Raw genomic sequence first — 144,179 nt, 5'->3', positions numbered from 1 at the left:
AAAATGTAACCGAGGCTTTCACTGGGCCTCTAAATGTATATTGACCCAGAGGAAGGAGAGGCAAGGCCCAGCTCCAAAGTATCAATCAAAGGACAGGTGGGGCATGATAGCAGCTGAGGTTACACCCAGAGAGACTTTAGAAATTCAGTGTTCTGATGTCATCAACCAACAGAAAAGCAATCAGGATTACAGTTGGGGAGAATACAGGCCTTTTAAGACAACAAGACAATATCCAATGCAAACAACTCCAATGTAATTACCAGATGATGAGAAGAAATCCCAAATTTGGTAAATAGAAGGGAATTAGGTTAATTGCTTGGGGAAGAGGATCTGCTTATATTTCCACAGGTGGAAAAGGAATCAGATGGCTAACAATGAGACTGTCAAAAGAACTTTAAAATCTTCAGCTTTCAGTTCCTGAAAAACCAGCAAGAATCACTGGATTCCCTGAGATGAAAAATTGTTGATGAGACTTTTTGCAGTACTTCAGAGCTTACAGGAATTATTAGATTCCTGGCGCATGAACTAATGAACAATGGATTCCTTATGGACTATTTCTAGGACTTATGGACATTTGTAAATTTTCAGGTCGATTTATGTTGTTACATTACTACTAGCCTGTGTTATATTACTATGTGCTTATGTATTTTAAGCAATTGCAAGAATCATTAGATTTCTTGAGATGAAAGATTGTTGATGAGACTTTTGCAGTAGTTAAATTTTCATGTTGATTCATGTTATTTGTTACATTACCACTAGCCTGTGTTATATTGCTGTGTGCTTTTGTAAATTATGTATAATGCCTCCCATATTGATGGATTTATGTATACCATGTATATCTGTTACAAAGTTCTGGCCCATATTGATGGATTTATGTGTACCCCCTCAGAAACCCCCTATGTTTTAAAACAAAAGAAAGGGGGAGATGTTGGAATCCTTACTAACTGCTAACTAATTAGAGTTGATCTAATCTTACAAGAAGATGTTTTGGGCAGAACCTGAAACAAGATACTAAGTAGAACTACCCATAATCCCTCTCTCTGGAAGGAGCATAAATAGGCCAATGGGCCAGTCGGAGAGTTCGAGAGAGGAAGACGCTACAAGTCGAGATTTCACCGGAATGACATGAAGACTGGAGCTGGGGAGGCTGAAGAAAGCAGAGGCAGAGGCTGAAGGACCAGACCTTTGGATTTAAAGACATTCGGAGAGAGCTCTTGGAACCAAGCAGAGAGATAGGCCTCTAAGCTAACCGGGCTATATTGGGATAATAAAAGATCTGAACTTTTATCACCTGGCTGCGTTTTAAGAAGAAAAAGCTCACAACACTATCCAGAGAAAAAAACATGGAGTCTGAATGAGGATCAAAGCATACTATTTTCACTTTTTTTGTTGTTGTTTTTTTGGCTTTTCCCTTTTGTTATACTTCTTCTTTCACAACAATACTAATGTGGAAATATGTTTACATGATTGCAAATGTAGAACCTACATCAAATTGTTTGCCATCATGAGAAGAGATGAGAGGAAGGAGAAAAAAAATGAAACTCAAAATCTTATTAAAAATGAATGTTGAAAACCATCTTTACATGGACTTAGAAAACATATAATACTATTTACCAAAAAATAAATAAATAAAAGGGGAAATTCTCTTAAGTTTCTAATGTAGTAAGCTAAGGTGGGATCATGATAGAGACTGCCAGCTCCTTTCATGTCAGCTTTGACTTCTCCCCAGATGCCACTCTCCCTCCAGCAACCAGAATTGAAGTTAACATTGTTCACATTCTCTATTACAGCTGGAAGCCAAAAGCACCAGAAATGAATGGTGAATCCAAAGAAATTAATGAGACTCAAAGAGACTTAAGATACTATTCTCTTCTCTCTCTTGCTGTTACCAATTCCATCTGTCCCTCAAACAGACATAGGACATTGCTTTTCACCAGTAAGGAGAAAGTTTCATACCAGTAAACTTTGGGACTTGGTTTAACTATCCTTGATTCTACCCCATCCATCTCCATCAGATTATCTTTACTATCTTTACTATTCTGTCTAGATATCTACTCTAAGTACTTCACCTCTGAGTGAAGTTTCTGCTCTTGACCATTCAACTAAAAATACTCTCTCCTAAGTTACCAATGATCTTTTAATTGTCAAATTTTGTGGATGGCATTTTCCCAAATTTTAATCCTTTGACATAGCTCTAATATTTGACATTACTGGCTACCTTTTGTTCCTACTTATTCTTTCCTTTCTGGATGTTTGTGCCAGTGTTCTGTATTGGTTCTTCTACCTATGTGACCCTATTCTCATTCTCCTTTGCTGGTTCTTCATTTATTCATATCCCTAACTCTAAAAGTTCTCTGTTCTGAACTTTCTCTTTTCATTCAATAGCATATGCATTGATGATCTAATCAGATTTAATGGGTTCAATTATCAATTCTCAGTTTTATATAGCTATCCTTAATCTTTTTTCTGAATTACAGTACTGTAAAACTTTTGGACCTATTAAATTGATGTCCTGTCCCATAGGCATCTTAATTCAATATGCCTAAAAGAGAACTCATTATCTTTTCCCTGAAATTTTCCTCTCTTCTCAACTTCTCTATTATTTTCAAGGTGATTATCATCTTCCTAAGCTTGAAACATTGATGCCATCTCAACTCCAAACACTTGATCATTGCATATATAATCAATTGTCAAATCTTTTCATTTTTACCTTTATCACTTCAGTGTACCATTTCTATTCACACACCTTGGTTCATGTCTCATTAACTCTTGCCTGGATTACTGCAATAGCCTTGTGAGGGATCTCCCTTCCTGATCTCTCTTCTCCAATCTCCAACTTTACTCAGTGGCAAACTGATTTTGTTAAAGGGTAAGACTGCCCAAGTCAACTATCTACTCATTAAACTTCAGGCTCCTTATTACTTCCAGGATCAAATACAAAGTCCTTCTTTCAGCATTTAGAACTCTTCTCATGTTGACCCCTTCCTACTTTCTAGTCTTCTCACATTTTATTCCCTTTCACCCAGATTAATATTGTCATAGAGGCCTATTTACTATTCCTGATCCATGGCGCTCCTCCTCCTTTATCCCTAGCTTGATGTCAGCTGTCCCTCATGCCTGAAATGCACTTCCTTCACACCTTTATCTTTTAGTTTATCTGGCTTCCTTCAAGACTAAGCTTAAAAACTAGCTTTTGCAGAAGACATTCCCCTCATCACCCATAGTCTGAGATTATCTTCCTCCTCCCACTCCTACCCCAATACCTTTAGATAGTTTTAAGAGGAGGGAGGGAGAGAGGGAAGTACAGAGGGAAGGAGGGAGGAAGAAAGGAAGGAAGGAAGGAAGGAAGGAAGGAAGGAAGGAAGGAAGGAAGGAAGGAAGGAAGGAAGGAAGGAAGGAAGGGAGGGAGGGAGGGAGGGAGGAAGGAAAAGAGGGAGGGAGGGAAGGAGGAAGAAAGGAAGGAAGGAAGGAAGGAAGGAAGGAAGGAAGGGAGGGAGGGAGGAAGGAAGGGAGGAAGGAAGGAAGGAAGGAAGGAAGGAAGGAAGGAAGGAAGGAGGGAGGGAGGGAAGGAAGGAAGAGAGGGAGGGAGGGAGGGAGGAAGGAAGGAAGGAAGGAAGGAAGGGAGGGAGGGAGGAGGGAAGGAAGGAAGGAAGGGAGGGAGGGAGGAAGGAAGGAAGGAAGGAAGGAAGGAAGGGAGGGAGGGAGGGAGGGAAGGAAGGAAGGAAGGAAGGGAGGGAGGGAGGGAGGGAAGGAAGGAAGGAAGGAAGGAAGGAAGGAAGGGAGGGAGGGAAGGAAGGAAGGAAGGAAGGAAGGAAGGAAGGAAGGGAGGGAGGGAGGGAGGGAAGGAAGGGAGGAAGGAAGGAAGGAAGGAAGGGAGGGAGGGAAGGAAGGAAGGAAGAAGGAAGGAAGGGAGGAGGGAGGGAGGGAAGGAAGGAAGGAAGAAGGAAGGAAGGAGAGAGGGAGGGAGGGAAGGAAGGAAGGAAGGGAGAGAGGGAGGAAGGGAGGAAGGAAGGAAGGAAGGAAGGAAGGAAGGAAGGAAGGAAGGAAGGAAGGAAGGAAGGAGGGAGGAAGGAAGGAAGGAAGAAGGAAGGAAGGAAGGGAGGAAGGAAGGAAGGAAGGAAGGAAGGAAGGAGGAAGGAAGGAAGGAGGAAGGAAGAGAGGGAGGGAGGGAGGAAGGAAGGAAGGAAGGAAGAGAGGGAGGGAGGGAGGAAGGAAGGAAGGGAGGAGGGAGGAAGGAAGGAAGGAAGGAAGGAAGGAAGGAAGGAGGAAGGAAGGAAGGAAGGAAGGAGGGAGGGAGGAGGGAAGGAAGGAAGGAAGGAAGGAAGGAAGGAAGGAAGGAAGGAGGAAGGAAGGAAGGAAGGAAGGAAGGAAGGAAGGAAGGAAGGAAAGTTGTACAGAAGTTATGCATCTATGTTATTGGAGTCTCATTACTGACATTACAAGTAAAGGGAAGCATGGAGGTAACTTTAAAAATGACAGTAAAAAATCTCAAGCACATGGCCCTAGGCCTCTTAAAATCAAAAAGAAAACACATAGGGGTTTCCTTCTTCTCTCCATATATGCTTAATTTTTTTTGTCTATATTCCTTTTATTGGTTTACATTCTCTTATAAGGCTTCTCCTTGAGCTTCATTTTCATCTCATTTTAATATATAAAAATATGATGGTCATGGAAGTATGAGAACACAAAGCATAATTGGTTCCAAAATTTTAGCCTCCTAACCATGATCCTGTCAGTAGCTCTCAAACATCAGGAACACCCATTACAATTGCACATATTGTAGCTGTTACAGGGTTAGTCACACAACAACTAGATAGGATGTGCTGTTCTAAACATTTTCAGCCAGTTGGGCATAAACACTGGTATTTATAGACAATGCACAGATTTTGCCTAAAATGCAAAAATTCCCTAATGAGAATATTCACTTTGAGTCTTATTTTTTCTTTCTGCTAAATTCTTTTAAAATTTTTTTGGGGGGAATTGTCAACTCAAGGTGGCCTTCATTTATTTTCAAGCTTCAATATATAGAATGATCAGACAACTGAAAAAAAAAAGAGATCTTAGGTATGAAATTTGGGGAAAGTTAAATGTAAGTTATATTCTGCAGCAGTTAGCCATCCAGCCTTATTTTTATAGCCTTGAGAATCCTGTTGCATAGAGAGCAAAATGTCAAGTTCATCTGAGATGCATTTTATAAGAACATTTCCCCTGGTGAGAAGAAAAAAAAAAGATTCCCCTTAAAATCTACTGTGTGCTACATAAAAGGAACATTATTATTTCTAACCATGTCCCTCACAGCTATGAAATGCTTTAAGATGTGTCATTCTTCTCTTCAATACTCAAAATGAAGAGATGTAGAAAAAAATTATATCAAGACTATCCCCTATCCTACTACATTTTTGGTGTATATACACAAACCTTTGTGCAACAAAATAACATGTATGTATAACTGTCATAGCTAGAGATTAAACTTTAGCTAAGGCTCATTAACAAAGAAGAACCCTTGATAAATTCATTAATTCAGTTCTTGCGGTTCAGTAATAAGAATAATAATACTTTGTGGCCTTTTGCAAGAGCCTCTGCTTTTATGACAGCTGTCATTGCCAAAAAAAATTCCTGAGGACTAAGGAATAAGAATTTGTGCTTTTCACATACTTATGAAATCTGAACTTATTCTCTTTTCCTAGCATGCAGTAAGACCTGTAATACATCAGGGAAACCTCAGTCCTGAATATCAGGATTAGATATGGCGAAGAGCATTCAGACAGCACTCTAATTAATAGGCAGGATTAGGCTCATTATGTTCAAATGCAGCCTTGTGAAAAGAAGGGGAAACAAGAGGACCAAGAAAAATGTGTCCTCAGGTACCTTTCTACTTCTGAGAGTTCTGAGAGTCTCTTTCACTATGTGATTACAGGCTGAGGAGAGAGAAAATAATGGCACAGTAGAGAAAACAGTGATTATTTCCAGATTCCTACACATTCATGCAGGGCAGGAAGGTGGCAAAGTGAATAGAGTGCCAGGTCTGGGATGAGGAAGATTCTTCTTCCTAGATCTGGGATCAGGAAGATTCTTCTTCCTAGATTCAAATCTGGATTCAGACACTTACTAGCTGGGAGACCCAGGACAAGTCCCTTAACCTTGCTTGTCTTACTTCCTTCTATAAAATGAGCTGGAGAAAGAAATGGCAAATCACTCCAGCATCTCTGCCAAGAAATCCCCAAGCACAGTCATGAATAATCAGACAGAACTGAAATTACTGAACAACAACACATTCATCCACATAAAATGAGCCTCACTAATTTTCATATTCTTATAATTGGTGGTTTCTGGAAGGGTGAGGTCAGTCAATCAGCAAACATTTATTAATCACTGTGGGACAGGCATTGTGCTTAATTTTTAATTCTGAGTCACTTATCCAGGGCAGATCAAGAGGGAGGCCTCTTCTTAAAGGTCCAAGGGATCTTGGGAAATGTACTGAGAGAGAAACAAGTCCATACTTGAAAACAGAATTGTGTCACTTGGAAGGCAGTGTAGTAGAGTGTCAAAAGGATCCACGTATGCTTGGCCCTATACTGATTGCTTAACATTATTATCTATGACTAATAGAGCACATGTGGGCAAGAGAAGAAAGTTCTGTACTTTCCAGGACATTTGAATCTAGGGTCTGAGTATTCATGGGAAGAAAAACTCCAATTTTTGTGAGATATATATGTTCATTTTTAAATTGTTTTATCTAGGGGGATTGTGGTAGAGTGAAACAAAATGGGAAAAAAAATAGAGGTTGCTTCTTAATTCATGGCATTTAGGCATTGGAAGCTTTGAAGAAAGAGGAGTAGAAGTAGCATTTTTTTAATTGTTGGGTTTGTCTTGGAGCAATGCTTGGATAAAGGCCTAAATGGAATGTTTCTAAAATTTTCAGATAACTCAATATTAGTAATTTTATATATTAGAATTGAGTTAATATATTAGATTGGAAAGTCAGACACTTCAAATCTATCCAATCACATAAGATGTAGAAAAATGGAAAAAAATCTTTTCTGGAAAAGACAAATATGCTAATTAACCACTAGTGAAGATATGAAATGGTTCACCTATTCTGGAAAATGATTTGGAATTAAGTGAGTAAAATTACTAAAATAGAATCTCTGGGTCATTATTATTTCTAATTATGTCACTGATAGCTAAGAAATTGTTTAAGATATGCCATTCTTCCATTCATTATTCAAAATGAACAGCTTTAAAAAAATCCAAACTCTCTCTTATAACATATTTTTGTGTGCATGCATAATAACACATATATGCTAAAATAACAGGCATGTTAACTTTAGCTAATAACATTTAACAGGGAGCAACTATCAAAAAATTAATTCATTTGATTCCTATGATCCAGAGTTCCAAACTGGGGACTATACTGCAAGGAAATTATCAACAGAAAAAGATCTAGATAAGCAAAAATATTCATGGCAGAATTATTTCTGATCATATTTGGAAAAAATGAGTATGAAGCAACAAAGGAAAGTCAAGATGGTGAAGAAGCAAGAAGAATGTTCAATAAGTACCCCCATTCCCACCTAAAAAAAATCTCCAAACAGATCTAGAAAATGTATCATACATAATTCTGATGGGAAATTCACAGAGGGTCATTTATCTAGGCCAGGTTGGTACAGGATGACAGTCCCAGTCCATCTGTTGACACTGAGGATAGTGTTTGACCAGGAAAGTGGTCACAGAGCATTACATCAGACCCAGAATAGATATTACATGCAGTACACAGAACAAGTACCAATTGGCAGCTTTGTCTCCCACTACTCAATTCTGAGTGACTTGTCTAGGGTAGATTAAGAAAGAGGCCTGTACTTAAAGGTGATATTCCAGGGGAGGGAGATCTTAGGAAGTGAGAGAGGAACAAGTTCAGAAGTGAGGAGCAGAAGCAAGAAAAGAGTAAGGGCTAAGGGGGGAAATTACCAAATAAACAAATATTGGGGAGAGCCAAGATTTTTTTTCTCTTCCTTATTTGGAGATTAGGACAAAGCTTAGATCCTTGGAAGGCAAGGTAGATGATGAGATGAAATCTTGGAATTATTACCCCACCCAACTATAGAATTTTATAAAGAACTTAATCTAAGGTGAATTCTGGACTATTGTGTTCTGCTCAGATAGTCTAGATTCCCTAAAGCTGAGGATGGTCTGGCTTGAGATAGTTTCATGAGTAATTAGGTTAAAATAGGTTCACTTCTCCTTATAATACTCATTTTTCTCATTGATTGTTAATCAATCACTGTTAATTGCCCCCCTCCAGAACATCCACTCTCCCAAGGGCATAGAAGCATTGAACCCCAAGGGGTCTTTGGCATTTGAAATTGTCACTGGTCCTTTTATTAATTATTGCTAACATGATAAATAAAATGATTATGCAGAAAAATGTCTCTTGAACTTTTTATATGTCACAGGGAAGAGTTTTAATTCCAGTCTCTCTCTAATCCAATCTGAAGTCTATAGGAGAATAACCGGGGTAGGAATTCCAGACAAAAGGGGAGTTCATATTTTTATCCCTTTGACCTAACAGAGTCTCCCAATTAGCTGAATCCAGTAGCATTCCACTCAAATCCAAAGGTCAGAAATTTGCAAAACACGTATTAGGTGAAGATAGCAATCAGAGTTTGCTCTGGATCAGATAATTGTGGGAGCACTGAAAAGCTTGCAGGTCCCCAGACTGTGAGATTCTGGAATAACACAACATTCAAATTCAAGTAGTAGCTTGAACCAAGAAAGTAGTAGCAAGACCAGCCCAAACCTTCCCTTCAGAAGTGTACAGAATCCAAATCTAAGGTCAGGAAATAGACTGGGAAGAAGGGGCAAAAAAATTGATCCAATCATAATGAGCTATTATGGTTACTGGGATACTCAGGACAAAATGAATAAAAAGAGACTAACTCCAAAACATCGACAAGCAAAGCCTCAGAGAAAAACACAACTTGGATACAAACTCCTCTAGAATTCCTGGAAGAAATGAAGACTTAAAAAAAAAAGATGAAGTCTTAAAAAGATGAAGACTTAAAAATGTTTTAATAAATTATATGAAGCTGCTTTAAGAGAAAAAAATATAAAAGAAATGAGAGTAAAAGAAAAAAGAATTGGAAAGGAAATGAACAGTTTAGCCCAAGAGTTATAAATTCTTGCACCAGCAGCAAAAACCACAGAGAATTAGAATGGGCCAAATAGATATGTCAACAGAATCAGAATTGATCTCTAACCTGTGGATAGCCCCAGAGACAAATAAAGCCCAGGTAACAGCCAGGAGAACTAAGAATCAAACAGAAGTTTAATTTCTAAGTGAGGAAAGTACTTGCAAGCTGAAGTATCCCTAAGAAAGAAAATGTGGTTTATGACAGGGATAGGGTTTTTAAACATGAAAAAAAAAATGAGACCTAACACAATCTTTCTTGAGCCTTGAGTAAACAATTTCCACAATTGGCATTTTTGGGAAAATACAATTCTTGGGTCCTAAGTTATTAGACTTATTGAGTCTTGTGATTGTCTTAAGTTTTAAGGATTGTTGAGCCTTGCAATCATTTAGTGGGGTACAGAACTAGAGTTAGAATGACAGGAACAAAAGTGCAGCACCTAGTTCAGTTACCAGTGCAGAAATTGTTCAAAGTATCAGGAGATGTGATTCATCACTTTCTGCAGAAACATGTCAGCTGTAGCCCTAGCTGTAGTAGGATCTCTTGGGGAATAGGGAAGCTCCAACAACAAAACAGGGTGTCTCCTAATATCCTGACAGATATGAGATAAGAAATATTGAGGGAATTCAAAAGATGGGGTGGGGGAGAGAGAAGAAAATATGAAATATGTCATAGCAAAAACAACTGACCTGAAAAAAAATGAGAATTACCTGAATGCTATGACCTAAAAGAGTCTAGCTGATCTTTTAGAACCAGAGTAGAAAAAAATCAACCAGTTACTCCTGAAAGAAATTTCAAAATGAAAATTCCCAAGAATATCATAGCAAAAAATCTAGAGCTCATAGGTCAAAGGAAAAAATACTACAAGCAACAAGGAAGAAAGAATTGAAGACCTGAGGAGTCACAGTCATAATCACACATGATTTAGCAGTTACCACTATAAGGAAACAGAAAAGCTAGAATTAAATATGCCAGAAGGCAAAAAATATAAATGTTTATAGACAAAATAACTTACCCAGCAAAACATAATATAATGCTACCAAGGGAAAAAATAGATCTTTAATGAAATAAATGACTTCTAGGAATTCCTAATGAAAAGATGAATTGAGTAGAATTTTGACATGTAAACATAAGAGTTAAGAGAAACATAAAAAGTTAAACACAAATGAACAATGATGAAGGACTAAACAAGGATAAAATGCCTATATTCAAGTAAGGGAAGATGATATATATGTTCTATAAGACCTATTTTCATCAATGTCATCAAAATAGTCTAATTAGACTAGATATAGATGCAATAAACATCTATATAAACAAGCTAAGATGGAGGGAACTAACATAGCAAAATCACTCTCATCTGAATTGGCCAAAGAGGGAGGAATACACAACACACATACATAATAATAAAAACAAATATGATGATAATAATATGGTAAAGACAAACAATTTCAAAAAAATTAGGAACTCTAATCAGCATAATGATCAAACATGATTCCAGAGGAATTATGATGAAACATACTCCTTATCTCCTGATAGAGAGGGGAAAGATTTAGTGGGAAATTGAGATTTTTATTTACATAGTTAATTCAGAAATTTGTTTTGCTTGACTATACATGTTTGTAACAAATAGATTTATTTTTTGTTCTTTGCAGCTTTGAGGTTAGAGGGAAGGAGGGTGAGAAGAGAGATTCTTGTTGATTGAAAAAGATTAAATACAATTTTCAAAAAAAAATCAAGTGTGTGCCCAATGATTTAAAATTACTGAACAAACTATGACCTATAAAAACTGGAAAAACATTGTGTCATGAGGTATGACAAATATTAAGAATTCAGAGAAATATAGAACAGCCTATTTGAAGGAATATAAAGTGAAGAAAGCAGAATCAAAAGAACAATGCATACAATAAACTTTTTTTAAAAGACCATACTAAGAAGTAAAAAAAGTTTGGTGAAATACAAGAAAAACAACTACATAATGAGAACCCAATTGTATAATGAGAAACTTGTGACAATTAAAGATATCAAAAAATGGAATGGGCTATACTTTAAGAAATAGTGGATTCTCAATCAGGGCTAAATAATCACTTGCGGATGAAGTAGTAAGAGGGAATTCTTCACATATGAGTTCTAATGTGTGGCCTTTGAGGTCTCTTCCAATGTTTTCATTCTATAATTCTATGATTCTTTTTATGGGGAAACTCTACCCTACTTAGAAGGACCTCAGTCTTCTATTATTGAGCAGTAATTTAGGCAGGCATCTGAGAACTTCTGTCAACTATTACTAAAAGACCTTAATCTCATAAACACACAGCCAACCTGACCTCTTATAACCCCTTTATTCTTTGAATGTTTGTTTTAATCTATTCGAAAAGGAGAGAATGGTTATGTACATGGAAAGAAGGAAGGAAGGAAGGAAGAAAGGAAGGAAGGAAGAAGGAAGGAAGGAAGGAAGGAAGGAAGGAAGGAAGGAAGGAAGGAAGGAAGGAAGGAAGGAAGGAAGGAAGGAAAGAAGGAAGGGAGGGAGGGAGGGAAAGAGGGAAGGAGGGAGAGAGGGAAAAAAAAGAAAAGGGAAAAATAAATTTGTCACATAATCCTAATGAACTATTACATTTCTAGAGATGGGCCTGATACTTTGCTTTCAAATTTTTGTTTCATTTCCACATTAACAAGCCAAGAGAACCAAGTACAAAAAAACTCAACAGAATAGCTTATGATCTTTGGCCAAGGTTTAAACATTAAACTGCCAATTCTGTCTAAAGACAAGACTACAAAGAACTCTTATAAAGGACAACAGTTGGCAAAAATGACTTCTTGCCAAGTATTGTTTTGCTTGTTTCTTTTTACACTGTGGAATAAGAAAATATACTAAAGTCGACCCTTCAATGTGATATGCTCTAATAGCTATTCCTTTGATGAATTTAAACCAAATTTAAACCATCGTTTCTCAGAAGAAAAGGGGGGGGAGCAGGAATTATGAAGGTCATTGGTTTTAGAATTGAAGGCTCTAAAAAATTAAATCCAAACTCCTCACTTAACAGATAAAGAAACTTAGGTCTAAAGAGATTAAGTGATTTTTACCAAAGTCACAAATACAGTTAACAATAATTAGCAGAGCTGGGAACATGAACCCAAGTCTTCTAACTCTAAATGCTGTGCTCTTTTCTCTATGATGCAGAGCCCAAACTAGCTGTGGTCCAGCAGGGCTTTGACTCTGGATGGTGAATGTAAAAGGTATAAAGCCATGTGTTCCTGCAGTAGAGGAGAAAGAGATGAAGAGAATGGCATCTTAAAGTGTGGAAGTGTAAACACAGATTCATCCTCCTCTTTCTATTTGCCCATAAAGCAATCCCTAGACTGCTTATTCATTTTCTTGTAAACAAATCTGACTTCTCCCCCGTTTCTGCTTCAACCAGAAATACTTTATGTCAGTGAGGGCAAGTAAGAACCCTGATGCAATTTTTGCTCCTTGAACAGTAGGTAGGAGGAAACCCTACTGAGCTGAAGCAGAAAGAACATAGATTGCTATAGATACATTCTGATCCCTCACTTGTAATTCTAACATCCACCCCATCTAAGCCACTATTATAATTAATTCTCACCTCACTCAACTGAATATGTCTTAATTATTGGATGTTTTTCTAATAATGAAACATAAAGCTTATTTGGGGTTATATTTATTACTTTTTTATAAAGGAAAAGGAGACATTATACTGTTTGCCAGGTACTGAGCCTTCAGTCAACTAATTAATTAGTTGACTTAGCTAATTATATCTCTACTGAGGTGTGCCCCATTTTAAGCAAACTCAGTACTTGAAAATACTCTGCTATGTTATTAATACACTAGTGGTCATGGAAATTAAAAGCCTTGATGAATTAGTTGATATTTGCATGGTAGAAAGTGCTGATAATCATCATACTCAGAGAATCAAGAAAAGGGGAAAAACAGAGATAGACTCCTAAAGTAGAATAGTGGACAGAGCAATGAATGCAGTTAGCAGACTTGGATTCAAGTTTTAAGGCTACTGGTTACTTCCTGTGTGAGTCTAACGAAGCAAGTCATTAAAATCCATGAAAATCAGCTTCTCCACATATCAGAGAAATAATGATACTTCCATTATGTGCCACAATGAGCACAGAACGTCATTATAAATGTGTTATTATGTGTTATGAAGATGCTTAGACTTCTTCAAGTCAAAGCTTTGTAAAAATACTGTACCAAAAAAAAAAAACAGACCTCTAAAAGTTCCTTTTTTCTTTCCTTGAATTCATTCTGTCTATTTGTTGTTCTCATTTTTATGAGGTTTTTGGAATGCAATGCTGAGATGTAGCCCAATACTGATGGAGAAAGCTGGTGTTATGGTTCATTTGAAAAACTGCCCACTTGAATAGGAGAAGAGAAAACACATTTTGTATTTTTCCAAAAGCAATGATGCCTCAAACAATAAATTGAGATTATAATATTCTTGAGGGAGGAAGAATTCTCAATTCCAATATAAACGATACAATTGGTTCTCTCTATACCATTAAGAAAGTGTCCCAGCTGAATGAACTAAATATACTCCAGATAGCCAGGATCCTTTACAGAACAGCAACTAGCACAAAGACAAAAAAACAGATTAAAAATACACCATTTTCCCTCAACATAGTTTTCCCCATGTAAAAAGATGTCATCCTATTACATGTATGGAATTACTTATGTCTTGCAGATTTTTATTAATCAAGTAATAGAAAAAAGCACTCAGGCTTTGCTACTGACAGATATTTACAATGATAAAAGACAAAGAAATTTCAATTCGATGGGTAGAGAAAACTGATCTCGTTTCCTTATCCTATCTTTTGTTTTGGCTTAAATTCATCTATGATGAATTTTTAAAAATTGGAGAATGATGAAACCACTACATCTGAACCAAGTATGGATACCTCTGGAGAGAACTCTCAAGTCTTTGAAATCAGATCCATTTAAGACTTGAGATAAACCCATTAATCCTAATTTAAAGATGAAAAATTGTGATAAAGAGCAAGTGACTTGCCCAGGATCATTCAGCTAGTAATTGTCAGAGGCTGGATTTGAATTTAGACTTCCTAAATGGCAGTCCATTACTCTATCTACTGTATCACATAGCTGCCATTGGACCAAATACAAAAGCACTATATATATAAATCGTGATCTCAGGCAAGACATTCATGATTGCTTATCTTTATAGATTGATATGAATTAGAAGTAGGAGTGAACTAGCAATATTTAACAACCAGCTCTCAAAAAATTCATATTTTAAGTTTAGTCTCCATTAATATTTTCTTCATTTTCTTCAGACAATTAACAAAGCAATAAATCAAATCTAATAAATCAAATCCTGATTTGTAACATTTGGACCTAGAGTTAGAAAAATCTGAATTCAAATCCAGCTTCTGATATTTACTAGCCAGGTGACCCTGGCAAGTCACTTGCCTCTATTTGCCTCAATTACCTTATCTTTAAAATGGAAATAATAATAGCATTGATCTCCCTGAATTGTGAGGAGCAAATGAGATAATGTACATAAAGCATCTAACATAGTGCCTGGCACATAGTAGGTGCTATGTAAATGTTAGTGGTGATGATGCAATGATATTGTGATGGCCACACTGGACAAAAAACAAATGTTACTTCTAATTTGCTTAAAAGTATACATAGCTCATTCTACATTAGCCACCAAGAATTCAAGCAGAGCATAATATATTATTTAAATAACCCTTATAGAAACAATCAGCAGGATGATTTTAGAAAGGCCTGAAAAGATCACTGTATACAGCAATAACAAGATCGTGTGATGATCAATTGTGATTGACATAGCTCTTTTCAACAATGAGGTGATTTAAGGCAATTCTAATAGACTTGTTATGGAGAAAACCTTATGCAAACAGAAAGACTGTAGGGATTTCGGGTGGATCAAAGTATAATGTTTTCATTTTTTGTTGTTGTTTATTTGCTTTTTCTTTAAAACTCATATTTTTTTCCCTTTTTGATCTGATTTTTCAGTTTGTTTGTTAGGGAGGATGGGTTTTCGCCATGCAACTGGGGTTACACAACTAGGGTCACACAGCTAGGAATTGTTATGTGCCTGAAGTTGAATTTGATCTCAGGTCCTCCTAACCCCAAAGCCAATGCTCTATCCACTGCTGCTCCTGATCTGATTTTTCTTGCACAACATGACAAATATGGAAATATGTTTAGAAGAATTGCACATTTAACCTATATCAAATTGCTTACTGTCTAGGGTGGGCAGGGGAGGGAGAGATAAAATTTTGGATCACATGGTTTTGAGAAGGTGAATGTTGAAAACTATCTTGGTATGTATTTGGAAAAATAAAAGGCCATTTAAAATGTATGATTAAAAAAATAACCTTTATAATCAAGAGAATATGTACAGTAAGAATAGTACTGGACTTCAAGTCAGAAGATATGGGCTTAAATCCCAATTCTTCCATTTGCTGGCCCTCTGGTTGTGCCCAAGTGATATAAACTCTTTGAACTTCAATTTCTTTATTAACCTAATCAAATTAGTTAATATAGTATTATATTACTAATAGTATACTATTATACTAATATAGCATAAAGTATTACTAGAGTAGGAGGGAGAGAGGAACAACTAGAGGTCCAGATCAGATTTCTTCAAGACAGAGAACTTCTGGTATGGAAATTCCCCATATAAATCTATTATTTACATTGCTAATAAATATGTTCTTTGAAGGACTCTGTTTTGCAGAGTAAGTGTACTTTAGAAACTGGAAACAGACCAGGAGGAAATAAATACCCCAAGCTGTGAAAGTAATGGGCCTCCCAGAAACACTGTTACTAGATCTATGCCCCAAGGAAATATGTACAAAAATATTCATAGCAACTTTTTATGGTGGCAAAGAATTGAAAATTAAAGGAAGTTCATCAATTGGGGAATGGTTGAACAAGTTATAGTAAAAGAATGTAATGGAATACTATTGTGTTGTAAGAAAAGATGAAGAATTTGGTTTCAAAAAACTAGGAAGACATAAAAAGTGAAGTGAGCAGAATCAGTACAACAGTTTGCACAGTTACAGCAATATTATAATCAACTATGAAAAAATTAGAAACTCTGATCAATACAATGATTCATCACAATTCTAATGACTCATGAAGTAAAATGCCATTCAACTACTGATGAACTCAAAGTACAATTAAAGCATTTTTTTCTTAAAAAATAAAATTTAGAGCATATTAAGAATCCAATTATTATGCTCAGTGAAGGACAGGGTAGTGAATAGTTCTTTGAGAAAAATAAAATAAAATTTAACTTAGAAGAGAAAAAAAAAATGGACCCATCACAAAACTGTCACAACACCCTGAGCAGGAGTGTTAAATAAACTGTTCTGCTTGGTAGCAGAATGTCATTCCAAATATAAGATAGTCATACCAGAGAGGCACACTGCAGATATCCCACATACACAACACAGAGAGCTGGGTGGGGTTCAGCCATCCTGGCAGATTCCCTTATCTGCCTTTTCCTCTCTCTTTTCCTCTCTCCCACTTTCCCAGGCATCTTTTCATCAGGACAGTAGCCTAAGAATACTTGCCAAGAGTAGTACTGTGGCTTTCTAGAGAGAACATAGCAGGAACTGGGAACTGGAAGCTTTAAGAATCTGGAGTATTTCTGTTCCCTTTCTCCTTGAAACTTTGATTATAGAGCACAAGAAATACTTTCCTAACAAAACTCATTCAAGCTCACATGATTACAGATGATGAAGGCTAGAAATGAGAAAGGAGAGAAGTTCAGAGTGTAATGGGCAAAAATGTTGTCCTCTACCACTTCCTCCACCCCACTTGACTGTCCCATGCTCCTGAAATGGGCAGTTCCTATAGCAAAAATGAAATGGATTCCCTACTGAATTCAGACCTCATTAAAAATATAAGTGAACTACCTAATTGAGATTTTCAATGCTATATATTAATATCTTTTTATTTTATGCAGGAAACATCTTCTATAATTGAAGCTATAATGTGAATTCTTTCCTATGGGTCATGAGAAGTTGGAAAGAAAACAGGAAACTTAATGGAGAATGGGATGAACTATATTTAGAGATTTTCCTGGAGGTTCAGATTGGGGCATGATGAGTCAATTTGTAATTATATTTATGAAATGTGGTATGCAAATGATTTTATATTTTAAACTGTAGACAAAGCCTAGAAGAAGCATAAAAATATTAAACCCTTTAAGGCTGGACTTAAGTATAGTTTGATTTATGAATCAATGGAAACTACCAGCTCATTCCCTAAACATTTCCTATATCTGCTAGCTGATACCTGAAATTCATGTAATGGAAGACAAAGTCTTTCCATTCATAATTAGAGATAAACAATATAAAATTCAAATAAAACTGAAAAAGTTGAAAAATTCTTGTGATAAGTATAAAGCAGTTTTCTCCTCATTGAAACCTTCATAGAATATAAATAAAAATTCTGTGAATATTCTAATTTTAGTACTATTTTTCCCTATAAAATATGAAATGTGAAATTATTATGTACAAATAAAAATATTTTTATATCTTGTAGAGTTTAGAGTCCATGAGTATAAAACATTCCACTTTACCTAGATGAAAAAAAACCTAGATTTTTTTCAATGTGTTGGTAGTTTTGATTTTCTTTCCTTCTTTCTCTTTAAAAAAAAGTTCTTTATTACCAAGGATGACTTGAATAAAGAGGAAATAAAATACAAGTGATTATTTAGGAAAATAAAAGCAAATGATATCAATATGTTCTTAAAAGATTGCTTTATTTGAAATGAGGTTTCTACAATTAAAAAAAGTCTTCATTTTGCAATTCCCTAACATGCCTTTGTCTTGGAAATATTCTATATTTCAAGGTCAGCATTTATGGATATGCTCAATATATTCCAAGACCCAAAGCATTTTAAAATAGTTTTAGAAATACTAATATAGAGTCCCTTGAGAGACTAGGGGGAAATCAAAGTACCTCAGACCTATTAAAATTTCAAGTAAGGGAGGTGTCTGATAAGAAATTTGTCATTGGCTCCCTATAGTTACATTTCTTCAAACAGTTTTTAATGTCACAATCATATCATAGATACCTGGGAGAATGAGGCTAAAAAAGAAAGAAAAATGACTATCTTATCTAGGTCCTTGGATACATATACTTCATATATCTTATGCAGTTTTATAATAAAGCCTTTTTTATATTTTATTTTAAAAGACTTCAGAAAGGAAGACCAAGATAGTAGCTTAAAGAAGACACTCAATCAAACTGTCCTAAAATTCCCTTCTAAACAACTTTAAAATAATACTTAAAATTGTAATCTGCAGTGACAGGACCAAAAAAATGGCAGGGAGAACCATTCTTCTGATCTAAAACAACTCTAAGAGATCAATAATATCAGGGAAGAAGCTGGTCCAGAGCCCAGATGAATAAAACACTGGTGGTGGGACCCAGAAGCATCAGCAGCTTCAGGCTTCATGAGTTCTCAAGCCAGAGATGATAAGGGGACATGGAAACATGTCAGGAAGAGATTACAGGGAGTCCTTGTGCTAACACTGAACACAGAACTAGATGCTATTTGGAAAATCCATTGCCTATACCCCCTTCTGAGTCATAATTCAAGAGCAGAAAGGAGTTTGCGAGGAATCTTAGTGAATAAGGATTCTTAAATGAGTCTCAACCTTGTCTTTTCTGTAACTTTTTGCTAAGAATATGAGAATATGCTTGCAGTTATCTGGTGGAATACCAGGAAAGCACAAAAAAGTTGGAAGTCCAGCCTTTTTTGTTTATTAATCAATGAGTATCTTTTATTGCAGACCTGTGTTTACTCCAGAAAGTTGGCCAGTTCCTTGAATAAACACAATACCCCTAAAAGAATGAACAAATATTCTCCTTGGTGAGCCTCTTGTGATAGAGCATTCTGTACCTGGGAGAATGCTATGTCTCAAGAGTCATGTATCAAATAAGAATACTTAGCATAGTGTCTTCTTTGTTCTCATCCTCTAAAAAACCTCTTAGTGGAAAGGGACTTTGAGAACTCAGCTAGAAAATACTTATACAGCTTGCCTAGCAAAGGCTCCCATTCAAGCCTCTGAAGAGCTGTGACCATAGATTCTTCCAGTCAAGGAATTCAGGTGTTGGTGCTTCCTCAGAATGTTGATGATATATGTTGTGTGTTGTTTGTTTGTTATAGCGACCATTATGTTTGTTAATTGTGTATTGCTTTTGTGTTATGAGTTTCCTCTTCCCTTATGTCTTATTTAAATCAAGGTTCTGAGCAGTAATAAACTTGCACCTATTTTCTTTAAGATTAGGCTTGTTTAAATGCAAATTCCAAACCTAGATTAATTTTATAGAACTAGTCACAAGATGTAATGTGTCACAAAAGATGTAATAGACAGAGTAACAGAGTAACAGAATACCTTCTAGTCCCAAATAAGCAAGGCTCCTAAGGTGTCATTTCCAGTCCCCTGAGATCAAAAACCCTGAAGAATACTATTGTTTCCAATTTCCAAGGAACCAGGAGCTCTAAGGAGCAGTATCACTTGCAATATCAAGGGATTAGAATACAGACAAGAAGAGTAGTAACCATACCTCTCCCAGGTCACACCAACTTAAAAGCATGGAAAACTTCCAAATTCACAGAGTTAGCTTAAAAAAGAGCAATAGGAAAAAAAAAAGAACTTCAACTTTGACAGAAAATGCCCTCCCTCTCTCCCTCCCCCTCCTCTCTCTCTCTCTCTCTCTCTCTCTCTCTCTCTCTCTCTCTCTCTCTCACACACACACACACACACACACACACACACACACACACACACACACATATACACAGAATCAAACTCAATTTTAACATAAAGTTCAAAATCAAGACATAGCATGAGAAAATAAAGAAACAACAAAAAAAGAACATGATCATAAAAAATAATCATGGCAGCATGGAAGATCAAGAAACAAAGTCAGATGACAATGTAGTAAAAATAGCTACAAGCAAATCCTCAAAGAAAAGATTTGAATTGGAAATAAACCCTACAAGAACTCTTGGAAGAGCTAAAAAGTTATTTTCAAAATCAAATGACTAATAGAGAAAAATGCAAAATGAAGTAAGCAAAACTAGGAGAATTCTATCCATAATAGTAGAAATATTGTGATGATGATCAACTAGGAAAGACTCAGTTACTCCAAACAAGAAATGGTGTAAGATAATTCCAAAAGACCCATAATGAAAAATACTATTCTTCTCCAAAGTGAGAACTAATGAACTCTGAATGCAAATTGAAGTGTACTTTTTAAACTTTCTACTTATTCTTGTTGTTGGGTTTTTTCTCTATGTTTTCTTTAACAACATGGCTAATTTTGAAATATGTTTTGCATGATTTCATATGCATAACTAATATCAAGTTGTTTACCTTCTCCAAGAGGGGAGAGGGGTAGATGGGGGGGAGGGAGGAAAAGAATTTGGAATTCAAAATTTTTTGAAATCAATGTTTAAAAAAAATGTCCATATAATTAGGAAATATTTAATTAAATAAAATATTTTTTAAAGGCAATGGATATACTACTTAATGTATCATCTCTAGGACTAATATCAGACTACTCCTGATCTGAATTTTTTTTTTAAGCATCAAAGTCAAAGACTGGATTTTGCAAGAATGAAAAGGCCAATGATCTTGAATATCTCAATCTATATAAGCTGTCAAGATCTTAGAAACATAGGATTTAGAGGTAATAAAGACCTTAAAGATCATCTAGGTCATACTTGTTTTACAGATAACCAAACTGAGGTCCAAAAAAGGTAAATAACTTGCTCAGGGATATAAAAGCATTAAGTAGGACTGCCAAGATTCCAGGATGGATCTTTTAAACTAAATTCAAAGTTCTTTTCATTGCATCATGTTGTCTCTCCTTAGGACTAAAAGCAGTACTAGAAAAATTAACAGTGGAATAGAGTAAATAAACCAAAAATAAACCATATGCTTTTTCAAAGTCCTCCTTAATCTAACCCTACTTTACACATTCATTCTGAATTCAAATTCTTTACTCAGGAGACCATTTTCTTCATTATATCCAGCCCTCTGTATCAATTTCTATTTTCATGCTTTGGCTCACATTATCTCCTGATACTTAAAATGTCCTACTTTCAAAGAGAGTTGTTTCTTTCTCCTCCCTCCCTCCCTCCCCCCTCTCTCTCCATATTCATATTACTCAGCTTAATCAGTCATAGTTACTCTTTGAACAATGTTGCTGTTGCTATATACAACATTCTTTTGGTTCTGCTCATTTCACTCTTCATTATTTCATGCAAGTCTTTTCCATGTTTTCTAAAATCAACCCACTCATCATTTCTTATAACATAATAGTATTATCCCAGAACAATTATATAGCACATCTTCAGTCATTCCCCAACTGATGGGCATCCCCTCAATTTCTAGTTCTTTGCCACCATAAAGTGCTCTGTTTTAAATAATTTAGAACATATATAGGCTTTTTTATCTTTTTCCCTCACCACCTTGAGAAACAGGCCTATTTCTGAGTCAAAGGGTATCTATAACTCTTTGGGCATAATTCCAGATTGTTCTCCAAAAATAGTTGGATCTGTTCATAGTTCTCCCAACAGGATATTAGTGTCTCAATTTTTTTTTTCACATTCCCTCCAAAATTTATCATTTTTGCATTCTGTAATTTCAGACAGTTTGAAAGGTGCAAGATTTTTGTTGCTCAAAGTTGTTTTAATTGGTATTTCTTTAAACAATAATGATTTAGAATATTTTTCCATATGACTCTATATGACTTTGATTTCTTCTTCCAAAAATTGCCTGTTCATATCCTTTGACCATTTAACAACTGAATAATAAATTATATTTTTATAAATGTGAAAAGTTCTATATATATTTTAGGTTGAAATTTATCTAAGAAATTGTCTATAAGAAATATTTTTCCTGATTTTCTTCTTTTCTTGGCTACATTGGTTTTATTTGTACAAAAAAAAATTTGTTTTAAAATTACCCAAGCATGGGCTCTGTCAATAAAAAGTCATAATAAAAAAAAAAGAGAGAGAGAGAGAGAGAAGTTAAAAAAGAACAAGCACTAGAGATTTAAAAAATAAAAAAAAGAGCTCAGATACTGATTGTCCTCCCTGTCAGCAAGGTAACAAATACTATTGGTTCCAAGGGAAAGATTCCTTAAATCCTTCCTACTAGTAGTAGTATTAATGATATAATTGCTAGAGCACAGATTCTTTTTTCTTTTACTGGCATAGACCCTATTGGCAATATGGTAAAATCTTTGTTCTCCTCAGAATAATGTACTTTTTTTTTAATTCATAATTGAAAGTAATGCTAAACTTCAGCTTAAAGTTCATGAAAACATATCCCCAGAATTATATATCCCTAAAATCTATTCACAGATCTCTTCTATGAGACCCAATTTAAGAATTCCTGCTTTAGAGTATACATTACCACTAGAAGAATAAAAACAAGAACCATATTTTTTGTGTGTTCCAAGTTCAATAAAATAAATGAAGTACTTTTTTTCAAAAAAAATTATTTTAATTTAATTTAATGTAATCAAAAGCATCCATTTTAACATTTCTCAATGCTTATTAACTCATTTATTTATAAATTTGACTCCTATCCATAAATCTGACATATAATATGTTGCATGTTGTTCTAATTTATTTAGAATATTTTCTATTATGTCTAAGTCATGTATCTATTTTGACATCATCTTGAAAAATGGCATAAGATATTAGTCCTGATCTCGTTTCTGCCAGTCTCCTTTCCAGTTTTCCCAACATTAATTATAATTTTGAACACTTGTTCAAATTGGGATTTTGTTAAGAATTAAGTTCATAATAAAAGTATATTTCAAAAGAAATGTATACTCTGCCTTTTTACCTGTTGACATTCTATCCATTCATCAAAGTCCATAAAACTTTCCTGGTAACTGTCCTCTGTAAAAGTAGTCTTTACTTTTATACAATTTATTGATTATAACTCATATACTGGCACTTAAATTTGCCATATAATTTCCCATAGTGATCAATAATGTCAGAGAAAAGACTTAAACTTTACTCTCTCCTAATTCCAATTCCAGAATTCTTTCCACTATGCAACATTATCTCTCTGGGTAATATTGCCTAATTAATAATCATAAGTTCATTGGGGTTTTTTTTTGGTTTTTAATAATTAATTAATTTATTTATTATACATAAGTTCATTGTTAAAGAAATTCATTATCCCTGATATCTATAAGTGGAGAATATTAAATTGCTACTAGCCAGGGATCTTTCCAACAGGATCAGTGTTTTGGGTAAGGATTTGACTGGACAACTCTTCTTTTGGCAGTTCTTTGTATTGTCCACATCTCCATGTTTCCAAAGGGCTATGATTTCATCAGCATGGGACACTCTATCCACCTACGCAAGAAGAAGAAAAGAATAATAAGAACTCTAAGTACAACTGTGTGAAAATATAGGCACTCTGAGAGCAGGAACCATTTCATTTTTGTCTTTTAATCCTGGTACCTAATCCTATGTACCTTGTGCATAAAAATGAAAGGACAAAGAATCTCTATGGGAATTTGGATAGGGTGAGTAAAAAAAGTGTTATGATATTCTATGCAATGAAATTAATTAAGAGATAAATAGTTAATACACAAATTTAGTTGTTAATACTGATACTTAAGATAAGTTTTCTGATAAAACATTTAGTTTCTTAAACTGTCTCCATAGAACAGTAACATTATTTTGAGTAACTGAATTTTCTTATTACTTAGAAAAAAAAATAATCCTGACAAATAAAATCATTGGCAAAACCTGCAACCATGCTCCCTTCTGACAAACCCTCTCCAGGGTAGAGAATAAGATAGAAGAAATATACTAGGCTATTTCAGACAAAGCTTTAGCTTTAGGTAAGGATAAACATGGGACCTCTTCAATGTATAATTTATTACTCACTACCACCAAAAGTTCTTTCGAAAATAAAAATAAAAAATGTATTGAATGTTGGACTGAACTTTTGATTGATAACAGAACATTGAACAAAGTTAACAGAAACATCACATCATCTCTCCAAATCTTAAGGCTACAAGATCATCAAAACAAAACTTGTTTCTCTTAGGATAGCCATAAAGGAAAAAAAAAAAAAAATATATATATATATATATATATGTGTGTGTGTAAATACATACATATATATATATATACACATACATACATATATATATACACATACATACATATATACACATATATATGTAATTGTAATATGTATATATGTAATATATATATATATACACGTGTGTGTGTGTGTGTTTGTGTGTATGTATAAAATGAAAAACAGTGATGGCAGCTGAAACTGAAACTATGTATTGGACAATCATCTTTCCTGATCTTTCTGACCACCCCGTTCTCCTAGATCTTCTCACCTCCTTTGGCTTCTGTGAGACTGTTCTCTCTCCTGCTTCTCTTACTTCCTTGTCTGATAACTCCTCAGTTTCCTTTCATGGATCATCATTTCTTTCTTGCCACCTAAGTCTCCAAAGCTCAAAACTAGCCACCCCCACCTCTTTCTCTCTCTCTGTCTGTCTCTGTGTATCTGTCTCTTTCTGTCTCTGTCTCTTTCTCTCTCTCTGTTTCTTTTCCCCTCCATTTCTTCCCCCAGTGAATGAATCTGGAGTCATGGATTCTACTACTCACAGATTACCCTCAAATCCATATACCCAGACTTAATTTCTTCCCTAAATTCACTCTTATATAATCAAGTCTCTAATAAATCCCATTAGCATCTTCATTTAAATATGTCCAAAACTAAACTCTCCTTTCCTCAAAACACTTATTTTCTTTCTCATTATTCTAATCAACCATATTCATAATATCAGTGTCATCCATCATTTCCATCTCCTTTTCCCCCTAATTCAATGAGTTGACAAGACTTACTAATATTACATCCTCATCTCTCTCATCTTTATTTCTACTATATAGCTAACACCCCACACTCTATTTCAGGTTATTATGAAAATAGGTATTATAGTTATCATTACCCCCTCTCTCACCATTGTATAGTTGAGAAAATTAAAGCTTAGAAATATTAAGTGACCCTGGTTACATAGCTAGTGAATTAAGAATACGTATTTATGCCAAAAAGATAGTGATGGAATTCAAATGTGCGTCTCTTTGCCAAATTCCAGCATTCTGTCCTCATAAATGTCTATTTAAAAAAACTCATTCCACTGTGGAACCCCATGCTATACTGGTTTCAATGTGCCATTTTTTGTATAATCATAATATACAAATAGAGCTTGAATATTCATTTCAGTGCACCTAATTCAGACTACTTTAAGTTTCCTAACTGATTTTCCTGCTTTTTGTATCTTTTTTACCACAATAATGTTTCTAAAGTAGAGATCTTATAATATCACTCCCCTGTTAACAAAACTTTAGTGGTTCTCTATTGTTTCTAGGATAAAATATGAACCCCTTAACTTGACTTTAAAGATTTTACTCAATTTAGCTATAACTTCTCAGCTTTATTTCATTCTAATTTCCTTCTTACCATCTATATTCCACACAAACTGAACTATTAGCTATTTTCCATATTTTGCATTCCATCGCCTGGTTGTGGTGAGTAAAAATGATGGTGAGGTACAATTTTTTCCAGAGCAAGATCATTTTAATTTTAATTCATATCAAATGATCAAATCATTTTATTATCAGTAATATCTGTACAGTTAGTAAAAATAGGTTGTATATTATATATATATATATATATATATATAAACACACAGAGACAAATTCAATGGGCTATCCAGTTTAGATAATTTAGATCCAGTAATGTGATCACTCCCAGTGCCCAAGGCTTAAAAAAATCTAATTGATTTATGAAACCTAATTTGAGACCTACCAATCTTGGCTAGAAAAACAAAAACCATTTCGATCAGGCCCCCCATGAAGACTGAGGCACTCCTTACTTGGATGAAGAAAAGCAAGAACAGGAGATTTGTCACATTACTAGATTATGCCCTTCACAAACTACAAGGTAAGTTAGACTGAAAAAAAATGGGGTCTGACTAAATAGGGGAAAGGATAGATTTCAGGTTTCTGTGATACATGATAATATTAATTTTTCTCATGCCTCCATATATTTGTACAAACTCTTTCTTATGCCTAAAATGTATTTCCTTTTCATTTCTGCCTCTCAGGATATTTATCTTCCTTCAAGAACCAGTTCAGGTACATTCTTCTCAATGAAATCATTCTTTTTCCCCATAGCAATTGGTATTCTTTCTGTCAACTATCTTCCACTTGTTTTATTAGTCTACATGTGGCATTATCCAATATATTGTCAATTCCTCTAGAGCAGGAACTGCTTTTTCTTTGTCTTAGTTTCCCCAGATCCAAAATATCTTTCATATAGTAGATGGTTAATAAATGTTTGAATTGAATTGATTAACTAGATAATAGAAAAGAGGAAAAAATATCATATAAGATTAATTTTTTTGCTTTCTCATAAATTGAGTTGACTTATACAATGTATACATTAATGCCTAAGTCCTCCTCACTTCAGCTATAGATAACAATCAGCTAATATTTCATTAATTCTTTGCTAAAGCAATTGATCATAGGATCATACATTTAAAGGTAGAAGGCCATCAAGTTAGGGAAATAAGTTTAATATGATTATACATGTATAACCTGTAGCAGAATGCTTGCCATCTTGGGCAGGGAGAGGAAGAGAGAAGGCAGGGAAGGGATGGAGAGAAGAAGAAGAAAAAATTTGAAATTAAAACCTTACAAAAGTAAATGTTGAAAATTATCTTTACATGTAATTGGAAAAAATAAAATACACTTAAGTGGGGGAAAAGAGAGCCAATGAGTTCCATTTTTTTTCTTTTGATAGATGAGCAAAGTGATGCAAAGAAAAATTAAGAGATTGCCTAGAATGTCACAGGTAGTAAGTATAAGAGATAGAATTTGAACTCAAGATTCTCCTGATCCCAAATCCAGCATTGTGCTAACATGCTGCCTCATAATAACAATTATACCAATCTCACTTCAGTTTTCTTTGGAGATAACACCCCACTGAATTGAGGACCTCATACCAACTGTATTAGTTCACACCATCCACTGAATTAACTGCAGATTGTTGAGCATCACTTCTTCAATAGGCTCTCTCTAATAGAGGAAAATAGGCAAGTGACAGGAAATAATGTAAAAGGGATGCCTTGTCAGTTGCCTCCTTTGCACCTCTTTATTTTGTAAGTAGCGTCAAGGAGCTTTTACACTCGTGAGGAAGAGGTAAGTTGCTATAGAGATGCTGTTTTCTGCTTGGGAACCCTTAATTTCTGGCCATATTACTTCCTGTGGATAATAAATAAGTGATATTTGGATCAAGTTACTAAATAATTTTTTAAAAGTGGAGAATGTACTGAAAGAAGTACTGAAGCCCTACTTGTATAATTATGATTACATAAAAGGTCACATATAATTATGATTACATAAAAGATCCCTCTATCACGGGGTTTCAGAGTTAAATAGATTTCTTATTAGACATTTATGAGGATAAAGACATAGATTTGAACTCCACCTCCAACCCCTCAACATAGGTCAGTATTTCTCATTTACTACTTATGTAATCGTGGTAAGTTATTTAATATTTCTAAGCCTCAATTTTCTTATCTTAAAAAATGGGGAGGGCAGGAGTAATGATATTATAATATATGGTTTTATAAAGTTGTGAGGGTCAAATGAGATAATGTATATGAAGTTATACATGCTACTCACCATGTGTTTGCTGTTCTTATTATGATGCATTTTACAGGGCACCAGCTCTTATCAGGGATAGAAATGAAGAAATTTCAAGACGATTTTAGCTGCTTAAGCACTGGGCTATTTTAGCTAGCTCTGCACTCAGTCAGCGGTAGCTGCTAGGAGCAGTAGGGGCATGAAGGTTGATCTATACATCAAATATAGGTCAAAACTTGAATTTTTATGAGAAGTTCAAATTGACCTATATGCTAGTTTGATACCAGAATTCACTTTAATTTTTAAGGAATACTAAAATCCTACACATTCAAGTGATTAATATCTGATTTTCTTTACATGGATTATTATTCTTAATTATTATTATTAATAAAGTTGTATTTATTGCACTGCTCTGTGAGGTAAATAACAATTGGAGAAAAAGAAAGGGAGTGTAGATCTAGATCTATAATTTTGGGCAGCTAGATGGCACAGTAAATAGTGCTGGCTCTGAAGTCAAGAGAATCTGAGTTCAAATCTGAACTCAAATACTAACACTTACTTGCTATGTGACTTGGGCAAGTCACTTAAACCCAATTGTCTCATTAAAAAACAAAAAATAGAACAGAAGAGCATGTAATTTTATCAGTATGTAGAACTCCCAATGTGGAAACTCTCTATATAGCAACTTTTCTGTAATTTATAGACTATTCTGTATCAATATTGTCTATGGTCACTGAATAGTTAAGTATATTATCCATGGTCACATAGGATATATCAGAGGCAGTACTTAAAGCTCTTTCCTGATTCCAATCTAGAATTCTATACCCTATATAACACTATCTTTCCAGATAACATTGGCCAGTTAATATTCATAAGCTCATTGGGGAAGCTCATTACCATTGGGATCTATAAACAGAGAATACTGAATTGCTTCTTGGCAGAGATATTTCAACAGAATCAGCGCTCTGGGTAAGGTTTTGACTAGATGAATCCTTGGCACTTTCTACTGGTCACATCTCCATACTTCCAAATGGCTGTGATCTCATCAGTATGGGGTGCTCCATCCACCAGCACAAATCACAGCTCCCTGCCTTAGTAGATGGTCTTCATGAATTGCTGTGGCCTAAAAATATTCAGCACCCAATAGCCAAGTTTCAAATTATGAGCATTTCTAGTTAGCTAGGCTGAATCTCAGAAGCTAAACTGTCTCCAATTCTTTCCAATTTAGAACTACCAGAGCTTGTACTTCATTGGCATAACTTTAAAGAGCCAAGTTTCCTTCAGCACCATGATTAGAAATCAAAGTTTGACTTTAGTAAAGATTTATTATTCATAGAAGTCTACATTTGGATGAACATTAAAACTTATTTGTGACAACTTGACCATTTGCAGGTCATCTGTATTTATAAAATGAACCTTGATTTAGTCATTTACACTCAGTTGAAGTATCAGCACATTTTGAGAGGGCCTTAATAAAATAATCCAAATGTGAAGTTCCCTCTGACTTCTGGTTATGGTAATGAATAAAATAATTAAAGCCTCCATCAGAAACCCTTTCTCAGATGTATCAACAGTGGTTTGCAATAACAACTAACTACAGTAGTTGGTTATAATGGCTAGCATCATAAACTGAAGATTAAGGATTTCATTTCTATAAAATATAGATGGCAAGGAAAATTTTGTTATGACTTACACAAGCTATATAATCTTGTCTTCATGCCATGACCAAGTAACAATTAGATATATTCAAAATTGGTTGGGTCATCCATTGAAAGAGAAGATAAAGAGGGTAAAAAAACGACTTTCCCATCATTATATTATTAAGGAAAATGTGTTTCTATAAAAAATGCAAAAAGAATTTAAAGGTTAAAAAAAGGAAAAGGACAGAAAGAGGTAGAAGTCTTTTTGAAAACAATGATATTTTTCACTTTATTTCATTTTTTCCTTTTATTCACATCTTCTTGTATAAAATTATTAATATGGAAATGTTTACATAATTGCACATATATCTAGTTGCTTATCAGCTTAGGGAATAGAGAGGAGAGGGAGGAAGAGATAGAATTTGGAATTCAAAACCTTTTTTAATGTTAAAAAACATGTCCAGATGTTGGAGAGTAGAAGAATATGACAGACTGGAAAAAGGAAAGAAAAGCCATGGAAGTCCTTCCCAAAAAAGAGGGAGAAGAACCTCCTAAGAATGAAACAGCTATTTATCCTTCAAAAGGATAATATGGGGGTAAAGGGAGATCTATGTGTACACAAATATTTTTTAGCAACTCTTTTTTATGTTGATTAAGGATTGGAAATTGAAGGGACACATCAATTGGGGATTTACTAAACAAGCTATGATATATGATTGAAATGGAAAAAATGTTGTGCTATTAAAAATGAAAAGCAGGATGATTTCAGAAAAGCCTGGGAAAACTTGCATGAACTGAAGCAAAGTGGAGGAAGTAGAACCAGATATACAGTGACAGCAATATTGTTTAATGAAGAACTGTGAATGCCTTAACTTCTCAGCAATACAATCATCTATTATAACCCCAAAAAGCTAATTATGAAGCATGCTATCCACTTCCAAGAAAGAACTCATATTGTTTGAATATAGATTGAAGTATGCTACTTTCCACTTTCATTCATTTTTTTTAATTTTATTTACATCTTGCACAAAATGACTAATATGGAAATATTTTATATGATCGCACATGTATCATCTATATCTGATTGCTTACCCACACAGAGAGGGGAAGGAAAGGGAGAAAGGAATAGAATTTGGAATTCAAAACTTTTTATGTTAAAAAATTATTTTTATATGTAATTGGGAAAATTTTTGTAATATATATGAGAATATTACATATATGTGTATATATATATACATATATATGATAATATGGTTCTCCAAAAGTACAGTCATCTAATAGGAAATGGAAAGAGACAGATAAGTAATTGTGGTTGGTGACAGCCTATGGCGAGGTTATCAAGGAAGCCATTTATAGACATTAATGATAGAGAAGCCATCTATCCCTGAATTATGTATCCATGATAGAAGAGGACCTTTCAGGACTGGTTAAGCCTATGATTCTTACCCACTTTAAATGATTCATTTTGTTTTTATCATTTCAGTTTTATTGATATTTTGGTTTTGTATTACATATACTTACAGATTACTCCCACTCCATTGAGAGGTCTCATAACAAAATAAGACAGTTAAGTTAATGTAATAATACAATGAACCTATGTGAAAGTACATAAGAGAATTCACATCTAGAACTCCCACTTTTTTAATTAATAGAAATTAATTTTCTCTCCCTCTCATCTTCTACCCCATTAATTTTTCAATTCTTAAAATAAATATGCATAGCCAAGCAAAATTTACTAAGGATTACAAAGAACCATGTTTAAAAAAAAATTAAAGCATTTAGAGTCACAGAGATATTTACATTGCTGATACTCACAGAATTTAAGAACTTCTCAAGACAGAGGAAGAGTCCTTTGATTTTTTTAATATCTCAAGAGCATTTGTATATATTTAGGCTATTCATTTATTGGCTTCCATTTTCTCTACATGGTAATTCTACCTTCTTTTCTGATTCTACATGAACTTTGAAATGTTTGTGCCATTTCTTTGTACACAAATATCTCTGATAATGTACAGCTATAGACTACTCAGCCTACTTACCCACATTTCGTATCTTCTATATTTTTCCACTGTTCCCCTATAATTTTTACAATTCCGAATTTATGTTTTTAAATGATAGGCACTTAATAAATGCTTGTTAATTGGTCAGCTGGTAAATCGATAGTGAGTTGATATTTAATGATAATTTTTAAAAATAGGTCATTGCATCAATAAGCAGCTTACATCACTGAAAACTCTCAGTAATCTCTAAATAGTATCCAATCCTAACTCTTCCTTCTATTCAAAGGCCATTGTCTGATGTGCTTGCCCAAGACATATAGCTATATGTATATGTGCATATATCTAAATATGTATATATTTACACACACACATACATACATATATACCTATATATACACATATACCTATATACATTCATATAGTTATATGTATATGTATGTACATATAGAGATACAAACTCAATAGATTATCCATTTTAAATCATTTAATCAATTTCATTCAAAAACTATGGATTTTAGTACAGAAACCTTAAGATATTCTAGGAATCAATGTAATTATTAATACAATATCACATATAAATCAGACTATTTGAAAAATGCCAACAACAATAGCAAGGTCTTTCTCTATTTATAGTGATATGGTCCATGTCACTAGACTTTAGGTGAGTAAATATCTTTCTTTTTTATACAACCTGATGTTAATCTAAGTAAATAATTGAATACATTTATCTCCATAGATTTACTTGTTGCAGAATCTTTGCATAATTTTTACATATTTTGGCAAAAGTTTTTGAGCAATCTTTAACCTGAATTTTGCACAGTAGAATTAGTTTTAAAAAAAATCAATAAACAGGCATATCAAGGTCTTAAATTCTATACACTGCTTATTTATCAGTCCTAATTTTCTTCCTAACCTCCTGGACTTACATTTCCAACTAGAAAGTTAACATGGCTGTCCTGTAGACATCTGGTCTAAACATATCCAAAACTGAACTAAATACATCTTCTCCTAAATCCACCCCTCTGCCTACTTTTCCTATTACTATTGAAGGCACCACTATTTTTTCAGTCTCCTCAGTTCATAACTTAGGTATCATCCTTAGCTCCTCACTCTTTGATCCCCCAAATCCAATCTGTTGCCATGTTCTATCAATTTTACCTTCATTACATCCTAATAAACACCTTCTCTCCTTTGACACTGCTACTACCCTGATGCAAGACCTCATTGCCTCACACTTGAATAACTTACAATAGCTTTGTGTGTGAGTCTCCTTATTTCAAGTCCATGCTCCACCAAGTTGTCAAATTAATCTTCCTAAAGTGAAGATCTGACCACCAATCCCCTATTCAACAAACTGCAGTGGTTCTCTATTATCTCGAGAATGAAATAAAAAAATTCTGTTTGACATTCAAAAGTCCTTTGTGCCCTTCTTATACCTCCTCTCCTGCCCACCACATTGACTAAGTGACCCCGGTCCCTTTGCTGTTGCTCAAACATGACAAATACTTTCATGACAAGACCTGTCCCTCATACTTAGGATGTTCTCTCTCCTTATCACTGGCTTCCTTCAAATCTCAAATGAAGTCCCATAGTGTCTTTTATTCTCTTCTGTCCCTACAAGGGAAAGGAAGCTGCAAAGAACTAAATCATTTGGTGTTTTTTGGACTCCTGGATTGCTACAATCAAAAAATTTTATTTGGGTGGCCAAATGCCTTTTGATGAATTTCTCTATACTTAAATTTGGCTGGTCTTTAGCAGCTAGAATCTAAAGCCAGACCTGTATTTGAATCATTGCTCCACTATTTTCTCCTTCAGAATTTCAGTGGTACTTCCACATCAAAAGGAAACATTAAAGTAGGCTTTTACGGAACATATGTTACATAGATAGCATATACATTTCTGTATATTGGGAAAGAATTATAAAAAGACATATTTGAGAAAACCAAGTATGATTCCTCCTTAATGTCGGCAAATAATAAGTATTTTAAGTATTTATAAGTATTTTTGCTGGATTCTCATGGCTGCTCTTTTAGTTTCAATGGTGCCGTGTTCCAAAGTTACTAAATCTGAAATATTGTGATTGTTTGTGCCATTTAAATCATATGGAAGAGAACAGCATTCGTCCAAATATTTAGTTAGGGTTTTTAAATACAAATACAGTTGCAGGACAGCTGACATTTTAACATTTCTGACACAGTCATTAAGGCCACCTGACATCTAATAGTCTTTGCTGCCAAAGATGTTGAATAAATTATGTTGAGATGTCACACTAGTAATAAAGTTATTAGAGTGGTAAGTGTGTCACCTGTGCCCACTGTTTTTGCTTATAATTACGGGAAGACTATGTCTATATGAGGACAAGAATCCATTATCTTGTTGGCTGAAATTTTTATTTTTTATCATTTTAACAACCAAAATCTACACGATCAACTGGATTATCTGTGCTGTCAATCTGATTTCACTGTTTAGATGACAGAAAATATTATACTGACCATTCAAATTTGTTGTTTTGGCCATCCTGGACAAAAAGTATTCCAAGAAGGGACACACAGTTTAGTGAAACTATGCCATCATTCCTAGGTCACAGCACTGTTATTTGCTGTGTAGCTTAATCTCTCTAAGACTTTGTTTCCTCTTCTGCAAAATAGGAATAACGGATGTACTGCCGACCTCCCCAGATTCCTGTGAGAATCAAATGGAATGAGAAGCACTTTATAAATGAAGTTGTTTTTATTATCATGACCATCAGGTGGCGCGGTTGAGAAAGGCATATGTAAATATCACTCACTCCCTAAACCTAATGGACCTGTCCAAAGGGTTGCAAGACCAATGAGAAAGGGCAAAATCCCTCCTTTCTGGGAGATATGGCTTTCTCTGTCAGGAATTGGCTATTTATCCTTTCCTTTTTGCAGGAAACAAACAAAATATCATACATTTCACTCAGGTTTCACATGGCTTCCAGTTCTCTAGAACAGGATTCTTTCTTGAGGATCATTCTCTTTCCCTAATAAATAATATTCTTGGCTCCCAAACTATCATCAGGCTTTCACTGGAAACAGCTCTATAGGAGCCTGCACAACCCTCTACTCTTTTCCTCAGTCTGGGAAAAAGAGGAATTGTATCCTGTCCCCTTTATGGGACATGTAGCTTACTGCCGCTCTCAACACCACTTTCAGGGATTGTGACATATGGTGGTGAAGAATCATGGTTTAATAGCACAAGAAGGAAAACATAAAAGCTATAGAAGTGCAGTCTCTAAATTGTGAAGGCTTAAGCCACTCACCAGGAAAAGATAAAATGACTTCCTTTCCTTTCTTCCAAAGGCTGATAGAAAATCAGTCAATAAGCACTGATTGATCACCCACTATGTCCCTAATATATCACTGCACTAAGTGCTTGAGATACAAAGCTTAAAAACAATCCCTGTTCTTAAGGAGTTCACAGTATAAGGGAGGAAATAAAATGGGGTAAATTGGAAATAAACAATAGAGAAAAGGAACTAACATTAAGAAGGGAGATGAGGAAAGGTTTTTCATAGAAAGTAAGATTTTAGATATAATAAAGCAATGGAAGATAGGAAGAGGTGAACATTCCAGGCATGGGGGAATGCCAGTAAAAATATTCAGAGGAATATTGAATTTGAGTATACTGTGCAAGAAACAGAAAGAAGGCTGTTGTTACTAGATTACAGAGTACTTTCAAGGTGCAAAAATTTTGGAAAAGTAGGAAGGGGCCAAGGGAAGATAACAGAAAGAAATTTCTCTACTCTGAGTTAAAAAGAGAAGAAGGTAGAGAAGGCTCAATTATGGTGCCTGAGTGGCTCCAGTAATCTTTGGTTAAAATGTACAACTCCATGCTCTGATTGCTGTGACACTTCAAAGACCTTAGTTCACTATGTCATCTGCTACAAAGTGAGGAGTCTCATATTCGCCCCCATCATTCTTACTGTCGCTTTGAAAATGATTGGTCTTCCTATCCCCAGACAGTCCTTCTCTAAGGTTGTTACTAGAAGAGAATGGGGAAAAATTAATCAGATTCTCCCAAGAGAAGCCTCTTTCAGAGAAAACATCTAAGTTCTATCTAGTTTTCACACTAACAATACTCATTGACATTGAGGAGGTACTATAACAATAAAGAAAAATCAGGAAAATAATTACTAAGCATTTAGGAATACAGAGAGATTACTAGGGCTGCATCCCAAAGAGATCATAAAAGAGGGAAAAGGACCCACATTGCAAAAACGTGTGTAGCAGCCCTTTTTGTATTGGCAAGCAACTAAGTGGATGCCCATTAGTTGGGGAATGGCTGAAAAAGTTATGGTATATGAATGTTATGGAATTCTATTGTTCTGTAAGAAACGACCAGCAGGATGATTTCAGAAAGGCCTTGGAGAGACTTATATGAACTTATGCTGAATTAATTGAGCAGAACCAAGAGATCATTGTACACAGTAACAAAATTATGTGATGAACAAGTGTAATAGACTTGGCTTTTTTCAACAATGCAATGATTCAAGGCAAGTCCAATAGACTTGAAATGGAAAATGCCATTCGCATATAGAGAGAGAACTATGAAGACTGAATGTGGATCAAAACATAGTATTTTCACCTTTTGTTGTTATTGTTGTTTGTTTGCTTGGGTTTTTTTTCCTCGTGGTTTTTCTCCCCTTGATCTGATTTTTCTTCTATAAAATCACAAATATGGAAATATGTTTAATAGAATTGTACATATTTAACCTATGTCAGATTGCTTGCTGTCTGGGGGTGGGAGAAGAGAAGGGAGGAAGGGAGAAAAAATTTGGAACACAAAATTTTACAAAAATAAATGTTGAAAACTATACATGTATTTGGAAAAATAAAATACTACTTAAAAAAAAAAAAGGAAGACAGAAAGAAATAGAGCTAGTCATAGAAGGGCTTCTCTACCTATGCCGTCCTGGGCAAATCAAAAAGGGAAAGAGATTTGACAGTCATTTCTTTCATATTCACTCATCTACTTAACCAAAGTATTACATTATTCACAGAAATTGGAATTTTCTTCACTTCTCTGTTTTGATCTTACTTGGATCATTATACTTTGCATTGCATTTCAGGAATCCCAAACTCTCCCATCTCAATATCTTATAGGCATTCAATTTGTAAGGGGATCTAGTATATTACAGCGAACTCAAAGTTTGTATGATCTGAATTGAAATTCTACCTCTGTCACTGATAGCATAATTGTTAGTAGTTCATTAGACCTCTCAATATTTCAGATAATTGTATAAAACTATACATTGCAGAATGGTTACTAGAGGAAAGTCTTCTCAACAAACTAATGAAATCACAGGTCCAGAATTATTCCCCACCAAAAAAAAAAATAGCATATTGTAAACTTCATTTTTTTTTCATTCATGGATCATAATTATGGCAAGCAAAAATACATCTACCTCCAAAGACTGTTGCAAGAACCAAATAAGATAATATTCAGAAAGTACTTTTCAGATCTTATTGCTACTTTAAATGTTGATAAATTCACAATTTATAATCCTACTACTTTATTTATATTGCTATATAAACCCACATATATTCTTATCTTGGACCCTCTCTGTAACTTTGTTTTAGGAGATAGTGAGTAAAGTCCTGCACTTGGAGTCAGGAAAACTTGAGTTTTAATCTTGATAACTGTGTGATCTTGCTACTGATCATAATGCTATTAAAAAAAAAAAAAAATACTAGTGTCTTGAGCACTATCCTGGAAAGGAAGCACCACAATGATTCCGTCAAACTTACATGTAGTTTTCAGAAATCTCTAAGAAAAAGAAATTTATAGAGAATAAGGAGAATGTGAGTAAGTCTGTGTAATTACAGCTCATTGATACTTAGTCAACATGTTGTTCTCTAACAATAAAAAATTTTTAAAGATTCAACTGCAAAAGTGATATTAGTCTTAAACTATAGATCAGTGAGCTAAATGTTAGCATTTGTAAAAGAGTTACACAATTAATTATTCTTTTGGCAGTAAACACAATTCTTAATCATTAGTGTCATCACACATAGCTTCTTGGATAATATTTCAACCAATTCATCACAACATACTGCATTCACTTTCTGCCACTGATAAGTAATCATTTGGGAAAATAAAAGTGCCAGGAGAACAGACAGTAGACTGGAAAACCGTGGTAAAGATCGGATCTCTTAGTAGCCTCACATTCCCTGTATTCTCTACCACACAATTCACCCTGACACGTTTGCCCTCTGCAGGATAACAGACTCACATTATCAGAATGTCATCGGCTTATCCTGGTCTGAACACAAACCAAAAGGGTTTCAAAGGTAGGATCATTCCTCAGCCAATCATCCTGATGGCTTTTCTTTGCACATTTACAGTGAACACAGAAAGCATACTGCTCTCAAACTTTATTTACCATTCAGCCAGAAATAGTATAGGTGGGTTGAGAAACAGCTCAGTACACTTACAGTTTTAATCCTCCAAAATTCAGAAATTATATTTCTTGATGATATTTTACCAAACCCTGGGCACTGGTGGCCTGGGTCCATTGTCCTCAGGCACAGCTGAGAGTTCCTAGGGGTAGAGAGGAAATGATAATCTGAGCACTACCTAAAAACCTGTTTCATGAGACCAGGTGGCTGGGCCATCCTGGCCTTCACCCAGGAACCTCCTGCAGCTACAGAACCACTTGCACAACTAAATCAGGCAATAATTCTCACCTGATAGTTAAGGAGCTTTGTAATGTACCAACAGAACAGAACCATAGCTGGTTTCCTTTAAGTCCCAACTAAAATTGCACCTTCTACAGGAAGTTTTCATTGTATTGCCTTTCCTCTGTTTCCTATTTATCCTGTAGACAGCTTGTTTTGTATACATCTCCCTTTGTAGGATTATAAAGATAGGAAGTGTCTTTTGCTTCTTTCTGTATCCCCTGAGCTTACCACAGTATCTGGCATATAATAGTTGCTTAATAAATGTTTATTGATGGATTGACATGGATTTAAACCTGAAAGAGGCCCTTAAGAAACCAATGAATCCAATCCTTCATTTTACAGAGGAGAAAATGTAGGTCTGGAGGGGACTAATTGCCCAAATTCACTCAGGGAATAAGTGATGAAGGCAGTATTTGAACCAGGTCCTTTGCCTCTTCAGAAAGGAGAAATAGAGGGAGACAATAGAGAGATACAACTATGTTTTATATAGAATGAAAATGATCATAGGATCATAGATATAGAACTGGAAGATACCAAATCCAAATCCCTCATTTTGCTAATGAGCAACTATAAGCTCAGGGAAGATAAATGATTAGAGCAAGATCACACAGTTATCAAGATTAAAACTCAAGTTTCCTGACTCCAAGTGCAGGACTTTACCCACTATCTCCTAAAACGAAGTTACAGAGAGGGTCCAAGATAAGAATATATGTGGGTTTATATAGCAATAACGAATTGAACCAGCTACACCAGCGAAAGAACTCTGGGAGATGATTATGAACCACTACACAGAATTTCTAATCCCTCTATTTTTATCCACCTGCATTTTTTATTTCCTTCACAGGTTAATTGTACACTATTTCAAAGTCCGATTCTTTTTGTACAGCAAAATAACTGTTTGGACATGTATACTGATATTGTATTTAATTTATACTTTAACATATTTAACATGTATTGGCCAACCTGCCATCTGGGGGAGAGAGTGGGGGGAAGGAGGGGAAAAATTGGAACAAAAGGTTTTGCAATTGTCAATGCTATAAAATTACCCATACATATAACTTGTAAATAAAAAGCTATAATTAAAAAAAGAATATATGTAGGTTTGAATCTCTGAATAAGTCACAATCAAATTTTAGTCAGTAAGTCCATGCAGGGAGAAAAAGGTAGGATGTTTCAGTTCAGTGGCACCTGTTGGAATAGCAGCTTAAAGCCAATTAAAGTTTCCCTGTCAAACAAGTTGGAAAGAATTATAGGAGAACCCTAGGACAGTTGATAAGAGGCTGGATTGGAAAATTGAGGAAGTAAGAGGTACAAATGGAACTTGGAGTAAGTAACAATCAAAAGCTAGCATATCATGCAGGGTAGTTTGGCATGATGCCCTTTGGCACATGTTAGGAGATGATCATTCAGCTTAACATTTATTAAATAATTCCTATTTATAAAGGACTGTGTTAGGTATTTTTCATTCAATGCCAAAATTAGTGTCTTTTCTCAAGAAGATTACAGTCTAAAAGATCAATGAGACATAGATACTGAGGATAACAATAATAATAAATAGCTAACATTTATATAACACTTATAATTCTCTTAGCAATCATTACATCATTTAATCCTCACAATACTGGGCAGTACTAGCTAATATTATCCTCATTTTACAGATGAGGAAACTGAGGCAAATTAAGGTTAATCCAGCTTCATACAGCTAGGAAATATCTGAGGTCGGGTATCTGATAACCATTAAACATTAGAAAATTACAATGTACTTAGAAAATCATGTTGATTCTCTGACAGACGAGTCTGGGAGTTTAAAGGAAGGGAATATACTTCTATCTGGGAAGATTAGGGAAGGCATCATTCAGATGGCCCTTGGAGGAAAGAAAAAGATTTTTTAAAAAATTAATTAAGTACAGAAAAAAGTCCTCAGTTTCAGGCATGGAGACAGAAATATATTCAGTTGGAACTTGGGATTATTATGAGTCCTACCTTCCTATGACCCAGAACTTAGTTGTAGAAACTAACACTGATCTTTTTGTAGTGGCAGATAATTGGAAATTAAGTGGAAGTCCATCAAATGGGGAAATGGCTGAAAAAGTTATGATGTAGGAAGTGAAATATTACTGTTCTATAAAAAATGAGTGGGCTAATTTCAGAAAAGCCTGGAAACATATGAACTGAATGAGGTAAGTGAAAACAGGAGAACATTGAACCCAGTAGCCACAAAATGATGTGATGATCAACTATGATAGACTTAGCTCTTCTTGGCAATGTAGTGATTCAGGACAATTCCAATATACCTGGCATGGAAAATGTGAATGTGGATCAAAACATAACATCTTCACCTTCTATTTGTTTACTTGGATTGTACATGTTAAATCTATCTAAAGTTGTTTGCTTCTTTGGGGAAGGGAGTGGGGGAAGGAAGGGGAAAAAACTTGGAACACAAAATCTTACAGAAATGAATGTTGAAAACTACCCTTACATGTATTGGGGGAAAAACTATTGAGAAGAAAAAGAAAAAAAAAGAAGCTAAAGCTGAGAGTGGGTAGAATGCTTTGGTTTTGTTTATTTTATATGGCTGGGGATTTGAAATAAAAGTTCCAGGACAGGAAATGTATCTTTAAGTATTTACAAAGCATTGTATGAAATAAGAATTAGTCTTGTTCTGTATTGGCTCAGAGGCAAAATTATGAGTAATTGATATAAAAATAACAGAGGCAGATTCAATCTTGGTTATAAGCAAATTTTATTAAATAATCAATGGGTTCTCTTTCCCACCTACTTCACTCTTCCCCTTCTCCCCTAAAGAACTGAATATAAAAGTTGGAAAATTGTTTGTTGGGATTTTTGTAGAAAGGACTCCTTTAGAGGATCAGGTTGAACTAGATGAATCTGAGTATCCTTCTAATTCTAAGATTCTGTGGTTCCTGGTTCTGTTTTTCCCAATTAGCACCCCACCAGATCCATTTCTTATGGCAACCTTAAGGCCAAATTTCTTTGCAAACATGCTACTTCTAGCCAATAAATGCATTCTGTTCATTTATTTAATACACTGTTATTCTTCCTTAGGCATCTTTACTATTTGGCTTCCCTGAAAACTTTGCCCTTCAACTAGGAATTCTGAAACTTGGGGTACAAGAAATTTTTTAAAATATATTTTTGATTACTGTTTCAATATAGTTGTTTCCTTTGTAATTTTATACATTTTATTTTAGACATTTAAAAACATTATTCTAAGAAGGGATCTATAGGCTTCACTAAACTGCCAAAGGACCCATGATATAAAAAAGTTTAAAAATACCTACCTTAAAATATATTTAGCAACAAGATTATGTGATGGTTAACTGTGATGGATTTGGCTCTTTTCAACAAAGAGGTGGTTCAGGCCAATTTCAATAGACTTGTAATGGAGAGAACCATCTGCATCAAAAGAGAGGACTGTGGGGATTAAATGTGGATGACAAATATAGTATTTTCACCTTTTTATTGTTGTTTGCTTGCATTTTTTCCCTTTTTGGTCTGATTTCTTGTATGTGTGCAGCATGATAAATGTGGAAATATGTTTAGAAGAATTGCATTTAACCTATTTTTTTAACCTATATTGGATTATTTGCTATTTAGGGGAGGAGGAAGGGAAGAGAAAGAGAAAAATTTGTAACACAAAGTTCTGCAAAGGTGTTTGTTGAACTCTATTTTTGCATGTATTTGGAAAAATAAAATACTATTTTAAAAAAAAAGGATACCTACCTTAAACAATTAGCTTATTTTCTATATTGACTTTAATATACTTACTGACCCAGATCTTACAGGTCTCAGTCCCTGTCTCATCCTAACATTCTGTAACATTTCCTTTTCTTGTTGAATCCTTCTCTTAACAGTGATAAAGCTATTCATGTTATTACCATATGCATAAAGCATTAAAATATTGCAAGATCTTAAGATGGAATTCTAGGAAAAAACTACTTCCCTAGGATCAGAGGGATACATTAAGCCAGCAGCTGGGCTGAGAAAATGTTATTTGGATCCAATGGTTCTATTAGTCTTTTCAGCTCTACTAATAGTTTGGGAGTACAAACTATCCCAGAATAGGGTTAGGAAGCCAGAACTGGTAAGATGTGCAATAAGGTATTTGAATTTTGAAGCCTAAAAATAAAGAACTTAAAACTTGTTGGAGAACCAGGTGCAAAAGATTAGCACCAAGTGTTATTAAGTATTATTTCCATTTTTAGGAGTTCTTAATCTGAGAGTCATAAAAATGTTTTTAATATTTTAAATGCTTTATTTCAACATAATTGGTTTCTTTTGTAATCCTATAAATTTAATTTTATGCAAATTACCATTTGTAATGGTAGATACTAGGCCTAAAGTGAACTGAGAAATTATTTGGTGGTGAAAAAGCAGTTTCTTATTTATTTGAGAGTATGTTAGACTGCTAAGTAAGATAAAGAAATGAGTTAAGAGCCACTACAACTCTTTAGACTGAGCCAAAGACAAAGTCTGATAGGTTACACTGAAGATTCCTATGTCTTTTGACACTTCTGGTTTTGTGTGCCATTTTGTTTTGTGTTATATTTACCTCTCTTCCTTAATTCCTTTTTTAGATTGACCATGTCTCAATTGTATTAAAAAAAAGAAGAAAACCACACTCCTGTAAAGACCATATGTTGTTGGCACTTGGAATAAGCGAAGGCAGAAATCTTTTATTAAGGGATTTTTCTAGTCTTAGTGTAGAAATTCTTTTATTCCCAGGCATATCCCTTAGATGAAAAATACTAAAGGAATAGGCTCAGTCAATGGATCTCAAGATCCTGGTCTGGGCTGTAAAGACTAATGTGGGCAGATTAATATTTGTTTCCCAATGAAAATTTATGGAAATGTTTTGCATAACTTTATATATATTTTCTCAAGGGTGAAGGGTGGGGAGAAGGGAAGAAAGAAGAGAATCTGGAAGTCAAAGTTTTAAAAATAAATCTTAAAAAATTGTTTTACATGTAACTGGGGAAAATAAAATATTAAATAAATAGTCAAAAAATTTAAATAAATATCGATTGAAAAAAAAAAAAAAACAACCTGTTTTGGTCAAAAGAAGCTCAAGACAATCCCAGACTGCACAAAACCTGTCATGCTGTCTCAGCTGGTTTTTTCTGTCAGAGTAGTCTTTAGTCACAATGGTTTATTCATTAGTTTAAATGGGAAGCTCAAGAATTAAAAAATGTTAAAATAAGATTGTTCCACTAAGTATTATTTACATCTTGAGGAGTTCTTAATCTGAGATTCATAAAAATGTTTTAATATTTTAATAACTTTACTTCAATATAATTGGTTTCTTTTGTAATCCTATAAATTTTATTTTATGCAAGAAAGAATTTAGGCTTCACCAGATTATGAAAGGGGATCACAACATTAAAATAGTGACAAGCCCCTACTCTGGATGAATACCAATGTTAGTTTCCTTGACTCTATCATATTTATATCTATTCTATATAGACTTTTATATGTGCTAGTTTTATCCTCCACTAGAATGTAAGTTCCTTGAGAGAAGGAATTGTTTCGTTCTTTATCTTTTTTGTCCTTATGGTACTAGGATAGTGCCTGGAACATAGAGCTACTAAATAAATACTTATTAATTGGATCATTAATGTATAGATACAATAAAAATATTTTTTAAAATAAGCTTTCAACTATTAGTATGAATGATCCCATCTAACCAGTAGCAAATCAAACTTACTACTAGATAGTCAATATTTGCTCCTTTAGACCTCAAAATTGTAAATATTCTAACCTAGACAAAGTAATTCATCAGTGTTATGAAATTATTCAACTGAAAAGAAAGGGGGTTAGGGAAAAAATCTTACAATTTCAAAACTTAAGTATTCAATATTTTTAGAGAATTTATTTTCTAATTCAAGAATGGAGTGGAGGAAAGATAGCACCAGGCCATGAGGGAGAACACTCAGACTTTTCTGCCTATATATTCCCTAAGTAAATTGGTTAATTATCCATTAGGAAATCTTTCAAGATCAAATATAGAGGGAAAAAATATATTAATAATAATCCAGTTTGTTTTCACTGCAAATTTCCAATAAAGCTAAAAACATCACTAAAAATGCTCAATCTTATATAATAAAACATGCAATCTATATAAGGCCTCAAGTGCAATCATATTCTATTGCAGACCACAGTTAACTATAATCTTTATAATTCATTAAGAAAGATCTAAAGTGAATATAAGATCCCATTTTCATTCTTGTTTGTTTACTATTTTTTAAAAATTGATTACTCAAAACACCTCACTAAGGCTCTTCTCCAATAAAGTATCTCTTATGTGTGTGTCAAGATTATACAATGATTCTTGAAAGATATAACAATAAAGATAACTTTGTTCAATGATTCTCTGATTATCATTAAGATCAATTTCAAAACTTTGTAATAAGCAAGATGGTTCCTCTGCAGCCATCTTCTCTAAATCTTCAATGAATAATAATTGATATAAACTCCTTACTCCCACGGATCTATTCTAAAGTGATATGCTTCTGCTACAAATTATGTCCTAAAAAATCCTTATTAAGATTAAAAATATATTTTAAAGCCATTATCTATGCTACTTTAATTACTATAGTGTCTGTGGGAATGGTAGTTATATCAACATGTAGCACAAGTCTCACAGTACTATGGAACTCCTATAAAATGAGAGAATTAAACTAAATGGCCTCTAAGGGCCCATCCATTGCTAAATCTGTGGTCCTATGATCCCTCACTAATCCCAGTTTCTATGTAGAGTGTTATGCATAATCATAATTAATAATAGCTCACATTTATATGGTGCTTTAAGGATTTTTAGGCACTTTATATTCATTATCTCACCTGGTCCTTATACCAATCCTATGAAGGAGGGGTTATTTTTTTGTTTCCTTTACAAATGAGCAAAGTAAAACATGGAGAGGGGTAAATTGCCTAGGATCATAGAGCTAGCATATGAAATAGGTTTTCCTGATTTCAGATTCAGTCCTATATTCACTATGCCACATTGACTCTATGATTACATAAATATGGCTATAACATCAAGAATGTTCTCTACCAATAAATTAGGACATATAGAATCAACTAGTAAACCATTTAACTAGTTCAAAATAATAAAATAAGTAAAAGATCAAGAAATAAAATCTTTTTCAGCCTCAAACAAAAAATGATTGAGTATCTCACAAATTTCCCTGCCAATGGGGAAAAAGCACTTCCTGAATAATTCATTCTTTGAAGCAATTGCATCATAACTGGAAACCTTTTTCTCATTTCTGCCTCCTGACAATTTACTGTGCCTAAGTGTTTCTTATCTCTACTTCTTGTAGGTCACTTGATATGATCCTGAGGATCAGCTTGCAACTAAAGATGCAATCTATCATCTCCATCATGTGCTGAAGCCCTTCTTTTTTCTTGATAACTTCTGACTCCTGAGCTACAATTTCAGGAGCATCTCCTAGAGTTATCATCTGATTCTAAGACATCTTCCTCTGAGATGGAATAATTAGTGTTATGATTCTTGTGAGACCGGAAAGGGAAGTATGCATTCCCTTGAGAGTTGGGGGAGAGTGACTAATCAAAAGAGTTTTTTTAGCTTTTTTGTAAGCAGAAACACAAGAGGGTCAGTCAGACACTATCAAGATCTTTTATTTTTCCTCCTCCCAAAGATTATTTATCCAGTCTCTTGCTTCTAGCTGATTTAGGATTAGTGGATTCCTTTCAGCTTCCTTTATGGCCTTGGCAGCTAGCTCTAGGGCCATATAAATTACCTTGAAACTTCCATGGGCATGTAGGAGACACTAGAAAACAGTAGAGGGAAAGAAAAAGCACTAGCCACAGCTGGAAACAAGAAAACAGTAGTTCATTAATGGGGGACTAGGTAGAAGCAAGAGATATTAATAGTAGATTGCATTGTTTAGCAATATTGGGCATCAGTTTACTCACCTTAAAAATGAAGGGAATGAACTAGCTGGCCACTAAGTGTCTAGCTCTAGAGCTGATTCAATGATCCTATATCTGATGAATTTATATACCTTGTGATCAAAATGCTCTCTTGATCACAAGTTCTCAAAAACTTAATATGAACCAAGTGACCACCAGAACTCTATACTATAGGTATATTTGTGTCATGTTCAAAGACCAGTGTTATAAATGTTCTCGCCAACAAAATAAATCTTCTGTGCCTTTAGTAGACTAAGCTGTGCTCCTGGAGAAAAGTCATCTTCCTGTGGCCAGCCTTTGGGTATTAAGCTTCTCCAACAAACCTAGCCAGACTGTTTCCTAAATGACAAATATACTAATTGTCCCTAGGCTGGTACTCAAGAGTGTTTCTAGCTTACCAGAACCTGCCATAAATCTATGAAAATTATCCTTTTGCTAAAATAAATACAACTGAGTGGGGTGGGAAGAGGGAAAGGGAAAGGGAATTATACAACATGAGGTATTTACATGATTTACAATTATCTTTATCCAGGGGTGGAAGGAGCCCAGACACAAATTTGTGAGTAACAAGATAATGTCTGCATCCTGCTGAATATTCATCCCTCTGTTCAAGAAATTTGCTTGAGTGGCCAGCTCAACCACTGCAACCAGATGATGCTTAGAAGAAAAGGGAATTACTTAAGAATCTAACCACTGACCTGCTGCTAGAAATGATTCCATACACTTCTCCTCACTGATTGCAATCACATTCTATTGTAGAATTCTTATCCCTCCTAGAGTAACTTTTTATTTATCCCTCTTAACCATTTACAATGATTTTCCCCCATTTTTCCATTTTTAAAAAAATGTTTTAGCTCCCTGGTTCCCAATCTCCAGTCAAGCTCCAAATTCAAATTGCTGAACATCTTCAAAAATGACCTTGAGAAAGCTCAAAAAAAAGTATTCCTCAACTATTGAGTAAAACATAGAGAAGGATTGTACCAAGGGAGACTTTTTTTGGTGGTGATAACTGCAGAAAGTTGAGGTCAGCTTCTCCCTATACATGGTTATCTCCTATCTGCCAGGCACAAGCTATCACCATTTTCTCTTTCTGTCTGGTTCAGGAAAGGGAAAAGAATTGGTATCAAGCTACCCAAAAGAGGCAAAGATGACACAATCCAAGTTTAAAAGGCTATTTTTGTATTGTATGAATTATTTACTATCATATAGCTATTTGATTGTGGCATTTTTTAAAATAATTTTTAACTTTTTTGGTTGGAATCCAGACCCAAATCCAAATCCCCACTTTTATATTAGCTGAACCACCTTGAGCAGATCACTAATCTCTCTGACTCATTTTCCTCATATGTAAAATGAAGGAATTGCTGTAAATCTGTAATATCATAATCTACCAAACTGGCAAATTTTCTTTCTTTAAAGTTACTGATTTACAATCGACAGTTGTATAAGCTTTTGAACATAAATTATAAAACTAATGATTTTCTATTTTTTTTAATATTTTGATCCATCTTTAAGTTTATGTAAAATTATGTATACCTGAATTAAATAAGCATATATTAAAATCTTATCTTTTTTAAAATATAGACAATTACTTTTGGTCCTAAGTGAACAACATTTTAGAATTGTTTTAACAGTGTTGAGGGCATTTGATGAACTGCAAAGATGTGTAACAAATTATAAATCTGATGTGAATTATGTTGTGCTTCCTTATTAATATAGGAAAATTAAAATTACCATTTGTATCATGCTTTCAATATGCACTGTAAATTCCATTAAATTAACTTTTACAAAAAATAATTAAAATTTTAAAATAAATTTACTTATTTAATTTTACAGGTAACCATTATGCTTTAGGCTAGCCTAAATTTTCTAACTATGATTCAAGGAAGATATTCTTATGTAAATCCTTTAGTTAAGAAATTTCTTGATAACCCTAAACAATACTATCCTACTCCTTCAATCGGGGCTTTCAGATAGTGTCATCAATCTCAAATAGATACAGGGGCTACTAATTCCTACCTAAGGATCCCTGTTGGGTGAATATTGGGTTAGTCTTTAAATGTATTATTATGGGGTTTTTGAATTTTTATTCACTTCGTTAACTATTTCTCAATTACATTTTAATCTGATTCTAGCAGCATTTAGTAGTGTTGTAGGCCACAAATGGGCCATGTGTTTGACACCTCTGCCCTAAATCAGGGCTTGTTAAAGTTTGTTCCACTCACATGACCTTTTTGCCAGAGAAACTTTTATTTAACCCTTAATATATAGATATGTAAAATAGGTAAAAAATCAAACATTTGCTGATAATAAATCAAAATTCCATGACCTCAACATTCAGTTACCAGTTTAATAAGCTTTTTGTCCATTACAAAGTAATAGGGTTCTTCTTTTATTACTTCCTTTATTATTGTAGCAATCACAAATCCTAATCCATTCATTCTGCCTTTGACATTAGAATATTTACTCTGACTCTGGTTGTACATTGGACTAATTTCACTCTAGGTAAGGCTAGGCTATCAGAAAAACTGCCTAGATGAAGAAAAGAAAGAAAAGAGTTATTAAACATTTTTTCATTCACAAAGGAAACTAGAAGGAGACAAGCCAAACAGCTTTTGAAAGTAGAATGTTTGATTTATTATTCTGAACTTATTAAAAATGGCTTTTTCTGAAATTAACACAAAGAATTTCCATACATAAAATAGAAAAAAAGTCTTCATATGAAACTGAATATTCTGTACCATTTATTTAAAAATATATACATATAAAATAAATTCAATTTATTACTTTCAAAAATGTCCTTATCTATACTTTCTTTCAAACTTCAATTTACTCATTTCAATGATTATCATTTTTTCTTTTCTTATTCTTTTTTTCTCAACAAAATCTTGCCTTTTCTCCCCACTTTCTACCACCATCTACTGCATTAGATGTATTAAAGGTTATCTCAGAGGTGGCTAGGGCGATTGAGAAATGCCTCTTAGAAAATGTTAAGATTTAAGCTGAATATTGAAAGAAGCCAGAAAATTTAGGAGGTGGAGTTGAAGAGACAGAGGCATAATAAGGTGAGGAATAGTAAGGAAGCCAGTGTAGCTGGATTGCAAAGCTTTTGGAGGGGAGTAGAATTTAAGAATCCTGGATAGGTAGAAAGGACTTAGATTGTAAACAGAGCATTTTATATTTATATTTATATTTAATCCTACAGGTTATGGGAGCTACCAGCATTTACTAAGTAGTGGAGATTGACACCGTCAGACCTCTGCTTTACAAAAATCACTTTGGCAGCTGAGTAGAAGATTGATTAAAATAGAAATAGACTGAAGACAGCATGACAAATTACTAAGATATTTCAATAGTTCATGAAGGAAATGATAAGGATTTGTAAGAGGGTGGTAGCTGTTGAGTGGAGAGAAAGCTAAATATAAGAAGGGTGTTGTGAAGGTAAAAGCAAGATTTAGCAGTAGGTTATATATGGGGGGATGGAACCAAGGATGGAGGCCTGAACAATGGTGGAACCCAAAACAGTAATAGGAAAGAAAGGTTTAGCTGGGGTGGGAGATTTAATTGATGAGTTCTAATTTTGACATTTTGAGTTTGATATGCATATAAAAATACTAATTGTGATGTTCAAAAAGTAGTTGGGGAGGGAGAATTCTGGGAAGATGGTAGAATAGGTCAGTAAATTTCAAGCTCTGCAGATTTCCCCACAAACAGAACACATTTGCTCCCCAAGACAAAAACTGGTGAACGTGGGACAGAACAGGGGTCCTCCAGGTATAATCCAAGAAGATCTGAAGAAAGTCCCTGAGCCTGAGATTAACCCATATGAAGTACCCACCACAGAAATACCAAGTGGGAGCCCCTGGCTGGGTGTGGCTGGAGCCTCAGCAGAACCATAGAAATTTTCACCTCCCTGACTGTTTGAGGAATGGGAGTCTGAGTCCAGGAAGACCAAGTGAACCTCGGCTGATTAGGAACTCCAGGCCAAGTTATGCTACAGCGCTGCCCTGAGTGAGAAGAAGCCAGCCCCTGGTGGGTGCAGAGGCAGTGGGGCAGGGACGCTCTGGCTCACATGTGGGAGGGGGAAGCTCCTGGTTTGGGGTTCCAGATCAGACCTGAAGGGAAGCTCAAGGCACCATCTCTCCACCCCACATTAGAGGCACTTACACTAATACCTCTTATTATGAACCGGCAAAGAAAGAACCCCACCATAGAAACAAACTATGGGAACAGGGAAGACCTGGGTTCATCTTCAGAAAAGGCCACTGAAGTTTAAAAAAAAAAAAAAAAAAAAAAGCTTCTACACCAAAGAGTGAAATGGTTCCCTGCCCAGACAGAATTTCGAGAACTCAAAAAAGAATTTAAAAATCAAATGAGAGACATTGAGGAAAAACTAAAAAAACCAAAAACAAAATCCAAGAAAAACAAGGTTATGAAAAAAAGTCAACCAAATTAAAAAATAGATAGTCTCAAAGAAAAAAAATAATTCTTTGAAAATTAGAATTGGGCAAGGGGAAGCCAGTGAAGCTATGAGAGACCAAGAAATAACAAAACATATTATAAAGAATAAAAAAAATAGAAAAGAATGTGAAACATCTTACAAGAAAAATGACAGATCTGGAGAGCAGATCAGGAAGAGAAATATAAGAATAATTGGACTGTCCGAAAGTTGTGACTAAAAAAAAAAAAAAAAAAAAAAAAAAACCCTTGACACGATAACGCAAGAAACAATACAAGAAAATTGTCCTGAAGTGATAGAACATGAGGGAAAATAGTAATAGAAAAAATCCACCAATTACCACTTCAACAAGACCCTTTGTGGAAAGCACATAGGAATATTATTATCAAATTTCAAAACCCCCAGATTAAAGAAAATTTTGCAAGAAACAAGAAAAAAACCAATTCAATATGTTGGAGCTACAATTAGAATTGTACAGGACTTAACAGCAGCCACAATAAAAGACCACAGGTCCTGGAATCATATCTACCAACAATCAAAAGAACTAGGGCTACAGCCAAAAATATCATATCCAGCAAAATTATCTATAATATTGAATTTTAAAAATAGACATTCAACGAATTTGCAGATTTTCAGGACTTTGTGTCAACCAAACTCAAACTTAATAGGAAATTTAACATTAATTTCAAGAAACCCAACATGGACAAATTGTTTTTTACATGGAAATGTATATTATATATTTAAGATTGAAATCAGTAATTGACTAAAAGAAAGATTGGAACAGAGCTGAGAATGGTCTGATTCTAAAAAACATAACTGTCTAGGAAAAGTAAAAATACTAATTTTATGTTATACAAATGAGGTACAGAGGAAGAATCCACACAAAGGCATTAGAGAAGGGAGGAGATTCATAATTCTGAAAATCTACTCACATTGGGAATAGTTTAAACAGGGAATACTATATATATATTCCAAGAAGGGCATAACATCCTCCAAAATCTATAAAGAAATAAGAGGGGGAAGGAATAGGATAAGGTGGAGTATAGAAGATGTATAGAATTATGGTAGTGGGACAAGGTGTATAGATTGATGGGAAAGAGATAAAAATGGTGTGAAAGGGTAGCATAGGATAAAGTGGGGTGCAGAAAGGTGTTTAGATTAGCAGGAGTGGGATATGGTGTGTAGATTAATGAGGATAGGATAAAGAGAAAAGGAAAAGGTGAGGGAAGAAGAGAAGAGAGGGATCCATGGATGGGGAAAGTTTAAGTAATACAAGGCAAATTAAGGAACAGAATTAAAGTAAAAGAGTTAGAAAGATAGGAAATATTCTTATTGTTCGTCCTTCATTCTGGAAGAGGACCACGACATCAGGTTGGAGATGCCATGACATGCAAGTTAATTAGATTTAAGTGAGGGAGGGCTGGGCAAGGTCAACTGCCTCATTTTCCCTCCAGAGCCATCTGGGTCTAGTGACTTTTTTTTGGACTAAGAAGGAGATTCTTTGCCTCAATTGCTACCTAGCCTTAATCACTGAATGAGTGTGGCTTCAGTCAAATCAAGACTTTTTTTAGTTTAAAGATTTTAGTTTAAAAAAGGCCAAGATCTCCCACCACATCCAGGCCCATCTGTGATCATCCTTATCTCTATTTGGCCACTGGACCCAGATGGCTCTGGAAGGGAAGATGAGGCGGGTGACCTTGCACCACCTTCCCTCACGTAGATCCAATTCACTTGCATGTCATGGCATCACTTCCCTGATGTCATGGTCCTCTTCTAGAAAGGACATAGAATAACCTCTGTGAGTAGAGCTGGCCCACAAACTAGAACGGGTCTGTTAGAAAACTCCTTCCCCCTACTTCTTTCCTTCCTTCCTTTTGTCCACATGTGGTATCACAACCTTGTTTATAGAAAATAAGAAAACTGCACAAAACACTACAACAAGGATCAGGAGTAGAATTTATTAGAAAAAAAAGGTAGAACTAGTAATCATTGATCTTAGACAAACTCAAACTTAAAATTTCAATCTAGAGAAATCTATATTATATGTCAGCCATATTAATATTGTTTTAGATGCATGTTTGCATATAGATAAATGCATATTATATGTATACATAGGTATATGTATATATGTATATAAATATATGTATATATGTGGATATGTGAGTGGTATGAATATGCATGCATGTGTATATATGTTTACATATGGATAAATGCTTATACACATATAGGCATATGTATATGTGTATATTATAGACATATGTATATATGTGAATTGTGAGTGATATGAATATGTATGTGTGTGTGTGTGTGCAAAGATAGATAGATCTATAGCCTGTTTGGGGAAGATGGAGGGAATGAAAGGGGGAAAAGAGAACAAAGTAAAAAGTTCTTCTATTATTATATATGCTTTTTCAAAATGGAAATTTATTGTTATATATTTTGTATCCTCCCTGATATTGTACTGGGAATGGGACAATGTTTTGTTTCAGTTTTTATATTTTCCTTTCCTGTCTTACTTTTTCTATCCCATTTTTCTTATTTTGTATTTAGTTCAATTAAAAAAAGAATTTTTTTAATTAAAACATTTTACAAGGTAGTTGGTAACATGGGACCATTGCTTAAAAGAATAACTAGGCCTGAATATGTAGATCTGGGAATCATCTTAATAGAGATGACAATTGAATACAAAAGAACTGATGAGATCACCAAGGGAAGACTGTCTTGAGGAATAACTAAGGTTAATGATCATGACCTAGATAGACATTTAGCCAAAAAGACTCAGAAGTGATTCTTTTCAGCTTTGGGGAGTTTATTTTAGATGAAAAGTTTGAATTAATTCATAATACTCTCCTTAAGAAAATTTCTGACATTTAAGCAGAGGTTATGCTCTCTGCTTAATTTCACATTTACATGCAATCTCTAGTAAACCCTTGGCTTCTCTGTGGTAGAAGCAAAATTCTATTTACTGGAAACATTTGGGTAATGAAGTAATAGATTATATTAGGATCTATGGATAGTCACGAAAGCTGGAGATATAAGTGAACCAAAGGAGATACAAACCACTACAAGTTTAGATCCAGATGTTGTTGGAAGGAGTTTTGGAAAAAGAGCTGCCCTCTTCATGGGACTTTCCTCCACACCTATTCTTCTGCTTTAAGATGCCAATACATCTGATAATATGCTTGATATTTCCCTTTTCTGTCACCATCAATCCTATCTTTGCTCCCTAAGGGTATGATGGAAAATCATGCTTAGTCCAACCTCTAGAATGGATGGGTCCTAACTAGAGAATTTATAACAACCACTGAGAGCACCCCAAGCTTCCTCAGCTTATCCCAAAATAATTCTCAAGTAGTGTCACTATAGTTCAAAGGATTTTTCCACACTGAATCTAAGGCTTATGTGATTAGCTGATTTGATTCATTATCATATTTATTATTTAAAATAGGGTAAGCATGAGTAAATCAGTCACCAATCTTCACCATATCTTTTGCTTCTTTTCTTTTAGAAATTTGTGTAGTTTTTGTAGTTAATTCTTTTTTCCCTTTGATTTTCTTCTTAAAGTTGTCACAGTCCTTCTAGTTTTTTAAAGAACCTCTAGATCAATTATAACTGTAGCAGTTTGCATCTTCTTTGGTTCATTCATTTCTCCAGTCTCAGTTTTTGAGCTTTGGGGGGGGGGGGAATCAGTATTTCCCCTAAAACATCTAGGTTCACATGCTGTTCTCTGCCTCCTGGGGTTTGCCTCCATCCCTCCCCTCCATCCTTGAGGTTCAGAGAACTTCATCTTCAGAAGAGTGAGAGGGATTTGTAGCCCTGTATCTGCAGTGATCACTGCTACTTCCAAGGCCCAACCTGTGGGTTTCATAATATTTTAAATGCTTTTGGGTTGAGTAGGAAACTCAGCTTTTGCTGTCTCAGGAAACAAAGTCTGGCAGGCAAATATATCTCTGCTGGTCTGATCATATAAGGAGGTTTTGGGCTTGTTTATCTGCCCTACAATAGGGGCAGATCTATACTATCTACAATAGGATTTTCTAGTAGCCTCCATTTCCTATTTCCTGAAGGCTTGTGGATGACTTTTTGTGTGGTTCTGGTATGGAATAAGTAACTTATTATAATTCTTCGTGGATTTATTGATTATTATTCTGTCTGGCGTTATTCTTAGGTTTTGCTAGAGATACTATATGGGATTTGGGCTGTCTGCCTCTATTCAAGCAGCATTCATGATTAGAAGTTATTATAATATACATATTTTTAAAGCAAGCAATATACAGTAGAGATTTGTAGTTTCATGTCCCCTTTTTCTGTTCTCTTTTGTATATGAGAAAAATGGGGGAGGGGCAATTCAAATTCAGAATAGGAAAAAACCTGTGGTTAAGTTCTAATCATTTTAACTTTATTGTTTATTGTTCATGCTGATGTTACAAGAGAAAGCAGTCACATGGCAAAATATCCAAATCCTAAAACATGTTTGTAAGATTGGGATGAAGAAATATAATCTTTGGATCTATAACTGAACCAATCTGAACTGAGAGTTAAAGGAAATAAAAGAATGGTCAATAAGTCAGTAAATATTTAAGTATCTACGATGTACAAATCACATGCTATATACCAGTCACATACCTGCATTTGGTCAAACTGCTCTCAGTCTGAAGGGAGAATACAGAATTAAACTATTCCCAAATCCTTAAAATAAAATATATAGAATATATACATATGCATCTATAATTACTTCTGAAATTTCATTCCAAATTTTATGCAAAGTACAATTTTGAAGTTTAAATACCTTTTGTCAGTTTCCCTCTCTTCTGATGATACAATAAAGAATTGTTTACATATATTAGTTTACATAAGGAAATGATAATATCAGAATAAATATTATTATATATGTATATATATATGATATATGTAAATTATAGAACAAAAATTAAATTATATAAATTATAAATAAATTAAATTAAAGGACAAAATGTAGCATGATATATTATTAAATGGGGCACAGAACTTGTAATTGAAATAAACTGAGTTCTAGTTCTAATCTTGCCTCTAATCATCTGTAAATCCTTGATCAAATTAGCTCAACACTTTGGGCCTCAATTTTTTTCATTCAAATAACAAAAGGATTGGGCTAGTTAATCCCATAAGTCTTTCTATTTTTAAAAGTTCTGTGATTACAATCATGATAAAGTCAATCTCCAAATAAAATCAGAACTTGTCATTATATTCTAAGCCAGCACCTAGTTCTAAACTCTCCATTGTCTCATGCAAATCTTCAAATCTTGGAAGCTTTTGTAAAAGTTGATCAATATTAGATAATGTAATCTTTGAACTTAAAAACTTCACCATCCTGAATGGCAAGCTACAGATAAGAAATAACAGGTGTTAATGCTCAATAAGTCAATGAAAAATTATTTATTTACCAACCATATACTAAATGGATAGACAAATCCTGTCTCCGACCTATTATAAATAATATTTTTTATAAATACAAGTTGTGTGTGGGTTTCCTTTTAACCTGATTAGAATGGACACAGAGTTACCACATAATTACTGATTTGGAGGGACATTTGCCATTAAACAAAAGAATTTCAATAAGTGGTAGAACCTGATGAAATCTCTTCATTTCCAAATTTCTTTAATTCAGGGCACTCTCATTAAGATTGCTACCAAGGGACCCTAATTAAAATGGTATCTAATTCACCATGACATTTATATTAACTTATTGATATATAAATAAAAAATACATTAAACATATAGGCAAAGTTCTATGCTAATAATAATAATAGCTAACATTTATATAGCACCTATTAACTGTCAGGTGCTATGCTAAGCAATTTATAAATTTTATCTTATTTGATCCTCACAACTAACCTGGGCCAAAGATGCTATTGTTATCTTCATTTCATACAATTGAGAAACTGAAGCTAACAGAAGTTCATTGATGCCTAAAGTCACACAGCTAATAAGTGTCTGACTGCCTTACTCTAGGCCAGCTACCTAACTATTAAATGCTAGTAATATCCATTTTAAAGGAAAGCATTCTAATAAGAAAGACAACATATACAGAGGATTTTCACTGCAAGACAAATAGAAAGCCTTAGGTCTTTGGGGCCCAGTGGTAGAATAAATGATAATACATTTTTGATGTCATTTCCACTGGAAAAAATTCTTGAACTGTAAGACTGACAGAGCCAAGGACTTAGACTACAAGAACTTTCTTTTACAGGTAGGGGAGGGCAGCACCCAAAGAAGCAGTTGCTAAGCCACATCTCCAAAAGGATTCCTTTCATTCCAAATGGCTAGCAGGGCTGGAGTAGATTAGTTCAGGGAAGAGGGTTCTGCATTCCCAGGGCTCTTGAGTTTACCTGTCTATTAGTGACAGTTAATCAGCAAATGGTATTGGCTCCAGTAAGATCTTCAGTGATCTCCTTCTACCATAGACATCGCCTCCTTTGAGGTTCATTTGATCAGTATTGATTACTCAATCAAGTTCCTAGTGGCTGTTAATATACTAATTTCCAGGACACTCTTCTTCCTTCTTCAATATGTATGGCACATCGCTTCAATATGCATGGCACATTTTTCTCCTATGCAACTCTTGCCTTTATTCTAGGAGATTTGCAGCAAATTGATACTCTTTCAAAAACCGTAAATTTACCCATTTCCCATAAATTATTTTTCAACCCACCTAAGGCTACACACAAAGATGGTCACATTATTAATTTTGTCATCATCTCCAAGTATTTCACATCTACAATTAGAATTCTGGAATACCTTTATCTCATCATAATGTTGTCATTCCTCAATCCCTCAGTTCTTCCCTAAACTAATACCCTTTCACTGGCTATATACTTTTTTCCCTTCCCCATCTTGATCCCTTAGTGAACTAGTTAACTTTACACTGTCCCTTATAAATCCCTGACCCCTTATTTTAATCAAAGATCTTGCCTTTCCAATACTAAATCTCAGGTTATTTCCACTATCTAGTTCCTCAAAATTCTATGGATGGTCCTTTTTTTCTTCCTTCTTCTATACTATTTTACTTAGTCATCTCATCAGTTTCTATGGATTCAATTATTATCTCTATGCAGATGATTCCTAGATCTATTTGTATAACCCTAATCTCTCCCGTGACCTATACTTCCACATCTCTAACTCCCTATTGGACATCTCAAACTCAATGTCTTGTAGACATTTTAAACTTTATATGTTCAAAACTGAACTCATTCTCTTTTCTCCAAACTTTCGCCTCTTTGTAACTTTCCAATTATTGTATCACCATCCTGATACCTTGTCAACTTCAATTCATTATTCTTTCTCACCTCCTCCATCCCCAAACAATATGTTGCTAAAAAGAGGCAATTTTACAACCTCACAATACCTTTTCAATATACCTCATTCTTTCTGACACTGCTACCACCTTGGTTGTCTCTCTGATTAGACTTTAACCACTCTAGTCCAGCCTCCACTTAATTGTCAACTTGGTATTCCTAAAGTGCAGATCTGATCACGTCACTCCCTACCCTCTCACTGCCCATTTAATAAGCTCCTATTACCTTCAGGATGAAACATAAAATCCTGTTTGATTTTTAAAGCTTTTCATAATCAGATGTCTTCTTAGCTAACCAATCTTCTTAAACCTTATTTCCCTCCAAATATTCTGGGGTTCTGTGATTTTTTTCCTTAGAAAAGACATTCCATCTCTGAACTCTGCATATTTTCATGACTTTACTCCATTCCTAGAATTCTCTTCCTCCTCATCTTCCCATCCTGGTTTCCCTGACTTTCCTTTTAAGTCAAATAAAGTCCTATCTTCTGCAAGAAGTCTTTCTCCATTCTTTTTTAGTTCCTTCCCGCTGAGATTATCTTCACTTGTACCCCAAGTATGTAGCAGTCTTTGGCACATAGTAGGTAGTTAATAAATGCTTGTTAACATAATTGCTACCCTCAGTGATATCTGTGAGCAGCTGAAAAGGGTTTGTGCCCAGCTCATAACCAGGCTTCCCTGTAGGAAAGTGTTAAAAAGGTACCAGGGGATTTTCTGACTGTTGAACCAGCTACAGATTGGTTAGCTGCATTGCTTGCACTGGGTGACAAGTTTGAAAAATTGGACCTGTGAGGAAAAGTGAGAAGTAACAAGGCAACTTAACCTAGAAAAGGCTTAGAGGTGGTTCTAAAATGATCCTCAAGGATATTAAGTGCTCTTATGGGCTTGAACATTTTATTCTCCCGGCACCAAAAGACCAAAAGTCTAAGCTTCTATGTAACATATCTAAATTAGATATGATAAAGAACGTCTGAACTAGAAGCATTCTCAATAAGACCAAGGGTGGAACAAGAATACTCGTTATCACCACTTTATACACAATTGCACTAGAAATATTAGCTTTAGCAATAAAAGAAAAAGAAATTGAAGAAATTAGAGTGGGAAATAAGGAAACAAAACTATCACTTTGCAGATCATATGACAGTGTATTTAGAGAAACAACCAAAAAACTATGTGAAATAATTAATAACTTTAGCAAAGTTGCAGGATATAAAATAAATCCACATAAATCATCAGCTTTTTTCTATATATTACCAACAAATCCCAACAGCAAAAGATAGAAACAGAAATTCCATTTAAATAAACGTAAACAAAATAAAATATTGCCAAGACAAACCCAGGAACTATATGACACAATTACAAAATAATTTTCATACAAAGAAAATCAGATCTAAACACCTGGAAAATATCAATTGCTCATAGATAGGCCAAGATAATATAATAAAAATGACATTTCTATCTGAATTAATCTACTTATTCAGTGCCATACTAATCAATCTGCCAAAAAATTATTTTATAGACAGAACAAATAATAACAAAATTCAGCTGGAAGAACAAAAAATCAAGAATGTAAAGGGAATTATGCTTTTTAAATTGCAAAGGAAGATGGCCTAGCAGTACCAGACTTAAAATTATATTATAAAACTGTAGTCACTAAAAATACTTCATACTGGCTAAGAAACAGAGTGATTAGATCAGTAAAATAGATTAGATACACAAATCACAGTATTCAATAACTATAGTCATCTATCGTTTGATAAACCCAAAGACTCCAGTTTCTGGGATAAGAACTTACTATTTGACAAAAATTGCTGAGAAAACTGGAAAACAGTATGGCAGAAACTTGGCATAGACCAATATCTTACATCCTATACCAAGATTAAGGTCAAAATGGTTTCATGACTTAGACATATAAGGTGATACTATATTTGTCAGATCTTTGGAGAAGATAAGGATTTAGGACCAAATAAAAATTAGAGAACATTATAAAATGTAAAATGCATAACTTGGTTACATTAAATTAAAAAGGTTTTGCACAAACAAAACCAATGAAGCCAAGATTAGAAGGGAAACAGAAAGCTGGGGAAGATTCTGAAGATCATCTAGCAGGATAAGATACCTGACACTGCAGAAAGCACAATTCCAATGGGCTGGCTACATTGTTTGAATGCCAAATGTACATTTGCCTAAGAGAATTTTATGGGGAACTCATACACACAAGCCTACGTTTCAGATAAAGGCCTTATTTCTAAAATATAGAGAACTGAGTCAAATTTACAAGAATACAAGTCATTCTCCAATTGATAAATGGTCAAAGAATACAATTTTCACATGAAGATATTATGAACATACTCTAAATTATGAAAAAATACTCTAAATCACTATTGATTAAAGAAATGCAAATTAAAACAACTCTGAAGTACTACCTCACACCTATCAGATTGTCTAAAATTACAGTAAAAGATAATGATAAATGTTTGCGGGGATATGGGGAAAGTGGGACATTAATGAATTATTGAAATTATGAACTGATTTAACCTTTCTGAAGAACAATTTGAAATTATGCCCAAAGTGCTATAAAACTGTACATACCTACCCTTTGATCCAGCAGTATTACTATTTGGGTCTGTATCTCAAAGGGATCATAAAAGAGGGAAAAGGATTCACATGTGCAAAAATGTTTGTAGCAGCTCTTTTTGTGGTGGCAAGGGATTAAAAAGTAAGTGGATGCTCAACAATTGAAAAATGGCTGAATAAGTTATGGCATATGAATTTAATGAATATTATTGTTCTATAAGAAATAATTAGTAGGCTGATCTCAAAAAAGCCTGAAAAGACTTACATGAATTGATACTGAGTGAAGTGAGCAGAATCAGGAGAATACTATACATAGTAACTGCAAAATTATGTTATGATCAACTATTATAGACTTAACTGTTCTCAGCAATGTGGTAATCCAAGACATTTCCAATAGACTTGACACAGAAAATGTCATCCATATCCAAAGGGAGAACTATGAAGACTGAATGTAGATTGAAGCATGCAATTTTTTACCTTTTTGTTTGTTAGTTTGCTTTTTCTTTCTCATGATTTTTTTCTTTTGTTCAGATTTTTCTTTAATGACACGACAAATATGAAAATATGTTTTAAAGTATTGCACGTGTCTAACTTAGATTGTTTGCTGTCTTGGGGAGAGGGGAAAAGAAGAAGAAGGGAAAAAATTTGGAACTCAAAATCTCACAAAAATGAATGTTGAAAAATATCTTTAATATAATTGGAAAAATAAAATATTATTTAAAAAAAGAATTTCTACATGGACAGACTAGATAAATATGATAACCTACTACAGGAAAAAAACACAGACTCTCCTTCCTTGATCTATTGGAGGTAGGTGAAAAAAAAAAAAAACCAAACCTATGTTGTCACATGATATAATAATTGTCCTTAGTTTTCAAAAAGAATCAGAATGACATCACTATGTTGGAGTCAAGTTACAATGCATCTTGACTGTAGCTGATCAGACCAATGAGATTTCAGAATGCTTTGTCACAAGTCAGGTACAAATAGTCCATGTAAATATTTGGAGTGGATAGTCAATCTACATATCTTGATTTTCATTCTTCCTTGATCACAGAGCACAGCACCTTCTCTGATTGAGGACATGCCGGCTGAGCAGTCTTGTGACAATGTCTCCCATGGACCACAATCAATTCCAAAGTTCTTAACAGAGACTTTGAGAGTGTCCTTCTCTCACTTTTTCTGAATACCATTTCTGAACAACATTTTACTAAATAATTCATGTTCATTTTCTAAACACCATGTGAGGGCTTGCCCTGTATGAATTCTCCAGAAAATAGTCTTTGAGGCAAATGTACATTTGGCATTCAAACAGTATGGCCAACCCATTGGAGTTCTGCTTTCTGTAGTGAAATTTGAATACTTGACAGTTTAGTTGGAGAAAGGACCTCAGTGTCTGGTTTTTTGTCCTGCTAGGTGATTTTCAGAATCTTCCTAAGACAATTTAAATGGAAGCAATTATATAGTGCTGGTATATTGTCCAGGTTTTACAGGCATAAACAATAAGATCAGCCCAATAGTTCTGTAGATCTTTGGTTTGAGAGTCAATCTAATACCTCTTCTCTCCCACACTTTGCTTTGGAGCCTCCCAAACAGCTCTGGCAATTCATGTATCAAGCTCATCAATGTATCCATTCTTAGAAAGTATATTACCAAGGTCAGGAAACCTACCCATAGCATTCAAAACTCCATTTGCTGTAAGGGATGATTCCACATATGGATGGTATGATGCTGGCTGATGGAGACCTATATTTTCTTGGTGTTAATTGTTAGATCAAAATTAGCACAAGCAGCAGAGCACTGATCCATACTTTGTTGCATCTCAGTTTTTGGAGGCTGCAATGAGCACACAATCATTAGAGACAAAACAATCGTGCATTATACACCCTCCATTTTAAGTCTTGGTTTGTAGACTTTTCAAGTTGAGGAATTTACCAATCACTCAACATCAATCCATGTAGGTCTTGCCAGGCTTTTCTGAAATCAGCCTCCCCATCATTTCTCAAAGAATAACAATATTCCATTATATTGATATACCATAACTTATTCAGCCATTCCTCAGCTGATGGGCATCCACTCAATATTCCCAGTACAAAAAGAATTGCTATAAACATTTTTGTATCTATGGGTCCTTTTCCCTTTTTTATGGTCTCTTTGGGAATACAGATCTAGTAGATATATTGCTGGATCAAAGACCCTTTGAATTTAATTACAAATTGCTCTCCAGAGCAATCTGGAATTATGCCCAAAAAGTTATCAAAATGTGCATACCCTTTGATCCAGCAGTGCTACTACTGGGCTTATACCCCAAAGAGATACTAAAGAAAGGAAAGGGACCTGTATGTGCCAAAATGTTTGTGGCAGCCTTGTTTGTAGTGGCTAGAAACTGGAAAATGAATGGATGCCCATCAATTGGAGAATGGCTGGGTAAATTGTAGTATATGAATGTTATGGAATATTATTGCTCTGTAAGGAATGACCAGCAGGATGAATACAGAGAGGCTTGGAGAGACCTACATGAACTGATGCTAAGTGAAATGAGCAGAACCAGGAGATCATTATACACTTCGACAACGATATTGTATGAGGATGTATTCTGATGGAAGTGGATTTCTTTGACAAAGAGACCTAACTGAGTCTCAATGGATAAATGATGGACAGAAGCAGCTACACCCAAAGAAAGAACACTGGGAAACGAATATGAACTATTTGCATTTTTGATTTTCTTCCCGAGTTATTTTTACCTTCTGAATCCAATTCTCCTTGTGCAACAAGAGAACTGTTCAGTTCTGCAAACACATATTGTATCTAGGATATACTGCAACATATCTAACATATATAGGACTGCTTGCCATCTAGGGAAGGGGATAGAGGGAGGGAGGGGAAAAATCGAAACAGAAGCGAGTGCAAGGGATAATGTTGTAAAAAAATTACCCTGGCATGGATTCTGTCAATATAAAATTATTATTAAATAAAATAAAATTTAAAAAAACAAAAACAAAAACAAAAAAACAAATTGCTCTCCAGAATAGTTGGCTTACTTCACAACTCCACCAACAATGTATTAATGTCCCAGTTTTCCCACATCCCTTTTAATATTTATCCTTCTTTTATTATCATCTTAGCCAATCGAAGAGGTGTGAGGTAGTACCTCAGAATTGTCTTAATTTGTATTTCTCTAATAGTGATTTAGAACATTTTTTTTTCGTAAGTCAATTGCTTCTTTACAACATCTCTCATAAACCTCTCCTTTCAACTCGCATAGTCACCATCTGGGTTCAATCCCTCATCATAAATAACTTTCTAATTTTATTTCCTGATTCATCTCTCTCTGCTTCAATCAATCTTCAATTTAGCTGCCAATGATTTTCTTGAAATAGGTTTACTACCCAAGTCAACCCATTACTCTATAAATTTCAGTGGTTCTCTATTATCTCTAAGGTCAGAAAGTATTCTATAAGGCTTTAAAGCTCTTCACCAGCTGGTCCCTTTCTAACTTTTCATTCTCATATCATACTGTCCTCCATGAACTCCACCACCTGGCTATATTAGTATATGTTCTCTTCCTCACACTCTATTTCTCATCTTTGTGTCCTTTTCACGGCTATCCCCTAGACTTGGAATGTTCTGAATCCACCACTGAATTCTTGGCTTCCTTTGTCTTAGCTGACAGGCCATTTTCTGCCAAGAGACCTGCCTCTCTACTGCTAGTGCCTTTCCCTCTGTTACTTTGTATTTACCATGTCTATACCTATTTATTTATATTATTTTCTCTTGCATTAAAACGCAAAGAAATTCCTTGAGGGCAAATGCAGTTTTCTCTTTTTCTATAATATACCTAGTACTTTAGAACAATATATGGCATATAGTCAGCACTTAGTGCTTGAGATCTGACAATTCCACCTATGCAATGAGTCTTAAGCTGTCCTCTCTTATTTATCATCTATGCTACTACTGAACATGGGTCCTTATTAACACCTGAATAGACACATGAAAAAGCCTTCTAAAAAGGGGTAGGGGAAGAGATTGAAAGGCAGCAAACAAAATGTCATGTAAGGCGGAAAAAAAAAGAATCTAGTTTGGCTGGGATGTAAAATACATAAAAAGTAAATGTGTAGTCAGCATAGAGAGACGAGTTGGAGTCAAATAAAGAAATTTGTAGTTTACTTTAGAGGCAAGAGAAAGCTACTAAAGTTTCTTGAGTGGGGAAGTGATGTGATTAGAACTTTGTTTTAGGAATATCCTGCTTCTGATGCTTATAAGCCACAATGTTCCTTTGAGAGCCTCACTTTTCTTGGCTCTCAGATCTCTTCTATCTGTAAGTCCATTTTCCTTTGAAGATGACAAGAGGAGAGTCTGGAGTCAGAAAAAAGCCATTAGGAAACTATTGTAGAAGTTAAATTAGAAGTAATGAAAGGCTAGCCAAATTAGTGTGGCTGTGATGTAAGTGGATAGAAAGGGATGGGTGAAAGAGATGTTAAAGAGGTAAAATCAACAAGATTTGGAAACTGGATAAAAACATTAAATGAAAGCTTATAGTTCAGCATGATTTCTAGGTTTTAGACCTGGGTCACTAAAAGAAGCATCTTTTATAGAAACAGAGAAATCAACAGAAAGGGTAGGTTTGGGGAAAATGATAATAAATTTTATATAAAACATATTGTTTAAGATATCTATACAATATCCAAACAGATGACCAGCATATAGAGTTGAGGGCTTGCCCAAGTAGACTTCAGAGAAAAATAATCATTTGAAAATGTGAAAGCTGAAAAGGTCACAAAGAATACAGAGATTGAAGAGAACCCAGGACATATGTCTATATATATATATATATATATATATATATATGGGGTAGAACATGAATAATGAAAAGAGGCTGAGAGGAATGGTCAGACAGATAGAAAAAGGGAACAGCTATTTCATTTCTCAGGGAAAAGAGAATATCAGGAAAGTGATTAAGAGTGTCAAGGCCTGCAGAGATGTTGAGAGTAATGAGAAGTAAGAAGAATCAATCTGATTCAGAAATTGAGATATCTTTGGTGACTGATGAAAGTAAAGGCAGTCAAATGGTGGTAGGAGACTAGAAAGGTTTAAGAAGTCAATGGGAGGTGGGAAGTGGAGGTATAGGATAAACAGCTTTATGTAGAAGTTAGGTTATGAAAGGATAACGGGATCACAAAGAAAGAGGATTTGGTTAAAGCTCTGGGTATTTTTATAAGCAGCAGAGAAATCAGGGAAAAAGAGATTGACAATTAGGAAGAAAGGATGATGAGAGGGACAACTTCCCAGAGGAGACAGAAAGGAACAGATGGGATCAAGGGCACAAGTCAAAAGCATCATCATTGCCAAAGAAAAGGGTCACTCTTCTTCCCAAACTGCAACAAAGGAGAGGATGAAAAATGATGTTGAGAGAACTGGAGATGTAAAGTTAGGAAGAAGAGGAAGCGGGACGCTTAATTTGGTAACATTCTAATAAACTTATATGATACTGTGTATTATACTCAACTGTCTGTAGTTTACCCTTCTATTGAGAGATATTGTATAAAATTTAAGAGAAAAACATTTCATTTAAAATATAGATCTGTTCCCCTACCTCCACCTTCCTCCACACATGCCCATTACAAGTCTCTGCATATTATAATAGCTAATCAGCTTGTCAAGTGAATGTTTTTTCAAAATCCTTCTTAATATGTGTGGAGCAGAGGAAGGGGGAGGTTGTATATGTATGACATCATAATATCAAGAGAATCTTGCAAAAAGTTTTTTAATAATCATTATTTATGAAGAGCTTAATCTTAACCCTGGAAAATCTAGGAGAAAAATAATAAAAAACAAGTTTGTCCCTCTACTTCAAGACTGAGGATCCCCTGAGCTGATTTTATATTACTGAAAGTCTCTTTATACTTGATGTCTTTGTCATGTTTATTCTTTATTCCCACTTTAATAGATATTCAATTCAATTCAACTCAACAAATATTCATATATCATTGTAGGGCTTTATATGCAAGTTTCTCAAAAGTTATGAAATAATGTTATCAACTGCTGAAATTCCACATGGGATAGGTATTATTATCTCCACAGAATGTTTAAGTTGTACAAGGTCATGTAATGACTTGGTAAAAAAGAGCTAGAAATAGAATGATTCCTAACCTCAGTCCTACGCATTCTCCACTAAAACACATTTTTCATAAATAACTTATATGGCATTTGCAATTCTGTAGGAAATCAGTATTCACAGTTATATTACTCTCATCTTTTTTTTTTTTTTCTGGTTTCTATTTTCTAGCTTCCAAATGAAGAAGAAAGAAATTTTCCTAAGATTCAGACTGGTAAAAAAAAATTTTTTCATATACCAATTAGCAAAAGGATAAATGACAGTGTCACTAAAATCTAATTCCAACCCTTAACATTGAATCTTTTTTGAAAAAAAAGTCTATTAAACTCCATTAAAACTCTATTGTGATTAGCTGAAAAATTGAATCTCTATCTGAAAACTTGATGATTTTTAATCATTTTGAAGTAGCAGAATCCTCTCATTTTTCATTGGATTTTTGTGATTCCTACCTCATCCCCCAAATTATCATGTTGCACTTAAATGTTTATTTCTTGGAGTAGAACTTGAATTAACATTGTTTAGAGAACTTCTCTAACCTTCCTCAGCATGACTGGAAATATTTAGGGTGTGACAAGGATAGAATTTAGCATTACTTTAGATTCCTATGTGTAGAGAAGGGTAAAGGGGAACCTAGTGGGAGATGGGCAGGGTGAGTAGAGTTAGCTTGAGACAATCGAAAAAAAAGCAAGTGAGAATGAGGTAAAGGAATGTTTGGGCAGTCATAGAGATGTTGAGCTTATCCACAGGGAATTCAACATCATAATAAGTGTTACTTGAACTTCATTCATTATCTAGATGCTTACTAATCTATACTTGGCTTTATTCATATCCTTGGAAAAATCTTAACAAAAAACTAAAATTTTGAATAAAACCTATTTTTAAAATACTTCAAGCAGATCAGTGATAAAGTTACAGTGTTTATAGCATTTTAAGTAGGCTCACCATGATTCTCAAATTTAGCCATAGCTTCAAGAATGTTATACTAATAAGTTCCAGGAAGTTACCATCCACATACAAAGACCTAGGGAGAAGAATTGTTTTCTCACTATCTTTCACCAGTGTCAAATGAGGGGTAGTTGAGCTTTCAATCGGGTTCAATAGTTAATGTTTTAATTAGTTATTATATCATTCTGACTAGATTGATACTAACTCACTGACCAAAAATCCTAAAACAGAGATCTTCCTCAAACCTCTCCACTTCTCTGATCTAACACAAGATCTCAGGTAACAATTTAAGAGAATGTAAAGTAGGTACTGGTGCTACAGAAATACTGACAAGAATAGTCACTACTAAATTCTTTAGTGTTTTTCTTGCTACCTTAATTAACAATGAAAGGGGAACTTTAAGCTGGGGCCAAAAATCCCCAAATCAAACAGTGCCATTTCAAATGTCCCAATGTGGTTATAATTTTAGGCTTCCCATCTTCTAAAAGTGATTATAACAGAAAAGTATGTTTATAACAACTATTTTTTGTAGTAAGAAAGAACTAGAAACTAAGGAGGGGGGATTCCCATCAATTGGAGAATAGCTGAAAAAATGTTAAATGAATGGAACTGAATGTTATTTTACTGCAAGAAATGACAAAAGGTGTAATTTTAGAGCTTTACCAACAGTGCATTAAGGTAGCTATCTTCCCACAGAAACTACTCCCATCCCCCAACAATTAATGATTTTGTTTTACTTTGTTGTCTTTGTCATCTCTAGGCTATGGACTATGTTGTTTTAATTTGTATTTCTCTTATTAGTAACTTAAAATCTTTTTATGGTTGCTTGCATTTCCTCTTTCGAAAACTGCTATTTCATATCCCTTATAACCACCTAACCACTGGTTCCAACTGTTATGTTTACATATGTATGAACTTATGTAGAATGAAATGAAGAGAACCTGGAAAACAAATTATATAATAATCACAATATTGTAAAGATAAACAGCTTTGAAAGACAGCTCTAATTAATGCAGTCTCCAACCATGATTTTGTTGAAGTTCAAAGGACACCCCAAAAGATTGGGGCTTCACACCAGCATCCTGAGGTGTCTCAAAAGAATTTGCAGGCTTGGACCCATCTCCAAGTCAAGAGGCAAAGTTTATTATAATTGTAACTCCAATTACAGTGGGCTCAAAGAACCAGGAATAAAAAGATAAATTTATATGAAAAAGTTAGAGACCAGGTGTTTCATGTCACTGATAGGCTAATTTTATAGCTTACAGGTAGATTTGAGGAGTGGTCTGGTATGCACTTCATTATTGTCTCAGAAATTTTGTCCTCATTGACCAACGCATTGTTATCGGACAGCCAGCAATGTTTGTACAACTGTAGCACTCCCAAGGCCTAATTTTAGGATTATCACATTTCCCCTAGAAGCTGCACCCCTATTAATTTCAAAACATGAATCATGAGCTATGCTCCCAACAGATAGATAAGAGATACAAGTTGCATGATGTGACATACATTTTTGGATAAAACCAATGTGGTCATTTGTTTTGCTTGACTGTATATTTTTATAAGAGTAAAAATAAAATAAAAGTTACATATACAAAAGAGAAGAGATATCTTTAGTTGGCTGGATGAGAAGAGCTTGTGTTCCAAGAGTGTATAAAGCCTTGGAGAACCCACCTTCATTCCCTTGGTACTAACATGAGGCACCCAAGGAGAAATATGGTAGAGGTGCAACATCTGTAGGCTTCACAAATACTTTCCCCTTGGGTAGGTGGTTATAAAGGATATGGAATAGCAGTTTTCAAAAGAGGAAATAAAGCCTTGGTGATGTTCATATGGTATTTATAAAGAAAATCAATGAACCAAAAGTGCTACAACTAACAATTGTATATTATGCCAGCTGGCCATATTCTCTGGGACAATATATTCCATGGCTTTAAAACCCTTCTCATAGAATGTCCTCTTCACCCTTTTTCTTTACCTTCATTATCTCTTTTCAAGTTAAAAAAAAAACTGATTTTTTTTATTGATTTCCTTTTCTTTTTTTAACATCACTATCATTTCCTAATGATTGCCCTCTTCCCCTTCTACCACAGAAGCCTCCCTTGTAATAAATGAGAGCAGTCTAGTAAAACAAACTAACAGATTGACCCTGTCTAAAAATGGTTTGCTCTGTATCTATCTTCTGTCACCTCTTTGTCAAGCATACACAGTGTGCAAAACAAATTACCACATTGGCTATGTCCAAAACCAAGAAGAAGGCCATTTCAAGTTATATGGTTAACAGCATTGATTAGAATTCTATATTCTTTCAATGGTGGTTTCCTTTCTTTTATGGTCATGATGCAAGTGGTCTCAATTCTTTCTCTTCTACTGTTGAGAAGGAAGACACCCCAATAAGATTAGGGTACCCCTTGTTCACTATTATGGATTTAGAGAAAGAATTCCCACACTCAGTGTGTCTCCACGTTAAGGAGAAAAGATTTTTATTTTCCTGCTTGACAGTGGGCTAATTTTCAAGAGAATTTTAGCAAAGGGTCAGAATCAAGAAGAAATCTCTTTATAGTAAAGAGAATTGATATGCTAATATGGGCTTATAAGTACAATTGAGGAGTACAATGTGTGGAGAGGTAGTTCCCATTATTGAGTTCTACAGCTTACTTGACCAACAGATTGGCCAGTATTGGTTGTATCACCCCAAGACTGGCTAGCCTTTATTTTCTCAGACCTGCTACATTCTCACACCTCATCACTATTATAGAGCAAACTAGTCTTCCCAAATTTCTCTAAATCCTTTTTATTGGCCAGTTCTTATGGCATAATAATATGGTCCATTGTATTCATTTACCAGTTTGTTCAGCCAGTCTGTTTTCCTTTCAGGTTTTCATTTGGAAAAAGGACTGCAATAAATCTTTCTCTTATAGATTTCTCTGTGCCTTTGACCTCCTTAGAATATTTATCTAGTAGTGACATTGCTAATTCAAAAGTTTTGTACAATTCTAAATTATTTTCTTGAATGACAAGATTAAAATTCAGTTTTTCAAACAGTGTATTATTAACTTGCCGGTCTCTCCATAAGGGCCCAGACTCCCAATTAGCAATAGTTTTTATTGTATTTTGTCATCTTTGCTATCTCAAGGGTGTGGACTGGGTTGTTTTAATTTATTTTTCTTATTAGTTACTTAAAACCTTTTTATGGTAGGCATAAGGCTGCATTTCCTCTTTTGAAAACTGCTATTCCATATCCTTTATCTACCTAAGAAGAAAGTATTTGTGAAGCCTACAGATGTTGCACCTCTACCATATTTCTCCTTGGGTGCCTCATGTTAGTGCCAAGGGAATGAAGGTGGGTTCTCCAAGGCTTTATACACTCTTGGAACACAAGCTCTAAAATTATCCCACATAATCAAGACGTGACAGATGGAAGAACCAAGCTGCCTCAATTTTCAAAGACTTATTGTCATTAGTTTGGTCTTTGGGTGATGAATATATTTTGACCATAGGAAATTCATTAATTCTCTGGCAAAGCAATCTGCTTGGTTAAGCTACAATTTAAAGTGGAATGAAATCACAGATTCTTAAAATTCAACTCACACTTAACGATAATCCCGAGAGTAAAAAATATAGCAAGTTCCAAAGTCTGAAGAGCCAGAAACACGACGTATTTTCAGCCAGTAAGAGTTCCAAAGGGTACTTCTAAGGATTTTTGTAGCATCCTGAGACAGAGCAAAGAGTTCTACCTAGGAATCTTATTTGAAAAGAGCCTGGAAGAGGGTGAAAATTGACATGAATAGGAGTAAGGGAATCTGTGGCATTACAAATTTCAGACTTCTCAGAGCCTCAGGTTACACAGCTGCAGTTTTTATTTGCGTATAAAGAGAGCTGTTCTACAGGTATTCACTTTTGAAATTCCAAAACCAGCTATCTCCCCCAACTTATCTCCCATTTTCTTACAAATTAGTCCTTTTCCCCCAGCCCAGTCAGTCACCACTGGGACTGCTCTTTTCTTTTAAATACAAGGCTGCCTGCAGAATTGTCAGGAAGAAAAAATAACAGACTTGGTCGCCAGGTCTCCTTAAGACTGTAAGCGCCAAGAGAGCAGTGACTGTCTTTAGCTTTTTTGTATCCTTAGGGGTTAGCACAGGATTTGACACAGACTCTTAACTCAACTGAATTTTTCGCCGCTCACGGTACCCTCGGGATTCAGGAGCCAAAAAAGAGACCCAGGGGTTGGTGAGAAATGAACTCATTCGAGAACCTTTTTGTTGTCTAGGAGACACTAGTAGACTAGTATCCTGGCAGCGCCACACCCACACATCCCAGAGTTCTTTCCAATTTTAGCTCCCAAAACAGCACCTGAGCGAGTGCTCCTCTACCCCGGGCCTTTCGCTTCATCTCTACCCTCCCCCGCCTTCAAATGAATGAAAGCTGTGCACAGAAACCGCAGCTACGTGGCTCTCGAGTCGGGCCGGGCCGGGCATGCTCAGTCGCCTGGGTTCACTTTGGGTTTGCAAAACTAAGGAAGGTTTCCCCCCTTTTCCCCACGAGTTCTTAGAACGTGGCGAGCCACAAGCCGAGCCCTTAGAACGGGGTGACACCCGGAGTTCTAGAACGCTATGACGTCACGGCGCACGTCCAGGCCCAGGCCGGACAGTGGGTGGTTCGAGGGTGCCCGGGCCACGGAGAAGCCACGTTGACAAGCCCGGAGGGCGCGCTGGGAGGGAGGGAGGCAAAGTCCTTCCCTGCCCCGCCCATCCCGGTAGTGGGGGCGGGGGAAGGGAGGGGGCGTGCCTCCCTGGCCCGCCAGCGGCTGCTCCAGCTGTTGCAACGCGACGACGCGCTCGAGCTCTTCTAGCGACGGGCGCGCGCTGCCGGTCGCTAGCTCCCACGTCCATTGAACCGAGACTAAAAAGGAGAGAGCAAGTCACTGTCCACAATGTCTTCGCCCACTGACGAGAAAGTAGAGACTAGAGCTGGACACCCTCCTGCGGGTATTGATTCATCCCCACCCCCACTCCCGTTCCCCTATCCCGCCCCTCTCCTTTGACCCCCCCAACCAATCCCAGTAGAGTTAGGAGGACAACTGAGGGTATTTTCCAGGAGGGCAATGGACACAGGCCCTGCTGAGACTCCCGCAGGGCAGAGGCACCGCCCGCAGGGGGTGTTCACGTGCCCCGCGTGGCGATATTTCACGCCCCAGATTCCCCAGTTCCGCCACTGACTACCCCGGGGAGGAAGAGGTGTGCGGGGCAGTCGACTCGAAGGGGGCGGGAGGGGCTTCTCCAGGCCTACCTAGGAGGGGCCGCAAGGAGGGAGGGCATGGCTTCTCGCCTAGCGCTCTTCCTCCCCTCCCCCGGTCTGGAGTCTGGAACGGCTTGGATGATCTAGAGACCCCTTAGCCAGGAGAGTTGGAGGAGGGGCGGTTCCCCCCCTGCTGGAGGGCCTCGCACTTCTCTGAAGTGATGTGACTGATAGGTCACTAATGAAGTTCTGTGTACCTGGAATGACATTAATATTCACATCCTACACACCACTAGGAAATACAAAGCATTATTGTTAAGAGTTTTTTTCGGTTTTGTTTAGTAACAAACAAACCGACTTCGTCGTACTCTCTAGGTATGGGGGAAAGCTTCCTGGCACAGGCCCATTTATAGATTCGAAGTTAAGGATAACTCTAGAGAGAAGCATTCTTTGGCTGGATTGTAAAACCTGCTTTTAAAACTATTTTCATCATTGTATTTCAACATAATTGATTCCCTTTATAATCCTGTATGTTTTGTTTTACTCATTTAAAAATATTATTTTGAGAAGAGGTTCCACAAGCTTCTCCAGAGTGCCAAAGAGATCCATGTCTCAAAAAGGTTAAGAATTCCTGCTTTAAGTTAAGTTCTGGTAGATTCCAGAAATCTGTATACTAATTAAGCTTTTCTAGACTTATAATCAAAGTCCTTTTAAAAGACCTTTTAGGTGGTGAATGCTTATCTGGAACGACCATATGTTAGCGTTATTGGGTTTTTTCGGGAGTGGAGCGAGGAAGGGGAATAGAGTGGTAAAATTATTTGAACGTTAATTTTGGTCAGTGATCTGATTTTAAAATAATAAATTTAAAGCTGACAATGTCTTGCTAAAAGGACCATAAGTAAAATATTTCCAATTATGACTCAGAATAACATTTTACAGTTATTTTTTTCTTACCCTTTAAATTTCCCATTGTTTTTCAACAAGGATACTACTATTCAAGATCTTAAATTCTGATTTAAAAAGCACTTTTTAAAAATAATGAAGTGTAATTCTAAGTATAGACTAATTTAAGTTAGGTGAGAAAGTAGAAGACAAGATATTTTCACCCTACTTAATTCTTCCCCCTTTTCGTGCAGTGTTTTTTGGTGTTTTGTTTTTTCCATTTTAATATTGTCTAGACAACAATTTCTATCATCTCTGAGTTATACCTCTTGAGGTTCTTAAGTGTGAAGAAAGCATTCTTGATTTAAGGCTTGTTTGTGGAAGAACTAGAGGACACTGCAGGAAGCTTTGTCATTTAATGTTTCATTCTTAATGTGTTAATTGGCTGAATGTAAAAGAAACTTGGAATATAGTAAAGGAATTGGGCCTGTCTGTTGTTCTGTGGCATAATTAATTCCTTTTTTTGCCCTGAACAGATATTAGGTAATAATCTTGGTGGAATTATGTTTTCAATTCTTAATTGGTTGAGTGAATAAATGTTCTTTGACTAATCTGTATTAAGAAGAGTTCCTTAAATATACTTCATTCCTGAATGTTTTTTTTTTCCCCTCAGTTGAAACAGGCATCTGCAAAAGGGAAAAAAAAAACTTGACTATTGGTGGTGAGAAAATGTCTATCTTGTATTTTAAAGTATTTTTTTAAGTGTTATGAGAAAATATATAAATTCCAACAAAAATTGGGCATTGGAGACTTCTAAGATAAACTAATTTTAAAGATGTCACAGTATGCTTCTTTTGTGGACCTCTTTATTGAATCTCTAGGTGCAGAAAATAGTTAAGACGAAATGGGTAGGGTTTCTTGACTTTTATGTAAGTAGGAGTCTCTAATTCTGGTTTTAGGTGGTAATTTACATATTATTTGTATTCTATCAAGCTTTTACTATGTGTAATGCTTATATTTTATGTTTTATAATTTGACCTGTGACACTGCTGTCCATATAACAGTTATATTAAAAAGAACTTGTTATAATAGAATTCCTTGTGGTTTAAAAATATTGATTCCCTAAGGAAAAACTTCAGAATGCCCTCATTTTTCTTTTTAAAATTATAAAATAAGCATCCTTTAAAGAATTGCAAAATAAACAGTGATTTATGCATCAAACAAGAGAATAAATTGTAAGAAGAGAAGCAGTGTTTATTTTACAGCAATAAATTTAATAAGGAGGGAAAGAGACGAGATCTTGGCTCTGCCATTAATTAGGTATGTAGCTATGGATAGTTCCGAAAACGCGTTTCTTTTAAAATAAGAAATATTGAATTAGATCAGCTGTATTGTCCCTTCCAATTCTAACATTTATAGGAATTTTCTGCCTGTGTATGAAACAATAAAATGAGATAATGCTCAATCCTAGAGTCCTATGGAGAATATTATATATCTATAGAGTCTTATGGAGAATATATAATATATATTATATATATAAAATAATCCAGTGTGGTCATAATATCATAGATATAATTGGCTCCATATAGAATCAGCCCCATGCCTTCTAATTGACATTTTGTAATGTCAAATTAATGCTTTGGCAAACTATGATGCTGAATATTTGAATATTCATATTGATGGACAGTTAGGATTGGTTTTTTCATCCATACTTTAACAGTATAAAGCCAAGAGTATGAGGAGGTGGTTTTGTTATCATTATCTTCACTTTAACTTCTTATTATTTTATATAGAACTTTACAATTCTGGGTACTTTGCATATTATACCATTTGAGTTTCACCATTTTATATGCTTACTAGTTCATACACAGCCTTCCTTCTCCCCAATTGTTAGAATTGGAAGAGACAATACAAATGATTTCATTCAACATTCCTTATTTAATAGAAAAGGTTACTCGAGTTAGAAAATTGAACTGACTAGCCTTGACCTAGTAATGGTGAATCACTGAAATTTATTGAGTTGGAGGGGGAAAGGTGACATATTTAGTAGAATGTGAACTGACTCAACATGTGTAAAAATATGTACACATGCACATATATATAATTTTTCACTGAGATTGACTTTTCTAGGATCACACATTTACCTGTTATCTGTGTGAGCTTGGGAAAAATCATCTGAGCTTCAGCTTCTTCATCTTTAAATGAATGTTGGGATTGGATCGGGATTCTTAATCTTTTTGTGTGTCATAGAGCCCTCTGGTCTGTATTTTTTCTCAGAATATTATCTTAAAATGCATAAAATAGAGGATTACTAAGGAAGTCAGTTATATTCAAATACAATTAAAATTTTAAAGCAACAGGTTCATGAGTCCTGTTAAGAAATTTTAATTTAGATGGCTTCTGAAATCCATTCCAGCCCTAGAATACATAAAAGCAGACTAATATATAAAAAAACTAGAGAGGTTGTGAAGAGATTTCCGTGCCAAACAAAGGAGTTTATATTTCATGCTGGTGGTAACATGGTGTCACTAGAGTTTATTAAGGAGGAAGCTGATGGGGACCGATTTATTCTTTAGAAAATCACTTTGGCATCTGAATGGAGTATAGATTAAAGAGGAAAGAGAGTTGAAGCAGGAAGATCAATTAAACTATTTCAATAGGCCAGGAAAGAAATGATGAGGGCTTTAATATGGTTGGTGGCCAGGAGTGGAGAAAAAGAAAATTATGTAAAAGATGTGATTAAAGGTAGAAACAACAAGATTGGGCATAGATTTGGAGGTGTGGGGTGTATGAGAACATGAAATTGGGGATGACAAGAAGAATGTGAGCCTGGTGCCCTTAGCAGAATAAGGGTAATTCAGTACAGAGAATTTGGGAAGAAAGTTAATGAGTTAAGTTGAGTACAAGATGTCTATGGGACATCCATTTTATGTTGTTTGGAAGGCTGTTATCAAGAACACAAAGACCAGAGAGGGTATGTGTTTGTATCTCCATGTCAAACAGAGCATTTTATATTTGCTCTGGGAGACAAAAGGGAGTCACTGAAATTTATTGAGTTTGGGGGGGGGGGGGCGGGCAGTGATGTATATAGTAGAATTTACATATATTCAGAGTATCTGAATATATCTCTGGTTCATAAATCATCTAGGAATAATTATAGCAAACCCACCAGATTAGAAAGAACATTTAGAAGTCATCTAAGTCAGTACCCCTGTTTTCAAGCCAAATTATGCTTAACTGCTCACAGCTGCTAATTTTCATTGAACGATATTTTAAGAAGTCACATATTCAAATGTTTCATTATTTCCATTGGTATGAGTGTTGTATGGAAAATAGAGTCTAAGCTTCTTGAAGGCTTATTCTTAATAACAAGCACAGTAGGTATTTAGTTGGATTGGAAATATTCTCCACATTTTACCTCTTCTGATTAAAATTTATTTTACTGTCCTTCACTAAAGACAAATGGCCTTATATAAAAACGCTCTTCAAGTCTCAAAAATTAATATGTCAGTGTGCTTCATTTTTATACCTTTTATACTGGTTATTAATCCTATTGCATCTGGTTCATTATTATATAAAGTAAAATTTATTTATATTGAAAGTTAATCCTGCTTAAATAACTAAAAAAAAAAATAATAACTTAATTTTCTCTAATGAAGTGGCTGTGTTTTAATACAGGTCAAAACCCACCAGAACATATTTTAAGGGAGGTGTTCTTAATTGGGATTCTGTGAACTTGTTCTTAAATATTCTGACAAATGTATGTAATTGGATTTTTGGTCATCCTATACATTTTATTTTATGCATGTAAAAACATTATTCTGTCCAAGGACCATTCTTCATGGGACTGCTAAAGAGAACCATGATACAAAAAAATTTTGTATCCTTAATTAATCCTTAATTTTTTGTATTAGTTTATTGTATCATTTTTTTTCTTGAAATAAGTGCTCTATTATCTCAGCTTTAAAATTTTTTACCCCAATCACACAAACTATTTTGTTGGAATAATATTTGATTTATACAATAATGGCATGAGGAAATTTGAAGTATTAAAAATGTAAATATTTCATCACTTTGATGTGAGAATAGCCAAATAGAGATTTCTGAATGTCCCACCTAGGAAATTTGGTGGTTTGTTTCTCATCCCAGTTCCCATTGTGTAAAATGAAATAATATTTGTAAAAGCCCTTTGCAAACCTTAAAGCACTATATAAATACTAGCTATTGTTATTATTAACAATTTATTATAATAGTGTTATACAAATGTGAACTCCTAATAACATTATTACCAGATATCAATAACTTACATTTATATAGTGCTTTAACATTTTGCTTTATATGTTATTTCATAGTTTCCTTAGTACCTTAGGTTCCCCTGTGAAGTACATACTGTTTTTATTCCTATCTTAGATTTTAGGAAACTGAGACAAAGAGAGCTTGCGTGGGTCACCAGCTAGTATATGGCTGAAGAAGGATTTAAATAGATCTTCCTGACTGAGTTCAACACCTGGTGTACCCTACCAAAGCCAATGACTGCTCTTCCTTCCATGTATTCACTACTAAGAAAGGATTGCACATAATTTGATATCATCAGCTGTTTGAAGTCAAGCTTTGTATTTGTTGTAATTTCTTTAAAATATATATCAAAGGGGCAGCTAGGTGGCACAGTGAATAGAGGACCAACCCTGAATTCAGAAGGCCCTGAGTTCAAATTTGCCTCAGACACTTAACCCAGCCTACCTGTTTGACCCTGGGTAAATCACTTAACCTTAGACAAAAAAAAAAAAGAAAAAGAAAAGAAATATATGTCAAAAACTTAGCCTTTATGGATATTATTTTATTCAAAATGGAATATAGCTTTTTCCATAATGAGACTTTTACTTTCAGAGAACCCAAAATACCATGATTCTAGTCATTTTCCTACCCTCCTTATCAATTAGTTTATGTTGTACATTCTCTTAATCTACTGGTTTGGAAAAATTGGATCATTTCTCTTGATAAGAGAAGTGCCCCTGAACTTTTTTTTTTTTAATTGTCATATCTAAAAGTTGGGCAGAAATCAGGGAAATGCATTTTCACATATAATTTGTGTTGTACATATTGTATTTGACCAAAATCAAATATCTCTTCATTAGACACGCAAAGAACCCATTTTTGAACTGTTGCACTGTCATAGGCCCTTCATAATGAATGTGCTTTTTTTCTAGGTCTTTTTGCCCATAGTCTTTTTCATGACAATAACAAATTTTTATTTCACTAGCGCATAGAATAATACTTTTAGGACTGGAAAAGATCTTAGATATCTAGCTTTTTTTTTTTTTTTTTTTTTTTTTTTTACAGATGAGGAAACAGGTTCAGGAAGGTCAGATTATTTGTCCAACTTTACACAGAGGTAGCAGGAGACAGGACTGAGATCAAACCGAGCTCATCAGACTCCAAATAAATTGCTGTTTTTATTCTACCATGTTTTTGAAATCTATGGACTTATCCCAATTTATGTTAATTATAGGCTGATACTCGGTTTGATTTGGTCAGATAGTAGTTACCTAATATTTTAGGGAAAGGATAAGGAAAATGAGCAGTATGTCTTGGTAAGATCTTTGTTCAGACTCATTTCTGCCCATGAAGAACTGAAAGTGACTGGGCACAAGTGCTTTTAACCTCTTGGCACCCCAGTAGTCCCTAACAAACAGAGGAATAGCACCACTTGCCAAGCCTTTATTTCTACGATGTGAGATTAATGAGGCAGTTAGTAAAGCATTTTGAAATGCTTGGGAGAAAGGTGCTGTGTAAATACAAAGTATTGTTGTTTATGAATGATGGATGATGCTTCATAATGTGCTAGCAAATGTGCTGCAGTTTGCAGTCCTTTGTAAAAATAATCAAGTCTTAATGATTTGAGACCTCACTGCTGCTCTCTACTACTAAATATTTGCAGAGAAATGGGGTGAGACTGCTTGTTTTATGAGAGTTATTGCACATACAGATTAGCAAAGTGAGAATTAGTGAGGTTCTGTTTCATCTAACAGCAGTAATGGTGTTATGCTGCAGAAAGGAGGACATAATTATGAGCTGTACTATTACTCATTCCTGCCAGTCTTTGTATGCTTATGTCAGTGATGTGGATAGAATCTCATTGTTAAATACATTTGATTGGCCCAGTTCCCCTCCATTTCCCTTTGGAGCCAGAGCCATATGTTGCTAAACTTACTCTAAATCTGATTTATGATAAGTGTAAGTGTTACTAATTTTGATTTTTTTTAATATGTTTTGAACCTTGGTTGGAGGTAGGAAAATTAGGGGGTAGAGGGGAAGAATTATCATAGATATTAAGGTAAAAATTGGGGAAAACCCATACTACATTTCCCAAATTATAATAGCTTAGTTCTATTAAAGTGTTCTAATGCTCATTAGATACGTGATAAATCTTACGAAGGAAAAATTATTTTCTCTGTAGTTAACATATAGATCCTTGCATATTTTCTACAGAAATTTATCTTCAGAATTTTCTTCTACCAACCTTTTTGTGACAAATGAGTTCAGGTTTTAACATTTCTTTTAATTCAAGTAACGCTTTTTCTTTCCATGCTATTGTTCTTTTTTTATATCAGAACTTCCATAGGATTATAGATTTAATCTGGAAAGGATTTTGAAGAGCATTCAATCCAGTGTTTCTCCTCTCCCCTCCCCTCCCCCCAATTCCATCCTCCAAATTTTATAAATGAGGGAACTAAGATATTGAGGTCAGTTAATTTTACCATATACATACAGCTAATAAGTGTTATAAGTGGGATTTGAACAGTTTCTGGTTCTAAGACCAGCATGATATCCAAATATGTTCTGCTATCTTTCTTATATTATCTTCCCAATTATACATTATCATCTAAAGTACAACTACAGGTTGAACATATTTTTATATAAGCTAAATTTGGGTTAAAAATATATGTAAAAGTGTTTTGCAAATATTAACATACTATGTAAATGTTACTTCTCCTTTTCTTTCTTGACTTTAACTATTTTTCTGTTTGTCTATTTCTTGACATTATTCCTTCTTTAAAATAATTTTCTTATTGACTTATAGGATTGTTTCCAGAATGCTCTCTAAAAACTTCTCATAAACCAGAGTGTGAATGGCATCAGCATTTAGGGAGATCAGAGAAGACTTCATGCACAGAATGTTGCTGAGTGCTTCTTAAAGAGCCAGATTCTATGACACAGCTAGAGAGAAAAAAGGTTTCTCTTAAGCATGGAGGGCAGCCAATGCAAAAAAAAAAAACAAAAACAAAAACAAAAACCCTACAAAAATGTGAGTTAAAATGTGAGAAAAAGAAAGGTGGGGTAATGGCCAATGAGGCCAAAGAGATAGGTTGAGACTAGCTTATATAGGATTTTACAAGTGAAATAGAAAAAGTATTTTCTTAGCAAGCCACTGGAGTTTGATGTGCCCAATTTATACCCATTTTGGAGTGTAGTGGATAATGAGTGCTCTGTGTTGACATATTTTGCCATTCTTAATTGTATTTCTCTAATAGAGTAGAAGGCCTTTTAATTGCAATACTTTCCTTTAACCTAGGGAATATCTACACTAAACTTTTTGTAAGTTCAAAATGTTAGCGTCTTTTTAATAGAAGTGAGCAATAAGAAAAATTTTAATGGGAGGTTAAAGTATCCAGTCTGGAGTATCATCAGCCAAGCTTTGGTACTTATTTTGTGTGAAGTTCTTTGAATTCTCCAAGTTCTTAGAACCAAGCATGAGATATCTCATATTCAGATATCAACTCCAAAGTCAAGTATGTTCCTTTTATTATCACCAATAGTTTATTCCATTAGTCTTGGGTTTTTGCCAGATTATTTTCACTCTAGAAGACTGCTACAGGTTAATTCTTCATTTGTTTTAAGGAGAAGTGGAGAGAGGAAGGGGAATAGGTTTTCAATGTATGCATCTCCCCAGAACTCTGTTTGTAATCTTGAAATATGTGACTAATGAGACTGGAAGTACATTTAGAGAATAAATGCCAGGAAAAAAATGCAAAAGAAAGTTAAATAGAAATTTGGGGCAAAAAACCAAATTGTACTTAGAAATTTCCTTATGCATACCACTCATTTTTCAAATAACAGCAGCTAAGAATTGGTTTTCTAAAGTTTCTATTAAAAGAAAAAGTACATTTCCTTTATATCAGTTTTCCCTGTCCAACATTTTTTCATAATAATATAGTTAATGATAATCAAAATTTCACTGAAATAGTTGTTTATTCTCAGAGAGAGAAAAGCCTTTCACATTTTGGTGAAGAGAATCCTTCAGGAAAGCCTTTACTACTTAACCCAATCAGAAAACAGTTGCTGTGTCAGCCTAGTAGTAATTGAGTCATAAGGGGCAAGACAGTAAGAACAGAACAACTAATAACTAATTACTTTTCCCCCTCCCCCTAGATATGTGAGTGTTTATTATTAAATTCTCCTTGTGGGGAGGCTGCCAGACCCATTGGGGAAAGGCAAGAGTTGTATAGTAAATTTTTACTGGTTTAAGGGACCCCATTCAGATACCTCCAAATAATCTTCTTCAAACTCCTGTAGATAGTCTTTGAATAGAGTTGGTCTGCCTTGCCTTCTCTATTAGTGGAAATTTAAGCTTCTGAGGTGAGGAAGTTGTGGGGTCAGAGAAGTTGATTTTACTTTATAAAGTATCTTGTCTCATTTCTGTGTAAAAACCTAATTTAAGTTCATACAGTCTAAATTTGAGTTGTTAAATACTGGACCAGTTTTAGCAATACTCCTGAGTAAAGTCCAAACCAGAGTGAAATAGAATTGAGAAATATTTTAGAAAATAAATAAAATTATAAAAGACTTATTTATATGAAATTTATTGTCTTAAAAATATATTTGATATACAATTATATACATATTTATATATAAAATTTATATTATTTGATATAAAAATATATTCATATACACTTTATACAAAAATAGATTTATTAACAAAAAAATAGTTAAAGTTAACAAAATTTTCTAAGTTTGTATGCATCTAGCAGGGATTCTTATATACTTTGATACCCCTGACTCCCTTTATATACCCCTTGTCTGACTGTTAACTACTTAAGAATGTATCTCATAGCTATACTTACAAATGCCTCCTAACAGCTGTCCTGTATTATTTTCCCTAATGCCCCATTTTCCTAGAACTAATTAATAATGTTAGACAGGATATGGCTATGTTTGCTGTTGCTGATATTGTTCCTGTTATCTTTTCACAAATGAAATATATTCCAGAGGGAGCCTAAAGAATTAGGAATGCCTTTTGGACTTCATTATAAGAGTACCACTGGGTATTCCATTGTAACTTTACAGTTATAATGATAAAATCCTAATTTGAAGGTAGTATTTTAAGTAAAATGTAATCTACCTCACCTTCAGTTCTTTATTGGTCTTTTTGCCACTCTATATCTGCATTAATCAATAAACTTAATGGTAAACATTAATGTTAATTGTCTATAAACTTAGTTGATTGAGCTAGTAATGCTAGATAGCTTTGGTGAGGCCCTTCAAGTCATAGTTTGTAGTTATGATGAGAGTTGAAAAGTATTCTTTTTTTTACTTTAGATGACCTGACTTGTCAACAGTTCGTGTAGTTTTACCCTTCTGCATTGGGGGTTTGTAAAATTCCATTTTACAATGGGAAAATCACATATCAAAAAGAAATTGTTAAATGAAAGATGTCTTTACAGTTTTAAACTATTGCTGATATCTTTACAGTTATGTTGACAAACGTTTATTAAAGGCATGGTACATGAAAAATACCATTAGATTGCATAGTGGAAATAAATATGACACAGACCTTATTTTTAAGGAGCTTACAACCTACAACTGAAATAATCTTTCCAAAAGGAAAGGAAATTGGGAAAGTAGTTTTCTCATATTGAAACATATGGAATATTCTTATAATATTGAGAATTAATTTCCATATCAATGAAAATTACCCTTTGCTGTCTGGCTGCAGCCTGCCTTTATCTTATGCTTTTTCCATTTGTGTATTCTTTTAAAGATAATCTCCATTATCTGTTTGTCAGTCTTGATGCATTATATAAATGCTAGCTGTATTATTTATCAAGATAGTTAGATGGCACAGTGGATAAAGTTCAGGGCCTTAAGTTAGGAAGACTCATCTTCATGAGTTCAAAGCCGCCCTTAGACACTTACTGTGTGACCCCAGGCAAGTTACTTAAACCTTGTCTGTCTCGTTTCTTCATCTATAAAGTGAACTAGAGAAGGAAATGGCAAACTACTCCATTATTATATTTGCTAAAAAAAAATTTCCAAATCAAGTCACAAAGAGTTGGTTGTAACAACTGAGTAACAACAAAGTAGGATTTGATTTTTCTGGAAATAATCAGCATAGGTGTAGTGTAGCTTTCTCCATGAAGGATCCAATCCAATTGTATACTCTCCTTTCTCAGGTTACCTTGTTTTTTCTGTGTATCTGTATATATAAAGAATACAAAAAAATTCTAGAGGGCATGGAATTTGTGTAGATATTTAATGTTTATTGAATTGAATAAAATTGAATTATTCATCCATTAGGAAGTTTGCTTTATAATCAGTTAAGTAATAAGTTTACACATAAAACAACTACCAAGTTAGGTGAAGGGTCGACAGAATAATAATATAGTAATAATAGTCCAAGAAGACCTCTACTTAAAGGATCCCATAAAATTTCCTGAGTAGGAGATTAAGGATCTTTTCTTTACAGATGTTAATGGACAAGTTTTTGGGGGAAGTACAACCATGTTAGGTGTTAGGAAATTATATTATCCAGTCAATAAACATTAAGACCTTTTTATGTTCCTGATATTGTGCTAAGCCCCGGGGGATTCAAAGAAAGACAAGTTCACTTGAGGCTCATGTTCTAATGGGAGAGACGACTTATAAATAACAAGGTACATTTAAAATATACACAAAATATATGGAAGAATCTCACTGGGGAAAGTACTATGAGAGAAGTTACCATTTTATAGTCAAGTAATTAAGAGCCATAATAAGCTTTTCATTGTTTAAAGATAATAGTAGTGAAATTCTTGCTTATAATAACTATCCTGTGTTCTTGTTTCCAAATCCTGACCACCCAATAAGCATATGGCACAATATGAGAAATATTTGGCCAAATCCTCTCAAGTCTGTTTCCTCTTTCATCAGATAGGAATAATAATACTTGTGTATTACTTTATAGGATTGTTGGGAGGGATTTTAAAATATAAAGAGGTATAGAAAAAGAACTATGATAGGGTATAGGAAGTATAAAATTGAAAGGAGAGATTACTTTCCCCAACTAGTTTACAATATATTTTCTGTTGACACTAAAAATGTTTGGTAACACAAGATTTTGGCTAAGAATCCAGACAAATTAAAGTGAAATGGATCAAAGTGGACTAAATGAAGGAAATAGTCATTGAATACATTTCTATGTCCTGCTTCCTTCTAGACGTATGTAGGTAAATGTCACTATTATTTAATCTATCTGCATGTAACCATTTGTCACTTGAAAACACCAGAAAATTTTTTTTATCCTCAGACACTCAGTTATGTCCCTTCTCCACATTAATTGACCTTTTTCTCTCTTTTTATTTAAGTAAAAGCTGGTGGAATGAGAATTGTGCAGAAACACCCTCATAGTGGAGATGCCAAAGAAGACAGAGATAAGGATGATCAAGAATGGGAAAGCACCAGGTGAGAATTTTTATGACCTGTGAGCATTTCATAGATAACTTCTATCTGGTTAAATATTAATACTTGTTCTTTCTTAAGTCCAAGACCATAGATAACACTTGCTGTTTTTGAAGAAGAGGGACTTTCTAAAGTGTATTTTTTCTTTCCTGATCAGTCATGTGTGAAATTTTTGTTCCCAGTAATTCAAGAAAACAGCAGACGCTCTCAAATATTCTTATGGATATTATTTTCCTTTCACCCAGCCCAGTCTCCAGCCCTTCCATTTCACCAAGTTATACCAGTCTTATCTCTTTGAGAGCTATTCTTCGTGGTTTTAATCTCTGGAATAGTTGAGCCAGAGCAAAAAAGGTTAAAATAAGGGGTTTCATTAACTCCGATATCTCCTAAGTGATTCTAGTGGCTATGAAAACTGTTGTTGTTTAGCAACTCAGGTTTATTATACCCAGTTTGTTTTATTTTATTTTTACAGAAAGCATACTTGAAAGAGAAAGAACTTAGGAGTTGCCTATTAAATTTGAAAACGTGATGGGTCTGCATAATTTTTTTAATTTTAAACTCTTGAGATCATTAATATGAAAGTATTATAAAGTCTTCTTTTGTAGGGTTTCATGAATACTGTAGCAGATATCAAATTTCAGAAAACTCTGCTTCAGAACATGAAGTCAGTGTCCATTTTGCTAAAATTTTCCTGAATGAAATAAACTCCATCCAGAATTGGAAACACTGCATTTTCATAAGACTGGTTAGGTATAATAAAATATTTTATCAGTAAAAGATCTTGGAATGTTACTAAGCAAATTGTATTTTGGTGTCATTTTAAGGAGAATAATTTGCATATGTTTGCGGGACTGATAATTTATTGGCATGCTTAAAAAAAACCAGCAATCCACTTATTTTCTTATTGATTTTTTATGAGAAATGAAAGGTTTATATAAGGTAAACAATTGAGAGAATGGAATATCCCAGTTCTTTAGATTTTTAGCAGATATAGTCATCTTGGAGATTTGGTCTTTCCAGAATGCAGTTTAGTCTTTATCTTTTATAACAACATCTATATACTGAGTTGAATCAGACTTTTATTTCAATGAATCTGTTATCTCATCAATGTGGCTACTCTTATCAACAATTCAGATCATAGCCCATCCACAACTTCCTATTTTTTATGATTTTTTTTTATTTTTGTCTTCTCAAGTCCTTCACAGATGTACCCAATGTTTTGGAAATCTTTCTAGATTTCTTAGCAATATAAGGAGAGCCAGGCTGTCCAGGAACCTAAATCAGGGACTTAATCTAATTAAATAAGCAACATATACAGAGCAGGTTTACAACCTGTAGGAGCTTAAAGTGTAGAATAAGATGCTAGGACAAATGGATTTGGGGAATAAGGGGATGGATCACTCAAACAATCTCTTTTATGATCTGTTTTGGCCCAGATTTTGTATTGGGATGGCTTAAAATCCACCCCACCAGTCATTATATAAAGTTGTCACTATAAACTTTTCATACTTCTCAAGACTTAAATCCCACTTGCCTCATTCTAACCTCTTAGATTTTTAGCAGAAGGCCTTCCCTCTTTGAAGATAAAAGCCATCTATGTTGACCTTACTCATTGACACTTATTCTCCATTTCAGATATCTCTGTCACCTTTATTCACTCTCTCCTTCTAGTTAAATCTTCAAATCTATTTCTTTCTGTATTCTTTAGGACTTGACTTTTATCATAATCTAGTTTGAGTTTTCTTTTCTTAAAAAAACTCTTTAATCTCTCTGTATCCTTTGGCTCTTTCTCTGTAAATGAAATAGTTACAAAAACTTTTAACATAGTTACCCTAAATCACGGTTTAATTTTTTCTTCTTTTTATTGCTGAATTTCTACTCACCAAAAAGCTATCTACACACTCTTCCTCACCACTAATTCAGGTATTAATCATCTTTTTAACGTCTGCCTCAAATTCTACTGTATCTATTTCCCCCCAAGGTTTCCAGTTATCTAAATTCTACTTTTTAATAATCATTTTGTTAAAATTTTATTTCTTCTCCTGTCTGTAAAATTCAGCACTGTTGATCTTAATGAAGTAGAATGTTAATGATTTCTTTGTCATGGACTCCCTGGAGTCTGGTGAAGCCTGTGGTCTTCTTAGAAGAATGTTTTTAAGTGCAAAGGATTACAAAAGAAATTGATTGTGTTGAAATTTTTCGTTTAGTCATTTTTAGTCATGTCCAGCTTTGAATGACCCCATTTGGCAAAAGATACCAAAGTGGTTTGCCATTCTCTTCTACTTTTTTAGAGAAGGAAACTGAAACAAATAGGATTAAGTGACTTGCCCAGGGTCATATAGCCAGTGAGTGTCTGAACATGAGCTTTCCTGATTCCAAACTCAGTGTTCTAAACTGTGCCACCTAGTTGTCAAGATGTCTTGAAATACAATTATCAGAATAAAACAAACAAAATTTCATGGATCCCAGAATAAAACAAACAAAACAAAATAAATTATTTTAAATGGCTCACATTCAAAGAATCCTTTTTCTCCCCATACGTAACATTTTTTTCAGAAAGGCATAATCTCTCTCCATAATCGTGAATGGATAGCTTTTGGTTTTCTTAGTGCAACATATCATGGTGCTGGACTTGATAAGGAACAGAGATAGGATTTAAATGCCAGTTTTATAAGTCCAATATTCTTTCCATTTATAAATGTTAATTTAGATTAGAAAATTTGGATCTGTTCTTTACAGCTCCACAGACTATACTTGTAATGTTTAGACTTTGTCTGTACCATCTTCTTCTAGTCGCAGCATCTTATTTATAATTACACTGCAAAATATAGTGGGGAAGTGCATTATCAGCCAGTGACAAAGAGGGAATAGTGTCTTAAGAGTGAGCCTTTTAGGCTGCTACAGAACAAGACTTAGTAAAGCTGTTGTTGGCTTTGCTATTTGCCTTAATTTTAGGGACTCCTGCAGAATGCAGAGCTCTCCTATTTCAGAAAAGGTGAATATCTACCCCTGCACATTTTTTTCCTCCAAGGAAAAAGGAACCACAAAATGACTAATTAATAACACAAAGAGTTAATGAATTTCAGAAATGGGAATCTGGGAAACCTCAAGGTACCAAATGGGTTACTTGGACCAACCTTTTATTTAAAGTCATCCTTTTCTGTTAATCAAAAACACTTGGCATATGCTTTGGAGATCTCTGTGAGGTGGGCATAACAAATAGTTATAAGAAATGTTTATCTCAAGAATTAAATGGTCTTTGATTAAAAAATAATAATAATACTACATCTTTCCTGACTTCAGTCAAGAGGATTGTATTGTTTGCATCTGAAAAGTACTATAAAAATTTGGAATCAACTGCCACTGATGATATTTAGCATGTATGCTTTTCATTCTTTAAGTTCAGAATGCTACATAGGAATCATCCTTATGAAAATACAGAGAAATTCTTTTTGCAGTTCTTTGTAGATTTTTGGGGTTTTTTTTCTAAAAACAAAAACAAAAAATGTCTGTACTTGAGGTTTTGATTGACAATTGCAACCATTTGCAATTGCTCTGTACTATAGCACACTTATGAAGATGAACAGGTTTAATTACCACTGGGATTATGAATTCTAGAGAGGAGAATCAATCATTTTCAAAATCTTTTGTTATCACAGAAACTGTCATAGGTGGGCTGTTTAAACTTTATTTTAAAAATCATTTACATTAAGGGCACATAATCCTAGGATTCATACAATGCAAAGTTGACTTATGTTTGGAGTTAAAAGTTTTAAGCACCATCAACATCTGACTTTTTTCTTTAAGCTTTACTAGACTTTTAACTCAGCAGTATGTTCTATTATTGGATATACTTCATGGTAATGTGAAGTAGAAGCCTGAAAAACTGAAGCGACATTTAGATGGAAGTTGGTATATAAACAGTGATTTTAGCAGTGCTCTTGGTTATAGTTTATTCTGAAAACAAAACAAAATAAAACCAAATACTAATTTTAATGTAACTATGACAGTAAGTACTGACATATCAGCTTGGTCTTAGTCTGTATGCCCAGAAGTTTTATCTTGAAGCTATTGACTGTTATTAACCATTTCATTAAACCGTGTTGTGGTGCAATGTTAGTTGCACTATCAGACTATAGCCATCATCCTATCTAGCAGGGAACATGGGAACATAGGCACTGAATCAGGAGCCATTAGCCTTTTTAATAAACTATTTTTTTTCCCAATTACATGTAAAGACAATTTTAAACAGTAATTTTTTAAAATAAAATTTTGAGTTCCAAATTTTCTCTTTCCCTACCCTTTCCCCTTTTCTAACAAAGGTAAGCAGTTTTATATAGGTTATATGTGTACAGTTTTGTGCCTTGGTCTTTTAAAAGGGATATGTCCTTTGTATTTGGTAGCTTGGAAGTTGATCAGTTAATTTCCCAGGGACTCTTCTGATATTCAGGAGGAAGGGGTGGTAGCATCTTGACCACATGCAGAAGCTATTGAGCTTAGAGATTCTTGGATCAGGTAGTCCTTTGTCATGTGCTGAGGGTCTGTATTTAGTTGTACTATGAACTTCAGAGAGCTTTTTTCCAGTATTTCAGTTTCATCTCTTTGTAAAGGGACATAATTCTTGCTATTTGCTTACTTTTAGAAAAATACCATACATATTCATTCAGCAAGCATTTCTTAGATATTTGCTCCGTCCCAGGCACAGAAAGATAAAAATTAACATCCTTCCTCTCAAGAATTTTATATTCTATATTCATGACTATGAAAGAATATACAAAATAAATGTAAGGTAATTGAAGGGATGAGTGAGGGGCTGCAGTCAGGAAAGGCATCTTTTAGGATAAGGTGTTAGAGTCAAACTTTAAAAGAAATGAGGGATTCCAAGAGGCAGAGGTGAGAAGGAAGTAGACTCTAGGAATGAGGGACATCCAAGGGATCAGGGTAGGTGTCCCATGGGAGAAATGGCAACCACAAGGCCAATTTGGCTGAACTCTCTAGAGGATGAGGGGATTCATCTATTTTAATAAAGCTAAAAGGAAAGTGGTATCAGAGGAGTTCCTGGACCTACAATCACAAAAGCTGAATTCATATCCTATCTTGGCCATCGCAGAAGGACGTGTGGCACATGGAGCTGAAGTCAGTTCCATCTGTGGTTTGGCCAGAGCAGAGGACAGCCACACTCCGAACTCTCTTGATTCTGTATGTAATGGAGTTGCTTTGCTTGGCAGCCACATCATACTGTTGGCTCGTTTTTTAGCTTATGTTCCATTCTGTGTCTTTTTCAGATGAACTGCTCTCTAGTTATCCCTTGACTTGTGAAGTTGATTTTTTAAACTTAGAGTCTTGAAATTCAATAAGGATAAATATAATCTTATTAGGTTTGGACTAGTTTTTTAGCCAGTTAAAATATTTTCTAATCTTAACTGCCTTCCAACATGTTAGCTAGCATTTTGTTAGCTGCAAAATGGGCAAGCATGCTACCTGTATTTTTAAGTTATAGATAAAAGTGCAGAATAGCAGAAATCTCTGGGGCATCACTAAAGAATTTTTAAGCTGATATTACATTTAGACAGCTATGTGACTGAGAACTCCCAAGTAGACTTGGGAGACAGGAAGTCCCAAATTCAACTCCTGCTGCAGAAATTTACTAGCTGTGTGACCTTGGGCACATCTTTCATCCTCAGTAAAATGTAGGATAGTAATCTGTAAAATGAGGAATAGCAGCTACTTCACAAGATTGTGGTTGAAGATCAACTAAGATATTAAGTGTTACATATTTGGCAACCTTAATACATTATATCAATACTCCTAACACTTCTTGACTGTAATTCTTCATAACCTATCTAATTGTGCTGTCATAAAATAATAATAATAATTTGGTTTATAGTTCTAGAACAACAGCATAAAAGTTTTTGTCAGATACTTTGCTAAAATGTAGATAAATTATATTTATAGTTCGCCCCTGATCTATTCATCTATTCTATTTGGGGGGGGGGGGGATTATATTGTAATGAGCTTCTTGTGTAAAAATGCTTTTAACAATGCAGATTATTGATTCATTTGATTTCTAATATTGGTGATTAAGAGGTTGGGAGACTTGCCTATGATCATACGACTAGCATATTGGAGGCAAGACTTAAACTCAGATCATTCTGACTTCTAAATGAGGTAGCCGTGTGTTGAATGAGGAAGACCCGAGTTCACATTTGACCTCAGACTATTAGCTGTGCTATCCTGGACAAGTCATTTAACTTGTTTGCCTAACTTTCCTTATCTATAAAATGAGCGGAAGAAGGGAGACGCAAACTACTTTATTATCTTGCCAAGAAAAGAGAAAACAAAGTTGGACACAACAGAAATGTCTGAACAGCAAAGAGGGAATAATAATTTCCCACCTCAAGAATGCTAGGAGAAGCAAATAAAATCATAACTGTAAAACTGCACAGTGCCTGGCATGTAGTAGGCAAGCATAAATGCTCATTCTTTCTTCCATGCTGCCTTCTGTTATTTTCTTCCTCTATTACCAGCTTCTTTCTCCCATCTTCTAGATTCTTTTAAAAATTTTAGGTGGAAAGAAAAAAAAAGGAAATTAGGATACCTTAAGCATTAGCATTGGTCTCTTTAGAGAGCAGCATCTTTACCTCCTTCATGGATCACAGACTTAGATCCAGAAGAGATCTCAGTGGGCATCTGGTCTAATCTCTGTCTTGAGGGGAGATTTGAACTCAGATCATCTGATGCCAGAGGAAATTGCCTTTCCACTATACCATGGTGCCTCCTCCATGTTACCTGTATATAATTACAGATTTGTGAAATCTCATTTTCTAAAGTTTCTTACACAAAATTCTAATATCTCTTCCTGGGAAACTATTGCCCATTTTCATATCCATTGTCAAAGAAGGTGTCATGCCAATTTGTAAAAATGCAAATAAGGCAACTCTGGAAATAGAATTGTCTCTTTTTCTGTAGAATTTCAGTCTTGAAACTTTCACATTCTTATTGACTGGCTTCTGTAGAATTTTAGTCCCTGGAACAGAAAGAGGAAAAGAGATGCATTTGAAGGAAAAAAGATTAAACCTTTGCCTTTAGGAAACTTATGATCCACAGAGATTTTGACACATAAACATAAAAAAGAAGGTAATATTTTTACTAGTCAGGGCTCAGATAACTACAGAGCATTAGAATATAAACAGTGCCATATGAAGATTATGAGACTTAGATGGAGGTCAGGTAAATTGGAAAAGGCTGGTCTGTTTTCTTCAGTAAATAATTTCCTTGGGGTTGCAGACTGTGTGTTCATGTGTATACATACATATACATAAATGTGTACTTAGAAGCCTTATAAGGGAACAGTCTGTATTTTTTATTTCATGTAACTGATTTCACTTTTAAAATGACTTTTTAATGGTTTTTGTCTTTTCTGGAGAGCTCTTTCCCCTTTCCAACCAAACTCCTTTCTCAACAAAGAGAGTTAACCATAAATATTTCACGGTGACCTCATCTGACAATGTATACAACATTCTTGCCTTAATACCCCCTTCTATGACATAAGAAGCACATTTTATTAATTGTTCTATTGGTCATTCATTGCTTTTTCACTTATTCAGAGTTCACTTTCTTGAGCGTTCTCATTTAGAGTGTGTGTGTGTTGCGTGCATGTGTGTGCGCACGCGCACATCTCATTTTCTTTTCATTATTTACATTTTACTATCAGTTCATACAAATCCCATGGTGTTTATTCACAGAATAATCTTCTATTATGTTCACATACCATATTTTTTCTTTCTTTTTCTTTTTTTTCTTTCTTTTTTTTTTTTTTTGGTAGTTTTCCCAGTCAGTCAATTACCACTTCTTTTTTAATAACAGAAACGTATGTTATAACTAAGTAGCAAAGTGTAATGCTCACTAGAGCTCACTGATACGCACGGAAAATTTTAGATTGGCTATGGCCAAACAAGAATACTTGAAAAAATAAGGTGTTAACTCCATGGAATTAATGAGACAATGATTCTCTAGTTCACATATACACTTAATACTTAGTATGGTGATATAATGGTTCTCTAAGTTCACAATAATCAGTATGCTGTAATGATGTAATTACAGTAAGGTGTATAAGGGCCAATAAGGACTGGAAGCTAGACATTCAATCTTTCATCAGCCTAGTGGTGGCTCTCATACCTCCTCCACTAAGATCAAGACTGAGCTAGAATAAAGAATCTAGATTCTATTCCTGACTATCCTCTTGGTGATTATTCTGCTGAGACTAAGGCTGGTCCCAAGGCTCTCTAGAAAGCTAGCCTGGACATTAGATTTTGATTATATTAAGTTTAAAAGTTTTTTTTTTTTTTTTTTTTTTTTTTACAAACAAAACTAATGCAGACAAGATTAGAAGGGAAGCAATAAATTGGGAAAACATTTTTACATCCAAAGGATCTGATAAAGGCCTTATTTCTAAAATATATAGAGAATTGACTCAAATTTATAATAGTTCAAGCTATTCTCCAGTTGATGGACATCCACTCAGTTTCCAGTTTCTTAACAATGCAAAAAGGGCTGCCACAACCATTTTTGCACATGTGGGTTCCTTGCCCTCCTTTAAGATCTCTTTGGGATATAATCCCAATAGAAATGCTGCTGGATCAAAGGGTATGCACAGTTTGATAACTTTTTGAGTGTAATTCCAAATTGCTCTCCAGAATGGTTGGATCCGTTTACAGTACCACCAGCAATGTATCAGTGTATCAGTGTCCCAGTTTTCCCATATCCCCTCCAACATTTGTCATCTTTTTCTGTCTTCTTAGTCAATCCGACAGTTGTCTTACTTTGCATTTCTCATCAATAGTGATTTGGAGCACCTTTTCATGTAGCTACAAATAGTTTCAATTTCTACATCTGACAATTGTCTGTTCATATCCTTTGACCATTTATCAATTGGAGAATGGCTTGAACTATTATAAATTTGAGTCAGTTCTCTATATATTTTAGAAATGAGGCCTTTATCAGATCCTTTGGATGTAAAAATGTTTTCCCAGTTTATTATTTTCCTTCTAATCTTGTCTGCATTAGTTTTGTTTGTAAAAAAAAAACAAAAACAAAAAAAAAACTTTTTAATTTAATATAATCAAAATTTATAATGTCCAGGCTAGCTTTCTAGAGAGTCTTGGGACCAGTCTTAGTCTAAGCAGAATAATCACCATGAGAATAGTCAGAAATAGAGTCTAGATTCTTTATTCTGGCCGGGTCTTGATCTTAGTGGAGGAGACATGAAAGCCACCACGAGGCTGGTGAAAGATTGAATGTCTATCTTCCAGTCCTTGTTGGCCCTTATACACCTTATTGTAATTACATCATTACAGCATATTGATTTTTGTGAACTTAGAGAACCATTACATCACCATACTAAGTACTAAGTGTTTATGTGAACTAGAAAACCATTGTCTCATTAATTCCATTGAGTTAACACCTTGTTTCAAGTATACTTATTTCAAGTATACTTCTCCAGAGTTCTGCCCTCTACAGATGATCTATCAGAGTTGACACTTTTTTGTTCTTTGTGTATCTGTGAATATGTAAATATTTATTACAAAGCTTATTTTGTGTATCTTGGGAATATCAGTATTATAATAAAACTATCATTTGGAAAAATTTTTTGCCAAATTGACAGAGGGATATAAGGTATAATATATCCAATATATACACTCTAACATTCTCAGCTGTCTTAGTCAAAGTGGCAGCTTTTTAGTATCAGTGTAAATTTGTACTGTATCTGTAGATTGTCCTGCTTTTTATTGTCTCTGGAGAAAGACTTGAAATCTGGCAGGTAGTAAATCAAAGCATACCCACAGAGTGATAGAGCATATGGGCATCCATATGTCAAAAGTGCCTGGCTGGACTCTTTTTAATTCAAGGGGTGAGAAAGAAAGTGGTTAAAGCCCCTTAGCTTTCCAAGGATGTCTGTTACCGTTAGGTAATAGGCTTTGATACTATATTTGTAGTACATCTGTTCTTTATTTCAAATTAGTGGAGCAACCAAGTGTGATTTATTAGCTCCTGAGATTCTTCCCTTCTCCCCTCCCCCCCCCAAAAAAAACCCCACAGATTTTCATACTCTCATTCATAGGTAAAACTTTTTTTTTTTTTTTTTTTTTTTTTTTTTTTTAGTGGATATGGAGATAATAGAAAATAGCACTCTCTTTATTGTTTTTTTCTCCTATGGAGATTTTCCAGAACATCTATTAAGCTTTTGATGGCTGATAACTTTTATTTTGTTTTGTTTTGTTTTTTGTGGTATTCTTTAAGCAATCCCATTATCTTTTGAAAATATTTTTTTCATTTAAATAAAGCACACCCAATGAATTTAAATCAACAAGTCATCTATTTAATATTACACAACAGTGATGTTTAATTGAATGAGTATATAACTAAAGAAAAATCTCTATTTGTTCTTTGTTCCCACTGGGATATATTATGTCTGGATTTTTTTTTAAATTATATAAAAACAAAAGACAAAAAGAAAAGGTACTTAAACATCTTTTTTCCCTCCAAATTAATTTCTCGTATCTTAGTACTTCATAAATACCTTTTGATTGACCTATTTCTTGAGTAACAAATTTTTCCTTAGGAGGGGATGAGTTCTGTCTCTGAACTTAATGAATTATTATTTTCCAGAAACTGAAAAAGCATGTGTGATTAGTGAGAGACTCAGAATAATAGAAATAGAATGGAGCTTACTAATCAACATAGCACCTAAGGGCATTCACGAATTCATATGTGGGTCTCCCAGACAAATTTATCCCAGATTCAGAATACTCAATTCTGTGGCATAAATCTCCTCAAAACCATAAATCAGGGGTCCTCAAACTTTTTAAACAGTTCACTGTCCCTCAGACTGTTGGAGGGCCAGACTATAGTAAAAACAAAAACTTTGTTTTGTGGGCCTTTAAATAAAGAAACTTCATAGCCCTGGGTGAGGGGGATAAACGTCCTCAGCTGCTGCATCTGGCCCGCGGGCGTAGTTTAAGGACCCCTGCCATAAGTCATATATTTCTCCAGAAAATGTAATCTGTTCAAACCTAAGGTAATTAGTGAAATAACATAGTAAAAACAGCCATAGTTACAGAATTTCATCACAATCCTAGGTAACACTTTTTTCCACAAATACACATGCCTTCAGAAGAGAGAATACAGATACACAGATAACACATGGAAAAGCAATAATCTGTGTGGCCAGATTGTATAAGGAGAGGAAGATATCTCCAACACATTAAGGTCACTAACGTCTACTGATATCATTTACTTTTGCTTTAACTGGGCCTACACCCTAATGAACTTAACAAATGCAATCTGTATTAAGTGCACATAGCCACAACTGAATATGTAGCTGATGTGTACTCTTTGCAGGCTATGGAGTAGGTAACATGTTACTGCCTGTCTATATCACTGCTTAGTGGTCTTATGGTCACTGATGGGTGCTTCTGCAAGGTCATATAGCTTCTTTCAGGTTTCAGAAAATCTGGAATTCTGCTTCTTGGTCACTAAAAGCAGCGACCCTGTCACAAGCCTCATTTTGACTTAGGCTTAGAAATTCCTTTGTCCATCAAGCTGTGTATTTCTATCAATTTCTATCAATTTCTTTTAACACTTTAGAAAGTAGAATAGGACAAATATAATCATGATAATTCCAGGACACTCCAAATACTCTTGGTTTGTCAGGGTTTTTTTTTTATTCTGTTTACATTTAGGTAAATCTGAACCTCTCTTAGCAGTCAAATTGTATGTGTGTAATTTTTAGAAAACTGATTACAATTTAAAAATACTACAGAAATTGAACAATGAATGAGAAATTATTTTCCTAATTCAATATGCAGTAGAACTATACTTAATTGTACAGAAAGCCTTTTTTCTGTTTAAAAAAAATTTTTTTAATTCTCCCTAGGAAACAAAACTGGAAATAAAGCATTCAGTAAACAGTAGTAAATACTCACAAAATCATAGAAAGTTAGAATTTGAAAGACCTTAGCAAACATCTAGTACCAACTTTTACAGGAAAAGAACAGGTCTAGAAAAATGTAATGACTTGACCAAATTTGCTAATAACTCACCTAATGAAATTTTAGGTAGAATACTCATCAGTTAACTTCAAATTCTCTTCCTAAGTTCAATTCATTTCCATTTATCTTTTTTTTTTTTTTTTCCTGTTTTTTTGCTGAGGCAATTGGGGTGTGTCTGAGGCCAGATTTGACTGACTTGCCCAGGGTCACACATCTAGTTAGTGTTAAGTGTCTGAAGCCAGATTTGAACTCAGGTCCTCCTGACTTAAGGGCTGATGCTCTATCCACTGTACCACCTACCCACCCCACCCCCCATTTATCTTTTAATTACTTCTTTTTTTATGTTCATATTCTCAGTGCCTAGCTTTGAGCTTGCCTGGTGGTAGTCATTTATTAAGAGATAAATATCTTGAAAGCAAGATAAGTGTTTTACTTTACTGTTTGCTGTTTCATTGTTGATGCGTTACACTTAGATCAGCCTGTAGGTAAAATGGAGGAAGGCCTTACTACTTCTAAAAACTACTACCACATAAACAATTTTAATTCAAAAAATTAATTTAAAAGGAGAAACATTGTACTTAAATTACATGAAAGTAGAAAATCTTTTGGTCATCATTAACACTTAGTTTATCTGATGTTTGGTTGTGATGCTTTTGTACAGGGTTCTTCCCTCTTTTTTTAAAAAAAAATTATTTTTGCTCTCTAAAAATTGAACAAAATGTTAGTATAAATAATATCAGATTCAGATTTTAGAGCTGTAAATGCTTCCTGTCTCTATAAGAGTGGTGTTTTTGTTTTTTACATTAAGTTTTTCTAGATCAAAACTGAACATTTTTTCCCCAGTAAACTTTGACCTGTTGTGGAAGGATATCATTCATCCTTTTGAATTTACAACCACAATGTCTTTTAATTGGTCCTTGGAGAAGAACTAGTTTAGTAGATGAAATCATTGCTACTATAAAAAAGAGATTTACAGCCATTTGTAGACTCTTTAATAGCCAAATAAATCTTGTCCACCTGGCATCTTTTTGCAGGAAGGTTTTATCCAATTTTTAGCAAGGAGTAAGATAGAATTCCTGACAAGACCAGCTAAAAATTCTACTTAGTGATTTTTAAAATTAATTAGATACTTTTAGTAAACCTAGGTGACACTTTTCCACTAATTTAAGAAAAGCCCCAGTTTCCATTTAATATGAAAAACTATGTGATTTTTCCTCCCCTGCACAAACTGCCAGATGCAGAATCAATTCTATAAAGCAACTGTCAAAAGGGTCTCTGTACTCTTCTATAATAACCACTGTCTCTTTGTAGCCCTTTATCTCTCAGCTCTTCAGAGGCATATTCATTCATATCTAGAAACTGTAGACAGGGAAAAAAATTGAGATATGGCCTAGAAGAAGGGGAGGAAGTGTGGAGACAGTGTTGATTGTTCAGGGCTTTCATACATGGTTTTTATATAATTTTGCCTCTTCTTTTAAGCACTGGATTTGAAACTGGAGAAACCTATAACCTAAGTACAAAGACAAGATGTAAGCTTAGAAATTACAACTAATAAATAAATGTTCCGGAGGTAGCTAGGAGTAAACAGAAAACTTGAAATTAAAGGAAGCAGGAATAGTATTGCAAACCTATGATTCATTGCTGCTAATTTTGTGGTGATTTTAATTGTTGGGGGAAATGTGTCTTAAATGTAGGCAGGGATGGGTGGTACAGAATGAGCTGAACACCAGATTCTGCTCAAGAATTTGTTTTCTTAGTGCCAAAGATTTTAGAGGAGATTACAGGGCAAATAAATGTAAATTTTTTTCATTTGTGACAAGGCTGAGTCAGCTAATGGCATATTCTTTATTTTAAAATGCTGTAGGGAAAAGTGTCAAATTTTAACCAAGAAAGGCATGAGAAGATAAGGAAAATGGAATTGCTGTAAACTTTTAAAAACAATCTAAGTTTTTTAACTCAGGTGGCTGAGTTTGCCATCATTGGGTGAAAGACTGATTATAAATCTTAAGAGAAGCTGCCAAGATATGGCAGTGGGATGTCTGACTTGTTCTTCTCCCTATGAGTCATTTGTGAATCAGTTACCCTTAGGCTATCATAGAACTAAGGGGGAAAAAAAGACATTTTCAGGCACCACTTACAAAAAATAAGGCAATGAGATTCCAACTATTCTCAAGGTTTAAAAAAAAAAAAAAAAAAAAAAAACAACCACCGATGGCGCATTTTATAAGAACTAAAGCTGAAAAATCCAAGAAGTCCACATAGCCTTCTTTTGGGTACCTATGATTTCTTTGTCACAGACTACTATGGTTTTCATGTCTTATTTGAAATATTCTTGCTTTTCTGAGACTAGCATTATCTAAAAGAAAGAGCTCTAGGTTCTAGTTGGTTTTATGACTAACTAGGATAACCATAACAACAGAAGGAGCTTAGAAATCTTCAGTACCTTCTTTGCCAAATGGGAATAATAAAAGTATCTATTTCAGAATTGAGAATCAAATGAGATAACTATATACGATACTTTTGCAAAACAAAACGTTTTTACTTTTATTGCTATTATTATTGTTGTTATATTCCAGTATCTTCATTTTATAGAGAGAGTAATTAAGCTCCAAAAGCTAGAAGTGATTATTCAAGATCATAGAGGTTGTAAGTAGGATGACAGTATTTGAGCCCACTAACTATATGCTGGTTTAAATTCCACTTGTCAATGCTTTCTAATTGGTATGACTTTGGGAAAGTCCTTTAATCTATGTCTCAGTTGCCTTGTCTATGCTGTGGGGATAGTAATATCCTACTAGTAACAACAACCTACCTTCCTACCTCTTCATAGGGTTGTTTTGATAATAAAATGTGACAATATATGTAAAAGCATTTTTTGGGGGAAAAGCTTATGGACATCAAAGAATTAGTACTATTCATTATTATGTATTTATTTTATTATGTATTTGTCATTTGGTATCTTTTATGTTATCAATTCTGTGGGGAATGGAAAAGCTGAATAAGGGAGTTCTCGCCATTAAAAATTTTAAACATACAGCTCATTACCCAATGGGTCTGCATACCTCTGCTGTTTGAAGTAGTTCTTAGATATGTTTTATATAAATCATTTTAGGCTTTATTGACTTGGAATATTTTTTTTTAACAAGACAGTTAGAATTAAATGACTTGCCCGGAATCATAGATAGGAAGTGTTAAGTGTCTGAGGCTGCATTAGTACTCCTGACTCAAGGACTAGTGCTATAGGCTTGATTGGGCTTGCAATTGCTATATTCTTGAAACTTTTTAACTTTCTGGGTTTTTTAACTTGAAATTATTATACTTTGCCATTCTTGAGATGGTGAGAAAGAAAGAAGGGACTTTCTACTCTATATGATTCATTTAAAAATATTTTATTTGTGCATTTTTTATGCATTGTTGTATATTGAGCAAATCTTGTTGGCTTATTCTTGATAATATTTTTTGGTTTTGTTGTTTAGTCATTTTCCAGTCATGTATGATTCTTCTTGACCCCATTTGAGGTTTTCTTGGCAAAGATACTGGAGTGGTTTGTCATTTTCTTTACCAGATTATTTTACAGATGAGGAAACTAAGGCAAGCAGGGTTAAGTGACTTGCCCACATTGACACAGATTTGAATTCAGAAAGATGACTTCCTGACTCCAGGCCTGATGCTTTATGTACCATACCATTTAATTGCTCTATTTTGTGGTACACAGGAAAGATATACACCATTTGTGTTTTGGTTTTTGCCATAGTGATTCTTTAAATAGACACCAGCAATTGGAGTCTTGTTAACAGTCACCCTTAGGAAACTAGGAGAGATTTGTCTCATTTTTATGCTATCCTTAGGAGTCAACATTAAAAGTGTCATAATTCAGCATTGTAATGAGGATGCCTATAATGGGATATAATGAAATATACCATCAACTTCAACTTTGGGCTTTTAATGAAAGGGGATGTGGTTTTATAAGTTTATTCTCTGCTCATCCCAAAGCTGTTCTGTTGCATTTGTCAGTGTATAATACCATGAATTTAGGTAGGATAGCAGTCTTAAATGCTTAAGAAATAATTTCTATTTGTCTTCTGAATAAACTTTCTGAGTTTATCAGCTTTGCTATTTCCCTCCTATCAATTTTCCAAAGATACTTAAGGAATATGCTTAACAAGAAACATGGCACGTTGAGAAAGCATGCTCAATTTGGAGTCCAGACTAAGTTCTACTTCCAGGGTGAACCTTCCAGTGGGAGTTACTTAACCTTTCTGGGTCTCGGTTCCTCCTGTATACATCGAGAAACATGAATAACTCCTCATGTCCCTTCTAGCTTTAAATCTGTGATCTTCTGATCTAGAGAGGCAAAAACAGGCATGCCATGAAAGAGGCCATAGATGAATAAGGCTTTCAGAAGAAGCATCTCCACAGTGAGGCATCTAAACTCCTGCTGATCTTAATTATGAAGTCAGAGGAGTTAAGTGAATAAAAAGACAGCACAGTCTTAAGAAAAAGATCACTGGATTGAGGTCAGAAAACAGTAGTTTTTAGTTTTGTCTCTGCCAGCTAATTATGTGGACTTTGAGCAAATTATTTACCTTTTTGTGCCAAGTTTCTCTCCTGCCCCCCAGTCTCCCTCCTCATCATGTCCTGCCCCCATATTATGAAATTGAGGGGGTTGAACTTTAATGAACTTGAGCTCTAATATCCCTTCAAACCCTAGAATTTATTATTTCCACATTCTGATAATTGTACAAAAATTAAGGTTTTCCTTTTTTTTTTCCTTTAAAGGATGGAAATTTATTGATGATTGCGGTTTCTTAAAAAGAAAGTTGCTCTTCCTCATAGAAAAGATTTGGAAAAGAGTCTTTGTATATCTGTCTTCCTTGCCTTCTATTTCTTCGGCACTGATGTGTCATCAAGAAGCAGGGGTTTAAAAATGGCCACCATTCTATTGGCAGCAACTTTACTGCAGCAGTGGCTATAAGCTTAGAAATATGTAAAAACTTTTTTTTTGTTTGTTTTTTTTTTTTTTGGTATTTTTTGGTCTTGCAAACATCAAATGTCTTTGCTGCATAGCTTCAGTGATTGAATTCAGTCACATGAACAGTTTCCCAACTGCAGCCCTTAAGGAATGATAGGAAATAGCAATTTTTTTTTTTTGAGGGGGGGGGAGGCGGGCGGGGAATAGTGTAAAGGGTTTTTACATTAGGAAGAGGATACTCCATGCTAGATACTAGGTATTCCTCATAGGACACTGATCTTTCTCTCTAAACAGTTTTCATGTGGGTTATTGTTATAAAACAAACAAATGCGTTTCTTTAGCATAGTCTTGGGCACGTCATAACCTGCTTGTTTCATGTGGACTAGTTCCCTGATCTCCATAGTCAAGGATTAACAACATTTTATCTGATATGAAGAGTGCCTTCCAAAAAAACAATCTCTTAAACCTACTCATTCGCTAATCTGTTTTGTCTAAAACAAAGTTTCCTGAAAATTTTGAGTGTAAATAGAAATTTCCTAAATCAGAGCTATTTTTTTCTGCTGACTTAAGTGTAATTTGAGTGACTATTTGCCTTTTTTTTTTTCTTTTTAGTCTTCCTTTAGCTGGGGTGGGGGAAGGCTTCAGACACTTAACACTTCTAAGTTTCTCTGTCCTCTCTGCTCTCCCCAACTCCCCTTGGCTGTCTCTGTCAAATGGTTAATGATCTGTAAAGAAACATTGAAATACATTAGGAGAGCTATTTCCTAGAGGAACTACTGGGAGGGTTATCAGACTTTCTAAAATTGGGGCACAGCAGTATGTAAAGTGGGGAAATATTGAACAGTTGGTTTGAGGTAGAGGAGAGCAGCAGAAAAAGTGAGAATACATGTTTATACTTAAAAGACTGTGCAGAAGAGGAGCAATGTGTGTGTTTGCTAAAACTGAGCAGGCTGTATTATCCAGGGGCTGACTGCCTGTCAGGTCTAATTTGAGATCATCAAATTAATTGTTACACATGACACACTGACATGTAAGAAAAGTGATAAATACCACTGTAGGCTTTTCCCTGTTAAAATTCCCTAGTTAGTTTACATGGCAGAAGGGAAGAATGAACAGAACATGACAGCCAGTCGTGGTTCATTCAATTGTAAAATAGAAATGGTCCTGTTTTTCCCAGTGACCTTGATCCACCTGCATTTTTGAGGAATCACTATCCTTTCTTTCCCTCTCATGTTCTATTAGTATTTATTGGTGACATTTATCAGTTAACAAGCATTTATTAAGAACCTATTCTCTGCAAAACATTATAGTGGTTTCTCCACAGGCTTTTTACATTCAAGGTATTTACATTTTACATACACTCTGCAGTGGGGAGGAGGTTTCCATACCCTGAATTTTCCTACACAGGTGAAAGTACATGTCTGTACATGTATGTGTATATACATGTGTATATATGTTGTCTTGTATGCATATACATACATATATACACACGTGTGTTTGAACACAAAGATGCTATCACATAGAAATCATTCCTGTTGAAGTCTTAAAAGGGTTTACTTTTCCTAAGCTTCTTGAGTATCTCAAGATTACAGGACCTCTCTTTAGTGATAGAAATACGACACTCACTTAATATCCCATAGAGAAAGAGTAAAAGTGGAGTTTTGCAAACATCACCATCAAGTTCACCTCCAAACCAAGCATTACTTACTTTTCATAAGAGAAAGGAAAGGATAAATAAGCATTTATATAATGCCTACTGTGTTCCAGATATTGGGCCACATTTTTTTTTTTATTTACACAAATAATATCTCTTTTGATCATTACAACAACCCTTGGTGCTTTTGTTATTCCCATTTTATAGTTACTGAAACTTAAGTCAAATAGAAGCTGACTTACCTAGAGTTACATAGGGAGGACATATCTGAGTGGATTTGAGCTCAGGTCTTCCTGACTCCAGAACCAGCACTATATCTCCTTTATTACTTCTAGCTGCCTTGAGAGAGTAGAATCATTATTTTTCCTTCTCTAATCTTTTACAATTCTGGCTTCCATGCCTATGCATCTATCTAAACTCTTGAGTTTCACCAGCAACCTCATAATTGTCAAATCCATTGGATTTTGCTCATGTTGGCTGTATCTCCTAATTCTTCTTTCTCTGTAGGATTATTTTTTTACATCCTTTTTCAATTTTCTATTCCACAAAATTTTTGTATGTTTATTATATTGCTTTCCCTCTTGCCTTCTATCCTCCCTAGTATATGATTTGCTATATGAGAGTATAGAATATTTTCACAGAATTTGAGATTTGGAGGAAACCTCAGTGGTCTTCTAGCTTCTTAAACTGTGGATTAGAATTCTATATGGAGTCTTGTAACTGAATGTGGGCGTCATGAAATTATGATTTATTATCAGTAAATGTTTGATTTTTATACCTGTTTTATATATTTATACTCTCACAGTCACATACAGTTTCTCAGGTGAAAGGGCATTGAGAGATGAAAAAGTTTAAGAAGCTTGCTCTAGCTTAATCCAAATTTGAAAGAAATCTTTTATGGATAAAAAGCATCTGTTCATGCTTTTTATGCTGTTTATACTTTTTATTTTTTATTGATAATACTGACCACCCTCTGCTGAAATAAGTATGTAAACCTTTCTCCCACCTTTGAAGGCTACTCGTTCCTCTGTTGGATAGCTCTAATAATGAGCAGGTTTTACCTGATGCCAAACCAAAATTTTGTTCTTCAAGCTTTCCATTGCTTCTGGTTCTTTTCAAACCAAGTAAGTCCTATTGCTCTTCCATTGGACTTGAATACAGCTATTATCTCCAAGTCTTCTCCAAGGTACATACCTAGTTTCTTAAGTTGATCTTCATATCACATGAACTGAATTCCCAACAGCATGCTAGGTGCCTTAATCTTGATTATAATTCCATTATATTATGACAGAATATAATATAATTTCTACTCTCTCCAAATCCCTAAGCTGTGATGCCCCAAACTGAAAATCCAAAGGAATTAACAATGAAATATCAGATAGCCACATTGCCTCTAAGGAATCAACAATCTTGTTGGAGACACTGGAGAGATAAGACATAAACATATTAAAAAAATAATAATAATCCTTACTTAAGACACACAATTAAGTGCTGAAGAAGTGGTACAGACATGGACTTATATGCATTCAGGGGAAAATTTTAAGGGAGGAAAGATAGGGTGATAATATTCTATGGACCACACACAGCATGAATACTCAAAAAGTATACTGTCTTTCTGAATATAAGATTGGGAGGAATTCATTATGAGAATCTTATAAATACTGTTTTCTCTTCAGGCTAAGATAATTAGATATCCAATCAAACAGCCTCTTTTACCAGTCTGAATTCTGTCCAAGATAAAATGAAGGTTGTCAGGATGCCACAGTGTCATTGGCTTTCAGAGTTGAAATTTTAATTGTTTCTAATGAAGATAAAAGCTTCAAACCTAACCCTGGATTAAATGCTGGCTAGATAGAAAATAGTCCCTGTATAGCCACTGAGTTATGTTTCTGTTATGCTAATCTCTCATTCTGCTTACCTTTAGTTTTCAGTTAAAACGAACAGATGCTTATGACCCTTTGATCACTTCCTCCTACCTTTTTTAATCTGAATTGTGTCTCTGACCTTTCCAGTGTTTGAGCAAGATCTCTTTCATGTTTGACAATTTTGAATACTTCAAGGAGCGGTTTTTAATTTACTCATGTTTAAACTAGGACCTCTCATCTAATTATTATTTCATGAGACACATACTACATTCTTGCTTTGTCATTCTTTAATAGTGCAGCATAATGTTGGAATTGTCCAGTTGATGCCTTTCCTTATTAATCGTTTCACATAATTATAAGATAGATAAATAGATAATGTAGGATAGTCATCTTGCAGAACTCACTGTTCACTTACACTGTTAAATCAGTCTCAGTTGATAACAGAGACAAGAATGGTGGCAAAGTCTTGGTAGTGTTTTGAATTGTGGGAGACTACAAAATATTGCTTAGCCATCATTTGCTTGTGATTGGAACAGAACTAAGTTATCCTGTAGTGGTAGTGATTTTTTTTTTCTGAGCTGGTTTTAATCTCATAAGGTTCCTCCTACTGGATCTCTTTGAGAGTGTTCCCTTTGTTATTATATTTTTCAAGTGAGGGAAAAGTGCTTCTCAAGAGTCCCAAGGGAGAAAATGGAGACCAGGTAGTAGATAGACCAGACATTTTTTCAAAAGTGGCTGTTGTTTCCCTTTCTGTATTAGTTAGTGAAATGACATATCCCCTCTACTGTCTCATTTTGATTACTGTAAAAAGTAATTTTCCAGTTATCAAAAAGGAAAGTCAGTGCCAACACAGGTGACTCAAGCACCTGCCTCCACCACCACACACCCACTCCATGCCAGTGCCACCATTGCTATGACACAGCTGTTATGAAGGACCGAGGAGGGGTAGGAGGTGCTATTTCCAGAAATATGGGGGCCAGTATTGGCATGGCATGATCAGATATAAGGAACTAAAGACAGAAAATGCTTCTTTGTTTCTCTTAACTCATATGGGGGAGGGGAGGAGCCACATCTTTTCTAGGTTTATGCTCATAGCCACAGTATAGAGCCAAAGCCTTCCTTCTTCCCAGACACAAAAGTGCCAGCTATTTTACATTAGGGTATTAAGGTATTGTTTAATGCAGTGATCTTAAAATACCCTGGCACTGTGATATATTGGAAAGAATATTGCAATAGGAATGAAATAATATTTGTAAAGCATTGAGGATAGTGCCTGACACCTGGTACCCTTCAAATACATGTTTGCTTCCTTCTATTCTTTTGTTTTGTTTTATTTTGTTTTTTATTAAAGCTTTTTATTTTCAAACCATATGCATGGATAATTTTCAACATTCACTCTTGTAAAACTTTGTATTCAAAATTTTTTTCCTCCCTTCCCTAGATGGCAATTAATCCAATATATTCCAATACAATCCAATATTGGATGTGTGTGTGTGTGTGTGTGTGTGTGTGTGTGTGTGTGTAATTTCCACAAATATCATGCTGCACAAGAAAAATCAGATCAAAAAGGGAAAAAAATGAGGAAAAAAAAAAACTATGCAAGCAAACAACAATGAAAAGAGTGAAAATGCTATGTTGTGAACCATGCTCACTTCCCACAATCCTCTCTCTGGGTGTAGATGGCTCTCTTCATCACAAGATCATTAGAACTAGCCTGAATCATCTTATTTTTAAAGAGAGATACGTTCATCAGAATTGATCATCATATAGTATTGTTGCCATGTACAGTAATTTCCTGGTTCTGCTCATTTCACTTAGCATCAGTTCATGGAAGTCTCTCCAAGCCTCTCTGAAATCATCTTCCTGATCGTTTCTTACATGACAATAATATCCCATAACATTCATATACCATAACTTAGTCAGCTATATGGGCATTCATTCAGCTTCCAGTTTCTTGACACTACAAAAAGGGCTGCCACATTTTTGCACATGTGGGTGCCTTTCCCTCCTTTATGATCTCTTTAAGATATAAGCCCGGTAGAAACACTGCTGGATCAAAGGGTACACACAGTTTGATAACTTTTTGAGCATAATTCCAAATTGCTCTCCAGAATGGCTGGATCCATTCATAACTCCACCAACAATGTATTAGTGGCCTAGTTTTCCCACATCCCCTCTAACATTCATCATTATCTCTTCCTGTCATCTTAGCCAATCTGAGAGATATATAATGGTAACTCAGTTGTCTTAATTTGCATTTCCCTCAATAATGATTGTAATGACCACGTATTTAAAATCAGCCAGAGTCAGGAACTCAAGTTAAGGGAAAAATCTTCAGTCTTTATTGAAGTGAAGAGGTGAAAAAAGATTGCGATAGCAATATGGGCAGCTGCGACAGGAAGCCAGCTAGCAGAGAGAGAGATCTGAGCTGAGCAAACTGTCGCAATGGCCATCGCAAAATGCTAGCAGTCTCTCCTTCCCCTTCCTTTTCCAGTCCCCTGCCTCCACCCACCAAAATCGTCATTTCCTATACAACACATCAGGACTTGCACAAAGAGTGGGCGGGGCCATTCTTTCTCCAAGCTTATATATTAATAGAGTATGGTCCAATTACTATTTAGCCTCATGTGCTTAGGCCCTCAGTGCATCAACTCAAGCCTCAGCCCATTACAATGATTTAGATTTTCATGTGACCAGAAATAATGTCAATTTCTTCATCTGAAAATTGTTCATATACTTTGACCATTTATCAATTGGATAATGGTTTGAATTCTTTTAAATCTTATAAAAATTGAGGCCTTTAGCAGAACCCTTGAATGTAAAAAAAAATTTTCCCAGTTTACTTCTAATCTTGTTTGCATTGGTTTTGTGTGTACAAAAACTTTTAAACTTAATATAATCAAAATTATCTATTTTGTATTCACTAATATACTCTAGTTTTTCTTTGGTCACATATTCCTTCCTTCTCAATAGATCTGAGAGGTAAACTATCCTTTGTTCTTTGAATTTGCTTATAATCACGCTTTATGTCTAAATCATGAACCCATTTTGATCTTATCTTGCTATAGAGGGAGTTAAGTGTAGGTCAATGCCTAGTTTCTGCTATAATAATTTGCAATTTTCTCAGCACTTTTTATCAGATAGTGAGTTCTTATCCCAAAAACTGGGATCCTTCTATACTTGAAGAAAGAGAGGGATCTTTTGAGGCAAATTAAGGAGGGAATTTATTCCTAGTAGTGAGAATGGCTTCTCCTCCCCTCCCCCAAGGGCTTGTCAACAGGAGAAGAGAGACAGGAACAGAGAGATTAATTTATGTTGGATTGTAGATTTCTCTTCTTTTCATTCACCTACTATCCAGAATATAATCTTATTTTCTTTATTCTATTTTGCATTAAAATTTAAACTTTTTTATAAGTAATTTGAGAATATCTTGAGGAAATATTTCTTATAGTAACTAATAATAAAATTGCTTATCATGAAAATTCTGAGATTTATACTCTTGTTCAGTCATGTCCAGCTCTTTGTGACTCTTTGGAGCATAGCACACCAATGATGTGCATAGTGTGTTCTTGATAAAGGCACTTTGCCATTTCCTTCTCCAGTGAATTAAGGCTAATAGATTAGGTCACTTGCCCAAAGTCACACAGCTGGTAAGTGTCTGTGGCTTAATTTGAACTCAGATCTTCCTGACATCAGGCACAATGGTCTGTGCGCTGAGCCACCTCTTTGTCTCACAGCCAATCTTACCCATCAAATTGATGGTTTAAAAAAAATGGAAATAGTTTTGGAGGAGTTGAGAGAGGATGCTGTTAATGGATCATTAAAGCAGTATAACAATTCTGAAAACATTTTAAACCTACATAAGAAAAGTCAAAAGAGAAAAGTAAAAAAAAGTATTCTCACCCTCATACTTCAAGGTCCTATTCCACTAAAAATAGATCACAAAGGGGAGACAGATGGAAAGGAATATCCCATGTATAGCAAGTTATTCATAGCAACTGTTTTGTGGTAGAAAAAAAATTGGTAAATAAAGTAGGTGTCCATCAATTGGGGAATGGTTGATCCAATTGTGAGATATAAATATGTATAATGGAGTCTTACTATACCAAAAGGAGTTCAGAGAAACATAGTGAAATGACAAAGAAACAGGAAAGCAAAATATACAGTGATGTAAATTTACACTAAAATAAAACTGAACTCTTTAGTCATCTCAGTAACTAGTTTTAATTCCAGAAAACAGATGATGAAATATATCTTTTTTTCCTTTTTTTGTAAGGAGGGGATTGAAGATAATAGAATATTTCACATGCTGTTAAATATAGTCAATGCCTTACTTGGTTCGTTTAACTTGTTTTCTTTTTGTAAATAGCTAGGAGGAACCTTGAAGATCATGTATTTAGCTCAGCTGTCATATTGTAGGTGAAGAAACTAAGTCCCCAAGAGGTGAATTACCTTTCCCAAAACACCACGATGTGGGGAGGTGGGGAGGGGTGGAGAAAAAGGAAGGGATTGCATTTCTTCCAAGGCTGTCACTTAATATGAAATACTTCTTGTTATCTTATATATAGATTATTGGCTATGTTGCATTTAGATAAGTATTTTTGTGGCCCCATACCGTATTCAAGTTATTAAAAAGCACTCTCCACAAAATGCAATCTTCTTTCCTTCATATACTTGCTGTAAGAAACTACTCATAAGCAGAGCTTTCCCACATGCTTACTTTTTGGTAAGTAAAGTGAGTTAGTCTTATTGATTTTCATTTTGGAAAAACACTAGTTGCCAAGAGGCATCTGAGTATATTTTATAAAACTAGCCCAAATCCAATAAAAAAAAACTTTTTCAGTCATTTTGGGCTTAGAGCTTGAAAAATATAAGAGTTTTCCTTTTATCATTTTCAACAGACACAACAAAGGACTAAATTTAAAACCTAGTCTTTGCAAATAGAATCTATAAATGCTATAAAAATATTGACTACATAAATTTTGCAAAAGCTTGTTTTTATCATTTATATAATAAAGGAAGTATTTTAAAGCCTTATTGGTAACTCTGCAATTTAAGTATTATAGTCAGTCCTGTGCTGACACTATTTTCCCATATTATCTTAACTTGCCTTTTTTTCAATGTGGTATTATTTAATAAATCCCAATAATATTTGAAGTACCCTTCAGCCCAGAATTCTTTTTTCATTTTTCCTATTCTGTTTTTATCATACTTGATTGCCTTATGTGTGAGAAACATTTTATTCCAGAGACCACCAACATTGATACACAGAAATATTTAATGACTTTACAAATTGAAATATCTATCCTAGATTAGAGTTTTATGTTCATTTTGTCCTCAGATGTACTGACCTAAGAGAATTTATGATTTTTAAAATCTCATGCATATTTACCAAATAATCAGGATCATTGATCCTAAGGTTACCACTCTTCAGAGCACTTTTAATTCTATCACTTATACCTTTGCTCTCAACTCCAAAAGCTTATGATCTTATATTGCTTTTGAAACCACAGATTTACAGCTCAGAAACTATCTAGTTTAACCCCCTAATTATGCAAATGAGAAGCTGTAGCATCTAGAAATATAAACAACCTTCCCAAGGTCACATAGGTAGTAAGTAGCTGATCCAGTTCTCTTAATTCCAAATCTATGTCAAAGCTTTGCTATTAGATAGTTAATTTCTTTAGGATAGGGACTGGTATGACATCTTCGTGTGGCACCTAGTATATAGTAGACATTTAAATGTTTAAACATCCAGCATAAGTCCATGTTCAGACTAGACATACAATAAATGTTTGCGTTAATGTTAAAGGTAGTGTATACCATGTTTCCCCGATAAGAAGACACTGTCTTATTATTTTTGGGGGGACAGAAAAAACCCCAAAGGGCTTATTTTCAGGGGAGGGCTTATTTTCATGAACATTGACAACAATTTTAATAAACAGGTAAATGTGAACAAAAAAAAGTACCTTTATTCAATAATGATCATGTCATCTTCTTCAACAACATCGTCATAAGTGTCCATACCCTGAATTCCATCCTGGATATCTTGCGCCTCTATTTCCTTCAGAAGAAGTGGACCCCATCTGTCATGTCCAGCAATATAGCTCTCTTTAAATGAACATGTCTTGTCCAGGTAACCTGCTCGTAGTGCCTTGGCGACACGGCTGTCAGTAATTTATCCCATGACTTCTTCACCCAAGTCACGACTTCTTGCAGACAGGGCTTCACAAAGTTTCCACGCTGATTTCTTTCCATTCTATTTTCATTGTAGTCATTGACTTCCATGCACAAATGGTCCTTGAATGGCTTGTTTATTGCAATATCAAGAGTGTGGAGATAGGCAGTCATTCCTGCAGGAATCATTACTTGATCTATTCTTCTCTCTGCAAGGAAGTTCTTCATTTCTTTAGTGTGGTGAGTGCTGGCTGAATCCCAGATTATTAGACCTCTTTGGTTTCCTCGCATAATAAGTGGCAGCATTAAATCAACCCACTTTCTTATAAGGGCTTATGTACACCAGGCTTTTTCGGTTTCAAGAATGTAAATGCCTGATACACATTCAATCTTATCTTCCTTGCCCTTACTGATGATTAGAGGTATGGCTTTCTTTCCATCCAAATGAATTGTCAAAACACAGTGACCCGTGCAGACAGAATAATAAAATTATGACCATCAGTCCTTCTTTTCACTCCATCATCAAAACATCAGTAATGTTTTAACCCCATCATGCTCCCTGAGTGCTCCTTCTATCCTCCATGATACCCCCTGAGTTCTTCTTTTGTCCTCCATCATGCCCCCTGAGTTCTTCTTTTATCCTCCACCATGCCCCTTTTATCCTCCATCATGCCCCCTCACTCCCACTTACATACCGGGTTTTTATGTTGTCCTGCCTCAGCTCTCCTCCGCGGCACTGCTCTCAATGGCACCAGCAAGCAAATCACTGGGGAAGAACAGGATGACGCGCTCACTGCTGCAGCTCTGATTGGATGCAGCTCGGAGCGTGGCGTGCGTTTCACCCGGGAGGGGGGAGGGGGGAGGAGACGGTGCATAAAGAGGGTACTGTAATGTAGCATGTAGCGCAGGGGATCACCTTCACTACAGTAGCAATCTCAATAGGGCTTATTTTCGGGGGAGGGCTTATTTTCAGGATAGGTCTTATTATCGGGGAAACACGGTAGTTGCATCAGTTGAAACAAAGTAAATTTATCATGAATTCAAATTTAATTCTTATGCTAAAGCCATAGGACAGAGGGCATGTTTCTTTTCAGATGCTGTTTGAATTCATATACACTTGGTCCATCTGTCTATTTGTGACATTTTCATTATCACAAATCTTGATCAAATAAGATAATATTACACATAAAGGTCCTATAAATTCTTATTCATCCCCCTCTTTTCCCATAAACAAAAAACAGCAGCATTGTTGAAGAATTTAATTCCTAAGGCCAACCATGAATGTGAGTATCTTTTTATTCTTTGTGTTTAATTATTCAGGTCATTGGTGAGAAGACAACATAAAAGATTCCCAGGTTCTCTCTTCTAGAGAATTTTATCTTTGTAGATTCAGTTCATTATCTTAAATATCTGATTTTAATGATTGATAGTAGGTGAAACTTCTGGAGAAGCCTCTCTTAACTTACTCTCACTATGGAGAGAATTTTGCTTAACCAGCTCTGCTGGGTTTTTTCCTTACTAACCTTTTTAACCTGTCTTTCTCAAGCCCTAGTTTATTGTTGACTTTGAGTCTTATGCATTTCTGAGGATAAAAATATTGTGTAGCAACCCACCATAATCTCAACCCAAGTTACTTTTTTCCCCCCCTTACTCTCTCTACAAATAAATGTAATGAATACTAGATCCAGGTCCTGATTAGTGCAAATAATGAATGCGGTGAAGGATTCACATTATTTGAATTCATGTTGCATAATTCCATTGCGCTGCAACAAGTTACCATATTTTACATAATTATAACTTCAAATAATGTGAATTTGAATGCATTTCACTACATCATGAGATTAATTCACATTAATCAGAAACTAACAATAAATTAGAGCTCACGCTTAAAAAAGGACATTTTTAGGTATTTATCTAAATAAATTACATATTCCATAGCGTGTGCAACAGAAAAAAAATTTTGAGACATTTAAAATGTAAAAGATGAAGAGAAGAGAGGGAAAAATATAGAGTGAAAAGGGACCAGAAATACCATGAAATCTAGTAACTTCATTTTATTAGATAAGGAAACTAAAGCTGAGGGTGTTTAAATGATGTGACAAATTTGCTGCCTTCTTTCCCTCCCCAGAGAGAGCATTTGAACTCGGATCCTCTAACCCCAGAGCCAGTATTTTTCCTGTTACCCTCCTTCCTCTTTCTTAAAAGGTTTATAATGAAGAAACTCCTCTACTGAATATGTTTAGGGGGTTTGTGATTTACAAAGTAATTCCTTCACAACTCTGTGAGACAGGTGGTACTTGATGTTCCATATATTTTTGGATCCATATACTGAATACTATTTTTTTTTTTAATTTAAAATCTGTAAATCACCTAGGTAGGCTAATGAGGGATAATAGAAAAAAGTGTCTTAAATATAAAGACAGTTTTGAATTTGATAGAACTTAAGAGTTTGTTGTTTCCTCATCTTTGTACTTTTGTGAAACAAATATCATATGACTAAATTATGCTTTAAGATAGGAATTGAATTCACATATTATATTTTAAGACATTTATTTTTCTCCTTTTTAAATCAGCACAACTAATGACCTCTTCCAAATATAAAGAATCTGATTGCCTTTTCTTTCCTCTTGCCCAGGTCATAGAATCTGAGAGTTTCAGGAGATGACAGGGACCTTAGAGACCACTTGTCCTAACCCATATTGATAGAAATCCCTTCAAATAAGAGCTTACCTACCATATCTTTTAAGATACCCCACTTGATTTTGAACATTTTGAATTGGGATTTGCATCAAGCACTTCTCTTCTACCCATTGTTCCTGGTTCTGTCTTACAGGTCCTCCCTCCTCCACAAAAATCTTATTTTCTTTCCATATGATAAGCTTTCAAATATTTGAAATCAATTATCATATTTCTAAGACTTCTCTTCAACAAGGTAAGCATCCCTAATGCCTTTACGTGATCCTTAGAGAAATGTGAATCACCATCCTGATTGTTCTCCATTAGGTTTGTTCAGCTTTTTATCAGTGTCCATCCTAAATAGAGAACTCAACGTGGACTCCATACTAGAGATGTAGTCTGACTCACACCAAATAAAGGATTATCCCTCTTCTGGATCTTTGTATTTTTCTCCTAAAATTATTTTCTGGATTTAATAAATACCAAATTAAGATAAGTATTTCAATATACAAGATAGAATGGGGGGGAGGGGAGGAAGGAGAGAAAATTCTACATAAAACAACAAATTACCATATAGCTTGCTTTAAAAAAAAAAAGAAAAGTAAAAATTCAACACCCTGCTTTGAAAGATGGCTTACTGCTTTGAGTTTCTTTTTGTTCTTTCCTCTGATCTTTATTGAGCTTTTAAAAAATGCTTCGGTGACTCTTTAGTTTTTCCTTTGGTAAACCTGTTGCTAACTTCTCTCTCTTGTCAAACTCAATCCCAGATTTTAGGAAGAAACCTTTGTAATAAATGTTCATAGTCGAGCAAAGCAAATTCCCGTAACATTGGCCATGTGTTAAACCTTGAATATATTAAGTCTTTGACACAGATGAATGTTGTATTTAATTGTTGGACCTTTGGCATATTGGTAGATAATTTAACATAGTTGTAAATTTTTTTCAGTTTGTTTTTTTCTTTACATTGTTATTGTTACCATAAAAATTATTCTCCTGGTTTTGCTCTCTTGCTCATTTGGCTGATATCCCTTCATACAAATCTTGCCAGGCTTCTTAGAAACCATAACTTTCGTCATTTCTTATAACACAATAGTATTTCCTTACATTATCGTACATTAACTTGTTCAGCTATTCACCCTATTGATGGGCACTTTATCTTAGTTGCTATTTCTTTATTAACCAAAAAACTGCTCCAAACATTGTTCTACATATAGATCCTTATCCTTTCCCTTTGGTCTCTTTAGGATGTGTGCCTAGCAATGGCCTATGTGTGTCAGAGAGTATGCAGTTAGTAATTTGGTGGGGCAGAGTTCTATCTCTAGATCTTTATTTACAGGAACTGTTCTGTAGCTACACTTTGCTCATCTTATACTTGTGACATTGATTTTTTTTGAAGCTAAGGATACATCAAAGTTTTCTATTGAATGCATCTTTTTGATGCCTCTTTTTTTCCACAATGTATTAGCTAACTAATTAGGTAAACTAATCTGAGGTATGGACAATATTTAGCAGGGGTTCAAAACACAACATTTCAGATTATTTTAAAGGAGCATGGCCATCAAAACCCTAAGTAAAATTATAGAATTTGGCCAAGGTCCTTGATTTGTACCTACTTCTGACAAATCTCTTCCTCATATAATACTACCATTCCCAAAATGACTAGTGTTCTTAAGCTGACCTCTAGCTGCTCAATCCAAGCAATTTTGTTTATTCTTTTGGTCTCTATTATACCAGTATGTCTTCAGTTTTTTTTTAATAGAACATATTCTAATATTTTTGTTAACAGTATGAACATGTTCATTGTCTCTAGGATATACTGCAACATATCTAACATATATAAGACTGCTTGCCATCTAGGGGAGGGGGTGGAGGGAGGGAGGGGAAAAATCGGAACAGAAACGAGAGCAAGGGATAATGTTGTAAAAAAAAAAATTACCCTGGCATGGATTTTGTCAATATAAAGTAATTATTAAGTAAAATAAAATAAAATATTTAAATAAATAAATAAATAAAATGTTTTTGTTAATTAAAAATGTTCATTGTCCTTATGTTCTGTGTACTTAAGTATTGTTTCCTTCTGATTCTTCTTTATATTTATTTCTCTGGAAAAAGAAAAAAAGCTAATTTGAAACAGCCAACTCCTCTCCTCTGAAGAAAGATTTAAGAGAGGACGAACCCTGTATCAGCTTGAATAAGAACAGTATTGTTCATTTACTCTGAGTGTTGAGAAAGACTGACAATAAAGTGCCAGGGACTGCATTTGCTATAGCTAAGGATATTCCCTAGTGTCCTTATTGCAGTTGTTTGATGTCCCTTTTAGTTGCATCACAAGAGCAAGTTATTGTTTGTATTGATCATTTACTGGGAGTTTGCAAAGTCTTAATATTGTAGTCTTCAAGAATTGCCATTGGAGTGTGTATGTATGTGTGTGGGGAGGGTGTCCTTTCTACATAAAGTTGTACTCTGTAGATACAGATGTATTTTATAGGTCTTTTCTGCAATCGTGGGCATATTTCATATGTATTATCACTATCTTACAAAAATAATCTATAGCCTCTGCTCTCTTCTTCAGGATCAGACATTTCCATGTTTGATTTGATAAGAAAATTTTCTGTAAATATAGTTTCATGAACTCTCATTTAGCTAAGGTTTATTGAATGTTAGAGAGAAGAGATAGTGATAATGACAATCACCTGGGAATTGTACTTTTACTCCACGTTCTGGCTAAACTTGCATTATTACATTGAAATCTTTGTTTGCCAGTGCCCTAAATATGGACAAATTCCCCACTCTACTTCAGTCTCACTATTATGGGGAAATCCTATGCTGCTATATATAGCTCCCATGTATCAAATCTTTCTCTTAACTCCACAATGGTAAAAACAGGTTTAGGCTTTTTGATAATTAGGATGGTCACTGACAATATTTGTGTCAAGCAGATGTTTATTTTTTTAAATTATTATTAAAGCTTTGAATTTTTTTAAAACATATATGAGTGTTACTACAGGGCTTATATCCCAAAGAGATATTAAAGAAGGAAAAGGGACCTGTATGTGCAAAAATGTTTGTTGCAGCCCTTTTTGTAGTGGCTAAAAACAGGATGCCTATGAATTGGAGATGGGTTGAGTAAATTATGGCATATGAATGTTATGGAATATTATTGTTCTATAAGAAATGACCAGTAGGATGAATACAGAGGCTTGGAGTGACTTGCATGAACTGATGGAGTAAAATGAGCAGAACCAGGAGATCATTATACACTTCCAACAATACCATATGAGGATCAATTCTGATGGAAGTGGATATCTTCAGTAATGAGAGGATCCAATTCAGTTCCAATTGATCAGTGATGAACAGAAACAGCTACACCCAGTAAAAGAACATTGGGAAACGAGTGTAGACTGCTTGCATTTTTTGTTTTTCTTCCCAGGCTATTTTTACCTTTCTAAATCTGATTTTTCTTGTGCAACAAGAGAACTTTATAAATATGTACACATATATTGTATTTAAGATATACTTATCTTAAAACAAACAAACAAAAAACCATGCGTGGATGATTCTTCAACATTAGCCCTTGCAAAACCCTATTTCAATTTCCTCCCCTTCCCCCTGCCCTCCCCTAGATGGCAAGTAGTCCAATATGTGTTAAACATGATAGAATTATGTTAAATCTAATATATGTATACATATTTATACAATTCTCGTGCCGCACAAGAAAAAAAGAGAAGCAAAATAAAATGCAAGCAAACAACAGAGAGAGTAAGGATGCTATGTTGTGGTCCATACTCAGTTCCCAGGGTTCTCTCTCTGGGTGTAGATGGCTCTCTTCATCACTGAACAATTGGAACTGGTTTGAATCATCTCATTGTTGAAAAGAACCATGTCCATAAATTGGAAATTAGTATGGCAGAAACTAGGCATTGACCCACACTTAACACCGTACACCAAGATAAGGTCAAAATGGGTTCATGACCTAGGCATAAAGAATGAGATTATAAGTAAATTGGAAGAGCATAGGATAGTTTACCTCTCAGACCTGTGGAAGAGGGAGGAATTTATGACCAAAGAAGAACTAGAGATCACTATTGACCACAAAATAAAAAATTTTGATTATATCAAATTGAAAAGTTTTTGTACAAACAAAACAAATGCAGACAAGATTAGAAGGGAAACAATAAACTGGGAAAACATTTTTACAATCAAAGGTTCTGATAAAGGCCTCATTTCCAAAATATATAGAGAATTGACTCTAATTTATAAGAAATCAAACCATTCTCCAATTGATAAATGGTCAAAGGATATGAACAGACAACTCTGAGATACCACTAGAGTGACAGGGGATGTGGGAAAACAGGGACATTGTTGGTGGAATTGTGAACACATCCAGCCATTCTGGAGAGCAATTTGGAACTATGCTCAAAATGTTATCAAACTGTGCATACCCTTTGATCCAGCAGTGTTTCTACTGGGCTTATACCCCAAAGAGATACTAAAGAAGGGAAAGGTATGTGCCAAAATGTTTGTGGCAGCCCTGTTTGTGGTGGCTAGAAGCTGGAAAACGAATGGAAAGTGAATGGAAGCCCATCAATTGGAGAATGGTTGAGTAAATTGTGGTTTATGAACATTATGGAATAGTATTGTTCTGTAAGGAATGACCAGCAGGATGAATACAGAGAGGACTGGTGAGACTTACATGAACTGATGCTAAGTGAAATGAGCAGAACCAGGAGATCATTATATACCTCAGCAATGATACTGTTTGAGGATATATTCTGATGGAAGTAGATCTCTTCGATAAAGAGAGTTAATTCAGTTTCGATTGATCAAAGATGGGCAGAAGCAGCTACACCCAAAGAAAGAACACTGGGAGATGAATATAAACTGCATTTTTGTTTTTCTTCCCGGATTATTTATACCTTCTGAATTCAATTCTCCCTGTGCAACAAGAAAACTGTTCGGTTCTGCACACGTATATTGTATCCAGGATATACTGTAACCTATTCAACACGTAAAGCATTGCTTGCCATCTGGGGGAGGGGGTGGAGGGAGGGAGGGGAAAAATTGGAACAGAAGTGAATGCAAGGGATAATGTTGTAAAAAAATTACCCTGGCATGAGTTCTATCAATAAAAAGTTATTTAAAAAAAAAAAAAAAGAACCATGTCCTATACAGAATTGTATAGTCTTGTTGTTACCTTATACAATGATCTCCTGGTTCTGCTTATTTCACTTACCATTAGTTCATGTAAGTCTCTCCAGCCATCTCTGAAATCATCTTGCTTATCATTTCTTACAGAAAAACAATATTCCATGACATTGATATACCATAACTTATTCGGCCATTCTCCAATTGATGGGCTTCCATTCACTTTCCATTCACTTTCCAGTTTCTTGCCACTACAAAAAGGGCTGCCACAAACATTTTTACACTTACGGTTCCCTTTCCTTTCTTTAAGATCTCTTAGGGGGATATAAGCACAGTAGAAACACTGCTGGGTCAAAGGGTATGCACAGTTTGATAACTTTTTGAATATAGTTTCAAATTGCTCTCCAGAATGGTTGGATCTGTTCACAGTTCCACCACCAGTGTATCAGTGTCCCAGGTTTCCCACATCCCTTCCAACATTCATCATTACCTTTTCCTATCATTTTAGCCAATCTGAAAGGTGTCTAGTGGTCAGATGTTTACTTTTGATTCTGAGTGATTTATTTGGTCTTAGAGAGTAGCATCAGGTGGAAGGTCACACTCTTAATTCATCTCCCAGAGCACAAGAAACCTGTATGTATACTCCTTAAAAGCAAGAATCTTGCAATTTAGAACTATGCCCAAAAGATATTCTCTTTAATCTAGCAGTGTCACTATTGGGTCTATATCCCAGAAAGATCATAAGAGAAAAAGACCCATGTGTGCAAAAAAAATGTTTGTACCAGCTCTTTGTGTGGTGGCAAGGAATTGGAAATTTAATGGATGTGTACATCACTTGGGGAATGTCTAAATAAGTTATAGTATATGAATATAATAGAATTATTGTTCTATAAGAAATGATCAGCAGGCTGATTTCAGAGATGCCTGGAGAGACTTAAATGAACTGATGCTAAGTGAAATGAGTAGAACCAGGAAATCATCGTACACAGTTAACAGCAAGATTGTGTGATGATCAACTATTATACACTTAACTCTTCTCAGCAATACACTAATCCAAGGCAGTTCCAATATAGTTGGTGTAAAAAATGCCATTCACATACAGAGATAGAAGTATGGAGACTGAATATGAATTGAAGCATATCATTTTCACCTTTTTTTTGTTGTTTGCTTTTTTCATTCTCATGTTTTTTTCCTTGGTTCTGATTTTTTCATTTGCAATATGATAAATATGAAAATATATTTTAAATGATTGTACATATATAAGCTATATCAGATTCCTTACTGTACTGGGGAGGAAGGAGGTAAGGAAGTGAAAGAAAAAATTTAGAATTCAAAAGCTTACAAAGATGAATGATGAAAATTATCTTCACATATAATTGGAAAAATAAAATACTATTCTGAAGAAAAACAAGAGCAGGGATCTTATATTTTCAACTTCCTATCATTGTTAAATATTTGTGCTAATGCTAATGTCTTTGTTGTATTCTTCTGAAACTGCTCTCCTTGTTGTTAACTCCAGTTACTCTTTATTATTCCTTATCTTACTTGACTTATCTAAATTGATACAGATCACTCCTTGCTTTTGATTGTATTATTTTTGTTTGTACAGCACTATCTTGATTTGCCTTTTCCCTTATTATCTTCTTCCAATGCCTCAAATGTAGGCATTTCCCAAGAGCTCTATCTTTGACCTTCTTTCATCTCTGTTGCTCAATCATTTTTCAGTCCTCTTCAACTCTTCATGGCCCTTTTTAGGGTTTTCTTGGTGAAGACACTGGAATAGTTTGCCATTTCCTTCTCCAGCTCATTGTACAGATGAAGAATCTAAGGCAAACAGGGTTAAGTGACTTGTCCAGGGTCATCCAACTAATAAGTGCTTGAGTTTTCCTGATTCCAGGTTCAGTACTATATTCATTGCTCCACCATTAGTGACTATCTTGTATATTCTCCTTCTCTTTGTGGACATCATTTCTTTGTGAATTTATGGATTTCTCCTAAATTTGTCTGTAGTCTGAGCCTCCTTCTGAAAATTAGTTCTGTATTATTCTGGAGTTTATGTTAACATTCCAGTGAAGTTTCTAGAAGCTTCCAGCCTCCAAGCAAGTGTGGGTGAGGAAGAGTCTCTTAGGTTATTAAGATTTCCAAGCCATTCTCCAATTGATAAATGGTCAAAGGATATGAACAGACAATTTTCAGATGAAGAAATTGAAACTATTACCACTCACATGAAAGAGTGTTCCAAATCACTATTGATCAGAGAAATGCAAATTAAGACAACTCTGAGATATCACTACACACCTGTCAGATTGGCTAAGATGACAGGAAAAAATAATGATGAATGTTGGAGGGGATGCGGGAAAATGGGGACACTGATGCATTGTTGGTGGAGTTGTGAACGAATCCAGCCATTCTGGAGAGCGATCTGGAATTATGCCCAAAAAGTTATCAAACTGTGCATACCCTTTGATCCAGGAGTGTTTCTATTGGGCTTATACCCCAAAGAGATACTTAAAAAGGGAAGGGGACCTGAATGTGCCAAAATGTTTGTAGCAGCCCTGTTTGTAGTGGCTAGAAACTGGAAAATGAATGGATGCCCATCAATTGGAGAATGGCTGGGTAAATTGTGGTATATGAATGTTATGGAATATTATTGCTCTGTAAGGAATGACCAGCAGGATGAATACAGAGAGGCTTGGAGAGACCTACATGGACTGATGCTAAGTGAGATGAGCAGAACCAGGAGATCATTATACACTTCGACAATGATATTGTATGAGGATGTATTCTGATGGAAGTGGATTTCTCTGACAAAGAGATTTAACTGAGTTTCATTGGAGAAATGATGGACAGAAACAGCTACACCCAAAGAAGGAATACTGGGAAAGGAATGTGAACTATTTGCATTTTTGATTTTCTTCCCGAGTTATCTTTACCTTCTGAATCCAATTCTCCCTGTGCAACAAGAGAACTGTTCGGTTCTGCAAATATGTATTGTATCTAGGATATACTGCAACATATTTAACATATATAGGACTGCTTGCCATCCTGGGGGGGGGGGGGGAGGGAGGGAGGGGAAAAAACGAAACATAAGTGATTGCAAGGGATAATGTCATGTAAAAATTATCCTGGCATGGATTCTGTCAATACAAAGTTATTATTAAATAAAATTAAATTAAAAAAAAAAGGTTATTAAGATTTCTTATAATTGAATCCCTGGGGGCAGGGAGAGATCCCCAAAATCCTGTCAAACAAAATTGGCCTGGAGAAATAAAAGATCAGAGCTAGGGGAAAATGTATTTAAACACCATATTTAATTTTATGTTATACTTGACCTTTTTCTATCACTGCAAATGAAGAAAAGAAAAAAATGGAATGGCATATGATATGGAAAAGAATATGCTTCCAGTTTCCGTTGTAAGACCCTGAATTAAATTTGCAAATATAGAAAGTAGTGAAAATTTAAGCTTGTGATGTAAGAGGCCTGGGTATCAGCTCACCAAATCCCTTTCCTGAAATGAGTATGGAAGGTGGATTAAGTTTATAATTACTGATAAATCCAGTAAGAGAAAAATAAAGGGACTCTTGTCCATCATTCTCTGTACTTGACTAACAAAAGCTGTGTTAGTCCTGCAAGGCCATGTTTTGTCCAACTTCCACAGATAGCACTGAAACTTGGAGATAGGTGACCAGAGAGAGAAAGAATCTTAGAATATTCCAAAATGTGTTTCTATCTTTTCTATGGGGGGAGGGAGGTAAGAAGGCCAACATTCACTATGTTAATCTTAGGATGATGATTTCCTTTTGGCTCTGGAAAATCTCAAAAAAATAGTTTTCTATATCATAAGAGAATTTGTGATCTGTATTTAGAGCAGAAGCATACCTACTTTGGCAATTTATGTATGTTCTCTTACAGTGTTAAATTTTAAGTTAAATGTCAGTAATGGGCAATCCAATTTAAGTTCCATTTTTTCATTTAAGTATAACTAGTTCCAGATCAGGAAAGATCAGCACTCAGATAAATTTCTGTTTTTACTTTCTCACCTAAACCGATTTGTTTGATAAGATTGGTTTAGTATTTATAAATACCCTTTTAGGGGCAGCTAGGTGGCACAGTGGATAGAGCACCAGCCCTGAAGTCAGGAGGACCTGAGTTCAAATTTGGCCTCAGACACTTGCACTTCCTGGCTGTGTGACCTTGGGCAAGTCACTTAACCCCAATCGCCTCAGCAAAAACAAATAAACAGATAAATGAATAAATTAAAATAAATAAATACTTTTCTAGTGATGCTATTGATGCCAAATCTTTGCCTTATCTTATCATTTTCCTTATATTTTCTTCCCCTTACAATAAAGAATGCTCAACAGAATAAATATTTGGGTGTTTAAAATGACCATCACTCCTCCCTAAATTAAAAAAAAATACTATGGAATCTGATGTTTAACTTGTTGAAAGTAGCTTTTGTCATGGATTTTTGTAATTTCTTCCATTTGTAATATTTTTAAGGCATTTTTTTCAGTAAGTCAAAGTGCCACCTTACAGATTTTTTTCCCCCAATAAAGTATTTTTCCATTCCTACACCAGGAACATTTAAGACTCTTAAGACATTTACAGTAAAAATGACCTTAATCATTGACCTTATGGTCATAAACATTGATATGTAAAACAGGGTATCTATGTTTGGAAAAGCTGTTCCTGAATTTCATGGTGACAGTTCTTTTAACTGAAGCCATTATGGTATTAGCATTGAGCCCCCAAACACTGTAAAGTCTCCCTTAAAAGAGGTGCTATAAAGAAAAGATATATGTAATCACTGAAGAATTTGACCTGATTACTCAGGAAAAACTAAGAAGAAAAAGAATAGATATTGCCCAGATTACATGCAGTTGGGTAGACAATTTGTCAAATTTGTATATTGGTATGTATCTGAAAAAGAGAATACAGGTAGACAAATTGAATCTGGAGTGGAATAATATCTTTACTAACCTAAGCTTACATTGGAATCAGAAGCCCATTTTTCTAAATATTAACATTTTATTGGTATTACTGGATAGCAGCAAAATATTAGACCACAATTATCACATAAAGAGCAGTGGGAAGATCTATGGTAGAGCTGAACAGTCTGCATCATTAGAAGCTCACAGATCTATTTGAGTGTATCTGAAAGTTCTGATTTATGCGCAGCCTAAGCAACAGGTAAATCTTTTCTGAACTAAATTATACCAGAGGCGATATCTTTGGATAGATATGCAGAAATCTCAAATTTTAATAGTGGAGGCATTGCATTTCCAGACTGTTGAAGTGTTCGTGATGAATATCATATATATTGCTCAGATTTGGTGTATATATCTTACCAAACCCTAAACTTATTTAGCTTGATATCTTAGCTATTTTATTAGGTTAGGAAATCTCAGTATTTTGCTCTATTTGTTGCAGAGCTAGTCCAATTCTTTTCCTGGTAGATATATTTTTTCCCTTAGTAAGGGATATTTAGTTTATAACACATACTTATAATTAATAGGGGAAACATTGCTTTGATTGTTAGTCAAGGAATTACAAACTATTTGTTTTTATTCTTCTTAACTTGGATGTTTCAGTAATATCTAGTGAAGGATTTTTTCAGGTTGAGACTTGGGAAGCCATCTTTGTTTTTAATTTTCCACAGTTCTAACCAGCAATGTTCCTTGGGACACAGAGAGTTTTTCATAATACTTATAACTACCTTATAGAAAACTATTCCTATGAAACACAGTTGACAAAATATTTAGGATACTTAAGTCCAGCTGAAGTGATCATAAAGCAGAATTATCTCATGCTGCTTTTTCCTAAATTTCTGTTAGCTTATAAGTCTTAGGAATCTATCAATCCATTCCTCTTATTTTACAAGGGAAACTGAGGCCCATGGAAGTTGGGTGATTTGTCCAACATCACATAGATATTGTCAGAGGTTGGAGTTGAATTTGTGTTATGTGACCTCAGAGTTTATTTTGCCACCTTGCTCTGTATTCTGTTTTACATAACCACTTTTTCCTTTGCCCTGAAAGGCAATATGCCACAAAGACATGGCAGCTAATTATCATGTTGAGCCTCAATTTCCCTGAATTGTTCTGCCTCAGTTCCTTGAATTGTTCTGCCTCAGTCCTCCTTGTTGCAACATAGTCCCCCTTCCTGACCATTAGGTCTGATATAACTTAGGGCTGGCTATTTTAAGGTTATAAACTGCAAATGTGTAATCTCAAGATAAGGGGGAGTTCAGATATTCTGACTCCTAAGTCCTCCTAAGTTATCAAGAATTTATGGTCCTATGCCCAATATGTGAGAACCGAATTGATGGTCCCTGCCTGAAAATTCCTGCTCGGACTCTACCCCTGTCTTTGTCTATCCTGACCTGTGGAAACATATATTTCTTTAGAAACTCAAATTCCTTGCTGCTGCTGAAGCTGCTGCTGCTGCTGCTTCTACCAAATGCTTTAAGACATCAGCCCTGGGACCAAAATGGATCCTTTGGTCCCAGAAAATCTCTCCTTCACAGAAATCCAAATAAAATATTAAAAACTCTCTACTCTCTATCTTGCCTCATTTTCTCCAGCATTACAATCAAGAACATACGTTTATTCATTTTTATAACCTTTTCTTGCATTTAGAGAAGAGGGAAATGATAACAGAATCATGAAGTTTTCTAAATTAATTAGATTTTTTTTGTTCTTAGTTTGAAATGTCTTTCTAAACAATTACGTCCAGAAAAAAAAAATCTGTATTCATTTTAAAATTTTATTCTTAACTTTTATATAAAAATGTTTCCTATAGAACTTAGAAATTTCTGAATTCAGTGATTGGATAAGCTATTATTTTTCCAAATTCACTATTTGGGATTCTCTATAAATAAATGTTAGGCAAGGTTATAACCTACATCCAAACCCACAATTAGCCATGGATCTACAGTGTTGAAGTTATCTAAGAGGGTAGGCATATTTTAGGTTTGTCGAGTAATAGAATTCCATCTAAATGGAGAGAGAATAATCCTTTCATTCTTTAGACTTAATAAAACAACAGATGGTGAGTGAATGTTCATTTTAAGACAATCACAGTGCCCTCAAATCAGGAAAGCTGATAACTATATAGGGGAAGGGGGGGGGGGGTGATTGTCTGAATCACAGGAAAATGATGATTGCAGCTTGATTTCTGCTATGTCATCACCAGTCACTGTTAAAATAAAGAAGGCTATATTCCTAGTTTTGTAAGCAACAAAAAAGTGATTTCATTGTGAAATAAAGATTTTTTTCTTCTGTAGAGACTTTTTTTTTTTTTAAGATTTAATCAACTTTTAAACATGGTATGGGAAAGAATTAGATACCAAATAATTTCTTTTGAGGTTTGGATTTTCACTTAGAAGATTTGAATTATGTACTTTCATACAATCCCACTTGACAAGTGTAACTAGAAGTTTGGATTGTCTTTTTTTTTTTTTTTTTTTTTTTAAGTTAGTTGCAAATAGCCTTTGCCAAATAGTAATCTTCTATTTCTAATTATTCCCCGAAGCTGTTGATCCTTTGTTTGCGTCCTTGGAATGACAGGAATATTGAAAAATGCAACAGTGCCATCTTGTGGGAAGATTCTTGGTCTTGGAGGAAGGTTGAATTGGGGAAATCAACAACCTTGATTGTCAGAAACTTTGTAGAATGATATTACAAAGACAAGTCTATGTTCAGTCAAGTGAAATGTTTCCCTCTGGTAGCCAGCCATGCTAATTATAATTATTGTTTTGGTGTCCAGAAAATTAATAACTCAAATAAATTAAAACCAAGCCTGAAAATGTTTTAAGAGCTACAAATTACAAGCAGTGAGCTTGTATTTAGTCTGATTGCTGGGAATGTTTTAAAATCATCTCAGCTGTGCAATGCTTTTCCTACACATTTCACTACAATATACTGCAATAAAAACCCAAAACTCACTTAAAATCAATACTGGGGTGGAATTCTGCCTGGCCACCAAGCTATTTCTTCTTTCATGATAACAATAAGCTCCCATTACTAGGGCTTTAACTAAGAGCTTTCTTTACAATAACCCCCTTTTGGTATTAGGGAATACAAGTAATTCACTCCTCAATTTTACTGAAGTAGAAACTAAAGTTCTCATTGGAGAAATTTGCTTGCCTAGGGACAGAGCACATTTTCTTCTGAATAGTGTTTTTTCTCACTTTGTTAAACCTCTTACCTCTATAAAGGCAGGTAGTCATCGTCTAGCCCACTTATAATTTGTTGCTTGTAATCTGCCATAGTTTAGATTAGTAGAAAAGCATAAAAAATGTCCATCAATTAAAGAATGGCTAAACAAATTGTGCTGCATGAATATAATGGAAATACTTCTGAATATGAAGAATTAAAATATTGTGGGAAGACTTACTTGAAGTTGTTTGGAGTAAAGTAAATAGAACTAGTAAAATAATACACAACTACAACAATGTATTTGGGGAGAAAATTACATTTAACACCATGTAATTAAAATTATCAAGGCTGTCCCTTAGGAAGTACACCTCTATCTTTCTTTGCAGAATAACAACTGTATATGACCTTGACCTAATCTCTTTTTGCCTATTCCTCATCTGAAAAATGTACTTATTGTATATTTTACTACTTCCGACCTTCCATGTTCCCCAAGTCATCGTTTATTCTCTACCATGAATCCTTGGCACTGCCCACCTTCACTTTATTCTGTGTAAAATAATCACAAAATGTTAATTCTCTGAATCTTAAAATGCATAAGTTGAGGATTTCCTTTGTTTTTGTTTTTGTTTTGTTTTTTTGCTGAGGCAATATGAGTTAAGTAACTTGCCCAGGGTCACACAGCTAAGGAAGTGTTGAATGTTAAGAGACCAAATTTGAACTCAGGTCCTCCTGATTTCAGTGCTCTATCCATTGCAGTACCTAGCTGCCTAAAGTTATGTGATCCTATTTCTTTCTTTTTCTTTTTCTTTTTTTTTTTTTTTGCTTTGGCAATTGAGATTAAGTGACTTGACCAGGGTCACACAGCTAGGACGTATTAAGTGTCTGAGATCAGATTTGAACTCGGGTCCTCCTGGCTTCAGGACTGGTGCTTTATTCATTGCACCAGCTAGCTGCCCTTCCTTTGATTTCTTGATCAGAGAAAGGAAAACCCAAGGATATAGGCATAAATTTTTATACACCTGTCTATATATATTTTTAAAGTTAAAGTTTCATGAGATTTGCTTTTAAAACAATAAAAACAATAGAGATGAAATTAAGAAACATCTATATTTTGTTAAAGGCTAGGGTCATATAATTTAGAAATATTCCAAATTTCCTTCTTTGTTCTTTAAACTGCCTTATGTTGCCCTGTAATTACTAGCCGTGAGCATTTAAATAAAGATGGTGCATTTATTTCTAAGGCAACTAGGTAGGGAAGAAGTTTAAGATAACCCAGTGTTTGCAGTGAAAACTCTGAATGGAAGAAAGAAATGTGACAAAGGAGAGAGGTATGTGCCCTCTGGGGGCTGGTGGAGATAACTGCAACATCTTAAGATTATCTCTCTCCCCTTCCCTCCTCTCTCCTCCCCCCCCCCTCCCCCCGGACCATGTACCAGAAACATACATACTGTAGATGAGACTATCACTTAGTATTTATTATACTCATTGTTGTGGACAACTTTGTCACTTTATTAAATATTTTGGGTATTGTATCTAGCTTGTGTCTAGACTAGAGTTTCCTTGGAATGTTCTAAATTTTTTAAATATGTTAAGTTTTGTTAAGAAAGACAATTCATATAATTTGCTATGAGCTAGCTTTAAAAACAATAATAATAAATTCCAAAAAGGAATGATCTTGGATTTTGAGGTTTAGCAGGTATAGAATTTAACAATTCACATATATGAAAACCTTAAGTGCTCCAAAAATTCTCAGCCTAACAGATAATGGTTTGCTGTTCCCATGTGTGATAAGCTTCAGAGTTTCTGCTGATTTATAGAAAGTGTTACAGGAACTTTAATCCTAACTAATTCTGCCTTGCATGCATTTCCTTTAACCTTAAATAAATGAATTCTTTAAAAATGGGAAAGGCCTGAGAGTTTGGGGACAAGAGGGAAAAAGGCATTTTTTCCTACTATTTCCTAAGAGAAAGTAATGTTCCATCTTCAAAACAACATCTGTCAGACTGATTTTCATCAGATTAAATATATCCTCAAAGCAACCATCATAGCTTACAAAATACTTGAAATATAGGTTGTACTTTGAATGAAACATCAATAAATTTTAAAATAGTTGGACATTAAACAGTTTGGGGAACTGGCTTTTTTGAGTTTGCTTTCTTGAATTTCTTGTTCTATATAATTTTTTGCCTCTATATTTGACAGAGAACCAGTGCAATTCTATTTAAAGCCATAAATAATCATCTGCCAATTTGATTTGGTAAATTGAAGACAGAAATATATAATGTGAACTTTATCATCAGAAAAATTTACTTTAAAAAAAAGACAATAAAAACATAGCTACTGGATATTATTTAACAAGCTACTTTTTAAAGACAGCCTTCAAAATTAGTTGTTCTCTCCTTGTAAAGAAAATTAAGACCTTCAAAATTTAGAGTTGGGGGTGGGAGAAGATGCTTTTTTTGGAATTATTACATCATAATAAGCTTTGGTTAGTTTATCAGAGCTGCTTTAACTTCTTCAATCCTTTCAGGAAGATTTGTTTTTAAATTTAAGTGACTAATTTTAAAATACTCTCAAAGAATAATGTGAAGTTCATTGTAAGATATTAAGGCATTGGAAGAAGACCTTACTATGTCCCTCATGCAAAGCCCTTTTTTGGGGAGGGAAAGTTTGATAAATTGGTACTTAAATGGCAGGAGTTGTCGATTCTTGATCCTTTCGCCTCTCTATACAAGATAAGAAATTAAATAATTGCCCATGTAGCAAAATCTTGGATCCCTTAAAGCAGGGGTCCTCAAATTAGGGCCTGTGGAACAGATGCAGCAGCTGAGTACGTTTAACCCCTTCACCCAGGGCTATGAAGTTTCTTTATTTAAAGGCCCACAAAACAAAAGTTTTTGTTTTTACTATAGTCCTGCCCTGCAACAGTCTGAGGGACAGTGAACTGGCCCCCTATTTAAAAAGTTTGAGGACCCCTGCTTTTAAGGCTTTGCTTGGGAAAGCATAATCTTAAGGCCAGGAAATTGAATTTTAGGGGGACTTCTGGGTTCCATTGTTTTTCTTCAAGTAATAGGACTTTTAAGTACCAGTGCTAAAACTTGTAGTAGTGATCTGGAATGTATGAAGCAATTTAATAATAATGACAAAAGAAAATCTTTTTACATCTTCAAATAGCTCCTTTGTGAAATTTTTTGCCTCAAATTAATTTTAGAGAATGTCATCTTCCCCCCCATCCTGCCAAGATAACGCCAAAAGCCAAACAGTTCTGCTTTGAGGAGTTTACCACAGAAAGGGAATCTTACTTCTCACTATTAGAAATCTTAGAAACAATTTAATGGAAGTCTTGAATAAACTTTCTGTCTGAAAGAACAAAAAGATCCTTGGATCACCTAAGCCAAATTTCTCTCATTTATGGGTAATGGAGGAAAATACCAAGTAATTGGGAATTGGGTCTTCTCTCCGCTTTTAAGAAGCTATAAATGAAAAAGTAGAGCTTTCTGTTAAAAGTTAATATTTCATTCCACACATCTATTGTTCTATTCAACATTTCATGTTCAGTGTTAGCTTGTAGGCCACTCAGTGGCCATCCTGGTGAAGAGCTAAAGGTAAAAGTGACTGGAAGCTTATGACTTGTCTTGTCTCACTCTTGGTTTGTCTCAGTACCCAACGAAGAAAGGTTTGTGAATATGCCTCAAATGTAGCAACTTTATCCAGATGTCACATATTTATTCATGGAAAATAACATAGCTAGAACTGTAGAAAGCTGCAGCTCATCTCCTCCTCAGGAATGCCTAGTTTCTTCTTGATGCTACCCACACAACTGATGAAGAGAAGTCAGAGAGGCAGCATGCAGGAGGACACTGCTCCTTTGAGCCAACCCTGGCCTCTCTTTTCCTTTTTTAGAGAGAGTCAATGAGGAATTTGATCCTCAGCAGTGTTGCTTGCTCTGGTATTAATCAGCTGATATGAAAGAGGTGTGAGACCCACCACACACATGAATCTTAATGAATATCACCTCTCAATTAAGAAAATTGGACTGAGATTAATATTATTGCATTATAAGGTGGTAGCTCAGTGCAGAGGACTAGACTTGGAGTCAGAAAGACCATACTTTGAGAATCTTGTCTCTGGGGCCCCTTGTGTGTGGTGTTAGACAAATTATTTAACATCTCTGTACCTTAGTTTCCTCAAATGTAAAATCCACCATCTAAGATTGTGAGGATCAAATGAGATAACATGTAAAATGCTTAAAGTACTATATAAGTGATAATTTAGTAGTACTGGTAACTTTCTCCACTAATAGTACTAGTACTATTAGTGGTAGTAGTAGTAATATTAAATCTAGGAATTCATTCTGTTTATGCAGCCTTAAAGGTCACTGGAAATGTTCAGATCATTTATTGAATTGGCAGAATTTTTTGTGACAGGTAGCTCTAATAACATGACTTCTGGGATAATCTCCTGAGGAATTAAGTCCCCAAATTGTAGTAATAGCCATGTCTGCCAGACACCACCACCACCCAAGGATAAAAAAAGTAAACTTAATTTTCTAAGTTTATCTTGGGAGTCATACAGCAAGCCCATGTCTTTTTTTTTTACTTTAGTAGATTGTACTTTTTTTTAACAAATCAAGCTTATTTTAATAGTATTGCCATTCTTGGTTTTTCTAATTGTAATTATTTCTATGCTTAAGGGAGGATTCTGTAATTCAGACCTCCTTAAACATCCACAACCAATTTTAAATAGTGTAATAGAACTCCCATACCCACTTAATAAAGACTTGCTTCAATGAGAGTTTGCCAATGCTAGCTTTGCTACTGACTCTTTAACATTAACCTTGCAACCCTAGGCTCACAATTTGAATTCACTGGGCTTCAGTTTCTTTTCTACAAAATGAAGTGGTTAAATTAGATCAAAGCTTCTTAAAATGTGGGTCCCATTCCTATATAGAGTTATATATAATTGAATGTGGGAGTCGTGAAATTATGTTTTATTGTCAGTAAAGGTTTGACTTTTATACATAAAAATTTCTTGGATGAAAAAAGGGGTCATGAGTGAGAAAAGTTTAGAAAGCCTTTTGTGGCCCCCCCCACACACACACACACGTCTGTAGCCTCTTCCCACCTTGATCCTGTGGTATGCTCTTTCATCAGACAGTAGGTCATATTTATATCATAGCCATAGCTTAAAATAAAATCATTTTAGCTAAGAAGGCTTATCTGAGCCATTAGATTGTTAGAAATGTTGCTGACTTTCAATTACTCACTTGATTTTTTTTTTTTTTTAGTCATGTCATTGTCATTGAGTTTCAGTTGTATCAGATTTTTCATGACCCCATTTGGGTTTTTTGTTTTTTTTTTTTTAGCAAAGATATAGCAAAAACACCAGAGCCACTTCCTTCTCTATTGGATTAAGACAAATAGGTTAAATGACATGTAAAGATCACATAGCTAATAGTAGTGAGGCAGGATTTGAAATTGGGTTTTTTTTTTCTGGTGAGCAGTATGGAACTATGCTCAAAAAGTTATCAAACTGTGCATACCCTTTGATTCAGCAGTGTTACTACTGTGCTTATATCCCAAGAGATCTTAAAGAAGGGAAAGGGACATGTATGTGCAAGAATGTTTGTGGCAGCCCTCTTTGTAGTGGCCAGGAACTGGAAACTGAGTGGATGCCTATCAATTGGAGAAATGGCTGAATAAATTGTGGTATATGAATATTATGGAATATTATTGTTGGGTAAGAAATGACCAACAGGATGATTTCAGAAAGGCCTGGAGAGACTTATACAAATTGATGCTGAGTGAAATGAGCAGGGCCAGGAGATCATTATATACTTGGACAACAATACTATATGATGATCAATTCTGATGGACCTGGTCATCTTCAGCAATCAGATGAACCAAATCAGTTCCAATGGAGCAGTAATGAACTGAATCAGCTACACCCAGCGAAAGAACTCTGGGAGATGGCTAAGAACCATTACATTGAATTCCCAATCCCTATATTTTTGCCTGCCTGCATTTTTGATTTACTTCACAGGCTAATTGTACACTATTTCAGAGTCCGATTCTTTTTGTACAGCAAAATAACAGTTTAGTCATGTATACTTATTTTGTATTTAATTTATATTTTAATATATTTAACATGTATTGGTCAATCTGCCATCTGTGGGGGGGAGAAAAGGAGGGGAAAATTGGAACAAAAGGTTTGGCAATTGTCAATGCTATAAAATTACCCATGCATATACTTTGTAAATAAAAAGCTATTTAAAAAAAAAAAGAAAAGAAAAGAAAGAAATTGAGTTTTTCTGACACCAGGAGGAATGAGCTGCTCTTTTCACTAAGTTACTTACCTGCCTCCAGAACATTTGAAAACAAAAATGAAATTTTCCCCACCCAAGGATATGATGTTTTAGTCGTTTATACAATATTCAGATAAATGTAATATAAAATATTTTCTTCCATCTACCCCCCCATATAAGAGAACAATCAGGCAAAATGCACTTAGAATATTTAAAAATGAAAGTAGTACAAATTAGGAAGTGACCTTTAGAAAACTGGAACTTAAAAGAAAACTTGGAAGCTGGGACCTAAGATGAGCCTTGACAGATTTCATAAAGTAGAAGGGAGGTACATTTCAAGCATGACAAAGGAGGAGGGGCAGTGGCGCAATGGATAGAGCACCAGCCCTAAAGTCAGGAGGATCTGAGTTCAAATGTGGTCTCAGACGCTTAATACTTCCTAGCAGTGAGCAAGTCACTTAACCCCAGTTGCTTCAGCCAAAAAAAAAAAAAAAAAAAAAAAAGGAATGGGTGATTTAAAAACCTATTTATCTCTCCTCTGGTCCAGAAATTGATTGTTTTAAAGTGAAAGAATGCAAGTATGTTCTAAAGCCTCACGAATTATCATATTCCTGCTTCAAAAATAATTTATATAGTTAAATGAACCAGGTTTCAGTGCTTAAGTTTTTGATCCAAAAATGTTTAGCTCTGACTTAACTATATAGGTAAGCTGTGAATTCAATGCTAATCTTAACTTGTTGACAGCTTATATAACTTAATCATGTCATGTATATGTTCTATAGAAAGATAAGAGAGAACCAGATGGGGCTACTGAAACAAACTGAATTTACACTTCTCCTGCTGGCTATTAATCCAGCAGCTAAATTGTTTATACAAAAAAAAGAAAAGAAAATAGCAATCCAGTTAACACACAAAAAAAGAAGCCCATCTTGACAAAATAATCTGAAGGCTTTTTTTTTTTTTTTTTTTTTTTTTCCCTTTTGGATGCTTATTCAGATTTGAGTTTCTAATCTCACTGTGATACAGAAATGACTGGGGGTGAATTTTGTGTGTTTTTGCTAAACTATTATTATTATTTTTTTTAACACTAGGACAGTTGCATGAAAGAAAGTGAGCCACAACAATTTCTTTGAGGCAAAAAAATTTTTTCAACAAAGAGCCAAAGCCAACTAAATATATGGAATACCTCATCTGGAGATCCTTATTGTATTATTGCTTTTACATCATACTTATTTGTCTATAAAGTAGGGCATTGGAACAGATTTTGGAGATAGTGAATTTTTCTACCACTAAATGATAGTAATTATACTTTAATTCATGTTTCTCAACATTAATTTTTCTTGATCCTCATGATAATCTTGATGTAGGAAGGGCAATAAGGGTTAAAAGGTAGAGATGTTGATTTTCCTAAGGTTATTCAGAGTTGCATTGACTCTGAACAGCAATTTTTGCTCATCTTGATTCTTAAAACAGTGGGTGGAATCAGATGTTCAACACACTTTTACTCTCTTTTCTGTACCATCTTCCTCAGTATCGCTGCTTACTCCCATTCTCTTCACTATCTGGTTCCCCCTAGATGGCAGGTAGACCATTCTTAGGAATAGAATCAGGGCTAGAAGGGACTTTGGGAATCTTTAGTTAGCTCCTTCATTTAACAGGAAGCCTCTGAAAGATAAAATGAGGCTTGCCAAAGGCTGCACAATAAGAAGCACAGCAAGACTTGGACAAAACAAATCTTCTAGTTCTATAGTCTGCATTCCTTCCACTACATCCCTTACCTTAAAAATTCATTTGCTCTGTGTCCTATTTTCAGTGGCTTTATATAATATTAATATCTCATGGAACCCACACAAATACATTAAGTTTAAAAATGCTGTTCTTGTCCTTAGGTATAGTTTGGGGATTAACTAAAATCAACAACAACAAAAAAGAAAATGTTTTTAATTAATTCACTTGCTGTTTGCTACAGTTGATTTTTCTCATTCTTCTTTGCTTAAGCTACCTTCTTTTTTTACCATTCTCCTATATTCATTGTTTATTGTATTCACTTAAGATGAGGCTCTTGATTCATGTTATCATGTTAAATTATTTTTCCTTTCTTTTTCCAGCCCACCTAAACCAACTGTGTACATCTCTGGTGTTATTGCAAGGGTAAGAACTTATTTGTATGTGTCTACAAGCATTCCAAAGAAACTAAAGGCTTTCTCACTTGATTTCATTAATTCATCACATGTAATTGTTTGATTATTTATATTTTTAATAAACTTTTTCAAGGAGAATTCAACAGGAAGATTAATGAAGCCCAAGTTCTTAGTGGAATTCTTAGACCTATCCTACCTACATAGCATATTTTCAGAGGATATGGTGAAGAAATAAAAGTTTAGTACAGTCCATTCTTTGGTATATTAGCTATATTTAATACAACATGGCTATAGTTCCCCTCATTCCTTTACATTTCTCTTGAGATTGACCTCAGAGATTTCAACTATCTTCAGTTAAACAAACACTTAATATACTAGGTCCAAAGTAGTGTGCTAGCTCCTGAGAACAGAAGCATAAAAAAATGATGTGCAGCCTATCCTCAAGAAATTTCCAATCCACAATGTTATATGGAAACACTTTAATATAATATAGGGGACAAAGTATTCTAAGAAAATTTGAGAATAAAAGGAATAGCTTTAGCTGGAGAGAATCAGGAACTGCTTCAGAGAATAGACTTAAGTTTTCATGGAAAAACCACAGAATCTGAAATGAATTTCAGAAGCCATAGTTGAGCCAAGAGTATATTATACCAGGCATGGGAGTGCCCTGTGTAAGGGGAGAATATAGAAAAGGATCAAGGAACCACTAGTAATTTAATTAGGTATGAGAGAGAACAATATGGGAGTTGGAGAGGAAACAGATGTAGACTAGAGATGCTGCTTGATTAGAATCAGTCTGATGTAGCATCTTATTAGTTGTAGATGATGAGAAATAGAGGGAACTGGCAAAGATGGCTTAATACTGATGTCATCAGTAGCAATAGGAACATTAAAAGGAAGGACAGGTTTGCACAGTAAAGCAACATTTGAAGTACCAGTGAAATATTGACATAGAGATGTACTGTTGGAGATAAAAGGCTGGGATAGTTTGGAAGAGAAACTATAGATGTAGAAGTCATTTCCTTGGAAGGGGTCGTTGAAACCATGGGAGTTGGAATTAGATAATTAAGTGAATATGAAAAAAAAAGAAGGATATGAGACTATTTAAGTTGTAGGCTTTCAGTGCCCTATCCTCAAAGGTGAGTAAAGTGGGACTTGAGCCTTTTTACACTTGACATCCACACTAATCTCCCTGATAAAGTGGAGTAGAAAAGCAACTTTACTTCTCTTCTAGCAGGTTGAGAGACCCACCTGTATTCTGTGCATATGGAGTTGTTACTTGCAGAAAATTAAACAGTCTGGCTTCTGCAGTTCTTTAGAATATTTACCCTGTCTTTCATATTTGCTGGAACCAACCAACATCTTTTATTTCTAACTGACAGATCCTATTAGCTAACAAGATCTGTGAGCAGTTTAGGACTTCTCTTGGAATATGTCTTGATTTTCAATGTTGATTATGAATGAACACTGATGATTCTAGAATGCAGTTAGGTTCATTTCTCTTCAAGTCCCAAATTTAAATTATTCCGTTCACCACATTGCTAATGTTATACCTTTGTGTTTGACTACAGGGTGACAAAGATTTCCCCCCTGCTGCTGCTCAGGTGGCTCACCAAAAACCACACCCCTCCATGGAAAAGCATCCTTCTCACAGGACAACACAGCACATCCAACAACCTCGCAAATGAAAGCCCTGCTACCACCCTCTCAGTCTGGTTCTTGGAGAAGAGCACATTATTTCCTTTTAGGTTTGACACTTATAGAACAACAAGAATTGGTCCAATTTTTTTTTTCCTATCTCTAGCTCTGTAGAGAAATTTAAGACAAAGCAAATCAGTAGCTTCCTTTGCCTTACATTTCTTTGTTTACTGCCTGCAAATACTCATGTATCTTGTTCAACTAAATGCAAACAACACTTGAGTCTTACTTTTACCCCAGGATCTAGGATCCTTACTCAATTTAACCTTATCTGCAGTTTTGCTTAGAGAATACAGTGATGTTTTTAAAAGTTAATTTTAGTAGTTCTGAAGTTGCCTTTGATTTATACCATAAAGTGAAGTATGATATTTTAAAACAATTATAAGCAAATTTTGGGAAAGGTAAGATAAAGGTTAGGAAAAAATGGGTCATTTTGTAATCTTACTTTTTATCAGACACTAGAGTCGTCCCATGGAGTCCGGAGTAAAATGGGGAAGTCAGTTGAAATTTCACACTGTTCTTTCAACGAATAGCCAGAATTTACTTTAAAAGACTTGTTGCTGGAGGATGAGAATCCAAGAAGGCCTACTCAGAATTAAAGGTCTTGCTTTGAGTCATAGGATTGGAGAATTTGTTGTATCTGAAAAAGTCCTGACTTTAAAAATAGGCCAGTTTATGTATCTCTGTAATCATCTTGTTGGTTTGGATTTGAGGGGGACTCTTAGGACTCCACCTATTTTGGGGTAGAGGTAGTGGGAGGAGAAGATACATGAGTAATGGTTTTAAAGGTTTATTCAAACAAAAGAGAATAATAGGTTAAAAATCTACCAAGTTCACAAAGATCCAGTTCTCCTCCAAAGGGAGATTAATCTCACTGTCAAGGAAAGAGAAACACATTCCACTTTAGTTCGAGTAATCTGTTTGCAGACCTCACAACTGTGGTCAGACTACCCTTTGCCCTAATTACATAATTACTCCTACTAATGTTTAAGTGTTAGATGTCATTCTGAGTTACTTTGTGTGTGCTTCTTGCCAATTGATATTTGTAAGGCTGCTGCTGGAGTGATTACTATACTATTTTTATGTTGGAAAATAAACTCATTCTCGTTATTTGCATAAGAAAAAGCTCTTTCAAATAATGCAATTTTGTGGAGAAAGTATTACCTTGTTAGGATACCAGCAGTCTATTTTGAATCTGTTTATTGCTGTAGGTCAGCAATGAATGGCACTATGAATGGTTGCCTATCCAACACCAATCATCCTCAGATAAAATGATAAAATCCACATTTGTTAATTGGTAGAAATAGTGATAATTTTCCCTTGATCAGTATCTCAATTCTCTCAAGAAGAACGTTCACAGTTTGCTTTGTTTCATGTTTTGAAGAAAACTTAGAGTACCCTTAGCTCCAGATTAACAGCAGGCTATTTCATATGGCAGTGACATTGTATCATCTATATTGTTTCATAATGGCAGAAGTATTAATATGAACATTTTCTGCCTCTCTAAGGCAGTGTATTTTGTCATTACTTCACAGTCAGAACACATACCCAGAGGCTTGCTGGTTGATATTCCTTTGGAACATGTGCCTAAAGACTTGGCATCTCCTCAGAGCTTCGTTCAGAAATAAACATTTCAAATAGGAAGGGAGAGCTTTATGACACTTGGGAAAACAATTGAAAGTAGATTCAGTCTAGTGTAATCTATATATCACACTCTCAGCTATAAGAATAGTTTAGGAAGCTTCTCCCACCTCCCCACTGCCTTGAAATCTCCACTGAGAGATAGCTGAAAATCATAACCTATTATGTTTCCAAAAATTTCGTTTTACATGTATCTTAGATGTAGTATATTCCACATGTTCCAAATCACTGAAAAGAAACAATTATATCAAGTGTTTTCTTTTATAATGATTTGTGTTTTTCAGTAATAAAAATTGTGCCTGCCCTTCCCTTTTCTTTGTGCTGTTTTTCTTCTTATTTCAGAGATTTCTATTTTAAATTAGACTCCACTCATTGTCTGCTTTAAATTATGGTACCATAAAATGGAAAAGCATAATGAATTTGATTAAAACTGGTAACTTGTGACCATTAGCTGGCACTTTCATTAAGGTAGATAGGACCTTTTAGGGCAGATTTAATACAGCATTACCAAAAAATGTTGTGATGGTAGCTAGCATCTCTTTATCAGAGTCAGTATGTGTATTTGCCTTTGTTTCAAAGTGTACCCTTTAACTATTAACTCCATTCACTTAGCAAATGTTTATTGAACACTGAAGAGGATGGAAAGATGCAGAAGGTACAAACTTATGGTCTCAAGGAACTTAGTAAGGTAGATATACATATATATACAAAATTTTAATATGAAATATAAAATAGATACTCTCTTTTATCAATAACCTTCCAATAATTTGGAGTCTGGAGCTGAATTCAATATAGCTAAATACTGTTTATATTAAATCCTATTAAGTAGTCACATTATTAAAATTGTTAGTATTCAAACTAATGATTATAACCAAATATGGAAATTGCTTTCAGTTCCACAAAAATATACGATGAAAAAATGTTAAGAAGTTTGCTTATCTATTTTGTTATTTGTAACAGTAGAAGGATAAAAAAATCTATTTTTAGCTTAAGCTTATTACAAAGTAATAGAAAGCAAAATTTGGAAGTTACTGAATATTATACCTAAAAACAAACCTATACTGACAATATGGAGAAAATGTCACTATTGTCATTTAAGATATTTTAGCAGCATAGCCTGAACTATCTTTCTTTAAATCTTCAAACATAGGCTATTAAGTTCAGAGAACTTTATTTACATTTCAGCAAATTTCCTTGTTCACATTTCTTACAATGAACCTAATATACTTAGATGACTTGGACCATTATCTAAAATCAGTAACACTTTAAACTTAATATTGTTGTCTTTGCAATATTTTTCAGCAGCTGGACTAAAATAACTTAAAAAACCAGTCTTTGAAAACAGTTTTAATCACTAGTGCTCTTATCTTTGACCAAAGAAATAGCAATTGATGGATGTTGCTTCTCAGAACATGAGGATTTTGAGACCAATAAACAAGCGTTGGTTTTAATTTAAAATCCCCTTTTGCATAACCTTCCAGTAAAAGTTTGTGATCCTTAGACATTTTAAATACAGGGTTAAGCAGCTTTGTTTTGTTTTCTTGGAAATGTAAGTTCTAGAAGGCATCTTTTCCTAGAATAAGCAAGCCTGTTTTATACACTATTAAAAATTTGATGATCACTATATTTTACCTTCTTTATTTTCTTTAAAGCACCAGAATATTTAGTTGCAGTTTTCTCATCTGTATTTGAACTCAATTTATAAAGCTGTCCATCAATCTAATATTTTCAGTAAGTTTCTTCCTTAATCACTTCCTTTTTATTTTCTTTAACTATCTTAAACAAATTTGAAGGTTTTGTCTGAATGGCTGCTCTGCTCAGGGAAAAAATTATATTTTTAACATTTTTATTAGAAGCAGCTAGATTATGGTTCAGTGGCTAGAACACTGGGCCTAGAATCAGGAAGAGCTAATTTAAATTCCACCTCAAGCACTGGGTGACTGAGCAAGTCACTTAATCTCTTATCTCAGTTTCCTCAAATGTAACAGGAGACTCATAATATCACCTATCTCGTTATTGTGAAGATAAAAATATTGTTTTTGTTTTTCAATTGATTGTTTTTGACATTGTTTTCCTTTAAAGTTTTGATTTCTAAATTCTCTACCTTCCATTCCCTCCTTCCACCTACTGAGAAGGCAAGAAATATGATATCCATTATAATATGTAAAATCTTGCAAAATATATTTCTGTATTAGCCATATTTCAAAAAAGTTCTTGCTGAAGATGGATAAATTTTTTTTTTCAATCCTGAGTCCTTCTTAGATCAGATTTTGAAGTCCTATAAGAGTCTTATCATTTCTCAGAAAATCCAATGATTCCTGAGGGCTTTCAAGTTTTATGTCTCAAAGAATCCAATGATTCCTGAGGGTTTTCAAATCCTACAACAATCTTATCATGTCTCAGAGAATCCAATGATTCCTGAGGGTTTTCAAGTCCAACAATTTTCTATGTCCATGAGTCAAACGCCATAACTGCCATGCTCTTTCAGTGGTGAGCACAATCAGCAACAGAACCACCCGATATTTCTTGGGTCTTCTCCTTCGTTTCAAGGGTCTGCTCTGTCTCTCTGCGATGGACAAGGCGGATATGGCTCGCTGGCACCCATCTGATTCCTTCTCCATCTATAGAGATACAAGCAAACCCTCTCCCCCAAGCAGTTAGCCTATCTGGTCCCGTCCATTCACCACTTTCTGGGTCTCTCCATATTACCTGGCGATTATCTAAAGATAGTGGAGCTGCTTGCACTGGACACTGCCCTTCTGATGGGTCATAAAACCTGTCTGCCGGAGCCAGTGGTACCAGTTGGCCCAGTCACTGGCCAAAGATTAAAGCAGACATCTACATGTCTGGAGTAGGAGGATCAATAGCAGCTGAAGTTAGTGCTGCCCCTATGAGATGGACTTTTGAAGGCAAAATAGGAGTTTTTACTCCTTTTATAGTTGAAAAAATCCCCATGAATCTGTGGGGAAGAGACGTTTTACAGCAATTAGGGTTAAAAATGAGTACTTCGGTTTTTTAAGCAGGGCCGCTGTTGAAGGCCTGCCAACACTTTCACCTGTTCCTATCCAATGGAAAACTGATACTCCAGTGTGGATAGAACAATGGCCCTTAGATAGCGATAAAATTCAGGCTTTATTAGACATAGTACAGGAGCAGCTTGAACAAGGGCACTTACAACTTTCTCTAAGTCTTTGGAATTCCCCAGTGTTCGTTGTAAAAAAGAAATCTGGAAAATGGAGGATGCTCACTGATTTAAGAAAAGTGAATGAATAGATGGAAACTATGGGAACTCTTCAGCCTGGACTTCCATCTCCTACTCAGTTGCCTAGAGAATGGCCTCTTTGGATCATAGATATTAAGGATTTTTTCTATTCTGTCCCTCTGGATAAGGAAGATATGAAAAGATTTGCCTTTTCAGTGCCCAGCATTAACTTAGCTGAGCCTTATAAAAGATATGAATGGACAGTTTTGCCACAGGGAATGAAAAACAGCCCCATGTTGTGTCAAATGTGTGTTGCTGCTGCTTTTGCTCCAGTAAGAAAAGCATTTCCAAAAGTTATGCAATTACATTATATGGATGATATATTGGGATATGCACCTGAGGAACAAATGCTAGAGAAGCATGTCTATAAAAGACCATAGAAACACTAAGATACTACAAATTATACATAGCTGAAGAAAAAAATTCAAAGACATGCTCCTTTTCAATATTTAGGATATGAAGTATACCCTAAGGTGCTTACAGTACAAAAACTGTCCTTAAGAACAGAGAAGCTAAACACCTTAAATGATTTTTAGAAATTGATAGGAGATATCCAATGGATGCGACCAGTGTTAGGCTTGACTACCTATCAGTTACAACCATTATATGATATTTTAAGGGAAGATAATGCTTTAAATTCACCACGTCAGCTTACAAAAGAAGCTCAAGAGGCTTTGAGAAAAGTTGAACTGGCTTTATCCAATGTGATTGAAAGAGTAACTCAAAAACCCTTGGAAATATCAATTTTTGCCACACAAGAGACACCCACAGTAGTCCTTCATCAAGGAGACAGTGTGATAGAGTGGGTGAACCTCCCGGCACAACCAGAACAAAGCCTTATTCCTTACCCAGTGCTTGTGGCTAGAATTTTATTGAAGGCCATTAATCGAGCAGTACAATTATCTGGGGCAAGACCTGAATACACCAATACACAAATTAATG

General features: G+C 34.8%; 1 protein-coding gene across 1 annotated transcript; it reads left to right on the top strand.

The window, feature by feature from the left end:
* Positions 1-72,331: 72,331 nt before the first annotated feature.
* Positions 72,332-140,284, top strand: DAP (death associated protein). The gene is made up of 4 exons (XM_051969853.1): positions 72,332-72,642; positions 85,396-85,492; positions 136,604-136,646; positions 138,208-140,284. Exons 1-4 carry the CDS (start codon positions 72,588-72,590, stop codon positions 138,322-138,324), a joined length of 312 nt encoding a protein of 103 aa, XP_051825813.1. The 5' UTR covers positions 72,332-72,587; the 3' UTR covers positions 138,325-140,284.
* Positions 140,285-144,179: the final 3,895 nt, after the last annotated feature.

The sequence above is a fragment of the Antechinus flavipes genome, chromosome 1 (assembly GCF_016432865.1).
Source record: "Antechinus flavipes isolate AdamAnt ecotype Samford, QLD, Australia chromosome 1, AdamAnt_v2, whole genome shotgun sequence".
NCBI lineage: Eukaryota > Metazoa > Chordata > Mammalia > Dasyuromorphia > Dasyuridae > Antechinus > Antechinus flavipes.
Note: the sequence above shows the minus strand (reverse complement) of the source record. Positions and strands in the feature narration are given on the sequence as shown.

What these genes read in the sequence shown, in the direction of transcription:
- DAP (XM_051969853.1), top strand. Translation starts at nt 72,588, where the DNA reads ATGTCTTCGCCCACTGACGAGAAAGTAGAGACTAGAGCTGGACACCCT. An exon ending in CAAGAATGGGAAAGCACCAG is followed by an intron (nt 85,493 to 136,603) that starts GTGAGAATTTTT and finishes TTCTTTTTCCAG; the next exon opens with CCCACCTAAACCAACTGTGT. An exon ending in TCTCTGGTGTTATTGCAAGG is followed by an intron (nt 136,647 to 138,207) that starts GTAAGAACTTAT and finishes GTTTGACTACAG; the next exon opens with GGTGACAAAGATTTCCCCCC.